Below are 144,179 nucleotides of genomic sequence, written 5' to 3' on the forward strand. Positions count from 1 at the left end.
TTCAAAACACGATATGAGCCATGCCTACCAGCAGGTAGAGTTAGAAGAAGGCTCTAGGAAATTCGTGACCATTAATACACATCAAGGATTGTATCAATATACTCGACTACCCTTTGGGGTCTCATCAGCATGTGCTATTTTCCAGCGTACCATACATTACCTGCTTCAGGGACTGCCCCATGTCATTGTTTATTTGGATGAGGTCTTTGTCACTGGATGGACTGACAAAGAAAACTTAGCTAATTTGGAGGAGGTGCTGAAATGCTTCTCATAAGCCGGGGTGTGCTTGCAGCGAGAAAATGTGTTTTCCAAGCCAGAGGTAGTCTACTTGAGCCATAAGGCCTGCCTCCCATGGAAGGAAAGGTCAAAGCTATTCACAAGGCACCTCCACCAGGAAACACTACAGAACTAAAGGCCTTCTTAGGCATGATAAACTACTATGGGCGATTTCTCCAAAATCTATCAACTGTACTGGTTCCATTATACGCATTGCTTAGGAGAAACCAAAAATGGATTTGGCAAACTCCGCACTAGGATGCATTTCCGAATGTAAAGCAACTTTTAAGATCATCAGCCCTAATAGTCCACTTTGACCCAAAGAAAAGAATTGATTTTAACTTGTGACACATGCCCTTCTGGAGTAGGGGCTATACTTTCACATTAGATGGCAGCTGGCTCCAAATGATCCATTGGTTATACACTTCACATATTCAGTGCTGCAGAGTGACAATATTCTCCAATTGAGAAGGAGGGCTTGTCTGTTGTGTTTGGTGTTCAGAAATTCCATCAATACCTCCATGGTCGCCATTTTCACATTGTATCCAACCACAAGCCTCTGCTGGGGTTATTTGGAGAGGATAAAGCGATACCCCCCATTGCATCTGCTCACATCCAGAGGTGGGCACTGATATTGGCTGCTTACAAATATACTTTTATTCACCAATCGGGAAGCCAGATTGCACATGCTGACACGCTAAGCTGCTCCCTCCTGCTAGATAACAACGTGAAGGTTCCAATTCCCCAGGAACTTGTCTTGTGCTAAATTCTTTGGATTCCTCCCTGTCCAGGCCAAACAAATCTGTGAGTGGCAAGCTGAGATCCACTTTTATCTCACATCCGAGATAGGTCTTGAATGGATGGTCAGGCGAGCCAAAGTCTGAAGACATGAAGCCCTATTTCAATTGCAGATATGAACTCACCTGCCAGGACAGCATGTTGCTCTGGGAAGCAAGGGATATTGTGCCCCCGAGAGGGTGAAGGCCATTACTGACCGAGTTACATAGCGCTCACCCTGGCATTAGTAGGATGAAGATGCTCACCCACAGCTACTTGTGGGGGCCAGGGATAGATGCAGACATCAAAACCCTAGACAAAAGTTGTCTTCAATGCCAGCAGGTTCAAAAGCTACCCCCCTTAGCACCATTGCACTCTTAGGAAAGGCCGGGGCAGGCATGGGTGTGCCTCCACATCAATTACGTGGGGCCCTTCTTGGGCACGATGTTCCTTTTACTAATGGATGCCCACTCTAAGTGGATGGATGTCTACAAAGTCCAGTCACCTGCCCCCATAGGCCATTTGCAACAGAGTTTTGTAGTGCACGGGTTACCAGCAGTGCTCCTATCAGACAACGAGACTGCATTTACCAATGGGGAGTTCCACAGGTTTACAACCTTCAACAGAATAATTCATATCAAAACCTTGCATTACCACCCCGCCTCTAATGGTTTGCTGAGTGGGCAGTCCAAACTTTTAAGTCCGGGATGAAAAAGCTGGATGGGTATTCCATTAGCACCAGATTGTCATGGTTCCTGTTCGCCTACCAGACAATGCCACACACAGCCACCGGTATTGCCCCCACTGAATTACTAATGAAGGACATCTCTGCACCTGCCTAACTCTTATCACTCCGAATATAGAGGGGAGGGTAGAGAGAAGTCAAGAGGCCCAGAAGGCTAGACATTATGGCCATAATCATGAAAGAAATTTCATGGTGGGAGACACGGTTCTCGCGAAGAACTTTGGAGATGGGCCCAGTTGGCTGTTAGGTGAAGTGAGTGCCATGACTTAATGGGTCGGTAAATGGCAGAATAATTAGATGATACATGGATTATCTCCGGAGAAGAGAGACAGCCCCACAAGAAGGAATGCCATCATCATTTACGTTTGAGTCTGCATCGCACGTGGAAGAAATATCACATGATTTGGAAGTACTGGTGGGGCCTGTTGGACCCGAGCGAGTCGAAGACACAAAGTTGTCCACTTCCACCGAAGAGCCTGCTGTACAGTTGACCACTGAGAATGGGGTCTCGGAAAAATCAGCCAAGGCCATTGAGCTACGACACTCAACACTTCTGAGGAAGCCTCCTGAGAGACTTGACTCATAAGTTACTCATGTAAATAATTGGGATGTTGTGATGCTTGTCAATTGTAATTTCAAGTAAAGGAGGAGGGATGTGGTAAAGTGGAGTACTATGTACCATTAAGAGAATCTAGTTAGTTGACCATGTGACTGTATTGATCAATCGCTACACAGTGCGGGCTTCTTGGGTAATGGTAGGTCTACAGCTGGAGCTGATTGAAGAAGCACGCATGGTGTTAGTGCTCTGTTCTTAGTTCCAATAAACCGCCAGTGCTTGTTCAGTTAATTGGTCTTTCTGCCTATATTGTTTCAAGCACCAACTAATATTTTAATATCAAGGGAGCAGCTAGCATTCACCAGACAAAGGGAACCTGATACCCAAAAGTATAAAACTGGAGTGGTCCTGGGCTGTGCATTGAGAACTGTGCGTACTGCTGCACAATCCTTTGCTGTATCCCTCCCAAATTCCAGCACACAAATAAGCAAGTCCTTGAAATCCTGGGATTGTATCAAAGGTGTATATGACATAATGGATTCCTTCCCTCATTTTCATGCCTGGAAACAAACAATGCCCAGTCACCCCAGAGAGGGATATCAGGATCCCTGCGTATTTCCAATTCTCCTTTCTGTTTCAGATTTCCAACATTTCCAGTGTTTTTTCTGTCCCAACATGAATTAATTGTCTGGATGTTGAGGAAGACAGTGGTGACACAGCTGCTCTCCATCTCACAAATATTCAACAATTATTCTATACAGTGTTTGCCCACCCATAATACCTTGCTTTGTCTTTTTAAATCCACATTCAGCACACAGCAGCCAGGTGAGTTTATGCAATCAGACAAATCTTTTAACCACCATTCTCCTTAGATGTTAGCACAAGTACTGCCCGTGGCTCACAGCCACAGTGGGCAACAATCCTGGTTCAAAAATTTGCTTCAAATGGGGAAGTTTGACCTCACAGGAGATTATGCAAATGGTCAAGTTACTCTATAACAGCTGTGTTTTTAATTATTAATTGATTTTCTGGGATTGGGCATCTCCCATAAGGCTGACATTTGTTGCAAATCCCTAGTTGTCCTAAGAAGGTGATGGTGAGTCTTCGTGTATCCAATTATCTCAATGGATTTATAAAATACTGGGCGGAATTGTCCCAGTATTGCAATAAGTGCGGTAGCGGGCATGAAAATGACATTTTGCCTGCTGATCCTGATATCCCTCTCTGGGGTGATTGTTTGTTTCCAGGCATGAAATAAGGGAAGAAACCCATTATGTCACATACACCTTTGTTACAATCCCAGGATTTCAAGGACTTGCTTATTTGCATGCTGGAACTTGGGAGGGATACAGCAAAGGATTGTGCTTCTTGGGACGATTGTCTCCCTCCAACTCGCAGAGTCCAGGTTTTCAGATAAATCTAGAAAAAGAGGAAAGGAACAAGGATTAACATGGCATGAAAAGGCTAGGCAGTAGCAGGAGATGGCAGCACTTTACAGCAGCAGACTGCCACATTGCCTGTACATGTTATTCTTTGAGAAAATGGTACCATTAATAGGTAGACATACTGTTGAGCAAGTCCTTCAGCCTCGACATTGCCAGCAGTCCCTTATCATGTATTCAGATTCCTCCTCCGTCTGGGTGAGAGTCTGGATGGAGATTGGCTCTCTCCTGGTTCTGGTCACCTCTTGGGTTTTTGTGAGCCAGCTTCTCCTGCAGAAGGGAGGGAGTGAGTAAATGGTTGTTGTAAAGGTTTGAGCAACTGCATGAAGTAGGTTCATTTATGGTACCTGCTGAGAGGGAGAAGCAGCAAGTGCGAGTAGCATGGGGAGTTGATCATCTGCAAGAACATTGCTCTAATATGAAATGTGAAATCAGTCAGCAGAGAAGTGAAATGCTTAGTAGTTGCTACCAGATAGACACAGGATAGTGTTAGTGTCTGTTTGTAAGGGTGGCATTACCAGGTGAGTGGAATGAGTTACATCAGTTTGCCAAGCTTCTGTTGGAAAAGCATGTGTTTTGGAGGAAGAAAGTTTTTAAAGTGCTGAAGAGGGAATGTGCCAGATGTAAACCAGGGAGAAAGAGGTAAAAAGAAGCCATGCTCAACTTGCTGTTCCTGACTTCCTATTAAACAAGTGAAATAGAATCTTCCCACATGCTTTACCTGGGCAACAAACGCCAGTGAAGCCAGCATCCCATGGAAGAATAAAGAAAAAAAGTTAATCACTTTACTTTGGATTGGTCTTTTGTGAAGACATTTTTGCCTATATTTTGGTGTCAACTGGTTTGACTTAAAAGTCTCCCCCAAGACCATTCCTTCGGCAGAATCGTCCTAGATTTGCACTAAGTGCAGTAGTGACCACGTAAAAGGGCATTTTACCCTTTGGCCACAATGGCAGGTTTACATGCCATATCACCTACTTCCCACCTCATTAATTAAGCAGCTACAGGATACATGCCGTCTCACTGGCGGGCAGCCTCTGAATCACCCGCCACGCTATTACTTCACTGTTTCCTCACTCTGGGTGCAATATCTAAACTGTAGCCACGCACACATTTCTCAATGCTTGCAACCCAGGGCTGCTCCACTGAAGACATGGCCCTGAAAGCCAAGGAAAGCTCCGTGACCTATCACTGGAATGTCTTTCAGGGGCCCGCCATGATGTCCTCCACCCCTTCTCTGGCCACAGGACGCCCAGTAATCTCACCACTCTAGCTTGGGAGGTGGTGGCAGTGGTGGATAGTGCCAACACAGCACAGAAGAGGCTAGCCATACAGTTCAGAAAGAGGATGAACGATCTTATCCATGCTGCTAGGGTAAGGCAACCACCTTATCACTCTAAGCTCACACACTCACAAAGCAATCACATTTTCACTGGCATCTCACTCACTGCCAGCTCAAGGGACAGCATCACTCACTCTCTCACACACACTCACATCTCCACCTGGCCTCATCTCTTCTGGAGTCTGCCTACTCAGCCCTCACCATCCTGAGGCCACTTTCACAGATCAACATGTGCCACCGCATACAACCTTGAATAGCCCCCTTCCTCAGTACAGCCCTCACTCTGCAGCCTCTTCCCTTGTCTAAAGCCATCTGTCCCCCTTCCCCAAGCAAGCCCTAGCCATGCAGCCATTGAAAAGCCACCCCGGCCTTATGGCTGGTCTGGTAGGTAGAGACCTGCCCGTGAGCCCCCCTAAAAGTGATATGGTACTGCCTATGAAGCCTGGCGCTGATGACCACAAGCGCTGCCCTAAACGAGGTTGGTAAATGAGCCTCGAAGTGCCAAGCGAAGTGCAGCTCGGCCGGTACAGGTCGCTTATGTACAATTGTGAAACTTGTTGGCATGCAATCACGCTGACATGCCCAGATGATCCAACGTGGGTGGATATTTCCGGCAAGCAGGGCTCATAATTATATGCAGATGTATTGAAATGACATTCCTGATGTGCGTTGGCAGGAAACATGGCCTGCCATTGATGGGTAGGGCAGACGATCACAAACTGGTTTCATGACACAATGAAACCAATTTTTGGCCTTCCCACCATGATTTCCAACACCAATTGGGGCAGAAAATTCTACCCCCTGTTTCAGGGATTTCCTAAAATAGAAAGATTGACATAGAGGCATAGGGTCACAGGGCAGAAATTTCTCTTGGTGGCAAGAAACAAAGGTCGGAACCATTTCCGGGCCCCGAACACACCCTCAGTGGGAAACAGTCACCAGCCCAATAAATGGATTCGCCATCCAATGAAACTCTGCTGATGGGCTCTTGAAGCCGTAAGTCTAATCAGAGGCTTTTCAGCTTGAAAGGAGCAGCAAGCTGCAATGGAGGGTAAGAAAGAGAGGGAAGTTCAAAATGGAGGCACTTTCTCTCCAACTTTTTTTAAGTTTTTAAAATAAAAAATTGATCTTGCAGTTTGGCCATTGCTGCTGGGGGAATTTCCTTTGACAGGGAAACCTGTGGCTGTTCCTGCACCCAGATGGATTTGGAGGGCCTCTAGATCTGCCTGAATGGCTGCCTCCCACCCCCCATTCTGCCACAGGGAAGCCAACTCCAAGCACCTAAATTGGCCCCACTATCTGTGGGGACCCAGACGCTGACTGGAAGATCTCAATTGGTTTCATTTATTTGGCCACAAAACGCTTTTAATGAGCTGTGTCAGGGTGTCAGGGTTGGCCCTACCACACCCCAATCCCACTTCTACGAACATATCCCAGATGTGGGATGGAGCCAGGGAACCAACATGCCAGTGGCAGGGCTATTTTTAGAACCTGCCTGCCTTGAATCTGACCCTGTCATCATTATCACTGAGAAGAAAGCCATTTGGCCCATCGAGCTCATGTCAGCTTTCTGTGGAGCAATACAGTCAGCGCCATTCCTCTACTCCATCCCCTAGCCCTGCAAGATAAGTATCCATCTAATTTCCTTTGGAAATAATTGATCATCTCTGCTTCCACCAGTCTCATAAACAGCGAGTTCCAGGTCATTGCCACTCATTGCATTAAAAAGTTCTTCCTCAAAACCCACCCTACCCCCCCGCAACTTTTGTGCAACAGCTTATATTTGTGTCCCCTAGTTCTTGTACAAATACTTATTGGGGCCATTTTTTCTGTCTCCCTTATCTAAACCTGAAATAATCTTGTGCACCTTAATCAAATCTCCAGATTGGCTGAATAGTCTTCTCCCATGGGTGTTTCCATCATTATCATTCATTTGTTAGAGGAGGAAGAGGAGGAGAAATAATTGACTACTTGGAAAACTAGACTTATGGGTACTGTGAGGGAACCAGCTCCTCCTGCAAATAACCAAGCCACCAGATCATCTTTCAATATACCCATGGAGCTATGTGATATAAGGCCTTTATGTTCTATGGAACACTCTCATTCATAAAAACCCATTTACTAGATTTACATGCCTTCAACCAAATAAGTTTTTATAGCAACAAACATTTCAATCATATGCACAGCACTGGAAATCATAGCCCCACATCAAAGAGTCTAAAGTTGGAGAGAGAGTGCCTCCATCTTGAAGTGCCCTCTCTCTTTCTTATCCTCCATTGTAACTTACTGTTCCTTTCAAGCTGGAAGACCTCTGATTAGACCTTCAGCTTCAAGAGCCCATCTGCCGAGTTTCATTGGATGGCGAATCCATTTCCAGGCCAATTAAAGGGCATTCTTATGACAATTGGGCAGGTGACTGTTTCCCACTGAGGGTGTGCTCAGGGCCTGGAAATGGTTCCAACCTTTGTTTCTCCCCACCGAGAGAAATTCCTGCCCTATGACCCTATGCCTCTATGACAATCTTTCTATTTTAGGGAAGTTCCTGAAACAGGGGGCCGAATTTTCTGATTCCAATTCCAAAGGTTCCTGGGTGTCACTTGCATAGTAACATAGGATCATTAGTAGATTGTTCAGCTTCTCAAGCCTGTTCTGCCATTAAACCAGGCCAAAGCTGATCTCTGCATCAGCTCCTTTGAACCATTTCCCTTGATACCTTTATCCAAAAATAGGGAGAAGTAAGGTACCTCTTTGGGTCAAGTCCCAGGACCCCTTCTGGGGAGGTTAGCTGTCCTTTGGAGTAGGTAAGGTACCCTTTGGTGGAGGTCAAGTGCCTTTTGGGGTAGGTCAGTTGCCCTTTGGGAGAGGGAACTATTAAAAGTAGGCATAAGTGTGCATAAAAAGAACATAAACTCATTACTGTCAAGCTCATTGGAATTGTCAATAGACCTGTCAAAATCAACATTCAAAATTGTCAGAAGCACCTGTCAAGCCAACCTATCAAAAACACCGATCAAAGGGAGCTTCAGGCTGTCAAGGCATTTCAAAGTCCTGTCCTTTAAATCTTTGAAAGAATGTCTGGAGTGTTAAAAGAATGATTACTTGCTATTTCATTCTGTTGACATAAGCCAATGACCTAATGGACTTCCATTGCTGGATTAGTGCTGCATTACTAATTTCAAAACCAGCCAGTATCACAGTGCTTGCCAGGGTGCCAGTCATTTCACAGTTTGATTGATGGCTACAAATGGTTATAGGCTCTTTAATGTGGGAAAATGAATTCCAATGTTCATTGTCATATAGGATTGTGCACATGAATGAAATGTTTATTGTTATAAGCCCTTATTTGGTTGAAGGCATTTAAATCTAGTAAATAGGTTTTTATGAATGGAAGTGTTTTTCAATATAGTGAAGTCTGCATTAAACACTTAGGCCCAGATTTTCACTCCTGGGTCTGTTGCGCAGAGACGGGAGAATTCCTGCAGTTCTGATTTGCATTCCGGGAAGTGCGCTGGATTAGAAGACAGGCCACCCACCCCTGGAATGAGCCCAGAGGCTGCCGGGTGCAGAAGTGGGATGGGCAGAAGGCCTGATTCAATAAAAAGAATGAAACAAGAAAGAGCCCTTCAACCCTCATCCCTCATTCCTCCGCACACAATCTCCATGCCACATCCATTCCAATCTATGCCACTTCATGCCCCTCCCACCCAACCCCATGGCCCCTCATGCCCCCATGCCAACCATGCTCCTCTATCCACCCCCATGGCTTCTCATACCCCCATGCTAACCCATGCCCCTCTAACCTCCCCATAGCCTCTCATGCCGCCTATGCTAAAGCATGCCCCTCTACCCACCCCCATGTCCCCTCATACCCCTTATGCCCCCCATATTCCAATGGTCCTTTATGGCACCTATGAAAACTTGATGCCAACTCATGCCAAATTGTGACCCCACCCACGACCCTTTATCCTTACCCCCTCCATGCCTACTCACCTAGTATCCGTTGACAGTTCTTTGACAGTTCTTGGAGAGCTTTGAAAGGTCATGAGGATGGTTGGAGGGGCATCGGTCAGCATGAAGGGAATGAGAGGACTATATTTCTTGCTTTATTCTTTATTTGTAAACTTTGGACACAGTGCCAGGGTCCCCGAGGCAGGTCTCCCATCCACTCTGCCTCTGCAACTGGCAGCCTCTTCAGTTCTTTCTGGGTCGCTCGCCCCAACTTCTAATCCAGCCTGTGTCCCACCCCATCCCCCCATCACCCCCCCCCACCCACCCACACCCCCCCACCACCCCTCCCCCCCGCCCCCCCACCACCCCCCAACCCACCCTCACAGACCTAAAATCCATCCTCCAGGCAGCAGCCATGTTTCAAGGTTGGGTTCACGGAGTTAGGAATTCTCCCAAAATAAAAACAGAAAATGCTGGAAAAAATTCAGCAAGTCTGAGAGCATCTGTGGAGAAAGAAACAGAGATAAAGTTTCAAGTCTGTAAGACTCAAAACGTTAGCTCTGTTTCTCTCTCCACAGATACTATCAGACCTGCTGAGTTTTTCCAGCATTTTCTGTTTTTATTTCAGATTTCCAGCATCCACAGTATTTTTCTTTTATCTAGGCATTCTCCTATCTCTGCACACCTGCAAAATCTGGGCCCCAACCTTGAAAATTACAATTGATCCATCATCCAGCCTTACATGAAGAGGGTTTAGATTTCTGTTGTCCTTGTCTGAAAAAGTACTTCCTAATTTCACTTCTAAATGCTCTGGCTTTAATATTAAAATTCTGCCTCTTGTTCTGGATTCTCCCACTAGAGGATTCTCTCACTTGCTCCAGGATGCCCTGCATTGTGCAGAAGCCCTCTTTGATCATGCCTCAAGGGATGGCATTGAATTTTACCACTAACCCAACCATCTGCCATATAAATTCAGCAACAGTCAAGCATCAATGTAAACGTGGTTTGCTCAGATCCTTGCTGTCAAGTTAGCAATGTGAACTATTATATCTGTTTCCCTTCACCTCACAACAGCAATTGAGAACAATACAAAAGTTGTGATTACAGGGTTTACCAACGTCTCCTAAGCCACTGATTTTATCCCAGTATGATTATATGCCACACCATTTAATTTAAGTAATTAACTAAACAGAAAAGGGGTTCATTCAATAAATCTCCAGATAATCTGTACATAATGGGCAGAATTTTCCGGTTGGTGTGCGGGGGCAGGACCCGCACGCCGACGCATAAAATGACGCGCAGTGACATCGGGCGAGCGTCCCGACGTTACCACACGCCATCGCCATATTTTGTTGGGCGGCACGTGATGATATCCGATGCGCACCCACCATTAATTAATGGGCCACTTAAGGTCCTTGAGGTGCCAATTGACAGTGTTTTTTTGGTGCCTGTGCTATCTTCGGGTCGTCGCACGTGCGCAACAGGCAGGTGGGTGGGACACATTTGTACAAACCTCATCCACGGGAGGGATAAAAGGGCTTACTGGGGTCGCGAGTGTGCTCTGTCAAATATTTATTTTGCAAAGTTACTGATACTTGCCTGTGTGAGCTGCAATACTTCAAAACACATACCAGCTGCTTGGTCTGGACTCACAACCTTCAGGTCGGCACTCTGCAGTGAAGAATTGTTTTTGGGCCTGCAGGTTTCAGGAAGCTTCCCTTAGCCTGGGAATGGGAGTTGAACTTTCTAATGGAGGCATGTCCCCTGAGGAGGAAGGGAGGGTTAGAAGGGGGAAGAGGCCAGGAGTGCTCATTCAGCCTCCAGGGGAGCCACCGTTGAGAGGAGAGGCACAGGCACAAGTGGTGCAGGGCCAAGAGGTAGTCCAAGGCAATGAGGCCACAGAAGATATCACTATCCTGCTACCAGGGTATACAGGCGGTGAAATAGCTACCTCAACATGACTGAGATGCAGTGCTGAAGGAGGCCCCATCTCTCAAGGGAGACAGTCAATTATATTTGTCAGATGATTGGGCCTGAGATCCCTGCTAGCTTTGTGGGTGGACACCCCCATCCCAGTGGCTCTAAGGGTCACAGCTGCCCTCAGTTTCTATGCCAATGGCTCCTTCCAGGGCTTGGTGGGGGATCTTTGTGGTGTCTGCCAATTAGCTGCCCACACTTGTGTCAAGCACATTGCAGACGCTCTGTTCAGGAGCACATTGATCTTCACCCACTACCGTTGGGACCAGGCAAGCCAGAGCCTCTTCATGAGAGTCGCCACTCTCTCTATGGAGGACACATGGTGCTCGGCCATTACCATGCATCGGCGATTGTCCACGTAGACTCCTCCAATAGGGGCACCAAGGCAAGCATAGCCTCATCTCCACCAGATGCTCCCACACACCCTGCCACATTTCCTGTGTTTGCTGCGTCATGGACAACTCCAGAGGCACATCATCAGCCATCGACTGAGCATGTGCCTGGTCCCCTGCAGTCCTCCGACTGCTGGCACCATGGACGCTCTCTGTCTCCGCCAGCTCCTCCAGCAAGTGTGAAGTGCCCTCACCGCTGTGCTCCGGGACACTAGCCGATGATCTAATTCCCACCGAGGTGCTAGTATCTGCGCTGTTGCCTGCCTGGCAGTGATGGTGTGACGCTGGTGAGTCCAAGACTTCAGAGCCCTCAGGTGTGAGAGGGGGCCCCTGCTGCTCCTCCTCCCAACCCTGCTCCACTGATGCTGAAAGAAAGAACAAGGACATTGGATTAGTTAGCGTGGAGACAATGTCAACGTGCATCCCCGTCCCCCGGATCATTATGCGCTCATCCTTCCATAAGCAATGGTCAAGTCATGTTCCAAACTTCAATCACTGAACATTCAGCACTGCCATGACTGTTGAGAGAACAACAGTGACCTCAGTGCTGGGCAAACATACCTGCCCATGGCACCCCAGCCTCACTGACACCGGTGCACCTGGGCACATGTCACCTCTCCATGTCTAGGGCCTCCTGCTTGAACCAGATAAGCATTGCCACTTGGGCTGGCCCTCCGCCAGTCCTCAACCACTCGGCGGCATTATGTGCATCCTTCTCCTGAAAAGGAGAGAAGAACATTGATTAGTGCTACTTGTACCTGGATTCTCTTCATGCACAGCCCACCCCAACCAGAGTGGGACATCCTCACCCTGCTGCTCCCCCTGTCCTTTAGCCAGATGCTGCCTACATCACATTTGGCACCATATGGTCTAACCTTCCATAGCAAGGAGGCGCAAGCACATGGAGCGCAGACGTCAGCAAATCGATCGGTGCCATGCCACCTTGAAGCTCCCTCCCAGCATGTCATCACCCTGACTTTGACATGTCCTGGGGTTCCAGCACTGTGCCTAGGTGCAGCTCCTCCAGGTTGCCCCCAAAACATGTCACACGTGCTGCAGGTGCAGAACCCATCTCTTCACCACCCTCTCAGGGTGACCTCGGCATGGGCAATATCTGTTGGCCCACCCAGCGAAGGACACATGCTGTCAATGATTCAATGCAGCCACTACGCTCAGGCTCAGGTGGGGGGGGGGCTGGTGGGGAGGCTTGGGCGGTGCCAGAGGGGAAGCCTATCTACTGGGTTAAATGACCAAAACCAACATGATACTCACCCTTCCCAAGCACAAGACATCATTGAAGCACTTGTGACACTAGATCCAGGTGCGCCGCACCACATCGCGGGAGCTCACGATCTCCACCAGCTCCTCCTAGGCAAGTTTGGTCATGTGGGGGGGGCCTCCTCCTCCCATCCTGGGGTATGAGCACCTCCTGCCAGTATGAGCAACCATCCAAAAAATGAGGGGCACCGTGCCCCCTGCCCTAACCTCCTGCCTGGCCTGCTCAACAGCAGCGCTCTGGGGAGCCCTCCCACTGGCCGCGATTCACAGCCTTAGAAAGGCTGCAGCAACTTTTTAAAACAGGCCGTCGGGTCACCATTGGACCCAGTGGTCATTGCAGTCCCACCACCCCCACCCACTCCCGCTGGGTGGGACTTAATTGGCCCACCCGCGCAAAATGGTGGTGCAGACCCAATCATGTGCGGCAATTGGGTCCGCACCTGCCCACGCCCACGCCCGATCTCGCACTGCCTGCCTGACAGGCAGAACATTCTGCCCAATGTCATCAATGACTATTAAATTTCAGTTCCTGACATGAATCACCTTATACTCACACAGTCATCCCTTGATGTACTCTTTGAAAGATTAGAACTTCCTTGTGATTAGCTTTTTGGCAAGTAATCTTGCTGAGCAGTGGACTTTGTATTTATATACTAATAGAGCTAATTGCTCTTAGACAACTGAGAATGCAGTAAATGAGAACTAAAATATTCCCTCTTTTTGCATGCAGAAATCCATCATATTACTCTCCAGTTACTGCCAGAAAAGTTGAATTACAACCAGTGCTGAATTTAGCAGTCAATGGTGATGTACCTTAAGAATGCACTGATCTACTTCTTAAAACTTGGTAATTTCAAATCTATATATGTTGATTAACGCTGCTCAATTATCTTTTATACATTCTGGCTGGCTCAAGTATAAATGTTGGAAATGGGATGCACCTAAAAAAAGCTTTGCTAAGACAGCTGAGCACTCTGCCTTTTACAAGGAAAAGAATTATAGCCTGTGGTAAAGTAATTATGCATTGGGGCATTCTTTGTTGTTATTTTCATGGCTCATCAACTGCAAGATAAATAGATACCACCATGAATATCCATGGGTTTATCCTAACTCCCCCCATTACTCTGGCTGGAATTGACAATATCAGGTACTCATGCATCAATTCCAGAATTTCCAGGTTGAATTTGCAAGCACTGGAATCAGGAGTCAGTGATATAGAGCTCCTTCACTGTCGTTGGATTAAATCCTGGAACTCCCTCCCTAATACCGTTGTGGGTGCACCTACACCACATTGACTGCAACGGTTCAAGAAGGCAGCTCACCACCACCTTCTTTAGGGCAGTTAGGGATGGACAATAAATGCTGGTGTGGCCAGTGAGGCCCACATCCCATGAATTAATAAAAGAAAAGAGAAGAATCAGATAGGAGACTCTTACTTCCTTAGAACAATCAATAGTCAGTGTCCTAGCCTGACGTGTACTAGGTTCAAGTCTCACTCCAGAAGTTGAGCATAAAAGTCAAGGCTGACAATGCAGTGCAGGGCTGACGGTGGTTCCATCTTTTGGATGAGGGTTAATACGTGACCCCATCTGTACACACAGGTGGCTGTAAAAGATCCCATAGCACTATTTTGAAGAAGAGCAGGGGAATTGTCCATGTTGTCCTGTTCAATATTTGTCCCTCAATCAACATCACATAAAATAGATTATCTGGTTATTACATTGTTGTTTATGGAAACTTGTGTGCAAATTGGCTACCTTGTTTCCTACATTACAACAGAAACTAAGTTCAAAAAAGTACTTAATTGGCAATAAAGTGCTCTGAGATGTCCAATGGTCAAAAAAGCCATCATAGAAATGCAAATCTTTCTTTTCTTTTTAACCGCTGAAGGCCAACATGGGAAGCAAAATGAGAAGCAGCAGCCTCAAATGGGGGTGAGTGAGTCCCATTGGAGTAGGGCTCCAGCTGTAGGCAATGGCCAGGATTCCTGAATCAAAGAGTATTTTTTTAAAGAATTGATCAATTCCTTTGTGCAAGGGACTGAGAGTATACATTATATGCTCTCGGTAGGGATTGAGAGAAAGTGCACTCAGTTCAAAAAAATTGGTAATAGCATAAGCTCAAAACATCATCATTATGGTTACAAATTTATTATTTGTAACTTAAATAAAAAAGCTAACAAAAAAGACAAATGTTTTTGTGATCCCAGTGTAAGTCGTACACTGTCATACAGCGGTCATACCCAATACTCAGTTCAAAAAGTGCCATTTTGATACATCACAACCTTTATATGCACCTGATGCTCACCTATCTCCTCTTTCACAACTTGTATTCAAGTCTGCTATGCTATGTTTCAGCAGTCTTGTTGTTAACTTGCTAATGAGCAAAGTGGGCATAATCTAGAGAACATAATGCCAAGTTAACATTTTAACAGAAATTTACAGTATAACACTTCAACTTGGTTTTCTTGTATGCAGAACCTTGGAACTATAAGAAGACATCAGTGTTAACACATCTCCTGGGCACTCATGTGGGATGTTCATGGCATGTGGAGCATTTTCTCATTAGGAGAGCCTATAGCTTTTTGCACTGCTCTTATCATTCAAAGCATTTCTCCTAGCTTCCCACATGCTATGTTTTCCCTTATCACATTACCTTGCCTGTTCCTTAGATTGTTCTAACAATACCTTGGAACAAGTATTATGACCACCCACATTGTTAAAGACCCAAGCTACTTTGAGCACAATCATCCAATGGTTCCCTACTCATTCTTTAACAAGTAAAAACAAGCTGCTATACATCAAAATATATCTACTATACTATCTCTGATATAAAAAGTAATTATCCATGTTCACAGGCGCCAAAGGTTACAATGTATAATGGGTTCCAGAACAATTCCAGTAAATATAAAGGAATTACAAGATTAGAACAAAGCATATCTTTTGAATATTAATGGTAAGCTTATATTGATTATATTAGCTAGACAAATCTCTTTCTAACTTTAAGAATATTGGCCAATTACATGCTTCTTGCTTCAGTCCATTAAAATGATAACCATCATTGATAGTTTGGTAAACTGGACTGTTGGTAACAATGACAATGATCCAGAAGACAGTAGCATGATTGAGGCAGATTGAAGCATGATTTGCTGTTAGGCAGTTCTTACATAGTTGTCTGGGACATTCTGGTTTACTTCATTTAAAATAATGATTGGATGTGTGAGCCTATATATTTTGGCAATTCTTCTTTTTCTTTACTTCTCTGACCAAAGGCAGGTCTGAACCACAGCACCATGATCTCTACCATGGGCAGGGCAAGGAGACAGGTCGTGAATTTACCCCAGTCAGAACAGGGATCAAACCTTGTGCTGTTGGCACCAATCTGATACACATTGGCCATCCAGCACCCCAAGGAGTCCGAGTTGCTGTGACAGCATGCACTTTTACATGCATGTTGTAGTCTGAATAGTGATGATAGAGGGTCCAACTTTCTTTCTATCACATGGCAGACCAGAAATCTATCCTGCTCTTGCTACCTGCCACTGATGTATGTTGGAAGGATTTACACATTGGTACTCAACCTGTTTGGCTGTGTTATGTACACATCTCCCTTGATCATGAGGTCTTGAAGTGGGTCTTGAACCTGTAGTTTCTGGCTCAGTGGCAGGGGTGCTTCCCACAATGCCACAAGACCTCCACTGATTTTGGTAATTACATTGATAGGATTTAGAGGTTTTGATAATAAATCTTGCAGCTGAAATCATCTTAAGATTTCTTTTCTACTGATAGAGATTATAGTGATGGAGGAACTATACTTATCCTGTTCAGAATCTTTTATATCATCCTCATATCTGTTCCACAAGTAAATTATTTGAATCCTGGATCAAGTGGGAGCTGATTGAGATCTAATGTATGGGGAAGAATTGAACCAACTTAGGTGTTGCTGAAACAATGGGAACGTTATCAGGTCAGGAACCCACTGACAGTTTCAGTGTGATTTATCATAGCAATTTAACTGAGCCATCAGAGAGGGCTGGCAAAATATTGTATCAATTCTGACAAAGAAAGGATTTCTAATTAAAGGGATCCATCATGGCCATGAGCTTTTGAGATTGCAGCAACCACAGGAATGGAGAGGAGGCCTGGGCAGGCTGCTCCCCAACTCTCACAATCTTACTGGGCATCTTGCTGTGGGACCTGTGGAACAGCAATGAATTGAGCTCTCCCAAGAGGTGCAGAGAGCGGAACCTCTGCAACCAAGCAGGTGTGGATGGAAGTGGTCAAGGAAGTCTGCAGTAGATATGTGGTCCCTCAACCTGGAAGCAGTGCACCAAGTGGATCCAGGGCATAAAGCGGACATGACAGGTGAATGGCAATACATTTTCAGGTGCCAAGCCCCACACTTCACAGTTCCTGCAATTTCAGTTTTTAACCATGGATCAAAGTCCTATTTTGTCATATTCGTGGTTACCTGATTTTCCCAGCTCTGGCTTAAGACATCCTGTACACCATTCTTCAGAACAATACACCTTAGAGCTTCACTCATTCCTCTTCCTCCAGAAAGCTCACATCCCCATCTGAGCGGGCAACACACATTCATTCTTACAACCTTCAGCCTTATCCTATTACCCTCTCACATCCATGACTCACAGTGATCCTGCACAAATGTCCATTCCTGCTATCCACATAAGCCATTAGTAACACTCATAACTCTCTGCTTTCCCTCCTTACTGGAGAAGAGTGCATAGAAGTTCAGGGAGAGATGGAGATGCAGGATTTAGTCCTCTAGTGACAGGCACCTTGATGGCTACTGGCAATGTGTGTCCACCTGGCCCACTGGGAAGGAAATATTGTTCTATGAGGCTGCAGGTGTCAGCAACAACCTTCTGTGAAGACGTGTGCTTTGTGAGACTCACTTATGTCAAGGGAGCTGATCGTCTGCCTGTAGACCTCCTGTTTGGGGTCTTGGCTCCTGGGGGCTTAGTCTCACTGTTCATCTCCTCTGCCCTGTGCAATGGCATGTGGCTGAGGAGGATGAAACTGCTGCCAGTGTTGCTCCTGCTATTGCTGGCACTGTTGGTGTTAATATTGCTGCTTCCATGCCATGGTAAAGGTTGGTAGCATAGAAGTGCAGGTGAAGGTGAGTGTACTGCAAGATAGCTGAAGTGACTTCTATGAAGTTGGCAATCACTGTCAAGCACTGAAAGCACTCCCTGAGAAGTAGTGCTGTGAGCAGCAGCCTCTCATTTGACCATGACTGCAGCTTTTCAATTTGACTGATCAAAAGCTTCCCAGCCTGTCAGTTTCAATGAAGTCACATTCCAATCTGCACTTGTCTGCGTGACCCAGGTGATTTCCATGCAGGTCGAGAAATAGGTCCACTGCCTTTTAAATCCACAATCCTTGGATAAAACAGAACTTCATTACTTATTAGCATATTTAAATCTTTACCCAACACAAGGGTTCCCTGCTCACCTTCAAACCTGCCCGGGTATAAGCCGGAAGAAGGTGGGATGACTTTGGCACACCAAACCGATGTCACTTTTAAGGGATTTGAGGGGATTTAACTCTCAGGACGCTGCCAAACTCACCACCTCTTGTCTGGGAAATTTCCTTCCATGCTGTCAGCATATTGTCTCAGCCTTCCTAGCTTCCTATTGCAGCTTCCATTTCAGCCACTTCCTCTTTTGTGGCGCATTTTCTTTCACAGACCCAGAAAGCCTTGTTTAAATGGATCTGATTTCCACTGCCGATGTCCTGAGGGTCAGACATAAATCGATGGGAAAAACTTCTCTATTATTGACCAGTAATTCAAATGGATAATGACTCCCTGATCTCAGTGTAGTGAAAATTATTGGTTCTGAGCAGATTTAGATTCTTTGCTTCCCAGCATTTGGAGAATGATGAGTGAGTTTTTCATGGTTAAGTTTAATATTAGGCAATTTATGTGGAATTAGTCATTTTCATTATATCAACCTTAACTGGATGAAATAGTCTGTTGTTCGGTTTCTGTTTTCTTGGTTCCTTCTGATACCACCCTTCCTCTTCCTCCCTCTTTTAATGAATGGTTCATGTTAATTTATTGCCAAGTCTGGTCATGTGTTAGGACATTAATATTCCTCCTTGAAAGAGCTCCTCAACAAAATCCACCTGCTGTTTGGCAAGCATTTTCTTTGAGAGTTTCTTGTGATTTTTCCTTCTGATGGTCATGTTTGCACTTTGATTCTTGCCCCTTTCATTTTGCAGAGCTCTGTGCATTATTTCAATGCATTTTAATGTGATTTTCTTGTTTAATGTGTTTGATAAATGTTCCAAGATGTTGTCACAAATAACAGTGTGACATGAATAGGCCTTTTACAGCATGCCAATGCTGCAATACACTGAAATACAGTTTATGACACCAGTGCAATTCCAAAAACAGTGATAATTGAATTCTGCCCGTTATCCTTTCATATGCATGTGACATACGCTCCTAATAGTGTCTTCCAGAAGAGCTATTTCACACATGCAAAGATAATATCCTCACGGATATGCAAAAATGTGGAAACTTTGAAATAATTGGGTATAAATTGCTGTGTATTATGCCCATTCTTTGGGTTCAAAACAGGCACAAAACCTACACCTTTAGCAGTGGGTCAGCCTGCACAAAGTCTGCAAAATTCTCAGGTACCTTTTTTTTGGCACCCCGAGCAGAAAATTTAGTCAACAATGGTCAGGGGTAGTCAGTGGGCGTATCTGTTCAGGATTTTCCAGTGGCCCCTGTAACTGTCGACTTCATGTAAGTTAAAATACTTTAGCCAGGAACAACATGAATGCTTGTAGCGTAGAATTCAAAATTTGCCGATGATACCAAGGAAAAGTGGCAAACAGTGAGGATAATATAAATTGCTTGCAATACGACATAGATAGGCTAGCAGAATGGGCATACAAACGTCATATGGAATTTAATATAGAGAAGTGTGAGGTGGTGCATTTTGGCAAAGGGATGGAGAGAGACAATGTAACCTTGTGGCATAACTCTACAAAGAGCTGTGCATAAACAAAGGAACATGGAGGTGCATGTGCATTGACTTTTGAAAGTGGTAGGACATAATGAGAAAGTAGTCAGCAAAGCGTATGAGATCTTGGGTTTTATAAATAGAGGCAGAACCATCCCTAGGGTACAGCGAATCGGGGTGACTGCCCCTGGGCCCCGGGCTTTGGGGGGGCCCCCACGCTTTGACATCAAAGTGTCCGGTGTAATACAGCCTGTAGTACATACTAGCTGATCCGCTGTCTCTCGCATTCTAAGCTCAAAATGTCTGACACTCTTGGATACGGCAGTGCTGCCTTCGGCGGAAGTGGCGGAGCGGATTTTATTCCAACTCTCATTCACCGCAGAGGGGTAAGATGAACTATTCTGAACTAGTTAATGTCTTTAAAGCCAGCATATGGTGCATAGCATTCGACCTGTGGGGTAAGTCACTCACTTGCTGTGTTGATTTTGGACCCAGGCAGTTTAAACCTTCTGCTTCTTATTTTATTTTTCTTCCAGTGCACATTTGCAAGTAGCATTTGCTTGATGTTGGAAGATGGACAGTCATTTTTTTTAAGTCAAATTATTTATTGCATTGTGTTTGTAATTTTTTTTTAAAGTTGAAAGGCTGGAATTTTCCAGCAAACCATCCCCCCACCAACCGCCCCCACCCCCCAAACCCAATACCGTGGAGGGGCTGGCAAACCGTTAAAATCTCCGTTCACATCGGTGGGACTGGAAAATCCCTCCAGCATGAGGGGCTGGAAAATTCCAGTCTTTTTCTTCAGTTGGGGTATGGTGTGTGTTGTTAAACATGTTATAATGGAATTCCATAGAGATCATGGATTTCTCCTGAACAAGAGGAGAGCCAACAATTATGTTCAGCCTTGGAAGCAAGGCGTAGTTTAATGTGCGACTCAGCTATCACAGTCAATAGTACAGTATGTGCTTGTAACTGAGTGCTCAGTAGCTAGGATGCTGCTGGTGGTCCTTTTCACACACACAGTCAGTGGCCCAGAGGAAATAAGCTGTCAGAGGAAATTTGTATAAAAATGTTATGGGGGGCAAACACGTGCGATTTGCCCCAGGCCCCACAACCCCCTAGGGGAGACGTTGAGTACAACAGCAGGGAAGTTATGTTGAATCTTTATAAAGCTCTGGTTAAGTCCCAAAAAGAGTATTACGCTCAGATCTGGTTATCACACTTAAATGAAGATGTGAAGGTCCTTGAGAGGTTGCGAGGAGATTCACCAGAATGGTTCCAGGTATGGAGGGGTTTTAGTTACAAAGGGGTTAAGTTGGAAAGGCTGGTGTTGCTCTCCTTGGAGCAAAGGAGGTTGAGGGGAAATTTAATAGAGGTGTATATGATTATGACAGACTCAGGTAAGGTAGATAGGGAAAACCCTTCCCATTAGCTGATGGTAGAAGAACTATGGGCGCAGATTTAAGATTTTAGGCAAGAGATGCCAGGGGGATGCGAGGAAGAACTGCTTTACCCAGTGAGTGGTAATGATGTGGAACTTGCTGCCCAGGAGGGTGGTGGAAGTGAAAACAATCTATGATTTCAAAAGGAACTTGGATGGCCACTTGAAGGAAATAAACCTGCAGGGTTATAGGGATCGAGTGGGGCAGAGAGACTGACTGACGGGATTGCTCTGTGGAGAGCTGGCATGCACTCAACAGGGCAAGTGGCCTCCTTCTGTGCCATAAATGACTATGATTATGACTTCCTTGACTCCACAGGGGTTTCAACTGGCTTCCCTCCTAACCTGTCCTGATCCCCTTCGGTAAAGTTGTGGAGAAACCAAAATAAGGGACCACAAATATAAGATAGCCACTAATAAATTTAATAGGGAAGTTAAGAGAAACTTCTTTACCCAGAATGTGATTAGAACATGGAGCTCTCTACCACAAAGGGTAACTGAGGCAAATAGTATAGGTGTATTTAAGAGGAAACTAGAGAAACACGAGGGTGAATGCGATAGAAGGTTATTTTGATTAGGTTAGATGAAGATGGCTGGGAGGAGGCTCATGTGGAAAATGGACCATTTGGCCCAAATAATCTGTTTCTGTGCTGTACATTCTATTTAATACCATGTAGTCTATTACCCATACAAAGTAGGCTCCCTCTGATACTGTAATATATATTTGAACTAAGCATTCTAAGCACTATGTACATGAAAAGGCAGGCACAGGAATCCGGATAGACTCTCTAAATAACTCTCATACCTTTTAACAACTAAAGGGACAGATTCAATAACGATATTGGATGCTTCAACATGTTCAGAACCTTTCAGAGCCCAGTGATAAATGATAGAAAATGCAGAAACATACTCCATATTACCATAAAACTATCATGAGCATTCATTTGAATGTGCAGGTCAACTTTTACTCTTAAAGCTATGAGATCTCAACTGCAGTTTTACACATGGGTCTCCATGTCTAAATTTATGCTACTTTTATGCATGAGAGATTTTGATTGGGCTTGTACAATATGTTGGGTCTTTACTGGTTAGTTAATATTGGGTGCAGATGATTTTGCTAGCCAAAATTAGGGAGGAATTTTGCTGTCTTCAACTCCTAACTGAAAAAAAAATATCTTACAGACGTAAAAGCCATAATTGCCAGAAATATTATCTTAAAATAAATATAATCTGATCGAAGAAAGTTAGCATGGATTTGTAAATTAGCAAATTCTTCTTGTGTTTTCCCACATATATAATTGCAAGGAGTTTTATTTCGTAGGCTGGAACCTGAAATTCAGGGTATCTGTTTTTCTCAGCGGAGCTTGCAGCCAACAGCTTGTTTTCTGGCAAACCGTCTCCTCGGCTGTCCTTTCCATTGCTCCCTACTTGTCCTCACTCAAGCTGTGTGTATGATAGGTGTCAGTTGTGACTCAGTGGATAGTACTCTTGCCTTTTGAGTCAGATGTCATGAGTTCATGACCCACTCCAAAGACTTGAGCATATTACCCAAGCTGCCACTCCAATGCAGTACTGGAGTGCTGCACTGTCAGAAGTGCCACCTTTCTGAAAAAGTGTTAAACTGAGGCCCCATCTGCCCTTTCAGGTTGATGTAAAAGATCCAACAGCACTATTTGGACTTCTCTTCTTTTCTTTTCTTCTCCGCCGATGCTGCCAGACCCGCAGAGTTTTTCCAGGTAATTCTGTTTTTGTTTTGGATTTCCAGCATCCGCAGTTTTTTTGTTTTTAGCACTATTTGGAGATGAGCTGAGTAGCTTTCTTGGTGTCCTAGCTAAAATTTATCCTTCAATCAATACTTGAATGCAAGCTGTCTGGTCATTAGCTCAAGGCTGCAGAGCTTGTTGAGCACCAGTTGGCTGCCATATTTCCTACACTACAATAGTGACTACATTTTAAAGGTACTTCATACTCTGTAAAGCATTTTGGGATCTCCTATGGGCATCCAAGGTGTTGCATAAATGCAAATTCTTTCTTTTTGCCCTTTGCTTTACCAAACAGAGACTCCTCTAACTTGCTGTCTGACCTAGCTGGGGTGCCTACCTCTGTGACGTTGCATGGAAGGCTTAGAGCATGTGACAGTACTTCGTTTGGAGGATTATACTCATCTGGGGGTGATGCTGAAAGAGTTCACTACCTCTGCCACACCTCTCCAGGCCTGCTGCAAGATCTGTTTTACAGATAAAAACAGGATATATGTGTGCAAATTGGCTGCCGTTTTTCCTACATTACAACAGTGACTACACTTCAAAAGTACTTCATTCTGGAAAAGCACTTTGGAACCCCTTTTTCTGACCCTGATCAGACAAAAAAACGTCACACTTATCTTCCTCCAAGAGGGTAGAGTGGGTAAGGGGGTAGGGTGACTTTCAGAAACAATAATATAAATGTTCCAAAATCTTAAATATAATCTTACTGTTGTAATTCAAGCTGTTTAACAGTGAATTAAATATTGTAGCCTGCCTATTTTTATTTTTTTATGTATTTCATTGAAATAAAAACTAGAATTTTTATTGACTAGAAATATATACGAACATATGAAATTGGAGCAGAAGTAGGCCATTTGGCCCCTCGAGCTTGCTGTGCCATTCATCAAGATCATGGCTGCTCTTCTTGTGTTTCGAATCCCACATTCCCATCTAACCCTGATAACCTTTGATTCCCTTGCCTAACAAGAATCTATCTACCTCTGCCTTAAAAATATGCCCTGCCTCCACTGCCTTCTAAAAAAAAAAACCTCCTCATTTCTGTCGTAAAAGGGCAACCCCTAATTTTAAACCAGTGCCCCCTAGTTCTGGCCTCAGCCACAAGAGGAAACATCCTTTTCACGTCCACCTTGTCAATACCACTCAGGATCTTATACACTTTGATCAATAACCCTCTCACTCTCCTTATCTCCAGTGGAAACAAGCCGAGTGTGTCTAATCTTTCCCCATAAGTCAACCCACTCATTCCAGGTATCAATTTGGTAAACCTCCTCTGAACTGCCTCCAGTGCATCTACATCCTTCCTTAAATAAGGAGATCAAAATTGCACACTGTATTTGAGGTGCGGTCTCACCAATGCCCTGTATAACTGAACAATGAAATCCTTACTTTTATGTTCAATTCCTCTTGTAATAATGGATAGCGTTCAATTAGCCTTCTTAATTATTTGCTGGGCAGGCATACTAACTTTTAGTATACTTTAGTTACTATACCAACACTGTTGGGAGTTTAAATAGCAGGAGGGAGATGAAACAGCGAGAGGTCGGGAGATATAACAGCTAGAGTTTGGGTGATAAAACAGCAAGAGTTCGGGCGATAAAACAGCGAGAGTTCAGGCGATAAAACAGCGAAAGTTCAGGAGATAAAACAGTGAGAGTTCAGGAGCTATAACAGTGAGAGTTCAGGTGATAAAATAGCGAGAGTTCAGGAGATATAACAGCAAGAGTTCGGGTGATAAAACAGCGAGCGTTCAGGAGATAAAACAGCGAGATTTCAGGAGATATAACAACGAGAGTTCGGGCAATAAAACAGTGAGAGTTTGGGTGATAAAATAGCAAGAATTCAGGAGTTAAAACAGCGAGAGATCAGAAGATAAAACAGCGAGAGTTTGGGTGATAAAACAGCAAAAGTTTGGGAGATAAAACAGCGAGAGTTCAGGCAATAAAACAGCAAGAGTTCAGGAGATATAACAGCGAGAGTTCGGGCGATAAAACAGCGAGAGTTCAGGAGATATAACAGTGAGGGTTCAGGTGATAAAACAGCAACAGTTCAGGAGATATAACAGCGAGAGTTTGGGTGATAAAACAGTGAGAGTTCAGGAGATAAAATAGCGAGAGTTCAGGCAATAAAACAGCGAGAGTTTAGGAGATATAACAGCGAGAGTTTGGGTGATAAGACAGCGAGGGCTCAGGAGATAAAACAGTCAGGGTTCAGACGATAAAACAGCAAGAGTTCAGGAGATAAAACAGCGAGACTTCAGGAGATATAACAGTGAGAGGTCGGGCAATAAAACGGTGAGAGTTCGGGTGATAAAACAGCGAGAGTTCAGGTGATAAAACAATGAGAGTTCAGGAGATGAAACAGTGCGAGTTCAGGAGATATAACATTGAGAGTTCAGGCGATAAAATAGCGAGAGTTCAGGAGATAAAACAGCGAGAGATCAGGAGCTAAAACAGCGAGAGTTCAGGAGATATAACAGCGAGAGTTTGAGTGATAAAAAGGCGAGAGTTCGGGTGATAAAACAGCGAGAGTTCGGGAGATAAAACAGCGAGAGTTCAGGAGATAAAACAATGAGAGTTCAGGAGGTAAAACAAGCAAGAGGTGAGGAGATAAAACAGCAAAAGTTCAGGAGATGAGCAGGTAGAGAGACAGTCGGGAGATTGAAAACAGCCCGAGTACAGAAACGTAAATTTCTAAACAAGCACACAGAAAATAAGAATTTATAGGCATAGGAGATGGAGCTGATTTGTGAGTAAGGGCAAAGAATTTCTACTTTCTACTAATCTCTAGTTTATAGATAATAGTGCAAAAGTAAGGTTAAAGTAAGTTAAATTAAATAAAAGTAACTAAAAGTTAAAGTAAATAAAGTGATTTAAAAGTTTAAGGTTAAGGCATGGCAGGACAGCTCAGCCAAGCAGAATGCCTGCCCTGTGGCATGTGGGGAGTCCTGGACACTCCTCCTGACTCCCCATGAGCCCATGTGCAGGAAGTGTCACCGGTGAGAACCAGGAGAGAACATTAGAAAGTAATACCTGAGTGCACAGCATGCTGGGAGAGGCAGATAGCACTAAAATAAAGAATAGTAAGTTAATAGACGGAGTTGGAGTAAGGGAGCAAGTAATGAAATCTAAATCAGGGTTACACTGCATGTATGTGAATACACGGAGTATAGTTAATAAAATCGGGGAGTTACAGACACAGATTACCTTGTGGGATTGTGATGTTGTGGCATTAACGGAGACATGACTTAAAAAAGGGCAGATCCAGGTGTTCAATATTCCTGGTTACAGGTGTTCAGAAAAGATAGGAAAGGGAAAAAAGGAGGAGAGGTGGCGTTTTTGGTTAAGGAAAGTATTGCAGTAGTGGAGAAAGAGGATGTGTCAGAGGGTTGAAGGACAGAATCAATTTGACTAGATCTGAGGATGAATATCTGTTCCCCTTGCTTGTATGTCACGTCCAGATGGTATCTCTGTAAACAAAGCAACATTCTAGAAGGGTGCAATTACATTGTTTGGTGTAATATATAGACCACCAGCTAGTGGGAAGGATTTAGAGGAACAAATCTGCAAAGAAATTACAGAGGTGTAAACATCATAGAGTAGTTATAATTGGGGACTTTAATTACCCGTATATAGACTGGGATAGTGGTGGCATAAGTGTTCCTAGATTGTGTTCAGGAGAATTTCCTACAGCAGTATGTGTCCAGTCCAACAAGAAAGGAGGCACTGCTAGACCTGGTTCTTGGGAATGAGGTGGGCCAAGTAGATCAAGTGACAGTGGGGGAGCATTTAGGGGACAGTGATCATTGTATCATAAGGTTTAGGATGAAAGTGGAAAATGACATTGATCAATCCAGAGTGAGAATAACCAACTGGTAGAGAGCAGACTTCAATGGGGCAAGAACAGAGCTGGGCCAGATAGAATGGAACCAAAGGTTGGTGGGAAAAACAGCAGCTGAACAATGTGCTACCTTCAAAGAGGAGATGGTTAGGGCACAGTCAAGGTATGTTCCCTCAAAAGGGAAGGGTATGACAAACAGATCTAGAGCTCCTTGGATGACAAAGGAGATAGAAATTAAGTTAAAGAAGAAAAAAATGCTTGCAACAGGTGTCAGGTAGCCAATACAATTGAGAACCAAGCTGAATACAGAAGGTTCAGAACGGATGTATAAAAACAATTACAAGAAGCAAAGAGGGATTATGAGAAAAGACTGACAGCTAACATAAAAGGAAATCCCAAAATATTCTATAAGCAAATCAATGGTAAAAGGGCGGTGAAAGGAGGAGTAGGGCCTATTAGGGACCAAAAAGGGGATTTACACATAGAGGCAATAGTCAAATCTGAGTTGTTAAATTAATACTTTGCATCTGTCTTTACCTACAAGGTAGATGCTGCCCAGGCCATGATGACAGAGGAAGAAAATCAGGCACTAGAAGTGTTTAAAATTGATAAGGAAGAGGTATTGGATAATGTTCCAGTATTTAAAGTTGATAAGGCACTGGGACCGGATGAGATGCACCCACGATTGTTGAAGGAAGTGAGAGTGGAAATTGCAGAGGCACTAGCAATAATCTCTCCATGTTCCCTGGATTTGGGGAAGGTGCTGGAGGACTGGAGAATTGCAAACATTATGCCCTTGTTCAAAAAAGGTTGTGAAGATCTGCCCAGCAATTACAGACCAGTCAGCTTAACTTTGGTTGTGGGAAAACTTCTAGAAACAATTATTCTGGATAGAATTAATAGCCATATGGAAAAATGTAGATTGATTCAGAAGAGTCAGCATGGATTTGTTAAAGGAAAATCATGTATAACTAATTTGCTGGAGTTTTTTGAAGAGGTAACAGAGATGGTTGATGTGGGCAAGGCCTTTGATATGGTGTATATGGACTTCCAAAAGGTGTTCGATACAGAGCCACACAACAGACTTGTGAGGAAAGTTAAATGTCATGGAATAAGAGGTACAGTAGCAACATGGATAAAACATTGGCTGAGGGATAGGAAACAAGGACTAATGGTTAATGGGTATTTTTCGGGCTGGAAGAAGGTTTGTAGTAAAGTTCCCCAGGGATCGGTATTGGGACCCTTGCTTTTCGTGGTATATATAAATGATCTAGATCTTGGTGTGCATGGGACAATTTCAAAATGTGCGGATGACACAAAACTTGGGGCAATTGTAAACTGTGAGGACGACAGTGTCAAACTTCAAAGGACATTGACACATTAGCGGAGTGAGCAGATCGATGGCAGTTCAGTTAAGTTCAATGCGGAGAAGTGTGAGGTGATACACTTCGGTGTAAAGAACATGGAGAGACAGTATAAAATAAAGGATACTATTCTAAAGGGTATGCAGGAGCAGAGAGATCTGAGTGTATATGTACATAAGTCATTCAAGGTGGCAGGACAGGTGGAGAGAGCTGTTTCTAAAGCATACAGTATTCTAGGTTTCATTAATAGGGGCATAGAGTACAAGAGCAGGGAGGTTATGATCAACTTATATAAGACACGGGTTTGTCCTCAGCTGGAGTATTGTATATCGTTCTGTGAGGATCTTAATTTCAGGCATTCCTCCATCAGTCTGTGACCTTTCCCACATGTTGCATGCCAGCTTGCCCTGCTTGAATACAGATGGGAAGAGCATAAGTAGGATGCCTGCTAGGCTAAATGATAAGTATGTCTGACATGTAAGTATGGTGAGTGGTGCCATGGACGAGATGAGGACAATGAGGGTAAGCATGCGGGTGAATGATGATGTCCCTTGAACTGGCAGAAAGTGAGATCCCTGTGGATGTGTGATGGATTTGTGATTGTGTGAGTTGATGAGAAAAGTGACTTACCCTGGTGGAACGGAAGAGATCATTCATTGTCTTGTGGCACAGGGTGGCTGTCCTCTTTTACAGGGTATTGGCACAGGCCACTGCTGCCACTGCCTCCCAAGCTGGATTGGTGATGTTGCTGCCCCTCCTGTGACCAGAGCAGGGGTAAAGGACATCACAGCAGGCCCCCATGGCATCCAAAAGGTGCTCAAGGGATGTGTCACTAAACCAGGGGTCGCTGCAGTCTTCTTACCTTTTGGGGCCATGTCTTCTGTGCAGCAGTACTGGGCTGGAAGCACTGAGAGGTATGCGCACAGCTGCACTTTAATATGGCGCCTGGCATGAAGAAGCAGCAAGGTAGTAGCATGGCAGATGAATGAGAGCTCGCCCACCGTGGAAGTGGTGTGTTTCCCGGGAATGCATGATTAATGAGGTGGGATTGGGATGATATGGCACGAAAAACCGCCATTGCGGCCGTCCAGAAAAAAGTTCATTTTCCCGCCCGCTACTGCGCTTAGTGCAAATCAGGGACGATTCCGCCCTCACTTTAATTACTCTTTTCCTTTTTAAATACCTGTAGCAACTCTTGCTATCTGTTTTTAACTTTTCTCACTAGCTTTCTCTCATACTCTATTACTCTCATTCTCAGCCGTTCTTTATATTTGGACCAATCATCTGACCTGCCACTCATCTTTGCACTTCACACCTTAGTGTATTTTGACACTGCATCGTTTCAACTTCACTGAGAAGTGTAGAAAAAAAAGATAATCAGACAAATACTTGACAAACATCCACGTTGAAATAACCTTTCATCTCTAATAATAATACTCTTTTTTTTTGTCTGTCTGGACTGTTTTGATTAGTCAGTTTAAGGAGCATGTCTGTTAGTGGGTTGATTTGGCAGGTGGTGTCCGGCACCCGTGGAGGTGCAATGGATGTGCTGGGGCCCTGGAGCTTGTGATGCAGATGCAGCTGCCAATAGTTGGTGGTGGCAGCAGCTAAGTTTGGCGTGGGGGGATGGTGTTGCTGGAGAACAAAAGCGACAGAAGGTAAGGGGAGCCCGACAATAAAGTTACCCTGCCAGAGAGACTGGCTCCCTGATGGATGAGATACAATTGATAGGAGGGATGGGAATGACAAGAGCAGTATGACGATGGCATGGGAGGAATGGAAGGAATGGGTTAGGGATGGCATGAGGAGTATGGAATGGCATGGGATAGGGATGCTCTGGGAGGGATGAGTTGGCATAGCAAGGGTGCATGAGATGGCTGGATAATGTGATGGAGTTGCTGAAGTGCAGCAATTACTTCATACAATTTATTATTCAAAAGCTATCCTTGTTGCTAAAAATGACGATTCAGTAGATTTGAATGAAAAAGGTTTCAGAAAAGTTATCAAGTCAATTAGAAGAAAATGGGCAGAATTTTACACCTAGCGGGTGGGTACGCGCCCGACCCGATCGGGCATAAAATAACGTGACAAGACGTCAGGCAAGTACCCTGATGTCATCCCACATACGCTTAATGTTCAGGTTGGTGGGAGGGCACAGGTGTCAGAGCCACATCCACCATCAATTATAATATCACTTAAGGCCATTAAAAACCCAATTGAAGCAGATTTTACGTTGCCTGTGCGATTTCACACGGGCAAAACTGGCAGACGGGCAGCCGACAATTTGCAAAACCTCATCCAAAGGCAGAATAAAAATGGTCCACAGCATTGCCAGCAAGACTGGTGAGGAGTTTAGGAGATAGTTTGCTGCTGGTTGCTTATTTGAACTTAACAACTTCATCTCTCTTCTGAGCTTCATTCTTAGCATTTCCAGGCTTCATTCCAGGACTCATTGGTGTCTTCAAGGCCCCCAGAGGATTTTGACCATGTGGACCCTTCCAGGTATCAGACAGCCTTCTGTTACCCTGGTAATAGGGATTATCCTCTCCACTGAAGGCACCTCCTCTGAGGAGGAAGAGAGGGGCAGAAGGGAGAAGAGGTCAGGTGTCCCAATGCAGCTTCCAGGTGAGCGACCTGTGGGAGGAGAGGCACAGGCACAAGGGGTGCAGGGGCAGCAGGTAGTCCAAGGTGGAAGGGGCCACAGAAGATGCCACTATCCTGCTGCCAGGGTTTGCAGGCAGCGATGCAGCTGCCTCAGTATGTCCGAGGTGCAATGCTGAAGGAGGCTCCGCATCTCCAGGGACACTGTGAATTCTATTTGTCTGATGATTGGGCCTGAAATCACCTCCAACTGTGTGGGTGGACACCCCATGGCAGTGGCTTTGAAGGTCACAGTGGCCCTCAACTTCTAGCCTCCGGCTCTTTCCAGGGCTCAGTGAGGGATCTTTGTGGAGTTTCCCAATCAGCTGTCCACAATTGCATCAAGCTGGTGACAGAAGCTCTGTTCAGGCAGGTAATGACATTTATTCATTTCAGTATGGACGAAGCCAACCAGGCTGAGCGAGCCAGAGGTTTTGCAGTGGTTGTTGGGTTCCCCTGCATCCAGGATGCAATCGACTGCACACATGTAGCCATCAAGGCACCAGCGGGTCAACTGTGTGCCTTCGTCAACAGGAAGGGATTCCACTCAATGAACATCCAGATGTATTCCAGTCAGAATTTCTCCTGCTCAAAGCATCAGCAAAACTATGATGAAATACAGTGCCCTTTTCAATACTGTCCTCAGCATTTCAGGCAATCCATCCTCTTTGTCAAACATTGCAACAGGCATGCTCTCAATTTCTGAATTTATATCATACTGGTTCTCAGTATAACATCATTTTTATTTTAAGCAAAAAAAAACATTTTTTCTTATTTTCATGTAGCTAGGACAGAAAACTCAACCTTCACTCAAGTGCAACAAATCCCCTCAATCCTATTTCCCTTTTACGTTCCTCTCAAGGGTCTAGAGAGAAGGGGGAATTCTTGGAAATTAGTATTACCAAAACAATAGTGCTGGAGAAATTAATGGAACTGAAAGCCAATAAATCCCCAGGGCCCGATAATCTATATTCCAGCGTGCTGAAGAAGGTGGCCATGGAAATAGTGGATGTATTGGCTGTCATCTTCCAAAATGCTGTAGGTTCTGGAACTGTCCTGGCAGATTGGAGGATGGTAAATGTAACCCCACTTTCTAAAAAAAGAGGCAGAGAGAAAACACGGAATAACAGACCGGTTAGCCTAAAATCAGTAGTAGGGAAAATGCGAGAGTCTGTTATAAAGGATCTGATAACAGGGCACTTAGAAAATATCACTGGGACTAGACAAAGTCAACATGGATTTATGAAAGGGACATCATGTTTGACTAACCTACCAGAGTTCATTGAGAACCTAACTAGCAGAACAGATAAGGGAGAACCAGTGGATGTGGTGTATTTGGATTTTCAGAAAGCTTTTGATAAATTCCCACATAAGAGGTTAGTGCGTAAAATCAAAGCACATGGGATTGGGGGTAATACATTGGCATGGATTGAGAATTGGTTAGCAGGCAGGAAACAGAGAGTAGGAATAAATATGTCTTTTTTGGACTGACAGGCGGTTACGAGTGGGCTACCGCAGAGATCAGTGCTTGGGCTCCAGCTATTCACAATATATATCAATGATTTTGATGAGAGAACCAAATGTAATATTTCCAAGTTTGCTGACAACACAAAATTTGGTGGGAATGTGAGCGATGAGTATGGTGTTAAGAGGCTTCAAGGTGATTTAAACAGTTTGAGTGAGTGGGCAATGCATGGTGGATGCAATATAAAGTGGATAAGTGTGAAGTTATCCATTTTGGTAGGAAAAACAGAATGGCAGAGTATTACTTAAAAGGTGATAGATTGGGAAATGTTGAGAAAAGGGTCCTGGGTGTCCTTGTACACCAATCACTGAAAGCAAACATGCAGGTACAGCAAGCAGTTAAGAAGGCAAATGGTACGTTGGCCTTCATTGCGAGAGGACTTGAATACAGGAGCAAGGATGTCTTACAGCAGCTGTACAGAGCCTTGGTGAGACCACACCTGGAGTATTCTGTGCAGTTTTAATCTCCTTACCTAAGAAAGGATACATTTGCCATAGAGAGAGTGCACCAAAGGTTCACCAGACTGATTCCTGGGATGGCAGGATTGTTGAATGAGGAGAGATTGAGCCGATTGGGCCGGTATTCCCTGGAGTTTAGAAGAATGAGAGGGGATTTCATTGAAACATAAAATTCTGACAGAGATGAGCACACTGGATGCAGGGATGATATTATCTCTGGCTTGGGGTTTAGAACAAGGAGTCACCGTTTTAGGATATGGGGTAGACCATTTAGGACTGAAATGAAGAGAAACCTCTTCACCCAGAGGCTGGTGAACCTATGGAATTCTCTACCATAGAAGGCTGTGGAGGCCAAGTCACTGAATATATTTAAGAAGGAAATATATAGATTTCTAGACTCTAAAGGCATCAAAGGGTATGGGGAGTGCACAGGAGTACGGCGTTGAGATCGAAGAACAGCCATAATCATATTGAATTGGAGAGCAGGCTCGAAGGGCCAAATAACCTGCTCCTGCTCCCATTTCCTATATTTCTATGTTGCTTTCTCTTATATCTCTTTTCTTTACACTCTAATGCACCCCTTTTTGATCCTGAGCATCTTTCTTCAGCAATCGCCTCGTGGATGGACATTGGATATAAGGAATAGATACTTATGTATCCAAGTTTGCAAATGGAACTAAAGTTAGGAGACACATTGGGCTATGTAAATGGAAACAGGAAGTTGAAAAGTAGACAGATTAAATGATTGGGAAAAACTGAGGCAGATGGAGTTCGAATGTTTTTTATTCACTCATGGGATGTGGATGTCACTGGCAAGACCAGTGTTTATTGACCCTCCTTAATTGCCCTTGAGAAGTGATGGTGAGCCATTTTCATGAACTGTTGCAGTCCATGTAGTGTAGGTACTTCCACAATGCTGTCCGGTAGGAAGTTCCAGAATTTTGACTTAGCAACTATGAAGGAGCAGTGATATATTTCCACATCAAGATGGCGTACAATTTGAAGGGATACTTGCAGGTGATGGTGTTCCCATGCGCCTGATGCCCTTGCCCGCCTAGGTGGTAGAAGTAATGGATTTGAGGGACGTTGTCAAAGAAGCCTTGGTGACTTGCAACATAGCATCTTGTAGATGGTGTGCACTGCAGCCATGCTACTCCAGTGGAGGGAGTGAATGTTTAAAATGTTGGATGGGCAGGCTAATCAAGCAGGCTAATTTGACCTTGATGGTGTCAAACGCCTTGAGCTCTTAAAGGTGCACTTATCTAGGCAAGTGCAGAGTATTCTGTCACAATCCAGATCTGTGCCTTGTAGATGGTAGAAATGCTTTGAATCAGGAGGTGAGTCACTCACTGCAGATGCCCAGCCTCTGACCTGGTCGATAGTAACAACAGTATTTATTTGGCTGGTAAGTTGATCTTCTAGTCAATAACGGGATAGGTCATATTCTGGGATGGTGATCGAGAAGTCTGCAACATACCCTGAAAGGGACAATTTTATGGCCATGCCTACGTGATGCTGTTGCTTGGACAGTCCATCTAAAACTCTGCTGCCCATGTCCTTACTCATACCAAGTCCAGTTCACCCATCATCCCTGTGCTCGCTAAACTACATTATCTCCTGGTAATGACTCAACTTTAAAATAATCTTCTTTGTTTCTAAATCTCTCCATGGCCTTACCCCTATCACTCCGCTGCATTTCTGGATTCTTCTCCAGCCCCAACAACCCTCTGAGGTGCCATCTAATTCTGACATCTTGAGTGTCTCTAATTTTGATTGCTCCACCATTGGTGGCCAAGCCTTCAGCTGCCTAGGCCTCAGCCGTGTAGTTCCCTTCTACTAAACATTTCTGCCTCTCTACCTCGCTTCCCTCATTTAAGATGATTCTTAAAACCTACGTCATTAACCAAGCTTTTGGCCATCTTTGCTAAGATTACCTGAAGTTGCCCAGTCAGAGATTTTGCTTTATAATGCTTCTGTGAAGCACCTTGGGGTGTTTTATTACATTAAAGGCATTATATAAATGCAGGTTATTGTTGCCTGTAAAATCCCAATTTTGGCACAGGTTCCCACATGTTTTCTACCTGACAATGTAGAAAATTGACCAGATATGTCCTGTCCACAAAAAGCAGGACAAATAAAACCTGGTCAATTATCACTCCATCAGTCTACTTTCGGTCATCAGTAAAGTGATGGAAGGGGTCGTTGACAATGCTGTCAAGTGGCACTTACTCAGCAATAACCTGCTCAATGAAGCTCAGATTGGGTTCTGCCAGGGCAACTCAGCTCCTGACCTCATTACAGCCTTGGTTCAAACATAGACAAAGGAGCTGAACTCAAGGTGGTGAGGTAAGAATGATTGCCCTTGACATCAAGGCAACATTTGATTGAGTATGATATCAAGGAGCCCCAGCAAAAAGGGGGTCAATGGGAACTAGGGGGAAAACTCTCCACTGGTTGGAATACCAAGCACAAAGGAAGATGGTTGTAGTTGTTGGAGGTCTGTCATCCCAGTCCAGGGACATCCTGCAGGAGCTCTTCGGGGTAGTGTCCTAGGCCAACCTTCTTCAGTTGCTTCATCAATGATCTTCCCTCCATCATAAGATCAGAAGTGGGGATGCTCACTGATGATTGCACAGTGTTCAGCACCATCTGTGACTCCTTAGATACTGAAGTAGTCCATGTCCCAATACAGCAAGACTTGGACAACAATCAGGCTTGGGCTGATAAGTGGCAAGAAACATTCAAGCCACACAACTACCAGGCAATGCCCATCTCCAACAAGAGGAAATCTAACCTTCTCCCCTTGACATTCAATTGCATTACCATCACTGAATCCCCCACAATCAACATCCTGGGGGCTACCATTGACCAGAAACTGACCAGCCATATAAACACTGTGGCTACAAGAGAAGGTCAGAGGCTGGGAGCTTTGCAGTGAGTAACTCACCTCCTGACTCCCCAAAGCCTGTCCATCATCTACAAGGACTGTGATGGAATACTCTCAACTTGCCTGGATGAGTGCGGCTCCAATAACATTCAAGAAGCTCAACACCACCCAGGACAAAGCTTGATCGGCACCCTATCCACCACCTTCAATATTCATTTCCTCCACCACTGACACACAGTGGCAGCAGTGTGTACCATCTACAAGATGCACTGCAGCAACTCACCAAGGCTCGTTCAGCAGCACCTTCCAAACCTGTGACCTCTACCACCTAGAAGGACAAGGGCAGCAGATGCTTTGGAACACCAGCACCTGCAAGTTCCCCTCTGAAGTAACTGAAGGTATAGCCTCTCCTGCTCTCTATCAGGGCTCAAGTGAAGTTCTGGAAGGCTCCAACCAATCAGCTGTTCCTTCACTGTCGTTGGGTTAAGATCCTGGAACTCCATTCCTTACAACACTGTGGATGTTCTGACAACACATGGACTGCAGCGGTTCAAAAAGACAGCTCACCACCACCTCATCAAGGGAAATTAAGAATGGGCAATACATGCTGGCTTAGCCAGGGATGCCCACATCCCACAAACGAATAAATAAAAAAAATGTGAGTGAGGGGAACGTTGTAGGGTTCACTTTGCTGGGTGTGCCTTCGTTATCTCCAGTGGTCCATCAGTTTTATTCTTATTAGACTTTTCCATCGCAGGTTGATACAGCTGAGTGTTTAGCAACTTCAGAGGGCAGATAAAAATCAACCATATTGCTGTGTGTTGGGAGTGACACATGATGCAGACATGATGGCAGATTTCCTCCCTTAATGGCTATACGTGAATTAGATGGGCTTTTACAGCAATCCAGTCGTTTCTTGCTCACCATAATGGTACTAGCTTTTCAATTCCAGATTTATTTAATTAATTGATTTTAAATTCTCCAGCTGCCATGGTGGGATTGAGCTCATATCTCTGGAGCATTAGTCCAAGACTCTGAAATATTAATCTGGTAACATTACCACTTTGCTATTGTGTCCAAAAAGCAATTTGAGGAATTGTGAACTGGAAGTGGTACCTGAGAAAAGCAAATCAGTATATGTGCTCAATGATGAAACACTGGAGCTATGGAGGAGAAAATAACTTTGTCCATGTACACAAATCATTAAAAGCTGCGCACTGCTACAAAAACTGATCAAAAGTGCAAGTAGAATGTTTGCCTTTATCTCACGCTTATTGGAATAAAAATGGTTGAAAATAATACCACAGTTATACAGACCTTTGGACAGACCCTATCAGAATAGTATGGTTATTTCTGAACAGCAAACCACAGGGAGGATACATTTATCTTTGAATGGTTACAGTGCAAATTCACCAGACTTATATTAGGTCTTAAATAGTTAAGTTATGAGAATAAGTTGCATAAAATTTTCTTGTATTCCCTTGAAGTTAGAAGTTCAGGGCTGCATTTAATTGATGTGTTTAAAATTATTGACAGCTCAATAGGGCAGATACAAAAGAATTATTTATTTTATTGAGGCACAATCTTTAAATTAGACGTAAATTGTTCAGGAGATGATAGTGTGCTTGCACACAAGCAGGGGAGAAACCTCATCCTGAGTGAGACACAACCAGAGTGAGTGTGGTTATTGGCAATTTAGTGCACAGTGGGAATTCGGTGCAGGGGGAAAGAGGAGCTCTTTACATTTTTTCTTCACTATCCAACTTCTTAAATTTTCAGAGAGTGGTCTTTCCCTGCTGCAGCAGTAGAGGCTACAAAGGAAAGGAATCACTGCTAAGTATTGGATAAGGTCGGGTAATTATTTACTACTTTTATTTTACTACTTATAGTTTCTGGTCTTTTTGTGGTTTATAGTTTGTATGTTCTGTAGTAAAGAGGATCAGGAAAGAAAGCCCTGGAGTAATTGATTTAAAAGGTTTAATTTAAAGGGATAAGTCATGGCAGGAGAGGTCAAAGCCATAGTGTGCTCCTCATGCTCCACGTGGGAAGCCGGGGACATTTCCAGTGCCGGGGACCAGCATGTGTACAGGCAATGTGTCCAACCGCAGCTCCTGGAAGCTCAGGTTTCAGAGCTGGAACGGCGGCTGCGGACACTGTGGAGCATCCGCAAGTCTGAAAGCATCGTGGATAGCATGTTTGGAGACCTGGTCACACCACAGCTGAAGGGACTTGAGGAAGGAAGGGAATGAGTGATCACCAGGCAGTCCAAGAAAAACAGGTAGGTAGTTCAGGAGTTCCCTGAGGTCCTGCTCGCAAATTGGTATTTCATTTTGAAGGCTGATGAGGGTGCTGGTTCCTCCAGGGAATGCAGACAGAGCCAAGCTTCTGGTGCCATAAGCGGCCTGTCAGTACAGGAGGGGAGGAAGAGAGGAAGAGCATTATTAATAGGGGATTCTATAGTCAGGGGAACAGATAAGCGCTACAGTGGCCGTCAACTTGACTCCAGGATGGTGTCTTGCCTCCCTGGCGCCAGGGTCTGGGATGTCACTGAATGGCTGCAGGGCATCCTGAAGGGGGAGGGTGATAAGGCAGAGGTCATTTGTGGTAGCCATCACTGAGACGTGGTTGAGGGAGGGGCAGGATTAGCAGCTCAACATTCCGGGATATAGAATCTTCGGGCGAGACAGGGGAGGGGTTAAAAGAGGAGGTGGCATTGCATCATTAGTTACGGAGTCAGTTACTGCAGTAAGGAGTGACAATATCTTGGAGAGGGCATCGAATGAAGCTTTGTGGGTAGAGCTTAGAAATAAAAAAGGGGCAGCCACATTGTTAGGTGTTTAGTATAGACCCCGATATAGTCAGCAGGAAATTGAGGAGCAAATAGGTGCACAATTTGCAGAGGTGTGCAAAAACAAAAACAATAGGGTAATTATATTAGGTGATTTCAACTTTCCCAACTTTAATTGGGATAGACATGGTGTTAAGGGCTTGGATGGAGTGGATTTCTTGAAATGCGTACAGAAGAGCTTTTTAGGTCAATATGTAGAGAGTCCAACAAGGGACGGCGCAGTTCCCTAATTCTGGGGAATGAAGCCAGACAGGTGGCTGAGGTGGTGGTGGGGGAGCATTTTAGTGATAGCGACCACAACATGGTATAATTTAAGCTTGTTATGGACGAAGAAATCGACAAGTTGCATAAAAATGTTTTTGATTGGGGGAGAGCGGATTTTAGTAAATCAAGGCAGGATCTGGCCAAAGTAGACGTGGAACAGCTACTTGTGGGGAAATCTAGAGAGGAGGAGAGAGGAGAGGGGGGTTCAAAAAGGAAATGAGGAGGTTATAGGTTCAACATGTTCCCTCTAGGGTGATAGGAAGGAGTAACAAGCCCAGGGAACCATGGATGACCAGAGATATTCTGGATACGATGAGAAGGAAAAGAGAGACTTTTAGCAGGTACAAGGGAAGCTAAATCAGCAGAGGCATTAGTGGAGTACAGAAAGTGCAGGGTGGAGCTTAAGAAAGCAATTAGGAGAACAAAGAGGGAATATGAGAAAGCTCTGTCTGGTAAAAGTAGGGAAAATCTCAAGATATTCTATAAGTATATCAATGGGAAGAGGATAACCAGGGAAAAAGCAGGGCCCATTAGGGACCAAGGTGGCAATCTATGGGTGGAGCCAGAGGACATTGGTAGAGTGTTGAATGAATACTTCACATCCGTCTTCACCCAAGAGAATGAGGATAAAGGTATGGAACTCGGGGAGAGAGACTGCAAGGTTCTTGAGCAAATTGATATAGGGAGTGACAAGGTATTGGAGGTGTTGGCAGGCTTAAAAGTGGACAAATCTCCAGGTCTGGATGATTTGTGTCCCAGACTGCTGAGGAAGGCAAGGCAGGAGATCGCAGGGGCTCTGACCCAAATTTTTAATTCCTCTCTGGCCACGGGGGAGGTGCCAGAGGACTGGAGAACAGCTAATGTGGTTCCACTATTTAAAAAGGTTTGTAGAGATAAGCCAGGGAACTACAGGCCAGTGAGTCTCATGTTAGTGGTAGGGAAACTATTGGAGAAAATTCTGAAGGAGAGAATCTACCTCCACTTGAAGAGGCAAGGTTTGATCAGGGATAGTCAGCATGGCTTTGTCAGAGGGAGGTCATGCCTAACAAATTTGAGTGAATTTTTTGAGGAGGTGACCAGATGTGCAGATGAGGGTAGTGCAGTTGATGTGGTTTATATGGACTTCAGCAAAGTCTTTGACAAGGTCCCACATGGGAGACTTATAAAGAAGGCAAATGCACATGGAATACAGGGTAAGTTGATAAGGTGGATTCAAAATTGGCTTAGTTGTAGCAGTCAGAGGGTGATGAAAGAAGGATGCTTTAGTGACTGGAAGCCAGTGTCCAGTGGCGTAGCACAGGGATCTGTGATGGGTCCCCTATTATTCATCATTTTTATAAGCGGCATAGATGACTATGTGGGGGGTAGGATTAGTAAGTTTGCGGATGACACAAAGGTTGGCCAGGTGGTTAACAGTGAGGTTAGGTGTCTTGACCTACATGAAGATGGGCAGATAAGTGGCAGATGGAATTTAACCCTAAAAAGTGTGAGGTTTGGAAGGAGTAATTTGATAAGGAAGTATTCAATGAATGTATTTACTAAGAAGTTCTGAGGAAAAAGGGACCTTGGTTTTTTGTCCATAGATCTCTGAAGGCGGAGGGGCATGTTAGTGGGGTGGTGAAAAATGCATATGGGGCACTTGCCTTTATTAACCAAAGCATAGATTATAATAGTCAGGAGGTCATGTTGGAGTTGTATAGAACCTTGGTGAGGCCACAGCTGGAGTACTGTGTGCAGTTCTGCTTGCCACATTATAGGAAGGATGTGATTGCAGTGGAGAGGGTGCAGAGGAGATTCACCAGGATATTGTCTGGGATGAAACATTTAAGTTATGAAGTTATGAAGAGAGGTTGGATAGACTTGGATTTTTTCATTGGAGAAGAGGAGACTGAGAGGCGACCTGATCGAGGTGTACAAGATTGTAAGGGGCATGGACAGGGTGGATAGGAAGCAGCTGTTCCCCTTAGTTGAAGTGTCAGTCGTGAGGGGACACAAGTTCAAGGTGAGGGACAGGATGTTTAGGGGGGATGTGAGGAAAAGCTTTTATACCCTGAGGGTGGTGACAGTCTGGAATGCGCTGCCTGGGAGGGTGTTGGAGGCGGGTTACCTCACATCCTTTAAAAAATACCTGGATGAGCACCTGGTACGTCATAACATTCAAGGCTATGGGCCAAGTGCTGGTAAATGGGATTAGTTAGGTAGGTCAGGTGTTTCTCATGGTGCAGACTCGATGGGCCGAAGGGCCTCTTCTGCACTGTGTGATTCTGTGATTCTCTCTGTGATTCTGTGAGTGAAAGCAGGAAGTACTTTTTCACTCAAAGGGTATGGAAAATCTAGAATTATCTCCCCAAAAAGGTTGTGGGGCTTGGGCCAATTAAAATTTTTAAGACAGTTTGAAAGATTTTGATGAGGTATCAGGAGATATGATTTGAACACAGATAAATAGAGTGAGGCACATTTCAGCAATGCCCTAACTGAATGCCAGTTCAGGCTGTAGGGGGGAAATGGCTTACTCCTGTTCCTGTGTTTCACCAATAATAAATTCAATGGATAAATAGAGATTAAAATGTACCTGAAGCTAAATGGAAGGCATATAATGAAGTTAGTGATAACATTTTGAAAGAGCATACAAAGTGCAGTGGGTAAGTGCAAAGGAAGATTAAAAATACTAAACAGGAATATGAATAAGGTTAGCAGTAATGTAAAGGGAAAAAATAGCTTCCATGAGCATTTAAAAAGTAAAAGAACAGTCAAAGAGTGGGCAGGATCACACAGGGACAAGTATGGGAATCTCATTATGGAAAATGAAAGGATGGTAGAGGTATTAAATACACACTTTGCATTGGTTCTTACAAATGATAGTGTAGGTGAAAACAAAGGTGAGCAGAGGAATTGATGGAACACTTTAGGGATAACTGGAAAAAATTTTCAACCCACCTTAAACATGAAAAATATGCCATTAGCCAGTGTATCACTTTTTCTCAAGAGGAATGACAAAGGCAGATCAGGTAACTAAAGACAAGTAAGCCTAATTTCAGACCCATACAAAGTCTTAGAATGTCTAATTTATGATAAAATTAATATGAATTTAGAAATATATGGATTAATCAAGGACAGCTGGCACACATTTGTTAAAGGCAAGTTGTTATTAACAAATTTAATGGCACCTTTTTGAAGAGATGGCTGACTGGATAAAAGGAATGCAATAAATATTATTTATCTGGAAGGTGTTTGCTTAGGTTGTCTCATAAATGGCTTGTTAGAAAAATTCAAACATGGCATAAAAATAAAGTTCGCAGCATGGATAGAGTGCTGGTCGATGAATGGACAACCAAGAGTTAAGGATAATAGATATTGCTTGCACAGGAGAAGGGACAGAAGTGGCATGTGCCAGAATTTAAGGCTGGGATTCCTGTTATTTTCAATGTATTCAGATGACTTGGACTAGAGTTTAGGCAGCACAATCTCAAAATTAACAACACAAAGTTGTTTGGCAAACAATGAGGGGTATTGTAAAAAATTTCAGGGATGTAAAACAATATGTACTTATACACCACTTTTAATGGAGTGAAATAACCCAAGGTGCTTCACAGAAACATATAGTCAGGCAAAAATTGGCACTGAGGCAAAGAAAAATGATATTCGGATGGGTGTTTGAAAACTTGGTTAAAGATGTAGGTTTTATGAAGCCTCTTAAAGGGATAGAGAGGGGTGGTGATATTTCATGTTCATGTGCATTCTGCCCAAAGGCAGGTCCTTTGGCTCATTGTCTGCTGATGCTTCACCTTAGCTGTTTCCTTGACAGATTTTTTTTTTAAGTGATTGTTTGCTATTGCCTTTCACTCTCAGGGGCAAGGTGAGTAGGCTGGCCCTAAGATGATCTCAGTTGGAACTGGAATTGAACCTGCATTGTTAGCATTATTCTGAACCACATGCTAGCTTTCTAGTCAACTGAGCACTCTAGCCCCATCGAGAGTCATAGACAGCACATTCCAAGGAAGTATGCTGTGTTCTTGAAGTGCTAAAGGATTGCAGATGATTACAGAGATATTTCAAGGGAAGGACATGGAGGTATTTGAACATGAGGGTGAGAATTTTATAATCATGATGGACTGGAAGCCAAGGTCAACAAGTATAGGGGTAATGGTGAATGAGATTAGTCCAAGTTAGCACATGGACAGCAGAGTTTTGAATGAGCTCAAGTTTATGGAGGGTGGAAGACTGGCCAAGATAACATTAAAATAGCTGCATTTGGAGGTAGCAAAAGCATGGATGAAGGTTCCAGCAGCAGAAGATGTGAGGACGAAATGCAGACAAATGATATTATGGAGATGGAAGTAGGTGATCTTTGTGATGGAGAGGATATAAGGTCTCTATGGACAGCTTAGCAGAAAGAGCAGACAAGTGGAAGACGCAAATTAGTGTAGATACCAGAGATGTCAGCATATAAGTTGACCTTTGAAGTCTCAAAAAACCCCTCCAAAAATGGGTGTTGACTTTTATGCTGACTATAAAAGTGAACTGCCAACACAGGTGTGAGTGGTCACCATTTTGAAGTGTCATCTGCTTCCAACACAAAGGGTGAATATGTCTTAAACTCCCACGCACCTTCGCAACACAATCCATATCACCTACTTGATCCCTTATGCCTGTTACAAGGTACAGGTAAGTGAAAATGCATTTGTGGAGAGCAAAATTGAGGTAGACTACTAATGCGAGTGTAGTATGTCATGGTTGAGTATATGCAAAAACATGGGGCAGCATATTAGAGATGGGGCAGTCTTCCCCTACCCCACCACTACCCACCTGGAAGCAAACTCAGCATGGAGCCGACCCACTTCACGCCAGCCCACCCTGCAGCCAAAACACACTGCAAGCAGGCTAAATTGGGGCAGTGTGGGACTTCTGCCTTTCACTGGGGAGGATGTCCCACCCTTGTGAGCTGCCGACAATCTGATTGGCCAGGAGCTCCATCTGTCCTGGCACTCACCTGATTTTATGTGTTTCCACCGAAAACATGTAAAATACAGCCCATGTTTCTTGGTGTTGAAAAAAATGATGAGTTAACTTATATGCCACAGTTTATGTTAACTATGAGATATTGCTCATTGGGAGAAAAGAGCAAGTAATGAGAAAATTTGCTTAATGACAAAGAATGAACAAAGATCCTCTGGACCCAAGTACATAATTCCCTGAAAATGCAAATGCAGGTAGATATAACCACAAAAAAATCCAAACGTATTTTAGATTTTATCAATAAAACATTGGGTACAAGAATAAAGAAGTAATGATAAATATTCATAAACATTGGTTAGCCCCACTCCTCCCCATTATAGAATTGGCTTTAGAGCCACGGAAAGCACACAGCAGAGATTCACCAGGATGACCCCCGGAATGGAAACAGTGATTTTGAGAGGGACTTGAGCTAGCGAGAATATTTCCACAGGCGCTGAGAAGGCAAAAATCGAATTTTGTGGAATTGTTTTTATTGCTAAGAGCTTTGAAACAATGAACAGTGAAAAACTATTACAACTGGGCAGTGATTCATCTATTTAAAATTATCACTAATAGCAGGAGACAAGAGCTTAGGTGAAATTTTTATAAGAGGTAGGCTATTGAGAAAGAAATGTTTCCATTGGGCATGGTTACAGCAGTGGCCATTGCAGCTTTTAAAGGGCAATTTGATCCAGTTTGAAGCAGTGGAAGATGCAGAAAAATGAGAAGACCATGAATTGTTGGGATTTAATGTATCATTTCTCAAACAAAGAGCTAACTCAACATAATGAGCTGAATGGCTTCCTTCTATGTTGTAAGCTTTAAAGCTGCAAAACAATCTCAGCATGATACTAAACAAATCTTTTGCTGCCTTGAGCTATGTGCATTTTTTTTAAATCCAAGCATTCCTCAAGCCATGAATCTGGCCCACACTTCAATTCTATTTAAGCCCCATCCCTAGGCTTTGTTTTCATCGCATCAACAGCTCTGTTGGTGGTAATTCCTACTCTCACAATGCCCTTGAGAATTTATTGTTATTCTTTATGATTCTACCCATCCCTCGCCTTCTCATGGTCGATATCTGACTACTCCCTTTACATCCTGAGCTTCTCTATTTATTCATGGGATTTGGATACACTTATAAGGCCAGCATTTATTGCCCAAGCCTAATTGCAGTTAAGAAGTTGATGATGAATCCATGTGGTGTAAGATACACCCACAATGCTGTTAGATAGGGAATTCCAGGATTTTGAACCAGTGACAATGAAAGAGGAGTGACATTTTCAAGCAAACGTAGTGTGTGACTTGGAAGAGAATTGCAGGTCGTGGTATTCACATCCACCTTCTGCACTTATCCTTTTAGCAGATGTCATGGGTTTGGGAGGCACTACCAAAGTCAAATGCTGCCTTGATGTCAAAGACAGTAACTGAAAATTAGCACTTTTCTCCATATTTGGACCAACACAGTAATGAGACCTGGAGCTGAGTGGCCCTGGCAGAACTTAATCTGAGCATTAATAAACTGATTATTGGTAAGAAAGTAAGAGGCTCATGTTATTGGGCTAGTAATCCAGAGACAAAGATTAATACTCCGGAGACATAAATTCCAATCCCACCATGGAAGCTGGGTAATTTAAATTCAATTAATCTGGAATAAAATACTTGTCTCATTGATAATGATCGTGAAACTATTGGATTGCTGCAAAAATCCATTTGGTTCAGAAGGGAGAAGATCTGCCGTCCTTAACCAGTCTGGCCTGAGAGTCCAGGCCCATTGTATGTGGTTGACTCTTAACTGCCCTCTGAAATGGCCTAGCAAGCCACTCAGTTGTATGAAACTGTAACAGAGGGGGTGTACTTATATCACATGGACTGCTCAGGTCAATAGGTTGGTTTGTCTTCACCTTCTCAAGGGATGTTAGGAATGAACAATAAGTGCTGGCACCTCAAGAATGAATAACAAAAGTGAACCACTTGATTGCATTGTTGATGGCACCTTCCATCACTTTGCTGATAATTGGGAGGAGATAGCTGGTGTGGTAATTGGTTGGACTGGATTTGTTATGCTTTCTGGGGACAGGACATGACTGGGTAATTTTCTACTTTGTTGGAACCTGTATTGGAACAGCTTGGCTGAAGGCAGGACTAGCTGTGGAGTACAAGATGCACTACAGCTAGAATCTTATCATCTCTCATAGCTTTTGCTGTCTCCAGAGTGCTCACCCATTTCTAGACATCAAATGGAGTCAATTGTATTGGCAGAACAAAGAACAAAGAAAAGTACAGCACAGGAACAGGCCCTTCAGCCCTCCAAGCCTGCGCTGATCATTTTGCCTGTCAACTTAAACATTTTGCACTTCTGGGGTCCGTATCCCTCGATTCCCATCCTATTCATGTAATTGTCAAGCTGCCTCTTAAACACCACTATCGTACCTGCTTCCACCACCTCCTCTGGTAGCGAATTCCAAACACACTACCCTCTGCGTAAAAAACTTGCCCTGCACATCTCCTCTATAGTTCTCTCCTCTCACCTTAAATCTATGTCCCCTAGTAAGATTTGCTTCTGACAGTATTGATCTCAGGAAGAGGCTGAGATGGACCACTGACTTGCTACCTCCAGCTGAATATTTTTGCCAGCACTTCAGCCTTTTCTATCACACATATGTGGTGGGCATTGCCATAATTGAAGATAGAAATGTCCATGGAATTTCCTCCTCCCATTAGTTGTTAGTTGTCCAGCAGAATTCACAACTGGATTATCAACAATGGGATTACCATTGAGCAGAAGCCTAATTGAATCAGCCACATAAATACTGTGACTATAAGAGAAAGTCAAAGGCTGGAAATTCACTGACTTACCTCCTAACTCTCCAAAGCATTTCCACAATCTACAAGACATAAGTGTGATGGAACACTTCCCACTTTCCTAGATGAGTTCAGCTCAAACAACACTCAAGGAGCTCTGCACCATCCAAGAGACAAAGCAGCCCATTTCATCTGGCACCCCATCCCCCACATTAACCATTCAATCCCTCCACCACCAGCACACAGTGGCAGCAGAGGGTACCATATACAAGGGACACTGCAGCAACTCACTTGACTAGCACCTCCCAAACTCATAGCCACGACCACGCTGAAGAAGAAGAGCACAGGGCAGTGGGAACACTACCTTCTGCAACTTCCCTTCCAAGTCCACATCACCCTGACAAAGTACAATATCGCTATTCCTTCACTGTTGCTGGGTCAAAATCCTGAACAACACTGTGGGACTACTGACATCACAAGGAATGCTGCAGTTCAAGAACGCAGTTCACTGCCACCTACTTAAGTGCAGTTAGGAATTGGAAATAAATGCTGACCTTGCCAGCTATGCCCACATCCTATCAACAAATTAAAAAAGCAACAAGATTGCAGAAATTTGATCAGATCCATTGATCCAATTTCTGTTGATGATCTTTCTAGACTTCTAATATAAAAACCACTGATTCCCAAAACTATCTGATTGATGCTTTCCCTCGTACTCTCATCCCCCCCACAAAACTCAATCTCTGTCAATAAGTTTCTCCCTCTCTATCACTTTTGCTTTGATAATTTTAATCTCCACAGCAGAATTGTGAAATCTCATCCTTTAACTCACATAAGGTGAGTTAGCTATGGGTGACAGTACCCCTTGTTGCATCAATCCACTTCATAACAATCAATGTTTCCTATTGTTCTCACCTCTCCTACCATTTGGCTTGATCTGTCATTCCTGCATGACACCCTCCATCCCCACCCCGAACCCCCATCCAGTCAACAAGATGAGAACTGAGCCAACAAGAGCGAGCTAACATTTTGCTGTATCTCAGCAAAATCCTGGAACCAATTTTGAGTTGGTTTCCGAACCAGCTGATCCTAAATAGGTGAAATGGGGAACATTCAGCTTGCACTTATTTTTACATTTCCTAACTTATCGGTCATTCCTATGCCTTCGGCAAACTAAAGTTATGATCGTTCTTTTCCAACAACGGATTATTTATTTTCTTCATCCCAGTGGCGACTCATTTCTATCTGTAGTCAGCTACCCTCAGTGTCATTTCACAGTTTATAATAATGTTTACTGTTCCTTTCCCCGCCTGAATGGTCGAATCCACTCAAAAACAATTGAGAAAAACACTCGTTTATTAGGGCTCACTTCAGATTGTTTTATACATATGTATAAATATATACACAAAAATTATACTGACATCAAACGAGTTTTGCAACATCTGAATAAATAACGTATGTCGGTGTCAATCGACTTAATAGTTGATGCTGTAAAATGTTTAACTTGTTCTTAACTGTACTCAATTCCTCTCCTTTCTTTTATTGAGGAATGGAAGTTAAATGCCGAGAAACGCTTGCATCCAAGGGCACCTTATTCTGTTTACTTGTTAATTGCACATTTGTGTTCAGTGTGTGATATATAATGGCTGTGTGTTGTGTGTGTGTGGATGGGTTTTACTTTTCTGAAACACTTGCGTCATTTCAAATTAAATTGGAGTTGTGTTCAGCACCTTGGACAGCCATCAGTGGCTCCCGAGCAGTGATTCTTTATACAACTAATTATATTGACTTCGCGAACATCGGATAAGTGGGCATGTCCCCCCACCCTTTCTTTCGGTCTACTGTACTTTCCCCTTGATCCCGTGTACAGTTTCGTGAATCTGGTTTCTAACATAAAGTGGAATGGGCAGCGATCAGTTGTGCACAGACACGCTTGGGTAATCAGAGCTGCGTGTGGAGCCGAGGGGAGCGTCACCCGGGCACAGAGCTGCTGATATCTTCCGTTCAACAGCACCTCGGCGTTCTGACAAGAGCACATCCTTCCGAAATTTGCGATGCTTTTGTTCCAGGAGGGTGAACCAGGGCATTTTCCATTGTCCTCCTTGGCGTTGTTTCTCGGGTCTGCTGGGGGACCCTGAGTTCTAAATGTTCGCGGAAGGTCTGCTATTGCCAAGCGGAGAGAGACTGTGTTGTTGATTATGCTTTTCTGACAAAGGGACGATCTGAGAGAGGCAGAGTGGCTGTGAGAGGAGCACAGAGCGAGCGGATCGGAGCGGCTGTTTAAATCGGGGCAAAGCATCCACATCACATCAAACATGCCTGTACGAAGAGGGCATGTTGCGCCGCAAAATACCTTTTTGGGGACCATCATACGGAAATTCGAGGGCCAAAGTAAGTAGAAATAAACACACTTCCTGCCAAATGCCAAGGTCCAGTCAATCTCGATGTGTGGTGGTGGGCTCACGTCTTTTTACAATTGATCTTCTAGTGTTTGAGGAAATCTAAATATGAATGTAAAGGCGGAGTTGTAATTCTAATGCACATTTTTTTAGTTTTGATAAGGTGTTTGGCTTTCTTCCCAATATCCAGATGAGTCGATTATTGCACTCTTTTTTTGTTTGAAAATCGCAACGAGAGAAGCTACGTTTCTTTACCGTTTACCTGATTTAAGATCGCTCTCACCAGACAAACAAATCAACGTGTGAGAATAAACTATGATTTCAAAGAGCAAAAAGGCAAACTGAACGTTGAAAATAGTACTCCCTTGTCATGTGTGGAGAGTGTCATGTGCCTCTATATAAAGCAGTGGGCGAAATGGTATTTTAGTGTAATGATATTGTACTTAAAAAAAACAAAGTTGTACCATTTATCATTGTAAGGTGATTTGAGTGAAACAGTGCGATGGCCTCCGGGACTCGGTACCAAGGTTCGAACTAGCCCAGATAAATAGAAATAATGTGTGCTTTCTGTTTATGGCTGTTCAGGGCTTTGCAATGTTAGTCCATGTCTCTGTGGACATGAATCAAGAGCATAAACCTGCCAGTATAATGTGCTTGTGCACATGAGATAAGTTGGCGTGGAGAGCCGTTGAACTATACTAAATGCAAGCTATTTTAATGCGAACGCAGCGTTCATTAAATTTAATTTGAACAGAGGGTGTATTAATTCCTTGAATTTTGTTGCCATTATTGATGAATTTGTACATAAAAGCAGCAACATCAAAATACTGTGACGTCAACTTGATGCATATTACAACAAAGTTGACTCAGTTTTCTTTCTGTCACATGAAAGCTAGAGTTGTCACTCACCACCATTTGTATAGGACACTTCTATGTTTTCAGTTAGCAAGTGCTATGATTTATTGTTGCCTTACTTTTTATTTTGGAGATACTGAATTTTTGTAATTATTAAAGTAAGGGACGTCACTTTTATCATCTAATGTCAGCATCAAGCATCTCTAATAAATTACAGCACAGTAATAATGTCAAGCAATATTTATTAACCCTAATCTCAGAACCATACTCCTGCTACACAGCTATGTTTTTTTTCTTTGTTTTCTTTTCAGTTTCTCATGTTGGCAAACCTGAGTGTCTGAGTGAGTCCAGCACTGATTTCGGCATAATTGTCAACAGCTTTGTCTGTAATTGAATGCATACTAGTAATTGAGTAGTCACAGCTCCAAAGGGGCCTGCACAATCATGGAGAGAGGAACATTTAAGTCCCAAATAAGAATTAAGTCACAGAAACAACAATTGCATGCAAGCCAATTTCATCTCCCTGTTGTTTTAAGCAAATGCACAGGCATTGTGTTTTTAATACATTGTGGGGTTTTACTTGGAGCTTGTGTACTTCATTACAGCCTTTGTCTCTTCTGACATGGCATGCCTGCTGATCTCCCCAGGCAACAACAGGTGCAAAGCAGTCTGGATCTCCCAGGAGCTGACTGCTTTGGAGGAGATGTCAGTGTTGGGATGAATCTGTTCCATTACTTTGTAAATGTAGATTGAGGGTATTTTGACTTTTCCTGCGGTTCCCTTATTTGTTTTGTTTCAGCACACCCTCACTTCCTCATCAGCTAATCAACTGTGGCCAAGTTCTTGCTGGTAATGATCTCTTCACCTGAGGCTGTAGGCCTTGTTAGTACTTCAGACTCAGTTGCACTGCTATCAAATGACCTAGAAGAATGCAATGCAGCAAATCCACAATTAACTAAATCTATGATATAGAAATGGTGATTTATTTTCACAAATTAGAAGTGTGTAGGTTTTATTCATACATCATTTATACTGAGGATGTCTACTCCATCTTAGTCTCCATCAATTTGGACAATGCACATGCTATCAAATTGTTAGATTCATACAGCTGAAACCTGCACCTTTGCAATTTTTAAACTAAGCGCAGATAGCAAGGTGATCAGAAAGAGATCCAAAAATGTGAATATATCTTAGTCAGGTAACAAACATGGAATTTGTCAAAGCTTCAGTAATCATATAGCCAAATAAAATGGACTCTAGTGCCAGTTGTTTCAATGCTATGGGTAGTGGTTTATGAGAAGACTGGCCCACTTTCAGCACAGCCCACACAGAATGTGATTTTATTGAAGGCATTTTAGCATGGTGTTACACAGGTGTGTCAAAAGTCTGCAGATTAGGAGATCATGAAGTCAGTATCTGACGCTGATTTGATGGCCAGCCTGACATTTCTACCTCACCATTCTAATTAACATCCTCCCTTAAACATACATGTTCAGCAGCATGAGGAACACACCACCAGTATTATTTAAAAGCATCATTATCCTACTTAATGGCTATTTGCTTATTACTTTCTACAGTCCTTGCAGAGTTTTTAGAAGTACTAGAAGTTTGGAGGAGCTCAGAAAGGTCTGCAAGGAGTGGTGTTAGAGGTTGGAAAGTCATTGGTTGCTATAGCAAGGCTGCTGACAGTCAAGGGGCTAGAGTTGCAGAAATTTGTGAAAATAAATCACCATTTCTATATCATAGATATAGTTAATTGTGGTTTTGCTGCATTGCATTCTTGTAGGTCATTTGATAGCAGTGCAACTGAGTCTGAAGTACTTAAGCTGCAGCATCAGAGAGAGATGGAGCAGAGAGATCAAAGAAGATGTACTGCTCACAGAGGGACAAGGAGGAAGGCTCTCAGTGAAGACTTTACCCACCTAGTGTCTTCAAGGAGCACTTATCCTCATTAAGCCTAAACCAGGAGCAGTGTGTTTCACATCTATCCTTCAGCTTCACCAAGGAGAATTGTGTCACCTCTTGGAATTAGACCTGGAGCCTCAGATCAGGGTAAGGATAGCAATGCCTGTGGCTGGGAAGGTGACTATGGCCCCAAAATGTTTTGCCAGTGGATTCTTCCAGGCTGGAACAGACAACATAGCAAATATCCCACAGTTTGCCATCCATCTCTGCATCTTGGAAGTCACAGAGGTTTTTTATACCAAGAGAGGAGACTTCATTGTCGTCTCTAAATGGACTCTAATCGTGGCTTTGCTAGGATAGCAGGGCTTCTCCATGGTGCAAGGTGCTGTTGACAATGCGCATGTGGCTTTGCATGCATCATGTTTCAATAGTGACATGTACTGAAACCATATAGGGTACCACTCATTCAATGTACGATTGCCATGAGACTATGCCTAACATATTATGCTGGTGAATGCCAGCAATCTTGACAGCAGTTTTGATACATTCATCCTGTGCCAATCTGCTGTTCCAGAAATCTTTCAGCCACCACATCAAACTAGAGAGTGACTGCTTGGTGATAAGGAGCTATCCTCTCTGCACCTGACTGATGACCCCCACCCCCGACTTCCCAACCCATCACATGTGACCAGTACTCATATAATGTGAGCCATGCTGCCACAAGGAACATCATCCAGCAGACCATTGGGGTGCTAAAGCAACAGTTCTGCTTACTGGATCACTTGGGAGGAACCCTGCAATACTTGCCAAGGCATGTGTCCCAATTCAACGCAGTCTGTTGCATTCTTCTCAGACTGGCCATCATGAGGCTGCAACCCCTGCCACTATGGATTTGGTAAGCACTTCAAGAGGAAAAGGAGGAACAGCAGGAGAGGGATGAGGAGAAGGTATAATAGTAGGAGGAAGGAAGCATCCAGCATATTCATAACCTGGACAGGGTGTTGTGAGCACTCGAATACAGGTCCCCTGAATGAAATACCAAATCCCCATTATTCAACAGTTCCCCACTTGCCATTATTCTATTACTCACCATCACTGTGAAGTCTTGGTCACAATCCTGAAAAAAAACTGCCACAAAACAACCATTCCATGGCAACTTTATGCAACAACACATACAATAGCCCATACAATATTCAGCTAATCCTGTAGTACCCATTTTGCAGGTGTCTTTGCCTGTCCTAGCACTCTTACAAAGTGCTACCCTTGTGGCTACAGCATGGCTAGTGGCTTTTACTGAAAGAGATTACAGATGGCCTTGCAGGATGCCCTTGAGCGACTCGAAGGTTTGACCTCAGACTGCACCTGGCATGGGCAGCAGCAACCTGGGCTGGCTGATGGGCAACAGCAAGTGCACTGGTGGAGTGGCATTGGTAAGAGCACAAATGCTGTCATTCTGAGAGAGGACTGCAGATTTGTGCTCTACAGAAACACTACCACTCTCCCAGGGTGGTGCCTCAGCAATCCTAGTAATTTTCTGGAGTGCTATGAGAGCCTCCAAACGACCTTTCAGCACTAGTATCCACAATCATAATGGCAGCAGTTTGAGACCACATGGCACCAAGCTGTGCTTGAATGGCAACATGTCACAATTTCATGACCTCAGTCTGAACTTATCCTGCAGTGCTCTGACACTGGGTGGGTTCTCTTTGTGCTATAGCGGAAGCTGATAAATTGGCTATCAGATGGCTGCATCACAGTTGGGTTCACAAGCGTTCTCAAGCAATTGGTCATCACTTTCACACTAGAAGGGTTGAGCTTCAAGCTCTGAGCAAAGCCTGTATTAGGATAAAGCCAAACTCCTTCATGCTTTGTGACAGTAGCAACAGACTGGAGCAGACCTGCCAATGCACCAAACTTCTCTGTGTGCATGCCCAACAGCCTTTTCCGGCATTCTGCCCCATTGAAGTTCTCATCTGAGTCCTCTGCAGCAGAGCTTGTGTGCAAGACCAAGCATCTCTGCTCTCCAGTCACCTGGCCTGACTGCAACCTACTCATGCTCAGTGACTCATCACATACAGTTCCCACCTCTATGTTAGCCTCTAAAATTTGTATAGTGTCAGCATCAAATCGAGTGATAAAAGCAAAATACTGCGGATGCTGGAAATCTGAAACAAAAACAAAAATTGCTGGAAAAACTCAGCAGATCTGACAGCATCTGTGGAGAGAAAGACAGAATTAACGTTTTGAGTCCGTATGACTCTTCTTCAGAACTGTTCTGAAGAAGAGTCATATGGACCCGAAACGTTAAATCAGATCAAATGAGTTGTTTCTTCCACCCCAGTCTGTTCTCCCTCTGGGCCTTTAGCTTCAGGCACCAGTGACTGACAATGTGGCCATTTTTGGATATCTGAAAGCATAAATGCACAAGGGCAAAGGTGAGGTGTGGGAAAGCAGGGTGGAAGCAAGAGATGCATGGCCACACCACCTGCAGCTTGTACATCATAACAGATAGCAGGATGAGGGTGTTATGCGAAGGTGCATTCAGTAGGAACATACCATCATCCCTTAATGACTCCAGAGATGCTGTTGGTCACGGTCTTAGTGATAGGCACTTAACTGTTTCCAGCACTGTCTATTCCATGGAGGTCAGCTATGTCTGCCTCCTGCAGGTTAGCTGCTGCTGGATCAACTTGTCCTGCAAAAGAGAGGGCAGTGTGTCAGTGAGTGTGGTGCCATGTGCTTGGGTGATGTGCCTGCTGCAGTTGAATAGTTGGCAGTATGTGCAAGTGTGAGATATGAGTGTGAGCCTTGCAACAGTGCTAAGCGCATGAGGTTGAAGTGAAGCTATGAATGTAAGGTTTGAGTCATGGTTAATATACTCAGCTGGCAGGTGAATTATGAGGGTATATATGCTGAATGGAGCAGTTTGTGACGCTAATGATGCAGTTAATAGGATATTGCGTGTATGGATGCCTTCACTGACACTGACCACTCATGTGAGATCATTTAGCTTTTTTTGGCACTGCATCCTGGCCCTCAGGGCTAGATTGGTGGCATTGACTGCCATAGTCACCTGTTCCCACTGCCTGCTAAGTCTCCGTCTGGAGGCTCTCCTGTCTCTCAGAGGGAAGAGAACCTCTCTCTTCCTGTTCACCTCCTGCATTCAGGCCTCCAGGCCTCCAACGTGGCATTGGAAAGCCTTGGAGTACACTTTCTGTTGCTTCCTCCAGAACTTCCACTCTTCTCCATGAAGTTTCAGCCCCTGCTGTGGCCAGAATGCATCTTGCCTTTTAAGAGGTGCAGTCTGACCTTAAGTAGTGCAGGCTTGCTTTAAATGATAAATGCCTCACTCAGACTTGGGCCCCTGCTGGGGTGTGGAGCCATTCAACTGTGCATTCAGCACTGTGCTGTAGGCCACTGTCATCAGAATTACCAGACAGCATGAAATTTGCATAACAAAAACAGAATTACCTGGAAAAACTCAGCAGGTCTGGCAGCATCGGCGGAGAAGAAAAGAGTTGACGTTTCGAGTCCTCGTGACCCTTCGACAGAACTTGCGTTCGAGTCCAAGAAAGAGTTGAAATATAAGCTGGTTTAAGGTGTGTGTGTGGGGGGGCGGAGAGATAGAGAGACAAAGAGGTGGAGCGGGGGGGCGGGGGTGTGGTTGTAGGGACAAACAAGCAGTGATAGAAGCAGCTCATCAAAAGATGTCAACGACAATAGTACAATAGAACACATAGGTGTTAAAATTAAAGTTGGTGATATTATCTAAACGAATGTGCTAATTAAGAATGGATGGTAGGGCATTCAAGGTATAGCTCTAGTGGGTTTTTTTTTTTATTTATATAATGGAAATAGGTGGGAAAAGGAAAATCTTTATAATTTATTGGGAAAAAAAAAGGGAAGGGGGAAACAGAAAGGGGCTGGGGATGGGGGAGGGAGCTTACGACCTAAAGTTGTTGAATTCAATATTCAGTCCGGAAGGCTGTAAAGTCCCTAGTCGGAAGATGAGGTGTTGTTCCTCCAGTTTGCGTTGGGCTTCACTGGAACAATGCAGCAAGCCAAGGACAGACATGTGGGCAAGAGAGCAGGGTGGAGTGTTGAAATGGCAAGCGACAGGGAGGTTTGGGTCATTCTTGCGGACAGACCGCAGGTGTTCTGCAAAGCGGTCGCCCAGTTTACGTTTGGTCTCTCCAATGTAGAGGAGACCACATTGGGAGCAACGAATGCAGTAGACTAAGTTGGGGGAAATGCAAGTGAAATGCTGCTTCACTTGAAAGGAGTGTTTGGGTCCTTGGACGGTGAGGAGAGAGGAAGTGAAGGGGCAGGTGTTGCATCTTTTGCGTGGGCATGGGGTGGTGCCATAGGAGGGGGTTGAGGAGTAGGGGGTGATGGAGGAGTGGACCAGGGTGTCCCGGAGGGAGCGATCCCTACGGAATGCCGATAAGGGGGGTGAAGGGAAGATGTGTTTGGTGGTGGCATCATGCTGGAGTTGGCGGAAATGGCGGAGGATGATCCTTTGAATGCGGAGGCTGGTGGGGTGATAAGTGAGGACAAGGGGGACCCTATCATGTTTCTGGGAGGGAGGAGAAGGCGTGAGGGCAGATGCAACACCTGCCCCTTCACTTCCTCTCTCCTTACCGTCCAAGGACCCAAACACTCCTTTCAAGTGAAGCAGCATTTCACTTGCATTTCCCCCAACTTAGTCTACTGCATTCGTTGCTCCCAATGTGGTCTCCTCTACATTGGAGAGACCAAATGTAAACTGGGCGACCGCTTTGCAGAACACCTGCGGTCTGTCCGCAAGAATGACCCAAACCTCCCTGTCGCTTGCCATTTCAACACTCCACCCTGCTCTCTTGCCCACATGTCTGTCCTTGGCTTGCTGCATTGTTCCAGTGAAGCCCAACGCAAACTGGAGGAACAACACCTCATCTTCCGACTAGGGACTTTACAGCCTTCCGGACTGAATATTGAATTCAACAACTTTAGGTCGTAAGCTCCCTCCCCCATCCCCACCCCCTTTCTGTTTCCCCCTTCCCTTTTTTTTTTCCCAATAAATTATAAAGATTTTCCTTTTCCCACCTATTTCCATTATATAAATAAAAAAAAAAACCACTAGAGCTATACCTTGAGTGCCCTACCATCCATTCTTAATTAGCACATTCGTTTAGATAATATCACCAACTTTAATTTTAACACCTATGTGTTCTATTGTACTATTGTCGTTGACATCTTTTGATGAGCTGCTTCTATCACTGCTTGTTTGTCCCTACAACCACACCCCCGCCCCCCCGCTCCACCTCTTTGTCTCTCTATCTCTCCGCCCCCCCACACACACACCTTAAACCAGCTTATATTTCAACTCTTTCTTGGACTCGAACGCAAGTTCTGTCGAAGGGTCATGAGGACTCGAAACGTCAACTCTTTTCTTCTCCGCCGATGCTGCCAGACCTGCTGAGTTTTTCCAGGTAATTCTGTTTTTGTTTTGGATTTTCAGCATCCGCAGTTTTTTTGTTTTTATGAAATTTGCATGCTGTCTGCATGACTTTGAGTAGGAGCAGGGTAATTGTGCATCATGACCGCCACACCCAATTTCAGGGGCTATTCAATTTAGCTCCCGTAGTTTGCAAACAATCTACTTAAATATAACAATCTCTCACAATCAATAAAATTCACTAACGTCCTTTAAGGAAAGAAACCTGCTGTCCTTACCTAGTCTGCCTATGTGTGACTCCAGACCCACAGGAATGCAGTTGATGCTTAAGTGCCCTCTGATATGACTTCGCAAGCCATTCAGTTGTAGTCAAGATGATTCCCCACATCTTTCTCTAGGGTAATTAGGGATGGATAATAAATGCTGGCCTTGCCAGTACACCCACATCCTGTGAATGAATAAAAAATAATGGCAGTGTACTTCGATTATCTTTGCAATTTTCCATAAAGTAGCCTTCATAATTAAATTACGTAGATCTTGGTTTTGAATTTGCCAGACATGAGCCATATATTAAGTAATGACCAAAATTACATTTGACTATCAGTTGCAGTGAAGCTTCCTGCTCCTATTTCAACATATTTTAGTTAAACTGTGATGCATTGTCAGTTTATGAGCCAAAACTTTACAATGTGGCCCTTTTTACACCCATAACTCATTCTCATTGAATATTTCTAAAGGTGTCTTTCATTCTGGCTGAAACTGGCATAAAAACATCAAACGTGATGTGAGAGGCCATTAGATCAATGGTGTGTAAAATCTAAATGTCATGTTGCAGATGCATAGTCATGTTTGCATAGTCCAAAAAATGGGAATTCATGGACTCAGTGACTGCTGTTGAGGATCAAAGCTATGGCAGAGTCATCGCTGAGTCAGCTGGAACATAGGCACAGATAGGCCATGGAATAAGATAGAATAAGATTTCATCCTTTACATTACTGCAAGTGGCAATATCCATTTACAACATTGCACTAGCACATATCATAGATATATGTTTTATTAAACCAAATAAGTCAAACTCTTAATTGGATAGCTTTCTTCGTGTCCTGAGGATGTTCAAAAGACAAAAGGATGTTCACAGTCAATGAATTCATTTTTTGAAGTCACTGTTGTTATGTCAGCAAATATAGAAGCCAATTTACTTGCTGCATAATCTACCAACCAGCAGTGAGGTGGATCTATATTTGGTGGTTCTGAGTATGAATAAAAATTTGCCAGGATACCAGTAGAGCTTATTTGTTGTTGTTTGCATAGTACCACAGGATCTTTTACCTCCACCTGAATAGGCAAGCTGAAAGATGGTGCTTCCAACAGTGTAGCATTACACTGAAGTGATGGTTTAGATTATATTCTCAAATCTTATACTGGAGCTTGAATCCAATAGCCTTCTGATTCAGGGCCAATGAGGATCATGTCCACAATTCTTTCTCCCTCCAGTCATACCACAAGCACCCAAGGAAATGACTTCTCTCCTGCAAGGAAGGATGCATGGAAAATGGCTATACTCCCACTTTTCAGATTGAAGCTACCAGGAATCAGTTATAGCTCTCTCCAGCTATAATTGCCAGAGATTATGTTCCATGCAGACTGCTGATGTATATGGCTGCAGCTTCCAGTGAAAGCAGCAGATACCAGGGGCACATCTTCCCTCCCAGAGGCAACAAAAAAATCATGGTCTCATGCTTATTCAACACAAAGCTGCCAAATATTGTGGATACCGTCTCCATTCCAGCAACAGTAATGCATCCTTCTTTTTAGGACAACCAGTATTGGACTCAGAACAGTGCTTGTGCCTGATCCTTGCTCATATTGTAAGGATAGGGGTGGTGGTGGTGCAAAGGACTAGAAGATGCAGCTTTTGATTAAAATTCTAGTTGATTGTTACATCTCTGGCCCATCCCAATTAGACACCAATGGATCTTCATAACATCTCTAAATCTCCAAGTATTTATAAAATTAATATTTTAATACAGAGAACTTGTTTTTCTTGATGTGCATCCAAGATATAATTTAAATAATGATGGGAGACTTACGACAATACACAGAAAAATTCACATGTACTTAGAAATGTACAGAGGAAAATGAGTTTTCTATATTTAAAGCATACTTCCACACAGAGAAAAGTGCAGCTGAATTTGAAAAAAATTTAGGTAAAATTATTCACCCCGGGAATAAATCTGATGGAGAAAAATTCATACTGTTTTGGCTTTTTAATCTAGTTCACCATTTGTTCCTGTATTACACTGGTTCAGTTGCAAAGGGTGCATTTAGCTTAGGATAGAGGCTCATGCAGTACTGATATAGAAGGATATGTTCCCTGAACTGAGCTCACCTGTATTATCAATGCATACACAGAACATGGTTCCATTCCTTGGTTTTATCATCTAACACCTTATGAGTAGGAGGAAAGAATTGGCAAAAATAAAATTGCAGTGTTTGTTTTCAGGGATATTTCAGTTTACAGTCTACAATAGAGTAATACTGTTTTAATGTAGCCCTGCAGTTGTGCATTTTAAATTGAGCATAGCAACTTTAAATATTTGGTTACTTTTACTTGGCTTACACAAATTACTTAAACATAAATGTCAGTTATGCATAAATGTAATGCATGTTTTGCGTACTGGTAATATTTTAAAACTCCAACAATTTTGCAATTTTGTTTTTGTTGTAATGGGCTCGTGTAAAACCCCTATAGAGTAGATTGGCTATACTACCTCTCATTGTTAGTGATGACAGCTAGCTGAATTGTAAGAACAGACTGGCATTTTCTATTACTAACATTATTTTTCTGCTTCTTTACAGATAGAAAATTCATCATTGCCAATGCAAGGGTGCAGAACTGTGCAATTATCTATTGCAATGATGGATTTTGTGAGATGACTGGCTTCTCGAGGCCGGATGTCATGCAGAAGCCTTGTACCTGTGATTTTCTACATGGTCCAGAAAGCAAGCGGCATGCAATTGCTCAGATTGCCCAAGCTCTGCTCGGCTCAGAAGAGAGGAAGGTGGATGTCATATTCTATCGCAAGGATGGTAGGATAAAGAAATACATTTTTACTTACAAGATTAGGAATTAATCCACACTTTTAAACTGTGCTTATTCAACATGAACTGCATATGGGCACAAAATCAGATTAAAATGGTAAATTTAGCTGAATGGAAACAGCATATAATTCATTGAAGTTCAGAAGAAAATGCTTTGGATAATGCAGTTAGTTAATAAACACAATAGCAAATAAATATAGTTAGACAGCCGGAACTAAAGAAACCAAAGAATAGGGCTCAGGTTTAAATCCATGTAGGTTAATCCCTCTCATATGACTATATCAATTCAAGTGCTTTGATAATAATATTTTGAAATCTTGAGAAAAAACTGCTAAAAATCTTTAATAACATTTTGTGCTGGTGTAGGTCTTTTTTTCAAATGCTTGAAGTATAAAAAGCCATATTTTTCCAGACCTTTCAATCACCTTCATTGTAGTTAATTAATGTAATAAGCATTAAGCCACTTTCTCAATTAGTCAAAAGTCAGATTGAGTCATTGAAGTTATCTACTGAGAATCCAAGAGCTGACACTTTGGGCAGTTTTCATGCTGTGAAGTGATTGAGATGTTAGTGGTAATTCCAACATGTCTGATTTAGCTTGTGGAATTAATGTAGTGCAAATTAAATTCAGTCACAACAACAAGGAGCCTCTTCAGTAATGTCCTAAATCAATCAGGCAGCATGAGGTTTAGTTAAAGCAGAATAAGGCAGACAAAATCAATTTCTGTAGAAATGGAATATTGCATTTTCCTGTTCTCTTCATAGCTGTTCAAGAAAGAAATGGCATAGTTTATAAGACTACTATAGGCAGTTTGTATTCTGAAACAGAAGTAACAGTTAGACAGTTGAGAGACAAGCACATTATTGTTCATACAACTGAGCCAACAAATAACTTGCATTTATTAGCAAAAATGAGGATGCACGGAAGTGCAGGTAGCTATTTGACTTGCATTCAAAATGGTTGGAAGTTCAGCGATGGAAAGGAAGGATGTTGTGCAGGCAGTCTGATTGGTGAGATGATGTGTGTGGTGCACTCAAGAGATCTGTTCCAGAGTTTCAACTTCTCACCACATTTATTCATAATTTGGATGAAGGAACAGCGTACCCAAGCTTGCAGATGATGCTAAATTAGTATAGACTGTGAGGAATGCAGATGGAGACAAGAAGTTGTAAGCACTATAACTGGATTAAATGAGTGGGCAGAATTGTGGCAGCTAGAGTGCAATGTGGGCAAATGTGAGGTCATGCACCTTGGGTCTGAGAAAGAACAATCAGAAAATTTTCGAAATGGTGAGAGACCAGGAGCTGTGGAAATGTGGGAGTCCAAATATATAAATTATTTAAAGTCAGTCAATAGGTATAAAGTGCAACCTAAACAGTAGTAAAATGTTATATAAACTTGGCTCCTATTTCTTTGAGTATCAGGGATTGAGTGATGTTTGGATCAAGCTGTTTAAAATGTTAAAAGAATTTGATAGGAGAGGTAAGAAAGACCCATTTCCTCTGGTGGCGAACTCAATTATGTGGTGATATAGACCTGGATGTTGCCCTACTAATGACAACAATCTGGCAACAATCTTCATCATTACTCCTTTGAAACTAACTAATTTGGAAATCCAGAATTTGATGTCAGTGATTCTGCACTGCTCCTTAGGGTGCGCTACTGAAGTCGCTGCAGGTTGCAATCAATTCAAAATTACAGAACTGTCAAGAATGTGTCTTTTTACCCTATTAATCTCACTGTAAAATCCCATGTAAAAGTTACACCTTGTTGAATGAGGTGTAACTGGATTTTTAACAGTGCACAAAGTTCATAATTACTGCTGAACTATTCCCCAGAAAATTTGCTTGGTTATCTCCTTATCTTGTTAAAGAATTCCACGAATTTTAAAATGGATATATTTTTAAAATGTGTTTATGATATTTCTCCTTCTACCTTAATCCAATGCGTATGTCTAAATCATTTACCTCTCTCTTTATAAACTTATATTAAAAAGCAGAGGATAATCAGTGCATTTTAGTTCCGGGTTTTCTGTGTGAGAATACTTCAACATGATTGACTGCATGATGACTTCACTGATAGTCTAATATCACACCTGGAGAACTCCTTGACCTGGTACCAGATTCAAACTAAAGTTGGGAAAACTCCATGCCACAGAGATCTCACGATCTTTGTGACAGCTTTCTTCAAGGTCAGTGACAAGTGAGGTCATTTCACTGCTGACTGCAAAATCTGGGCCAAAGTGTTAAAATGAGGACCATTCAAGAGCAAAATCAGGAAGCCCTTTTTCACCCAAAGTTATATTGGAAATCAGGAACTCTCTTTCAAAAAGTAATTGCCAGGATAATTTGTGCTTTCAAGTCTGGGTTAGAAAGATCTTTGTTAGGTAAGAGTGTCAAGGAACATGGAGTAAAGGCAGGAAATTGGAGTTTAGGTAAATATCAGTCATGATTTAATTGATTGGTGGAGTAAGCCCTATGGTCCGAGAATGTTTAAAAAGATTTTCCCACTTCTTTCCCATGCATATCTGTCAGAAGGAACAGATGAGTAATGGTTGCTTATCTATCTCTCCAATTGATTATTCAATGAAAACAGGTAAAATGTAGTTTTAGCAATTGACACAAAACAGGTATCAGTTCAAACTACAGCTGGGCTTACCTATTGTAGTCAGAAGCTCAACAGTCTAGTTTCTAGGTTTATCAATGGTTGAAAAAATCCTTTATTTATGCTCCCCATGATAACTAATTAGTCAATCTCACTAAAACAAGGCTCATAGTTTGCTATCATTTTTGCTGATGATATGCAATGATAGATTACTTTACAATGTCATTCTATGGAATAACAAAGGATATGTAGAACATTGTGAAACTATATGTGGGCGAAATTGGTCTTCATTTGCAATTTGTTCATAATAAATTGTCAGTTGATTGTTCGCTAAGTCCAACCTTCTTTCCACTCAAGTTCACAGAGTGTTCAAACTCTTTTTGGAGTCTAATTTTCTAGTCTCCCTTTTACTTGGTTTGAAATTAAAAACCTTGGCGGTATTTTCCAATCAATTATACATTAAAAACTAACGTGATGAAAATTTGGTTGCCAAATTGCTAAGAGCCCATTTTGTGTGTGCTAGTGTAGAAAAATTTCACCCCCTATACGTTTTGTCAACCATGATTCTGTCAATAGGAAATATTATGTAGCAATTCTACATATCCCAGAATTTCAAGTATCAAAACTAGACGAACTGCTTTCTTGCTTTTAATTTTCTCCCAGTTTTGTCTACTTTCCCCAGAAGATGCTTGGGCACAGTATTCTAGGTGCTGGTAGCCCACTATTAGTTCGCTCATGTAGCCATCTTTTGTGTACAGATAATGAATAGCTGCAAGGTATTTGGCCATGGGAGGGCAGCCTAAATGAATTAAATCCTGTTTCAACCTGTATCCACCCACGTATACTTTCCAGTAGAGCAATGACCTTAACTGAGATCAGTTAATTCAGCAGAGACCAAACCTAAGACTTATGTAACTCTGTATAACAGCATGGAGCTTGTTTATGTGCTCAGTGGTCAAGAGCTCCCAAATTTATTGCTCAACATACACCTGTGGATAAAATAGCTTCTCTGCAAAATGTTGTGTATTTTCACCCAGTATTCCCATTACAGAAACACACACAGTGATTTAGGGCAAGTTCATATAATATGTATCCACTCACAGCCAACCATGGAGTTTTAACATTTTTTGATTTATTAAACTAGAGCACAAATCACTACCTGGCAATCTGTTACTATTATATTTCACTGCAACATATAACAGAGACAATTTCCAAGTAATGGATTATGATGTATTTTAATTAATGTAAACATTAAAGAAGCATATTAAGTGGAAATCCTCCAGCCAAACACTAGCAGAGTGCATATCTATTGAGAATTCTGGAGAAAATGTATATTTCCAAGCTTGACACACTCAACGTAATCTGTTAAATTGTTTGTTTTTGAAATTATATTTGTAGAGAGTGATTTCTTTGTAATGAAGGATTTAAGTACTGAGAACTGAAATAATTTACACTTTTGGAAATGCATTGCCAACATCATGAGCTCTGAGGTCAGGTATATCAGAAGCCAAAGATGGAAAAAGCTCCTCTATTTTCACCCTGCAATATGCTAAGATTGCAATCCCATCTCTCCTGCACTAATATCATGGTTTCAATTTCCTTCAAACAGCTACATCGCAACTTTGCCGAGTTAGATTGCCAAGTTGGTCTCAATTTATGTTAAATGAGTTCAGTACTGTGAAACTGAAGTCAATAGAAATGAATTAAGAAAACTTAAACCCTTTTAAGATATAGCTAGCAAAGAGAGTAGAGTTTCATTTCATCAATCAAGTCTGGATTTAAACTCAGATTGAGAAAGGGAAAAGTTAATGCATTCTCCATTCCTCATGAAATGGCTATTGAACAGTAAGTCTGATTTTGAAACCTACCATTTGGGGACTCATGCAGGAGTATATTTAGCTACTTAATCTTGCACTAATGTTCAGTTTAAAGACAGTTTATTCAAAGAAAAATACCAAGTAAAAGCTAATAACTGCTTTACATGAACTGTGATAACATCAGTTTTGCCATAGCCTTGTCATTCACAAATACATTTACACAGCAGTGGAAAAATCAAGCGGTACTATTAATAGTAATTTGGTAGTACAGAACTTGAGTATTGTTGAAAAAAGAGACATTTTTTGTCAAAGCTTTTCATCTTGGACTCATCAGGACAATTAGCAAGAGTACTAATGTAAGGGAAACAACAAATTCATATTGTACAAGAAGAGAGTGCTGATTGGTTGGCAAGTCAGCTCTGATTGATAGATTAGCAATGCCTCTACTATGGCAATACCTTTATCAATCAAAGGCCACTTGTCAACGAATCATACAATATGAACCTGTTGTTTCCCTTACATTGGTATTCTTGTGAATTGTCCCAATGAGTGTAAGACGAAAAGCTTCAACAAAAAATGTCCCCTTTTCCAGCAATACTCAAGCAGTACTATATTTTCAGTATGATGCAGTTAGATTGTCACTTTGCCTGAAGTGAGCTCTGGGCTGCATTTTTAAAAAATTATCAAGTAATTTCATTTTAACTTCATTTTCCACCCATTAAATTAATAGCTGTTCTGTATTAATATATTCAAATTAATTCACCTTTTATATAGCTAGTTAGGTGTAATCAGATGGAATTTTTTCCAGGCTGCTTTGAAGGTTATTTCTAAGATTCTAATAACCAAAGTCAGAGAAATTCTAATGTAAACAGAACATGTATTTATAAGAATTTGAAAAGATTGAAATTAAATCTGACTTTATTTACATGTGAGCTCCCGTGGACTCAGAATATAACTTTTCTAATTGTCCAATTGTTTTTATATTGAAGTTTTCAAACCCAATTGTTAAGCAAATGTTTCTAGTGAATGCTGCAGTATTGCAAACCTGTGTTAATGCCTTACCAGAAGTTTTATTCAAAAACCTACAGTTGTAAGGTTTTGGAATATGTTACAAATTCATTCTTGAGATAATGTGGATTGTCAGTATCAACGCATTTTAGTGGTTAGCAGTAAAATCATGAGATTTAATGGGATCATATGATAAACGTTATCAATGAAGTCTGATGCAAATGATTACATCAGTTATATTGTCACAAAAAGGATTGTTAGATTTGTCATAAGCAGCGTAAATAGAGCAATACCTATTATATGGAGCAAAGTGCTGTAGCAATATTGAAGATGATGACCATTGGAAGTTAGGTAACTGAGAATGAGGAGGAGGTTAAGAGAAAGGGCCCATAAATCCAATTAGGAATAAACTGTAATTACTGATCAATATAAAACATTTACAACCCTATATTTTGTAATTTGCTACGATGCGGCCTCTTGTAAATTGTCATAATAAATAGGTTTCCAGGAGTGAATCTTTTATTTCCTTTACGATTCAATGAAGGGGAAAGATTCAAGGAAAAAAATGATAGCAGATATACATCAACAGTATTCATAGTGATCAAATATTTTATTTACCAATTAAATATATTTAGCACAACGAAATTGTATTTTGTTGAAACTGAGAATTAGCATGTAATTTGCATTATTGTAATAAACTTTTTAAGATATGCAAGTATTTCAATTAAAACGTTAAAAAACATTAATTTATGGAGAATAGTTTGTTAGATTAAAGTAGGTATATAGTGCTGAACCATAGAGCCAAAGTGCTATATTTGCCAGGAATAGATTTGAGAATGCAACTGAATTATTTATGACTTTTAGTTCATTTTGACACTCAATGGGATTGCCATAGCTTGAGCAAGCCAAAAGCTGAATCACACATATTAGGGTGTGCAATTCACTTACACAGTAGCAAATCATGTAGTTACCATAATAATTTTAAAGTAGGCTGACAAACCAACTCATTTTGCATGTATTCTTATTACGGATTAAAGTGATGTAGAGCAATATCATTAAAGGTGTGATGTCTCTTCAAAACAATGCATGCACCATTGTGTTGTTGCTTTCATGGTTGTGAGAATGAGACCTATTTTTATTGGTTGTTTCTTTACTGATGACAATGTGATTGCTAAGGGAGCCTTTATTGTTCAATGTGTAATTTTCTCGGGTACGTGGGTGAGGGAAGGCAGCTGCTGGAGTTTAAATATTGGCCCTAGGATACCAATTTTTAAATGTTTAATGTATTCATATGAAAGTCTTCTTTCCACTATTTTAGTCGGAGTGTTACACTATTTAAAGTAAACAACACAGTTAAAATATCAGAGAGAGACATTTCAAAAGAATGCATTGAACATGTACAGGGTAATGTTCTAAGATATAACATCAGGATCAGTATACGCATATATAATAAAACTATTTTGTTGAAGATAATAAGTTATCACATGAACTAAGTGCTGTAGCATATAGCGTAAATTGTCATTTATTAATATCATTAAAAAGTTGATTTGATTTTCCTAGTCAGTGCCTCTGTTGATGAATTTGGTGCAATTTTCCACAAGTTTGATGCCAATCCCAAACTCAGTGCAAAAACAATGCAAAATGTATTAGGCGTATATATACCATTGTTAGCAGTCAATGCTTTACTAAGAATGTAGGTGCAATGTTACTATGGCAGCATTTTTTTGCTTGTTTACAGAGGAGTTAGTGAAAAGTGGCTGTTCATGGTAAGTGTAATATCCTCTACTAATTTTGTTAAAATCAGTTGGTGCCTTCAAGAAATTGCTTCTATAGTCCTGCTTTGTCAGTGAGATAAGAGTCAACTTTGTACTTTTGATTTATCTTAATATGTTGTGCCTTTAGAGGAAGACAAACCATGCTCCTCACTGCTGACGTACTATGTTTAGTTATATATAAAAGTTAAATGATAGGATATACGTGTCAGCACAAACACTCCATGAACAACTGGGTTAGAAAATTATCCTGTAAAACTGGGAAACCTCTATATGCAAGTGCCATTATGGGTGTTCCAGGGATTCGGTTGTGTTTTATCTGCCATAAACAAGATTCAAAACAATTCAAATAAATTAAGCATTTACATGGCATATTTTCCCTTTTTCATATTGTTCTCCAAACCTTTTATATAAAAAAAAGCTGAATAACCTATGGGCAGAATTTTACATTTCGCAGGCGGGCATATGCCCGACCTGAACGGATGTGAAATAGCATGAGATGACATTGGGAAAGTGTCCCAACGTCATCCCACACGCGAGCAATCTTCACGTCGGTGGGCAGGCCCGGGTGTCGGAGCCGTGCCCCCCCAGCAATTAAAAGCCCACTTAAGGTCATGAGTAAGGCAATTATTCTCGATTTTACGTTGTCCGTTCGATTTCACGCTCATTGCACAGACAAAATGGGCAGGCAGGCATCCGACTTGTAACAAAATCTCATCCAAGGGCAGGATAAAAGTGAGCATTACCATTGTGAGTAGTGAGGAGTTTAGGGGCACACTGCCATTTTACATGGGTGGGCCAATTAAGGCCCGGCCAGCCTGACATCTGCCAAGAAGCGCTATGCGCTCCCTGTGCAGGTGGGGGGGATTCCCAGAGCCGAGAATTAAGTGCTGCCTCAGGGAGATCGGCTCCAAATGTACAAATGCTAAAAATAGAAAAATAAAATTTCTCTGACATGTCCCCTCATTTAAGACTGTCACATGAGTTGGGTCATGTCCATCACTTTTATGTATTAATGTATTCATATGAAAGTCTTCTTTCCACTATTTTAGTTGGGGTATTACACTATCTAAAGTAAACAACACAGTTAAAATATCAGGGAGAGACATTTCAAAAGAATGCATTGAACATGTACAGGGTAATGTCCTAAGATATAACATCAGGATCAGTATATGCATATATAATAAAACTATTTTGTTGAAGATAATAAGTTATCACATGAACTATTAATTTTTTAAAAACCTACATGAAACCTCATCCCACCCATGAATGAGGTTTCATGCTTTCTCTGAAGCCGGCCAGGGCTCCCGGCCTGCCTGTCAAACTTAAGATTGGACGGACAGGTCACTAATGATGTTAATGAGTTTGTCAATGGCCTGAATAGGCCATTTACAGCTGATTTGGCTGAGCCCCGCCGACCTAAAAATTGAAATGACGCGGGGTGACGTCGGGAATTCCGCCCAACGTCATCCCGCATCATTTTACGTGTCGGCAAGCGGGCCCCGTCTCCCCACTCGCTGACCAGGAACTCCTGCCCTTGGAGATAATTTGCTGCTGGTTGCTTATTTGAACTTGACAACTTCCTCTCTGTTCTGAGCTTCAATCTTAGCATTTCTCAGCTTCATTTCAGGACTCATTGGTGTCTCCAAGGCCCCTGGAGGATTTTGACCATGCAGACCCTTCCAGTCACCAGACAGCCTTCTGTTATCCTGGGAATGGGATTGGGCTCTCTGCTGGTGGCACCTCCTCTGAGGAGGAAGAGAGGGGCAGAGGGAGAGGAGGCTACATGTCCCTATGCAGCTTCCAGAGGAGCAACCTGTGGGAGGAAGGGTGCAGACACAAGAGGCGCAGCGGCAGCAGGTGGTCCAAGGCATAAGGAGCTGCAGAAGATGCCACTATCCTGCTGACAGTGTTTACAATGTGTCCAAGGTGCAATGCTGAAGGAGGCTCCACCTCTCCAGGGAGACTGTGACCTCCACTTGTCAGATGATTGGGGCCGAGATCACCTTCAATTGTATGGGTGGAAACCACATGCCAGTGGTTATGAAAGTCACAGCAGCCCTCAACTCCTATGCCTCTGGCTCTTTCCAGGGGTCAGCAGAGGATCTTTGTGAAGTCTCCCAATCAGCTGTCCACAGTTGCGTCAAGCTCGTGACAGAAGCTCTGTTCAGGTGGGCAGTGATGTTTATTCATTTCCGTATGAACGAGGCCAGCCAAGCTGAGCGAGCCAGAGGGTTTGCAGCAATTGCTGGATCCCCCGCATCCAGGGTGCAATCGACTGCACAGATGTGGCCATCAAGATGCCAGGGGGTGAGCCCGGTGCCTTCGTCAACAGGAAGGGATTCCACTCCATGAATGTGCAGATAATGTGTAACCACAGGATGCAGATTCTGCAAGTCTGTGCAAGGTATCCAGGCAGCTCCCGATGTTTACATCCTCAGACACTCACAGCTGCCAAGGCTGTTCACTGCCGCAGCTCGACTGGATGAATGGCTGCTGGGTAACAAGGGCTATCAGTTGAAAAGGCAGGTTATGACACCTCTCCACCACCCAAGAATAGAGGCAGAGCAGCATTATAATAAGAGTCATGCCTCCACAAGGGCGATGATAGAGAGGACCACATGTTTTCTGAAGATGTGTTTCCGATGCCTGGACCATTCAGGGGAAAGCGGTACAATACCCTCCAGAGCGAATGTCACTGACAGTGGTTGCATGCTGCGCTCTCCACAATCTGGCTCTGGCAAGGGGGGACCCACTGGAGGAAGAGGATGTTGATGCAGCTCCATAGGCCACAGAGGAGGAATCCAGTTGTGAGTCAGAAGATGAGCCCAGTGAAGAGAACGCTGAGGATGTAGAGGCAGACCTCTGTATCCTTCAGGGAGGCAGAGACACCAGGGACTCCTTGATCCAACAGTCCTTCAGCTAGGCTGCCAAAGATTTGCTTCCACCTCATGTCAGGGGTGCTGCCTCCATCCCAACTGTCCGAAATGACCCTTTCATTTGAACACAAAGTCCACTCAGTGCCTGTGCAATAAAGTTTAGAGCCACTCACATCCAGCATGAGATACTGGCGTGCCCTGCACCTACAAAACAAATGAAGCATACTCAGGCCATTAAGACAAAGTCCAAAATTTATACCAAGCTGACACACATCAAATGAACATAACAATATATGCTGTTAATGGTCACACCAACAAACATATTAAAACATGGCAGAATGGAAGATCACCCATGAACAGTCCCTCTTATGCTCATGGTGCCTTAAACTTACATTCGCAAGTGCTGCATCTTGTTGTCACCCTACCCCTTTACTGGCAGTGGCATTGGAGGCAGCCTGCTGAATGTGCTGTCCTGTTGGCCTTAGTGACCTTGGCAGTTGCCCTCTGGACAGTGGAGCCTGTGCTGGCCCTGCCTGGGAGGGGGCAACCGGTGCCACAGTTGACCTTTCCCCAGTCATCATAGCCTCATTAGATGCCATGGTCACAGTCAGAGGGGCGGAGGTGCTGCTGCTGTCATCTAGAGCACCCTGAGGGGAGCCCACAGAGATGATAAGCATCTCATGCACCCAAGTAAGGTCACTCTGGACCTCCCTGCTCATCATTGATAGACGGGCACCTAGCTTGGATACTGGGTGTCTCATCCATCTCCCACAATGGCACTGACTGCCTGAGGTCATTGCCTGTGTGAGGGCTTGCAGGACCAAGCGCAACCCCAGGAACCCCTGATTCTGTTCCTGGAGTTACCTCTCCATGAGAGTTGCCATCCTCTCAATGGAGGATACAGTGCGCTCAGCCGTGAGGGTCAATACAGTGCTCATGCTCCACATGGACTCCTCTACAACGGAGACCATGGCACGCATACGCTCATGGATCTCCACCTGATCCTCCTGCATGTCTCGCTGGACATCCAGCATCTCCTGCCTAATGGACGGCTCCAGAGGATCATCATCTGCCTTTGACTCAGCATCGTCTTGGTCTCTAGCAGTCCTCCAACTGCCTGCGCCCTGGGCTTCTCTGCCTCCTCCTACCCCTCAAGCGAGTGTGAAGTGCCCTCATCGCTGTGTACCGACATTCTAGCTGACGATCTAATGCCCACCGAGGTGCTGGTATCTGCGCTGGTGCCTGGTTCAGAGGCGGGGTGCAATGCATTTAAAGCTCGTGGTCCTCTGGCTTCAAGGATGGCTCTTCAGGGTCCTGCATTCAAGTGCGAACTGGCAAGTCTAAGGGAGAACAATGACATGTCATTAGTTTAAGTCATCACACTGTCACTGTGCATGCCAAGCACCCTGGTAAGACAATGGAGATCTGCATCATGGTGCCATCATCTTTCAATGATCAATGGGGACTCCAGGTTTGAGGCTCCCATTAACAATGAAACTACACAAGAATGCACAATCCGACACTCTCACCTCTGTGCACTGCACTCTTACCTACATCAGAGACAACTGGCTGAACGAGGTGGGTGGTAGCTCTCCAGCTCCAAGGCATCCATTTCGTACCTTGTCAAAACTAGGAATTTTGGGGCCTGTCTCAATGGTGTTATGGCTTCTCTTCTGAAAGGACAGAGGAGCATTAATTAGTCCACTCTCTACCTGCAGCACCATTGCAGTCTGGCCAACCCCACCTGAGGAACAACTTGTAGGGCACATCCGAATCATGGCCCTCGAGCCGCAAGGCACTCAGTCCAAGCAGCCAGGGCTCACCCCCTTGACCAGCTCCGGTGTCAGTGACAGTTGGCACTCAGACTCTAATACCCATGAGCTTCAGTGGGGGACAGCTAGTCCTAACGCTTCTCCACACTGGTGCATGCCAACTCGGTACTCACCCTTGCCGAGGAGCAGCAGATCATTGAAACTTTTGCAGCACTGCACCCATGTGCTCAGCACAATGTCGTGGCTGCTGACCTTGCCTATCACCTCCTCCCAGGCTCTTTAGGCCAGGTGCGGTGGCATCCGCCTGCCATTCCTGGGTACGAGAGTGTCCTGCCTGGTGCCGACCTCCTCCACAAGGACCGCGAGGGACTCCTCCAAGAAACGGGGGGGGCCAAGTGCCCACCCGACTTCCCTTCCCACCTGACATTTCCAGCCGCTGGTGAGGCCATTGTTCCAGTTTTCTGGACAGACTCCAAACACTCTCCCCTGGCAGCTTTCAGGGAGTGGCCTCTGCTGGTTTTAAAACGCCCACCGGGTCACCGTTGGACCCAGTGCCTGATAGTCTCCCGCCCGAGTGTGAAGTGCCCTCACCGCTGTGTACCGATCTAATGCCCACCGACGTTCTGGTATCTGCGCTGGCGCCTGGTTCAGAGGCGGGGTGCAATGCATTTAAAGCTCGTGGTCCTCTGGCATCAAGGGTGGCTCTTCAGGGTCCTGCATTCAAGTGCCCAGCCCTTCCCGAGCATTCAGAAAGCGCATTTTAAACTGGATGGTCCTTAACTGCCCACCCAGTGTGAAATTGCGTTTGGATTAGGACCGTGGCTGGGAGCAGATTCCACATCTGATTCTGCTGCAGCCAACCTGACGTACACACCAAGCCTGAGATTCAGGCCTGTGTTTATTTACTGAAGTCACATAAATTCTGCTCCGATTGCCATGAGCAAAGGACAATGAACAACCTCTAGTGCCTTATACCATTTTCAGTATTTAATAATTATTATTTGGGAGTCCTCATACGTCCTGATCCTTGGCCTGGCTGGCACCCATCCAAACCACCATGCATGTAGAAATCAATGAGGAAAGTACTTTCTGAAAGTACAGAAAGTTATCTGTTTCTTTCACAGGAGGGTAACCTTTCAGTGAGCCTCTGTAATTATCATATACATACATGGCCATAGGAAATTCCACTGTATTAGGCTGGCAGATTTTTCTTTTAATCCAATTGTTATGTACTGCATTGTCCCCACCCCCACCATTTCCACGATCTCCTGCAACCCTACAACCTTCCAAGAAACTCTCACCTCTTTCAAATCCCAGATTTTATTCACCTCCATTGCTGATGGCTTTGCCTGCCATCAGCTGCCAAGGCCCCAGGCTCTGCAACTAACCCCCTCAGGCTCATCACCTCTTGCCCTCACTCTCTTCCTTTAAAACACTCCTTAAATCCTACCTGTTTGACCAAGCTTTTGGTCAGCTGCCCTAAAATCTCCTCATGTAGCTCAGTGCCAAATTTGTTTAGTAATGCTCCTGTGAAGTATCTTAGTTCCTTTTACAATGTTAAACACAATGGCCGGGATTTTCCGGCCCTGCCATGGCTGGACCCACTATGAGGGATGCAGCGGGCCGACCAAACGTTTTGGCAGAACCAGAGAATTCCAGCAGGCAGGTCCAGAAAACGCCAGCTTTTTTTAAAGATATTTGCTCATGTGATGTGGACGTCACTGGCTAGGCCAGCATGTATTGCCCTTTCCTAATTGCACTTGTTCAGAAGGCATTTAAGAGTTAGCCACATTGCTGTGGGTCTGGAGTCACATGTAGGCTAGACCAGACAAGAACAGCAGATTTCTTTCCCTAATGGGCATTAGTGAACCAGATGGGTTTTTACAACAATTCGCAATGCTTTCATGGTCTTCACTGGATTCAAATTTCACCATCTGCCAGGGTGGGATTTGAACCCAGGTCCCCATTACCCTGGCTCTCTGAAATTGTCCAGTAACAGTACCACTATGTAACAACTTCCCCTCAGCTAATATATAAACACAATTTGTTGTTTTGATAGAAAATAGTTTTGGTTGCTCATCAAATGTGCAACTCAGGGGCTGGATTTTCCGGCCCCACACCAGCTGGAAATTCCCGCCCAAAGGCAGCAGACTTTTGGCTGATCTCCAAACTTTCCGGTCCTGCCCACATTGATTCCCACCCTGGGTGGGACCAGAAAGTCCTGTCCCAGGAGTCAGTTTGATGATCTGTTTCCTGAGCCCATTAAAGCCAATAAGTGTAAGTTCATTTTCAGGAGCTGATCTGGCATGCTAGGCCTTTGTACTGGGTGTGGTATAATTCCAGTCTGGTGTAAAGTCACCTTTAAGTGCTCTGAGGTGGTGTATTAGTTCACTTGGACACATTTTAAGTGCATTTTTGAATGTGGGAGCAAGTTCACAATCCTAGGACTGAATTTTACATCCCACGTCAGGCAAACGCCTGCCCCAACCAGGCATAAAATCGCACGAGGAGACATTGGACGAGTGTCCCGATGTCATCCCGCAAGATATTTCGCTCGGCAGGCCGTATAAGAATTAAGAGGCCAATTAAGCCCATTAACAGCGCAATTGTCTCTGAGTTTCTCTGGTCCATCCAACTTTATGGTTGGCGGGCAGGCGAATTGGCCAGGCAGACTTTGCATTTTTCATCAAACCTCATCCAAGGGCAGGATGAGATTTCCTATTATTAAATAAAATAAAAATAAAAATCTATGGACAGCATTTTTATCACCTATATGTTCAGTTGTCTTACTGTGATGCTTGGACATTTTTTCCTGATTTTTAAAACTTTATTCCATGGTTTTCAGGTCTGCAGCTCCCTGAGGCAGCTTTCTGCCTTCAGGGAGCTTCCTCTTAGCTCTCGCCCGCAGAAATGCTATCGCCCGCCCTCCACCTGCCCCCACCCCGGCAGCGTTGAGGCTCTCAGTATGCGTTTCACACTGGCTGGCCGTTAATTGGCCAGCCAACATGAAATCATGGTGGGTGCCCGATCGCAGGCTGTGGACCATCTCACAGCTGCTCCCAGGCCCGCCCGACAAGGGGAAAATCCTGTCCCTATAAATTAAGTTCTTTGAAAGCATTAACAGTGAATTTCAACTGTTGGTGAATAGGATGATCTGAGCAGTCACCTGGGTAGATATATGAAACACTATATGTACTTCAATTTTCTTTTGATGGTTGTGAGAATGCTAAATTTGTGTTCTGGGTACGGTTAGTCTTTTCAATAAGGAAGTGTTAAGTAATGATTTCCTTGGATACCACTTGTTACTACAATGTAGTTTACGATGCCCATCAGAAAATTAAATAATAAATGGGCTGAACATATGAGAACTGCAAATATCTCAGGTATTTAATATAATTCCAGATCATAAATTCCTTTAAAATATTCAAGATCAAGATATTTTTAAATTATGAGCAAGTCTGAGACCCCTCCTTATGAGGCTGTAGTACCAAAAAGATTTAGTAACATAAAGAAGGGTGACTGAAATTTACATAATGCATATTTATTTTTAAAATTAAGATATCACATACTGGGCTGTGGTTTACTCCATTATAAAGCTATCATTCTTTACCAGTGACCATTTGTTAAACCTCAACTAGATTAGGCCAGCTATAGTTCATCAAGGTAGATTTCACCCAAAGACAAGTCTAGGGCTTGAATTTGTTCTTGGGTTAATAACCTGGAACAGCACTATAAAAGACCTTAAGAATTCAGGGGTATAAAACAAGATATTCTAAAGGCAGAATTTTCACCTTGGCGGGCGGGTGCGTGCCCGACCTGCTTCAGCATGAAATGATGTGCGATGACATCGGGCAAGCATCCCAACGTCAATGCGCAGTTGCATGCTAGTCCGGTCAGCGAGTGCATGCGGGAATCGGGAAAAGGCCAAGCGGCCTTTGCAAATTTTTTGGAAACCTCATCCACGGACAGGATGAGGTTTCCAACACCAAGTAAAGATAAAATAATTTTTTTTAAATTTCATTTATAACATGTCCCTACTCATGTGACAGAGTCACATGAGGGGACATGTTTTAATACATTTTTAAAATCTTTATTTCTAATTTTTAAAACACTTCATCTCCTTGAGGCAGCTCTGCGCCTCAGGGAGATTTTCAAGTGCTTGCTCTCGCGCATGCATGAAGTTCCCTGCTTGCCCCACTCACCCTCCTCCCCACCCCGCACAGGCAGCAGTGAGCGTTGCCACTCGCGTTTCTTGCTAAACGGGCCTTAATTGGCCCGCCAGCATGAAATCGCGGTCCGACCCCGTTCATGGGCGGCGGGCGGCTTCCTGATCGCCCTTGTCCACACCAGCTGAGCCTGCCCGACAAGGGCAAAATTTTGCCCTAAGTGAAAATGAACAGGAAAAAATAATTCTGTACCTCAAACTGAGGTTAACAATTAAGGAGTACTCGGTATGTAACTTGGATGCATATCGAGAGCACTGTATCCTAGTGGCCTGTTTTTAATGCGTGAAAGAATGGGCGAGATCATCTACCTTCTTCTATCATTACAACGTTGAAAAATAAACTTATAGGGCTGGATTATAAACTTATAGGGCCTCATTAAATCCAGCCCATAATGTCCCCATCTGGTCCAGGTTTAAAATGAGGTTTGGCATTTGCAGGACTTATACTGTGCCGGGTGTATCTTCAGACTGAGTATCCACCCTTGACATGTTTTGCATCTCTCACTTTAGACCTGTTTATATTTAGTACTGTTGTGATTTCGGTTGATAAGGACAAATATACATGTGCTAGTTCTGTGTGTTTGCATTGCTAAGTAATATTGCTTATCCTGTTGGTAGAATTCTACATCTAGGCAAAATGCATACAATTCTACTGCTCGGTCAATGAGCTAAATTTAGCAATGTAAACATTGGGAGCTGGTATACATTCATCAATCTCCCATATGAACTTCAAAAGCATTAAATGAAATGTGCATTTCAGGGCATTTGGGAGTGAGATCACTGACTTACTGTGGAGTTATATTGCCAGTTTAATATTGCTGTGTATCTTCAACCACTCCATTTTGATACAAAAGTGACAATATAACTGTAACCTATGGCTTTGCCTCCCATTCAAACTAATTAAACAAATTGTTTTAATTTGTAGACCCATTTAAAGTAATCTGTTTCATGTCACCTTGTGCTTTCCTCTTAGCTATTTGTCTATTTTTTGTTCCCAGTACAGAGATCTTGTTGCCCTTTCTGTTACAGTTAAAAAAAATCAATGTATTTTTTCTTGTTTCACTGCATTTCATTCCCAAACTGCCAGGTTTGTTATTACTTTCCCTCTTTGTTCCTTTCTCTTCAGCCAGAGTCTTCATCCAATCATTCTTTGCTTATCAGTTTTGCTTCCTCTAATAATGATCCAGCCTTTCAACTTTTCTCTCTCTGTCTCTGTATTATTCAGTTGCTTCTTTCATCATCTATATTTAACTATTGTTCTATTTCAATCTTTTTCTTGCTTCATATTTCTTATTCCAATTAGGAATCACTTAAAACATTTTATTTACCACAGCAACAAGGCAACATACGGTGGGCATTTTTATACTAAATGAAAGGTATGTGCCAAAATGTATTTAAAATCTGCTACACATTAAAAATATGACTTAGTAAAAATGCAACAATCAGCCAAAAAGAAGACTGTGCACAGGAAATCATTCTTATCTTTTGTTCTTCTGCCCTCCACTCCAGTAGATTTAAATCCCCTCCTACCTTGCTATCGATTGTTATCTCTTACCTGTTACTCCACCAAGCAGGAGTAAGATAATGGCTTAGACCTACTCTGCCCTTCCAGTTGTTTGTTCTTGTATAATTTGCTGCAGAATAGCTGGGATAAAAGCTTGTATGTTTTTTGCTAAGCTTGTTTTTCTCTTTACTTAAACAAGAAGAATTCCACCCACTGCCAAAGGTCATTGCATGCTAGAATTTCTTATAGTAAGCAGCTAGCATATAAAGCATTTTGTACTATTACAATGAAAATACAGAGTTGGCATAGCATTGAGAAGATGTTAATGACTGTGTTGGAAATACATTTTCAAAACAAAAATTGGCAACCAAATGGAAATATAAATCAAAAGAGCATTAAAATTTATTGCTGCAGGATAAATTGTCTACTACCACCTTACACCTTGGAATTCTAAATCAATAATAGAGCAAAATGAAGTTGCTAGTATCAGCTTCATATCAAGTTCATGCGTGAAATTAGCTGCTGTCAATCCAGTCACATACTATCCTTGCATGCAGGTGAATCCTGATGCAGGAAACTGTCATTTGGCATAATTAGGAACTCTCTTCTCAAAGTGTTGTTTGGAAAGCATTGTTGAGGGAGTGTCAAGACAATTAATCATTTCCATCAGCCAATGTAACTTTATTCAAGGATCACTTGCAATTCTCAGGAAAGTTGGATTTTCCCACTTCTCTCATACTGTTATTGATCATGAGATTGAAAGGAATATTTATATAAGGTGTATAAAAATGGCTCATATAAGACTTTTGCATTGGAAAATGCACATTAGGATATCGCTATTTCATCTAGGCTGGGAGACTATCATGTTGTATGTCCTGCAGAACTACATTGTCTATCAATATGCAACCTTCCTAAACATAATCATTTCTTTGAAACCATTTCAGTAATGATGCCATTATTATTTCCATTCCTCAATTGTTCTCTGATTTTACCCCTTACACAGACAGTATCTCACAGCAGTGAATAATTCTATGTATAGCATCTTCTGATATAACATCAAAGTGCTCATTCTTCATATGTGAAACTGGACAATGAACCCGAGGTTAAGGTGCAGAATGTTAGGAAGCCACACCGCTGGCTCCCTGCCTGGCAGAAGTGATTGGAGATGTAGATTATACTCAAGCAAATTTGGACGAGCATATTTTTTATTAATGCTTCAGAAATGCTGCACACAAGGTTTATTGCTGCATCCCTTGCTTAAAGCATGACCAAGGCAATGGAAGGAGCATTTGCTAATTAAAAGCCAGTGCCCCAATCTTAGGAGAGTGGGAAAGATGAGTTATATAATACTTTCAGGCATCAAGCCACAAACTCTGACTTTTCCAGCATTCACCTGCACAACAATCCTCTGACAAACACATATTCCAGCTCCAATCCACTGCCTATCCCGCCAGGGCCCTCCCACATCTGAAGAGCCAACACTCACACTCACCTTCATCTTTGTGCCATTTCATACTCATGCCTGACAGTCACTCTCCACAAATGTTGCCATTCTATCCTCTCCACACAATCCATTTCTTAGAAGCTCACTTTTTTCTCTTTGCAGAAGATGAGAGTGCAGAACTCCAGGGAGAGGCAGAAAGCTGGATTGGAAAGAGGGGGTGCAGTGGCCACTGGGAGGGTGGCCTCCAATGATAGCCAACTTGAGAACCACTGGCAATGCATGCCTGCTTGGTCCACTGTGAAGGAGATCTTGTTCAAGGAGGCTGAAGAAATCAGCAATGATTTACTGTGAAAGCCTGAGCCTCATGAGGCATTGGTGTTCATGCATGTCAAGATAGCTGATACTCTGCCTGTCAACCCTGTGGTGTTGGAGGCATCGTCTCCTTCAACCTGGATCCCCTCTGTCCTGTGGAATGGCACATTGCTGAGGAAAAGGACGATGCTGCTGTTGATGTTGCTGGTGCATCTCCTCCTTTTCTGCATCAGAGGTCCAAGGGAGAGCTGCAAAAGCTGCCTCCATGCTGCAGTGAAGGCTGACAGCAGGGAAGTGCAGCTCAAGATGAGTGAAGTTTAGGACTGGTGAACTGACTTCTAAGAAGTTGGAAATCAGCTCTCAAGGAGTGAAAGGACTTTCTGAGAATAAATTTTGTGAACAGCAGCCTTTCACATGTGCATGACTGGAACTCTGTTTGAAGGTTTCCCTGTCGGTTTGACTGAAGTCGTTCACCCCACTGTGCCATCACCTGGTTAACCCTGGCGAGCTCAAGAAACCCACCTGCTGTTAAAGTCAGAATAGTGGCTTAACTCCTGACTTAATTGCTTCTGTGAATATTTCAATTACTTGCTCAATGGCTCCATAGGGGCCTTCCGCTCATCTGCAACCCTGCACAGGTTAAACCTGGAGGTGGACAGGGTCATGTCAGGTTCCCGACCCAACATCACTTTTTGGGGTTTTAACAGCCACCCACACCCATGCTCCGTAGCAGTTAAAATTCTGCCCATAGTAAAGCCTAAACAATATTCCCTTATCTTAGAATCAATTATAAATTTATAGGCCTGACAAAATGTACATGAGTACTGAATAAGAAAAGGAAATCCAGTCCATTAAGCTAAATTCTTTGCACAGACTAAATACCATATTTTATCATGAATAATACATAACCATTTCAGTATTCTGACAGAATCAACCAATTGCAGGTAAATCCTCTAGCAAAATAAAAGTCTGAGATTTCTCCCCACTGAAAGCGATGGTGCTAAATTCTAAGACAGGGTTCAACCTGTCCACCCATATCATTTGTCCATAATTAGTTACTTTCCACAGATAATATTGCCATACGTAACCTGAGCAATCAAATTTTAACAAATTTTAATGTATTCAAAGATCAAATGATCCCGTTGCTATAACAACCCTGACCACTGTACAGCATAGGGCTAATAAATCCGTGGTGCAGGATTCTTTGGTGATGACAGTTTGAGTCATAAAATAAAGTGCAGAACCTCACATGCTTGCATTTTAAACCAGCCAATTTTGGGGTGAAATTTAGGCCACACTACAGACTTGCACAAGCTTCATCTTAAATGGAATACTTAAGTAAAACAGGTCCCATGCGAACTCTTACAATCTTCGACAAGGCTTAACACTTGAAGGGTTTAAAATTAATGATTAGCTTTTTGTAGTTATAGTCGGTAAGGCACCAGGACTGGATGAGATGCATTCAAGGACACAGAAGGAAGTGAGAGTGAAAATTGCTGAGATGCTGGCCATAATTTTCCAATCTTCCTTAAACTCAGGGGTGGGTACCAGAAGATTGTAGAATTGTAAACGTTACACCCTTGTTCAAAAAAGGGTGCAAAGATAAACCCAGCAACTACAGACTAGTCAGTTTAATCTCAGTGATGGGGAAGCTTTTAGAAATGATAATTTGAGACAAAATTAATTGTCACTTAGGCAAATGCAGGTTAATTAAGGAAAGATAGCGTAGATTTGTTTCTGTCAAATCATGTTTAACTAACTTGCTTGAGTTTTTTTGATGAGTTACAGAGAAGATTGCTGAGGTTAATGTTGTTGATGTGTTGTAAATGGACTTCCAAAAGGCATTTGATACAATACTGCACAATGTATATTGTACTACGATGGCGTAGTAGTTATGTCACTGGACTAGAATCCCAGACACCCAGGGTTTAATGCTCTGGGATGGGGGTTCAAATACCACCAAACAAATAGTGGAATTTAAATGAAATAAATTAATATATTTGGTATTGAACATTTGTCTTGGTGATGGTGACCATGTGAAACCGTCAATGATTGTTGTAAATCCTTTGCCCTTTGGAGAGAGAAATCTGCCATCCTTACCTGGTCTACTCTACATGTGACTCCAGATCACAGCAATGTGGTTGACTCTTAACTGTTCTATGAAATAGCCTAGATAGCCACTCAGTTCAAGGGCAATTAGGGATGGGCAACAAATGCTGGCCTTGCCAGCAATGCCCACATCCCATCAAAGAATGAAAGAAAACAGTAGGCTTGAGAGCAAAGTTAGAGCTCATGAAATAAAAAGAACAACAGCAGCATGGGGCAGAATTTTGCCCTTGGCATATGTGCTTGGCCGGGGCAGTTAGGGGTGGTTGGGATACTGACCATTGCCCGCAATTGGGCCTGGAAGACAAGTTCACGCTGGTGGGCCAATTAAGGCCTGCCCAGCATGAAATGCGAGCGGCAGTGCTGAGTGCTGCCTGTGCGGGCAGGGGGAGGAGTGGGAGCCGTGTGCATGCGAGTGCGCGCTTCATAATCTCCCTAAGGCAGATGGGGTGGGGAGAGGGGACAGTGGTGGAGGAAAAAAAGAATGGAAAATGAAATAGAAGAGGGGATAAAAAGGGGATAAAACCATGGATAAATGAATAAAAATAAAACTAAGTGGATAAAAAAAATGAATGTGGAAAAAAGGGGATAAGAAAGGGGTGAGGATGGAGGAGAGAGTTCATGGTCTGAAGTTCCACTTCTGTCCCATTTTCCATTTTTTTCTTGTTGAGTTTTTGTTTTTCAATGGAATATATTTTTGCTGAATATTTTGAGTTGTTTCTTTAATTGTTGCCAATGGTTCATTTACCTCTATACCTTATAGTTTATTTACCCAATTAACCTTAACCAGTTCTCCCCTCATACCTATGTAATTGGCTTTGCTTAAGTTTAAGATACGTGTTTGTGATTTGGAGTGTGTCACATGGAATTCAATGGTATTGTGATTACTATTTCCTAGTGGATCTTTAACTATGATGTTACTAATCAAGCCTGCTTCATTACACAATACTAGATCTAAGATAGTTAGTTCCACAATGCATTGCTGCAAGAAACTGTCATGCAAACATTCTACAAACTTACCCTTGCCAGTTTAATTGTCCCAGTAGATATGAAGATTGATGTCCAGTACAATTATTACATTGCCTTTGTTAAAAGCTCCAGTAATTTATTGTTCCACTTCAGCTCTGAAGAAGAGTCATACAGACTCAAAATGTTAACTGTTTCTCTCTCCACAGATGCTAACAGAGTTGCTGAGTTTTTCCAGCATTTTCTGTTTTTATTTCAGATTTCAAGTAGCCATAGTATTTTGCTTTTTATCACATTGTTTAATGCTCTGTCCAACAGTATAACTAATGCCAGGGTGTCAATGAACTACTCCCACCAGTGCTTTCTGACTCTTGCTATTCCTAATTTCCAACCATTCTGAGTCAACTTCATGATCTCCTGAGGCTAGATCCTTTCTCACTAATGCCCTTATGTCATCATTTACTATCAAAGCTACTGCTCCTCCTGTGCCATTCTGTCTTGCATTCCCGAACAATGTATACCCTGGAATATTTATTTCCCAATCTTGATCACCTTGTCACCATGTCACTATAATGGCGATTAGGTCTAAATCATTTACTTCTACTAGTGCCATCATTTTGTCAATCTTACTGCGATATTTTGTGCATTCAGATAAAGAATCTATAATTTCTTTTTTTATTTCTGTTCCCTGCAATTATCTTATTCACTGTTGTACTATTTTTTTTATTAAGCTCCCTGGCCAATCCTGTCCCATTGTGCTTGTCATTACCCACATTGCTATACTGTTTTGATGCCTTAACCTTCCCCTTTGGATTTCTAAGTCTCCCTTCACCCAACCACACCCCACCCCTTACACCCTCCCTCATTAGTTTAAAGTACTTTCCACACCCCTAGTTATACAATTGACCAGAACACTTGTCTTAGCGCGATGCAAGTGGACCCTATCCCGAGTGGAATATCTAACTCTTCCCTGAGTACTGATGCCAGTGCCCAATCAATAAAAACTCTTTTTTCCCACACCACTGTTTGAGCCACCCATTTAATTTTCTAAACTGTTTGACCCTATGCCAATTGGTGCATGGTTCAACAAACCAGATCTGATGACCTTTGATGTGCTGCATTTTAATTTGGACCCTAACTTCTCCAATTTTCTTAGCAGAACATCATTTCTCATTCCATTTATGTCATTGCTTCACAACAACTGGATCCTCCCCCTCCCACTCCAAGTTCCTCTCCAGTCAGGAGGAGGTATCTTTAACAAAAACAGAACTACCTGGAAAAACTCAGCGGGTCTGGCAGCATCGGCGGAGAAGAAAAGAGTTGACGTTTCGAGTCCTCATGACCCTTCAACAGAACTGTTGAAGGGTCATGAGGACTCGAAACGTCAACTCTTTTCTTCTCCGCCGATGCTGCCAGACCTGCTGAGTTTTTCCAGGTAATTCTGTTTTTGTTTTGGATTTCCAGCATCCGCAGTTTTTTTTTTATCTCTGGAGATATCTTTAACCCTGGTGCTGGGCAGGCAACACAACCTTTGGAACTCCCAGTCACAGCTGGAGATAACAGTATATATACCACTGACTATGCTGCCTCTAATCACTGTCACAAAAGAAAACTGCAACTGCCTGCTTTCTGAGCCAGATGACATTCACAAAAGAATCTGCTAGCCCCATAACTCATCTCTATAACAATGTGGCATGCTTTGGGATTTTCCCAAACAGAAAGTAAACAAATTACTTTACTTTCAACATAACTCTTTGATTCTGTTATCCATATGCATAATTTATATATCTAATGGATACAATTGCCCTCTCTCCAGAGTCCCTGGTTCTACTAAGAGGTCCAGAGATGGGTCACTCATTGTTAAAGTTTCTATTTTCACTATCAACTCTGACCTTGTAAGATAACACAGGTTAATCAAACCTGGGCTTGTTTGATTTGCCTTTACATTGGTGTTGTTTATCAGTTTCATAACCAGGCTTTTCCATTTATCTTAAATGTAACAATTTAGTTCCTAAAACTTAAATGTATGTCCTAAAACATATGAATTATGAACTAAATATTCACAACAGGGAGCAGAAAAGATTCACAAAAATTGTTCCAGGGATGAGGAACCTCAGGTACACAGAAAGATTGCAGAAATTTGGACTGTTGTCCTTGCAGAAGAGAGGGTTGAGAGGAGATTTAATAGAGGTAAGGAAGGTTAGCGCAGGCTGGATGGGAAGAGATTGTTCCTATTGCTGGAAGAATCAAGAACCAGAGGGCACAGAGTTAAGATCCATATTGGAAAAACATGAGCCAAAATAACTAAATTTACCCAATGAGTCTTAAAGAAGGAATTACCAACAAGATTTCACTTCTTGCGAATTTTACTTTAACATGAATCTGAATCAATCTAAAATTAAACATGAATTATCAGGCAAATGAAGCTTCAAATGAAAAGGTAAATTTCACTTTAAATAGTCAATACAAAAAAATACATCTTAAACAACCACAAGCATTTGCATCACTCTCCACAAAAGTATGGCACTAGGTAGCTACACGGTTCCATAATATGCTATTCTTTATTCACATAAGGTAGGTCAGAACTCCTGTCCAACAACAGCTTTCACCTTTGAGTTTCACAGGTATGATTATTATCAACAAGACACTTCTTTGAGCCCCCTCTCCCTCAGGTCACAACGGTCTTGATGGTGTAGCTTTCGAGAGTTCCTTTCCCAACAGACCAGCCAATAACCCGCTGCTTCACATTTTGGCCACTTCTGGGAAAATGCCCAGCTCTTTAGCAGCTCTGAGCTATTCACACAGCTTTCCAGGTTTTAGACCATTTTAGCCAGCTTGCACAATACGTTCAAGAGCTTGTGTCTCCTTTTCTATCAATCAAAAAAACTGATCTCTCCCTGAGAGTGATTCTTCTCTTCACAAGAATTCTGTGTTTCTCTTTCTGCCTCTGTCTGCTATCTTTTTGTGTCTGTGTCTATATGCTGATTGTCTTCAACCTCAGCTCCTTTGTTTGTAGCTCTCCTTTGTGTCTGCCAATCACAATGCTTCATTCTTAACTTCCTTCCTGTTGGTATGGTCCCCTGGCCAAGGTTTGTCTTGTTAGGCAAGAAAATTTTAACTGATTCTTTGACAATTTATATAAACTCTTAAAAGCTCTTTTCAACCATTCTTAAAAACAATTACAGGTTCCCTAGATATTTTAAAGAAATTACAAATTTTCCTTAATGTACTGCTTCCAAATCAAAGGTCATCATTGACAAAAGAAGCAATAATGACATGAGGAAAATGGAGTGGATGAGGTTTCATGTTTTTTCAGAAGCCCGCTGGGGCTCCTGGCCTGCCTGCCAACCTTAAGGTTGGACAGGCCGGGCCTTTATTTCATTTAACTACCCTGTCAATGGCCTCAATTGGCCATTGATATGTCAGCGGGCGGACAGCTGATTTCTCTGTCCACCCGCCTTCCTAAAGATTTAAATGGACTAGGATGACATCGGGGGTTCCTCTTATGTCATCCCGTGTCATTTTCGCGTCGGCGAGCAGGCCCCGCCTCCAACTCACCGACGAAAAATTTCTGGCCAATGAATTACTTTAGAAGTTAAGTATTGTTGCTTTTTAACAGGTGTGACCGACAATTTGCACACAAGTTCCCACAAACAGCAAATGGGATATATATCCAGCTGATTATATTTTTTGGTTGCATTGATTGGAGAATGGCTGCTTAGCCAGTACACTGGGAGAATTTGTTGGTTTTCTTTGAAAAGGTGCCTTGACCCTTTCACAAGTTCCTGAATTGTTAGACACAATGCTAGATAAATATCTTATCTCAAGGCAAAAAGAGTGAAAGCAGTCTACGCCAGCAGCTGAAATGGGTTCATAGTGAATTGACAGTCCATTTTTCATTTCTTCCCACTGAAGTTTACTGACCTAAAGTCCAAATGCTTTCATTCTGGTGCCATTGTTGCTTTTACTTGGTTTGAAAATAAAAATCTTGGCAATATTTTCCAACTTAATGAAAAAAAAACACTGGCACAGTGAAAAATTGGCTGCCAATTTGCTATGAGCCCATTTCGCACTGCTGGCATAGACTAATTGCAGCCCTAGTATCTTCAACAATGCAGAACGTACACATGCCTCAGTGATGTATTAGCCTAGATTATGTGTGCAAAGCTTGGAGTAAGGCTTGAACTTGCCACCTGTTTGATTCAGAGGTTAAATTTAATCACATTGGCATTTTAAATAGTATTTTGCATTTCACTCCATGTATTAGTTGTTTTTGAAGAGTTGTCCACATTTTTGTTTTTTTTTGTTCTGTTTCCTGCCAATACTTTGAGCCAAGTGGTATCCTTCTGAGCTGTAATGACTCTATTGGCAAGATTTTTCAGCCCCGCCCGCCGCTGGGATCATCTGGTTTTGACAAAAGCCAATGGACTTTTGTCTGGGCTGTCAAATCTTCTGCGGTGGCTCCCGCCATGATGTGGCTGGAAAATCCTAGCCTCTGACTCTGTGATTGTAAGTTGCTGCTGCCATTCAAGTTATATTCTTTTTGGGCTTTTAAATTCACTTTGTGACTTATATGAGGAAGACAAGTTCATGATGTGCCAGCAAATGCAGGCGCAATTATGGCTAAGCTATTTATCCAAAAATGTCATTATCTTGGGCCTACATTTAAAGACCACTCTACACGGACCTTGAAACGTCAGATGACATCTGTTTCCACCTCTGCTTCACATAGCAGGCTGCCACTGAGTTCTACCAGAGCAATCTCTGTCCAATGGAAATGAATATTGCCACAACATGAAGTTTTGATGCTAACCAGCCCATGGACCATGTGCCACATGCAGCCTGTAGTGCACATATGTTGATCAAAAAACAAATGCAATGTTTACGACATAAAACATCTTCATCGTCATGATGGTGGAAAGGAAGCATGAGCTGGACAGGTCGCAGAGCTTTTAATGAATTAAATAATTTGAGTCCAAGGCATCTCAGATAGCACCTATCGCCTACCAAGGCTTCTTTATATCAGCCACATAGCCCCATTTGCATTCATTATCAAAATTATTATTATGTAAATCAGTGGTTAATATCCAAGAAATGTCAATGGTGTTTTCATTATGCAACAGTCCATAATGATCACATTACTTGAAGGGGCAGGATGATCCTTAGGAGACCAGGCCCAACTTCTGCATCCATGGTCATTGACCCACTAAGAAATGATTTAACAGCAGGCTGGGAGCCTGAGTAACTGCTTGTTGTTCCATCATTTCTACCATGCCCAAAGCCAAGAAATGCTACCTCCAGAGGGTGTAGTAGTTTCCAGCTAGGTTTGTGCCATGCTTGGTCAGCCTCATGAGAAATTTGTACAATAATGAGGAGCTTTGCTTCTGAAATCTGCAAAGTCCTGCTTAATTTCAGCCAGGTTGGATGAACATGGGTGAATGCATGGATTTTACTCCATGCAACTTGCATCTGTGCCCTTATTTTAAAAAGGCTTCAGCCCCAGCTAAAATCCACAAATTCTTCAGCAGGTTCTCTAGCTCTTCAACAGCATAAAGAGCAGTGTCACTCATGCATCTTCACTGTGCCATTAAGAGCAACCAGGCCGTGTGTCTATTGTCACCACAATTTTCACGTTAATGACAAGGTATAGCTCTTTGAAGAGTTGCTGCCTTGCTGCATTTTACATTTTCCAGCTGAGGTTCCTCAGGTCTAGCTCTCTTGATGAACTTTTCATGTGCCTGTAGCCTGTTCAGATTAGGGTGAGGGGCTTTCATCACTTTCATTGCATACAGCATGTCCTGTCTCCTCAGCTGCCATCAGAGGTGAACACGTACCACGGGTTAGCTCAAAATTCATTTTTGGCATTATTGCAAAATAGGACCTCACATATAGTATGCCAAACTTCAATAAGCACATAGGTTATTGCTCACTTATGTGGTCCTTGTGCCTGAGTTCCTACCCTAATCTACTACTTCCAATTATAATATCAAGCTGGAAATTAACGTTGGTAACATGCTGTGACATATGTAGAACTTCCTTGCTCTTCTTTGAATAGTGCCAGGGAATATTTGCTGTCCAACTGAATCGGCAGAAAAGGATTCATGTTAATATCACAGCCAATAGACAGTACCTCCTTAACACAGCACTCATTCAGTGCTACACTGAATGGCCAGTCTATATTAAGTGCTCCGTATTAGGGATATGGGATAGTTTCAGTTAAATTCTTAAAGCACATTTAATAATTCTTTGGCAGTTGCCATGTGCTAAAAGAAATCAATGGTATTGCAATAATAAGCAGTTATCAGATGTTAATAACATGTCAGTACCAAGTTGAAAATTAATGTTGGTGGTATTAGGAGATATACTTCCAACCACTAATAGTAACTGCAATTTCTAGCCTACTGGTTTTATATAACCCCTTTTGCTATGGAAGGAAAAACATGGATAAACATAGAAGAGCAAATTCATCCATCATTTTTAAAAGTATGGACCTAAAATGCGTTTTCAAATTGTAGACCCCAACTCATAGGGCACCCAAAAGGTGATTCCAAAGTCCATATGTCATCAGATTTTTCCTGTCATCAGGTTTCTGTTTTTCTTTTCATCCAAGTTTTGCGCTTTTCTGTATTTGTTGATCTACTATCCCAACAATTCAGCTGCTGGATAACGTTTTTCTTTTGGGAAGTTGACACAGTTTTTCAGAAGTTTGGCTAAGGGGGCATCCAGAAGGAGGCATTATTTACAGAGGGTGCTGTGGGGGAATGATATTTTCTGGGGGTTGTCCTTGCAAGCAAGTCTGAAAAACAATGCTGCAATTCAGTTAGTATGTTTACTTGAATATAAATTGCAGCTATTCCTCTCAAGGGGGTTAAAGTGAAAAGCTGATAAAATTGAAAGCACCGGATTGGCTTTTGGATTCCACCCCAATGGAGAAAGCAAAGAACACATTTTGGAAGAAATCCGACCATTGAATATTATGTTGCAATATATGGAAGTGGCTGTCAGGTCAGCTTTCTTTGTTTTCTGTAGATGTGAATACATGAAGCTTCTTTTGCCTCGTGGGGTTTTCTTTATGAGAAGATAAGTGGCACACTAATCAATCTCAGCCCATTAGAGAGGCCAAGATAAAACACTATGGAAACAGGTTCCGGTTTAACAACAGACACATCTGCAGTTTGTTTGTGTGCCTATAGACCAGACAAATATATAGCTCCACTTAACAAAACCATTAACCACCTCAGCCATAAAAATGAAGAAAGTTCCATTACTTATAGAATTCATTTGACTTTTAATTCTCCTAGATGTGACAGAATTAGGAAAGCCACTTGATTTCTTATATTTTGCAGCTTAAGATGATACTTTCTAAAACCTCACTCTCACTCTGTCCAACTTGCATTGACAATGGAAGGATGGAAATAAAAATGCAAATTGATCAAGTTTTGGCAATTGTTTTTGAAATAGGATCTTACATAAACAGTTTGAGGGTAATTTGTATCAGTTTCTGGGAAAATTGCGTAGTGGGAGCAGAACAGGCACCTGAAGGCATTAAAAACAAAAAAACTGCGGATGCTGGAAATCCAAAACAAAAACAGAATTACCTGGAAAAACTCAGCAGGATGGCAGCATCGGCGGAGAAGAAAAGAGTTGACGTTTCGAGTCCTCATGACCCTTCGACAGAACTTGAGTTCGAGTCCAAGAAAGAGTTGAAATATAAGCTGGTTTAAGTTGGGGGTTGGGGGGTGGGAGTTGGGGGGTGGGGGGGGTGTGGGTGGAGGGGGGAGAGAGAGAGAGAGAGAGAGAGGTGGAGGGGGGTGGTGTGGTTGTAGACAAAAGCAGTGATAGAAGCAGATCATCAAAAGATGTCAACAAACAACAGGACAAAAGAACACATAGGTGTTAAAGTTGGTGATATTATCTAAACGAATGTGCTAATTAAGAATGGATGGTAGGGCACTCAAGGTATAGCTCTAGTGGGGGTGGGGAGAGCATAAAAGATTTAAAATATTTAAAAATAATGGAAATAGGTGGGAAAAGAAAAATCCATATAATTTATTGGAAAAAAACAAAAGGAAGGGGGAAACAGAAAGGGGGTGGGGATGGAGGGTGGAGCTCAAGACCTAAAGTTGTTGAATTCAATATTCAGTCCGGAAGGCTGTAAAGTGCCTAGTCGGGAGATGAGGTGTTGTTCCTCCAGTTTGCGTTGGGCTTCACTGGAACAATGCAGCAAGCCAAGGACAGACATGTGGGCAAGAGAGCAGGGTGGAGTGTTAAAATGGCAAGCGACAGGGAGGTTTGGGTCATTCTTGCGGACAGACCGCAGGTGTTCTGCAAAGCAGTCACCCAGTTTACGTTTGGTCTCTCCCCACCCCCACTAGAGCTATACCTTGAGTGCCCTACCATCCATTCTTAATTAGCACATTCGTTTAGGTAATATCACCAACTTTAACACCTATGTGTTCTTTTGTCCTGTTGTTTGTTGACATCTTTTGATGATCTGCTTCTATCACTGCTTTTGCCTACAACCACACCACCCCCCTCCACTTCTCTCTCTCTCTCTCTCTCTCTACCCCCCCCCACCCCCCCCACCCCCCCTCAACACCTTAAACCAGCTTATATTTCAACTCTTTCTTGGATTCGAACTCAATTTCTGTCGAAGGGTCATGAGGACTCGAAACGTCAACTCTTTTCTTCTACGCCGATGCTGCCATACCTGCTGAGTTTTACCTGAAGGCATTAGCTTGACCAAAATTGTGTCTTAGACATCATCAGCATGAAAACAACAAGCTGCAGATGCCAATTAGGTGCCCCAATGCAGCTCACTGATTTGGGCTTTAGGAATTTCCACTCTGACACTCAAATGAGCTGCAGACAGGTGTCAGGATGAGGAGAGGTGAACTGGAAGGGGAAAGCCCATGCATTTTTTTGGAGTCTGAAGGAACATTCCTGCCCCTCCTATGTCCACATAAAAATTTTGTTTTGAAGAGAATTTACCCTTCTTCGTGACCGTTTGTTAAGCTACATCTCTGGTGAGAAAACCTGGCTTCTCAGCTCAATGCAGCCAAACTTCAGGAAAGGCTCCTGAAACAGGGATTAGGTCTCGTGTTAGTGTATACAAAATGACCGTAGGGATGCTTAAAGAATCACAGACCCGATTTTGGGTCAAATGTATTTTAGGTGTCTTTCAGGCACAAGATATTTGCACAAAATTTGGCCTCCTTGCTCCCCTATTTTCCAGTGAAAATGGCATACCAAGCTTCAATTTCCATTCCATTTACTTCTGTATCAATTTAGCTGAGTGATGGAGAAATTATTATCCCCATGACTGTGAATTAATTTTGCAGATAGCCTAGTGGGATTTGGACTATGTAGAAGTCTGATACCTAGCAGTACTATTGATGGGATAATTTCTCAAAAAAGAGATTTATTGTAATATGTAATCTATGCATCTTTTGAGACCTCCCATATAACCTCTTGGTGCATATTAGGCCATAAGACATAGGAGCAGAAGTAGACCATTGAGTCTGCTCCACCATTCAATGAGATCATGGCTGATCTGATAATCCTCAACTCCATTTACCTGCCTTTTCTCCATAACCTATGATTCCCTTACTGATTAAAAATTTATTTATCTAAGCCTTGAATGTACTTAACAGCCCAGCCTCTGTGGTAAAGAATTCCACAGATTCACTACCCTCTGAAAGAAGAAATTCCTCCTCATCTCTGTTTTAAATGGGCGAACCCTTACTTTGAGATTATGACCTCTGGTCCTAGACTCTCCCAGAAGGGGAAACAACCTCTCAACATCTACCCTGTCAAGCCCCCTATGAATCTTATATGTTCCAATAAGGTCACCTCTCACTTTTTTAAACTCCAATGAGTACAGGCACAATCCACTCAACGTCTCCTCATAAGAAAATCCCTCCATCCCTAGGATCAACCTAGTGAACTTTCTCTGGACTGCCTCCAATACCAGTACATCTTTCCTTAGATAAGGGGACCAAAACCGTTTACAGTATTTTAGGTGTGGTCTAACTAGTACCTTGAATAGTTTTAGCAAGACAAAAATAGTTTTGTGCACCATTCCCTTTGAAATAAAGGCCAACATTCCATTTGCCTTTCTTATTACCTGCTGAACTTGTATGCCAACGTACTGCAATTCATGCACAAGGACCCCCAAATGCCTCTGTGCTGCAGTTTTCTTCACTCTTTCTCCATTTAAATAATATTCAGCTCCTCTATTCTTCCTGCCAAAGTGCCTAACCTCACATTTGTCCATATTATATTCCATCTGCCAAGTTTTTGCCCACTCACTTAAGCTGTCTGTATCCCTCACTACTTGCGTTCCCACCTATTTTTGTGTCATCCGCAAACTTGGCAATAGCACATTCATTTCCCTCATCAAAGTTATTAATATATATTGTAAATAATTGCAGCCCCAGCACTGATCCCTGTGGCACTCCACTAGTTACAGGTTGCCATCGTGAAAATGCCCCTTGTATCCCAACTCTCTGTCTTCTATTAGTTAGCCAATCCTCTATTCATGTTAGTATACCACTCCCAACACCATGGGCTCTTATCTTATTAAATAGCCTTGTGCGCAGTACCTTATCGAACGCCTTTTGCAAATCCAAATATATTACATCCACTGGTTCCCCTTTATCTATCCTGCTTATTACCTCCCAATAAATTTGTCAGGCATGAAGCCATGCTGACTCTGCTTGATTATATTATGCATTTCTAAATGCTTTGCTATTACATCCTTTGTAATGGACTCTAATATTTTCCCAAAGACGATGTTAAGCTAACTGGCCTATAGTTACCTGTTTTTTTTGTCTCCCTCCCTTTTGGAATAAGGGTGTTACATTGGTTATTCTCCAATCCTTTGGGAGTTTTCCAGAATCTAAGGATTCTTGGAAGATTACTACTAGTGCATCCACTGTCTCTGCAGTTATTTCCTTTAATATCCTAGGTGCAACCCATCAGGTCCAGGTGACTTATCGGCCTTAAGCCCCAATAGTTTCCCTAGTACTTTTTCTCCAGTCACAGTTATTGTATTTATTTCCTCCCCTGCTTTTTCCCTTTCATTATTTAGTATTTTTGGTATGCTATTAGTGTTTTCTACTGTGAAAACTGATGCAAAGTATTTATTCAACTCCTCTACCATTTCCTGGTTCCCCATTATTATTTTCCCAGTCTCATTCTCTAAGGGGCCCATATTGACTTAGGCCTCTCTCTTCCTTTTTAGATATTTAAAGAAGATCTTACTTCCATTTTTATATTATTTGCAAGTTTACCGTCCAAGTTTATTTTCTCCCCCTTTTTATTTTTTGGTCATCTTCTGTTGGTTTTTAAACTTTCCCAATCTTCTGGCTTACCAGTAATCTTTGCCACATTGTATGTTTTTTTTTTCTTTCAATTGATACTGTCCTTAACTTCCTTGGTTAACCATGGTTGGTTTATCCCCTTCCTACAATCCTTCTTCCTCACTAGGATAGATCTTTGTTGTGAGTCATGAACTATTTTCTTAAATGTCTGCCATTGTTCATCAACCATCTTTTCTGCTAAACTCCTTTCCCAGTCCACTCCAGCCACCTCTGTCCTCAATCCTTTGTAATTACCCTTATTTAAGTTTAGCACAGTTGTTTCCGACCCAAGTTTCTCACTCTCAAACTGAATGCTAAATTCCATCACGTCACTGTTTCCTAGGGGATCTTTTACTCTGAGATCATTCATAAATTGCATAATACACATCATTAAAAAAACACAGCAAACAGTTGTACATGGTGGCATTTAGATCTCTGTTATAATTATTGCCAACATACCCAAATAGAACCTTAAGTTTTAGATTGCTTGAAAGATGTGCAACATTTCAACCTTTATTCAACAAATTAGTTTAAAATTATTTTTCTTTCCAGCAAGTAATAGCACTTCATTTTTTTTATTTATTATTAAAACAAAAAGAAATCTAATTTTCCTTGTGCAGTTTCTGTAGCAGTTTTCTATCCTCTGCATTCACACGTTTGTTATATATTGAGCATGCTTATTAGATCAACCTTCTGATCCTTCACATTGATAACATTTTGTGGGTATGTTTTTGCTGCACTACATTCAAAGCAAATATGGAAACCACTGCTGTGCAGCTGACAGGCTGGCTAATAGTCCCCATGAGATGTTCAAATCAGGCTTGTCATACATAGGACTTCCTCCAGATATCACCTTGGGAAGAAGCACACATCCAATGAACATATCAGCCACAGTTCTGCAATATGACTAATATGATTATAGCCTCAAGTCACCTCAGACCATTCCACTCATCTTGACTCCTAGCTACAAGATTGGCTTTAAAGCTATTAAACTTAAAACACCACCAAAATGTCAATACAACAGAACTGAATCATTGCACAGATTCAATAATATCTTATAAACCAAAAAAACTGAACATAAAAAATGCCTAACTTCACGTTCACAAACAAGAGAAACTCTCTAGTCACATCTCCACATGAAGGATTCTTGAAGATTTAGGATCCTTTTGTACCTTTGACAGTTTCTTTACATGTGCTGCTTTTCAAGGCCAGTAACTGCCTCTTTCACCTTCTATCTTATCAACTTAATAGCTTGACATTCACTTCACAAGATCAAACTGCAGACATCTCTAATTATTAAAACTGCTTCCATGTCAGCTACTACTCCTCCTCTAAAGATTAGCTGCATATATTTTTGAATCGTTCTCTTAAATGTGGCATTTCAAAGTTACTTTATGAAAGCACTATTTTACTATTGAGTGAATAGAAAAGGTGGAGACTAAATATTTTATTTATATCAGACATGGACATATTACACACTCTGTTCACCTTACTATTTTACATCCTAACCAGTACACTATCAAGGAACTATAATTTCCTGTTCATCCAGATCAATTTTATTTATTTTGATATTCTGTTATAAAAGAATCTATTTACTGATTAAAGTTTGCACCAGATTAAAGAACGTTAAGCAGCTGCAAATCATTTAAATACAGTTTGAAAACATTCCTGAAACTTTTAACAATTCTATATTTAATCATTTGATAGTACAGAACTTGAATAGTAAAAATTTTTTGTCCATGCTTCACAAAAATTGTCTTTTTCAGCAATACTCAAAATCTATATTTGAGTTTGTTTCAGTATTGTTATCAGCAGTACATTTGCTTAGGGTAATCCTCTCACTGAATTATTTAACTTATTCCCAATCACCTCTTGTTTTGGGCCATGTTGTTCTCTGCTCACTTACTTCCGTGAAAAAGTAGGCATGTGTACACAGTTATGAAATATTGGGAAGAAACAATCACAGATTATCTATTTGCATTGCTGTTCCGAATGTTACTTCCATTTTAAAATAGATGGATAGGAGTTAACAAGAGTAAAAAATAGTTTGATATTTGCCAAGACTTTGCTGGTTATCTTCAGTTTATTTTGTGGTCATTTCTGAGTCAGTTCCAGATAGCACATTCAGGACATCTGGTTCACTGATGGATTTTTTTTCTCTACTTTCATAGTGTTAAACCTTAATGTTCCTTAAATTGGGAACAATGGTAGGGCTGGATTATATGGTAGGGGAAGGAACATATTGCTTGCCAGCACCCACAACCCCAGTAGAAAAGTCAGCCATCAATTGACAAATTTTTAAAAAAGGTTGCTCCACGGTGATAATATGCTGGGGGTAGCCTTAACAAGGTCAGTGTAAGACTTCTGCCCTTAAGGAAAGGAATTCCCACCCTCAAGAGATACTGGCCAACCTGATTGGTTGGCAGCTGAGTAGTCCCAGCAACACCAGAATCAAGTAGCAGCTGCTGCTGGGACTGCAAGGGAGATCCCAGGAAGAAGTGTCGTGGATGCCTAACTGAGGGAAGTCAGGACCCTTTGGGTGGGGACTGACGGTCAGGTTTTGGAAGACATGGAGGAGGCGCAGAGAGGAGGTAACATCTGGGGGGGCTGGGGGCTGCACCCCCAATGTGCACAGTTCATCCCTGCAAAGGAGGTACTCCATTCCTTCAGGCCTTTTCACCTCAGTTGGTGAAACAGCAGGCTGACTGCTTTCCTCCACCTGTATTATAACAATGGAGGCAGATTTAGGCCCTTAAGGGCGGCAATTGGCCTAAGAATGGGCAGGCTGGCTGATGCCTTACAGGCCCACTGTATTATGGGGGGGAGAGGTCAAGAGTTGGTGGGAAAGTAGTGGGCTAGCCAACCATCTTGTTTTACTTGCCCCACTCCTGCCAAAAACACATCTCATGGAAGGCAGTAAAACTCCCCCCATAATATTTGTATGTCAGAAAAGGGAAACATCTAAACTGGGTAATTATAGATCCAAAATTGTTATCTAGAAAGTAAAGGAATCAATTATCAATTAAAGTTGAGAGTTACCTGTTTGAGAATAATCTAGTAAATAATAGCAAATTAAACTATCCTGTCAGTCTAACCACCTTAATGTTTGAGGAGATGTCATTCTGAGTATATAATAGAAAACAATAGGAGTGACACACACCATCAGATGGCGATTCCAGTTGTTGGCACAGAACCTCTGACAAATCTGCTTACATTTTGCAATGTTACGGTAGGCACCAAACCGTCAATCTGTGAACATATCTTCTCAAAACGGGACTGCAGGGAAGATTTTCCAGCAGCTTTCATCCAAAATTCTCACAATTTCCTCACCAACAAATGAACAGCATGATGACAGGATCTATGAAGCTTGTAATAATGTTTTACAAATCCAGGACCAAAGCTGGTTTCCTAATCATGCACTATTTTACCCAGATCCTCATGTACGGTACTTTGACAAATCTGTCAGGTTGACTCCCCATTTTGTCATGAATTGACTGCTGCTTGGTCCTGGATTTCATACAATAGCCAGAGGAACCTATTTCACTACCTGAATTTTATTTTTATTTATGTCTTATAAACCATATGCTAAATCCTCATAACCACTTTGGTGTCATTGAAAAAAAGGTGAGTCAAACCAAAGAAGCCTTTGCCCTTTCTTTGATTTGTTGCGAAAGAATGTCCATGCTGAAGTTGTAATGCACCAGGTTTCCCATATGCTGGTATGAATCAACAATTAGAACAGTTGAATATTGCAACTTCCTAAAAAGTGCCTTAAAGATCATCTCTGGAGGCATGGAAGACCATAAAGCTGCACAAGGGAGTGTCCACTATTATATCTCTTTGGTTAGATCCTTGATGAAGATAGTTTCCTTTTCTTCTTCATGGGATTGGGCTTCGCTGGCTGAGCCAGCATTTATTGCCCATCCCTAGTTGCCCTTGTGAAGGGGTTGATGAGTTGCCTGCTTGAACCGCTGCATCCATGAGGTGTGGGTACACTCACAGAGCTGTTAGGAAGGGAGTTCTGGGATTTTGACCCAGCGACAGTGAAGGAATGGCGATATATTTCCAGGTCAGGGTGGTGAGTGACTTGGAGGGGAAATTCTAGGTGGCGGTGTTCCCATCTATCTGCTGCCCTTGTCCTTCTAGGTGATAGTGGTCATGGCTTTGGAAGGTGCTGTCGAAGTAGCCTTGGTGAATTCCTGCACCTTGTAGATGGTACACACTACTGCTACTGTGCGTCGGTGGTGAAAGGAGTGAATGTTTGTGGATATGGTGCCAATCAGGCGGGCTGCTTTGTCCTGGATAGTGTCAAGCTTCTTGAGTGTTGTAGGAGCTGCACCCATCCAGGCAAGTGGAGTGTATTCCATCACATTCCTGACTTGTGCCTTGTAGATGGTAGACAGGCTTTGGGGAGTCAGGAGGTGGGTTACTCGTCGCATTATTCCTAGCCTCTGCCCTGCTCTTGTAGCCACAGTATTTATATGGCTAGTCCAGTTCAGTTTCTGGTCAATGGTAACCCCCAGGATGTTGATAGTGAGGGATAGTAATGCCATTGAACATCAAGGGGCAATGGTTGGATTCTCTTTTGTTGGAGATGGTCATTGCCTGACACTTGTGTGGCGCGAATGTTACTTGCCACTTGTCAGCCCAACACTGGATATTGTCCAGGTCTTGCTGTATTTGGACATAGACTGCTTCAGTATCTGAGGAGTCATGAATGGTGCTGAACATTGTGAAATCATCAGTGAACGTCCCCACTTCTAACCTTATGATGGAAGGAAGGTCATTGATGAAGCAGCTGGAGACGGTTGGGCCAAGGACACTACCCTAAGGAACTCCTGAATTGATGTCCTGGAGCTGAGATAACTGACCTCCAACAACCACAGCCATATTCCTTTGTGCTAGGTATGACTCCAACCAGCAGAGAGTTTTCCCCGATTCCCATTGACTCCAGTTTTGCTAGGGTCCCTTGATGCGACACTCTGTCAAACGCTGCCTTGATGTCGAGGGCAGTCACTCTCACCTCATGTCGGGAGTTCAACTCTTTTGTCCACATTTGCACCAAGGCTGTAGTGAGGTCAGCAGCTGAGTGGCCCTGGCGGAACCCAAACTGGGCATCAATGAGCAGGTTATTGCTAAGCAAGTGCCGCTTGATAGCACTATTGATGACCCCTTCCATTACTTTACTGATGATCGAGAGTAGACTGATGGGGCCATAATTGGCTGGGTTGGATTTGCCCTGCTTTTTGTGTACAGGACATACCTGTGCAATTTTCCACGTAGCAGCTAGATGCTAGTGTTGTAGCTGTACTGGAACAGCTTGTCTAGGGGCATGGCAAATTCTGGGGCACAAGTCTTCAGTAATACTGCTGGAATATTGTCAGGGCCCTAGCCTTTGCAGTATCCAGTGCCTTCAGCCTTTTCTTGATATCACATGGAGTGAATTGAATTGGCTGAAGTCTGGCATTTGTAATGCTGGAGACCTGCAGAGGAGGCTGAGATGGATCATACACTCGGCACTTCTGGCTGAGGATTGTAGCAAATGCTTCAGCCTTATCATTTGCATTGATGTGCTGGGCTCCTCCATCATTAATGATGAGGTTATTTGTGGATCCTCCTCCTCCAGTGAGTTGTTTAATTGTCCACCACCATTCACGACTGGATGTGGCAGGACTGCAGAGCTTAGATCTGATCCGTTGGTTGTGGAATTGCTTAGCCCTGTCTATCACTTGCTGCTTATGCTGTCTGGCACACAAGTAATCCTGTGTTATAGCTTCACCAGGTTGACACCTCATTTTTGAGTATGCCTGATGCTGCTCCTGGCATGACCTCCTGCACTCTTCATTGAACCAGGGTTGATCCCCTGGCTTGATGGTAATGGTAGAGTGGGGAAATGCTGGGCCATGAGGTTACAGATTGTGTTCGAGTACAATTATGCTGCTGCTGATGCCCCACAGTGTCTCATGGGTGCACAGTCTTGAATTGCTAGATCTGCTCGAAATCTATCCCATTTAGCATGGTGGTAGTGCCACACAACTCAATGTGAAGCCAGGACTTTGTCTCCACAATGACTGTGTGGTGGTCACTCCTCCCTATACTGTCATGGACAGATGCATCTGCAGCGGGTAGGTTGATGAGGCTGAGGTCAAGTATGTTTTAGAGCGTGAATAGGTTGCAAGAGATTCCCAGGAAAGTCTAAGCAACCAAACAACACTATCTGTGAAAAGGAATTCTCTGTTTTTTCAGCAATGTCCAGAAGATAAAATTTGATGCTGTTCTTTATTTTGCCATCCAACTCATCATTGGTGAATAAACCAAAATTAAATGGATGGAAGAATAAAACCTTGCCTCATTTCACTTCCAAGAGAGATACCAGATAACTAATATCAGACAATCTGATACCATTACTAAGGCCTTTGAGCTGTAACACATACAGCAAATAAAATCCCACATTGTATACATAGCTATTCTGCAACTTAATGTAACTTCATAGTTAATGTTAACAAGTGAGATGAGAGTGATTGCCCTTGAAACCAGCTGACCAAGTGTGGCATCAAGGATCCCAAATAAAATTGAGGTCAGTGCAAATCAGGGGAACCTCTCCACTGGCTACAGTCATATCTAGTACAAAGGAAGGTGGCTGTAGTTGTTGGAGGCCAGTCATCTCAGCCCATTGCTGTTGGATTCAGCTACTTCATCAATGACCTGCTTTTCATCATAAGGTCAGAAGTGGGAAGGTTCACTGAATATTGCACTGTATCCAACCCATTTACAACTCCTCTGATGATGAAGCATTCTATGCATCTATGGAGCAAGACATGGGCAAAAGTTAAGATGGGCTCATAAATGGCAAGTACCATTCACACCAAACAAATGCCAGGCAGTGACCATCTCCAACAAAAGACAATCTAACCTTTTCCCCTTTGCAATAAAGCATTACCATCACTGAATCTTCCACCATGAACATCCTGAGGTTTAGCAATAACCAAAAACTTAACTGGTCAGCCACATAAATACACTAGGCCTATAGTTCGAGGGGATTGGAAAACAATGGTCACCGTTATTTCCACCCCAACTTCTCGTGGCAGCCTGGATGCTGGGATCTGTCATATTAGACAAATTAATTATTTTTTTCTATGGAATAAGTTTCTTCCACAAGAACAAGAAATCCTAAAAATTAGATGTATTATAAAAATGTTATTGAAATGTACTTTTTTCTGTCCTTTGAGCAGAAGGACTTGTTATCAAGATCACATTTTACAGCAAACTGAAATAGTTATAGTTCAGTAATCAATTACTCCAAGAGGATTAAAATTGTAATGTGAATGGAGTTGGTATAAAACTGTTGGTTTTATTTTACAGAAGAACTGACGTAAACATATTCTATATTAAGTTGTATAATTTCTCACAATACTGTGCTTTTGTTAAAAGCAGAAGGCTTGGAACTAAAGGTTTGAGAAAATACATTTATAAACAGTTTCAGAAGTGTTATCCCTATATAAAAAAAATGTTTACGTATAACACTAAAAGATGTGTATTTTGTAAAATGGAGCCAACTCAATTCTGCTGCCATCTCTATTTCTCAGAAGTGTCATCTGCTTGTGGATAGGAATCTGTGGCGTACATGTTTGGATTTTCTAATAATGTATACTTAAATTAGAACAGATACTTTTCAAGTTCTTGAGCAATGATATTTAAGGCCTTTGATGACATTATCAATGATGAATGATTTTGCGTACATTAGGATCTGATTTCATTACCAGAGACCATTTGCAGTACAGATAAAGTTAGAGGTCAGTTTTTTAAATGCAAGCTAATGCTTAACTATCGAGGAGCTGAACAAAGCTGCAGCGATAATTTGTTCTTTGAATTACCTTGTTGCTGATGGATACAGATAGTCAGAGATATGTGGTCCCGCTCAGTGTGTTAATATTTACTGAAACAAATCATCCCAGCCATTTCCTGCCATCACCCAAACTCCTTCATCCAATTCTTCTGTGTAAAGTGGCAAGTGCCATGCCTTACTTCTCAATTTGCATTCCCTGAGCTCAGGGCCCCAGGCACTGGCTCTGTAAATAGAGGTAGAGACTCTCAAAAACAGAAATTACTCTCTCAAATATATGGAGGTGGAACTTGTGACCATTATTATGGGGGGCATGTGAAGAGAAGTGGTGGGGCCTGTTGCGTAATACATTAATCACTGGACTCGAATAAGAGGAACACGGCAAAACAAAAGGCCCAGAAGGAGAATTAATGCAAGGGAGGGTAAATGAGAGCAAATGGAAGGGAAGGACAAGTGTGGAAAAACTTCAAGAATTTATCAGTGGGGGAGAAAATACAAGATTACACTAAGGATGATGCAAGAAGGGAAGATAACACAAAAGAAGGAAAAGGTGTAGATAATGCAGGGGATGGTGTAGAGTGGGTAGATTGAGAAAGTGGAGAAGAAGTGAGAGAAAGAGGAATATATTTCAAAGGGGAAGGAAGGGAGTAGAACGCCTAAGAAAAAGGAAAGAAAAGTGATAAGTTACATGGGGGAACTTGGGAGGTTGAGAGAAAATGGCAGGGAGAAGTTTGGATGATAGTAAAGAAGGGTGTAGGTGACAATGAAGAGGGCATTGTAAAAGGTAATGAAGGAAACAAAGGAATGAGCAGAAGCCATGAGCAATTCCTTGGGAAGAAGGAGTTAAAAAGCTACTAGTAGCCCTTGGAGGGGAAGTGGCAGGCAACATAAATTGGGATAGAAGAAGAAGCAATGTGCCTTACTAATTGAGAGGGAGGAGGGAGAGTGAACTTTGTTGTGGGGGGGGGGGGTGGGGGGGGAGGGGTGGAGCCTGTGGACTGATGAAGATTGGAAGATGAGTGCCAGTAAATAGCATGAAGGGCATGGGTGGGGGGGGGGGGGGTGGTGGTAGAACCCAAGCTGAATTGATGAGGGAATAAGTGAAGAGCCTTAGTATGAACTCAGATGAATGGAGAAGAGAATATCTCTGTGAAAGGGTAGAAAAAATTGGATGGAGTGCAATGTCTCTGCACCTGGATGTTTCCTTTGTGATTGTTAAAAATCTAAACCTAATGAATTGTAAAAGCCCTTAAATATAACCAAAATTTTTAAAAATGCAAAAATTCAGAGGCTTTTTGGGGAATCGTGTCCTGGTACCCATCAAGAAATGCAGCACCGTTTTTAAGATTTCAAAGATTGAATTGTCCCTTCAGGCTTTTGTGTAGGAATATTGTTTATCCCTTTAACACAAGGGAAGGAACGTCCTTGGTACCTTCAACTTATTATGCTACAAGGCTTAATGTTAGCTAATTGTTTTCACATGTCAAGGCTGTTCTTCAGTTGTCAGCTATTTTTAGAACAGGCATGTGTATTCCTGTCTATTCCTGTGCCCTGACAGTTTTGCAATTCAAAGGTTATAATACAAAATGGCAGGATTGATTTGCAGTAATGCAAAGTACACAAATGAGCACTGCTATTTCCTATTGACGTATTAGCTGTTTGTTGGAGTGTTATAGACAGATGGCATTTTATAAAAGTGATTATAAATATATATATGTCAGCTAGCAAAAGCTGACCAACAGCTTCACCAATGCCGGCACAGCTCCAGCAAACGTAATAGCTCAAAAACAGCCCTGGTTTTATGTGAAATAAAAACAGAAAGTGCTGGAAAAGCTCAGCAGATCTGGCAGCATCTACGTAGAGAGAAACAGAGTTAATGTTTTGAGTCCAATATGACTCTTTTTCAAGGAGAATCAAAGCATTAACTTTGTTTCTCTCTCTGCAGATGCTGCCAGACCTGCTGAGCTTTTCCAGCACTTTGTTTTTATTTCAGATTCCAGCATCTGCAGTATTTTGTTTTTATTCCTGATTATATGTGTCTTATTGAATTGGGAGATGTATTGGAAGCACAATGGGGCATGAGCAGCTCACAGTTTAAGCTGCCAGTTGAGTATATAGTCATTAGAGTTTTGAAGAATGAGAGATGATCCTATTGAAACATTCAGTATTCTGAGGGAGCTTGACAAGGTAGCGGCTGAGAGGATGTTTTCCCTCATGATGGAATCTAGAACTAAGAGGCAGATTAAAAATAAGGGGTCTCTGGTTTAAACAGAGATCTGCAGGGCCTTCTCTCAGAGGGTTATTAATCTTTGGATCATTGAATATATTTAAGACTGAGTTAGGCAGATGTTTTGATCTATAAGGGAGCCAAGGGTTATGGGGGGCAGACAGGTCAGTGGAGTTAAGGCCACAGTCAGATCAGCCATGATCTTATTGAATGGCGGAGGAGGATCAATGGTCTGGTTAGCCTAAACCTGTTCCTATTTCTTAGGATCTTATGATTTTATTAGGTGTATGTTGTGACTGGTGGCTGAGTTGGTACTATTGATAGAGTTGATCAGCAGATACTTCTTAGGTGGAAACTTTTAGTTTATTTACAAAGGTACTCAGCAGCGACTACATGTGTGCTTCCAGCTCAAACTCTATCTCTACACTACAAACTACTAACTACTGAGGTAGCCTGCACTACTCTCCTATTGGGTACTAAAGGTCATGTGATCTTCCTTAACTAGCATTATTCTTAAAGGCTTTTCACACACTAAATAAAACCATAATTACCACAGTGTGCACAACATTTGATCATTAATTATAGGAAGCAATCAAAAATTACATAAAAGTGCATTATGCCGCAGTGGTGAATTTTAGAAAGGGGATGTTAATTCTGAAGACAATTCAAGTACATCTTCCTCCCAGTAGGTTTTAATTCATGCCTTTTTTTGTACATTTACTGTCATTTTGGAATATATTGCAATCCTGTCTTCAGACCAAAATATTTTCCTAAAACGGTCAGAGTTATTTTAAACATGAAATGAGAACAAGTCGTACATACTTAAATAGATTACGGGGTAAATTTGATACATATGGATTAACACCCTCGATTCAAATAACAGAGAGAAAAAGGTCAAAGAAATATGATATCATCATTGTTGTCAACAGGAATTTCTAATCTATGTTGCTGTTTTGAAACAACAAAAGTGTTTAATTTCTTTCCCTAAAAAAGTTATTACACACTACAATCATTAAAAATGGATGTACAAAAACATGACCTCCAGCAATATGTGTGGGAAGTTAAATTTTGTGCTTTCCAATGCACCTGACTGTTTACCTTCAGCCTGAAAGAAGGAATGTATTATAATATTATTGACTATTATCATTTCTCATATTTCTCTGTGGATGTTAACTGCACTAATGTAAATGGTATGAACTATTTTCCTGATTAGTGATACAAGAAAGAGTGCTTAACTATGTGAGGGTAAACTGACTACAACTAAATTCCACAACATAGCCATGAACTTTCACTCACCCAAGGAAGACAAAGTTCTGCATCATACGTCATAGCTCTACATTGGAATGTATTGTGAATGATGAGTTACTCTTCAGGCAAATGAGTCCACTCTTCAGGAATATAACTGACAGTGCACTTCCAGCAGGTCCTTTATTTAATATGCTCCAGAAACTCTCCAAAGTCATACCTGTTTCAAAGGAAGATGGTTATGGTTGTTGGAGGACAATCATCTCATGCCCAGGACATCTCTGCAGATGTTCCTCAGTCCATCATTCTCAGCCCTACTTTTTCAGTTGCTTCATCAATGATCTCCCCTCCTTTCTAATGCCAAATAGATTTGTTTACTGATGACTGCAGACTGTTCAGCTGTATTCATAATTCCTCTGATAAATGCAGCAGTCCAGGCCCCCATGCAAGAAGAGCTAGACACTATTCAGACTTAGATTGATAAGTAATATTTGTGCAATGGCTATCTCCAACAAAAGTTTACCCACCTCCCCCAACATTCAATGGCATTACCATCACCACAACCCCCACATCAACATCCTAGGGATCACTATTGATCAAAAACTAAACTAAACCAACCACGTAAATGCCATAGTTACTAAATCAGGTCAGAGGCTCGGTATTCTGCGTGGAATGGCTCACCTCCTGCTTCTCCAAAGCCTGTCCACCATTCACAAGGCTTAAATTGGAAGTGTGACAGAATGAGCTCCACTTGCTCGCTGCAACAATACTCAAGAAGCTCGACAGTATCTATGGCTAAGCAGTCCACTTGATTGGCACCTTGTCCACTAGCTCTCCACCATTGGCATGTCCTCTAAGTTCCCCTCCAAGTCTCACACCGTTCTGACTTGGACATATATCACTTATCTTTCAACATTGTTGATTTAAAATCCTAGAATTCCATACCTAACATCAATGCGAGGGCACATTCCTCAAGCAGACTGCATTTCAGAAAGATGGCCCACCATCACTTTCTCAAGGGCAATTAGTGATGGGCAATGCCAACTTTGCCCACATCCTGAGACTTAACAAAAGAATACACATTCTCCTTATCACCAAAATTCAACAACACTAAAAGAATAAAATTCTTACAATGCAACAGCTGAACATGCACCACAAAGTTCTTCTGCAGAAAATTATATACTAAAAAACTAATATGTAGTTCCTAAAAAGTATCTTAACTATATTATGAACAAGCATTCAAAAACCTGTTTAACTGAGACTCTTAGAATGAACTCTTTAAAACTTTGCTGGATCAAATCCAACAGGAGAGAGAAAAAAATGATTGTGTCGTTTTCATTTCCACTTTCTAACTGATCTGATTAGCTGGGACAAGCCTGAATTGTGCCTTCCAATTGACCTGATTGGCTTATAAGAATAACTTCTAATCTTAGGGGAGAAAATTGACTTTCCTTGTGAAATGCTGACAAGTTGACACATATTTTGAAACGTTATCAAGCAACTTAAAATTTAATGCTTGCCATGTGCGTAACTAGAAATAAATGAAAATAATAATCAGGATTTATGTAAAACGATCACACAATTCACGATCTATCCCAATGTCAACTCAGTGAGGGTAATTTTCAGTTTGGATGCTTTGTTTCACATGCAAACTCTTCTTTAGCATTCAAGCTTTCAGCGTTGACATCCATACTATTCTCAACCTTACTTATCAATGCAATTCTTGCTATTCGAAGCCTGGAGGGATTCTCCACAGACATTCAAGACTTTACCAAGTCACTTGCCAGGAAATTGGTGGCTCAAAAACTAACTGTCAAATAATCGGTGAAGGAAATCTTTTATATTAAGGGCTGAAATCATCACATGACAGGGATCTCCAGAGCATTCAAGATTACTTTTCTATTTTGTATCAAAGTGATTCCTTTAGGAATGTCAAAAGCACAATTTAATAAAACTCTAGAATCTAGCATGATTTGCCTTTTTGGTTTTCATTTTTATTTCTGGATTCTTTCTTTAAAAATCTTTCCTCTCTTTCTCCATAATAACGTGGTATAATAGCAATAAACAAAGAAATATATAGCACAAAACAATTCTTGTGCACTAATTAGCACCTCAGCCTGTGGTTGCTGTGTTCATGCAGTGTGCATTGCATAGACTAAACACTGAAATACTAATGTGTGGAAAGCTAAAACCAGTTTTTTATTCTTCACTATGAAGGTAACTTGACATTGTGAGGAAGCAGTTAGCTCCATAATGAATGATGATGATGTAAAATGGACTGAATATACTTTCAGGGTTTTCCCAAAAGTATGCTTATTGAGTCTGTTTTTTTGCATTTTCTTTATCCCTTACACTGGCAGAAATTTGAATTGGACTCACAAATACATGATTTGGAAAGCATTAAAACTCAGAATACCTGAGAGGAGCAGAAGGCAGTTCTGTATCTATTGCCAAGCTCACAGAGATTTATTTCTTTAAATAGCTACAGAAAAAAAACAGGTTAAGTATTATATGAACATCTGTGATAATTATTAAACATGAAACTTTGACATACAGATCTCATTTACTAATTTTTTTAAAGGAAGAATAAAGACATGTAATGTTCAAGCTTGGGTCTTCCTAAAAATGTGTAAATATCTTCTGGAACAACATTTAAATCATTATTTCTATTATGTTTTGTAGAAATAATATAATGGAATTAGAACAATGTTAAGATCCAAATGCAATTTCTTTTCTTTTAATGATATTTTTCCATGGTTATGAGAGTAAGGTGTTATATTTGCAAATTTTAAATTATAATGATTCCAAATTGAAGACAAAGGAGATTTTCTTTAACATTTTTGAAACAAGTTCTATTTCCTATAAAATGGCATCTAGTTGTTGTAACAATTAAACCTATATCTAAGCAAGCTGTGACATTTTCCAATCAACCTTTCTACATATTCCTGAAAAGTGATTTGGTTGGAAAGGTGTATTACATGATAGAGGGTGACCTTTCTCCTCTGGCTTGCTACATTTTCACCATCTGCCCAGCTGAATCATTTCAACATACATGACCTTAAAAATATACTCAAGCATCCATCAAAACTATACATACTTAGCACAATCTGTAATTTTATGACATTTAAACTCCAATAACCCCTAAGAGGTGCTGTTCTTTATACAATATTTTTATTACAGATCTTATAATTATATTGGCAATGGAGCAGAAATGTATGAATTATCTTGCATGACTGTAAGTTCTAACCATGGATTTACAAATACAAATTTCAAACAGGTAAATTATATCAACAATATACAACTTTCTTATTTACAGAGAGGTTATAAATGCAATGAAGTGCCAAATAATGGAGATATTCACCCTCTCTCATATCTATATACTTATATTTATTTGTAGAGATAGGCAGAACGATATTTTGCAATCATTTCAGATTCTAGGATTCTCATTAATGTTTTCAGGGATTGCATTCCATAATTTAATTTGTTAATAGTCAAGGCAATTGTTCTATACTAACTGACTAAATCCAGATTGTTTTATTTATTATACAGGATTCCAGGATCATTAATTATGTTTTAAGAATCAAATTCCACAATCCCACCTACCTTTTTCTGTGAACTCATAAATCAATGGGCTTGATTGTTATTGAAAGGCTGTTTAATATATGTATTGAATATTAAAACATATATGCAATATTTCTATTGTACATAATTATTCTGCCTTCACATATGAGGAACAACTTAGTGAACCATGTGTTGTAATAAATACTCTTATGTGATTAAGTTTTAAAATACAACAAAGAAAGATATAAAGATACTGGTTGCTGCTTATGGGAAATCCAGTGTCATAACCACAACACTATCATAGCTGTATTTATAAATGCTACTATATCATTTTCAATTGAAATTAAATCTTAAAAGGAAGTGGTCTTTGATGCAAATGCTTTAAAGATGTGTTGGTTAACTTCATGTGTCCTTGGTGCATCCCATCCAGGCCTGGTAACTTATTAACTTTAAGCCAGCCTTTCTAATACCTACTGTTTATCAATTTTACACCAAGTCTATCAACTACCTCCTCTTTCAACATGACTTTGGCAATGCTCCTTTCCTTGGCAAAGACAGATGTAAAGTACCACTGCTATGCTCTCTGCCTCCAAATGGACATACCCTTTTTGGTCCATTATCAGCCCCACCTTCCCCTTATGACCCTGCTTCTATGTATATGCCTATAAACAAATTTTGGATTCCTTTTTATGTTAGTTGCCAGTCTCTTCTCATAAACTCTCTTTGTCTCTCTTATTACCTTTTCACGTCCACTCTAAGCTTTCTATATTCAGCCTGGATCTCACTTGCATTATCAACCTGACATCTGTCATAAGTACCCTGTCTCTGCTTCATCTTACTCTCTATCTCTCTCCTCACCAGGAACCTCTATCTTTGCTTCCTCTACCTTTCTTGCTCATGGCAATGTATTACAATTGTACAATTATACCAATTGTACATCTCCTCTTTAAAGACAGCCTATTGTCCCAATACAGTTTTGCGTGCCAATCTTTGATTTCAATTTACCTGGGCCAGATCTGTTCTCACCCTACTGAAATTAGCCCTTCCCCAATTAATTATTTTTATTCTGGATTGTTCCTTGTCCTTGTTTAGAACTTAGTCATGCAAAGCACAATAATTCATGTATTTCTCCTTGTCCTCTTCCATAGCTAACCTAAAGATGCAATGATCACTCTTTCCTAAATGATGCTCAACTGACTTTGATTTACTTGATCCACCTCATTGACCAGAAGCAGATCAAACAATGCCTTGAAGTTTTCTAGAATTGTTTAAAGTTGTTAAAGACCACAGAAGGCGATATGGTACATGAGGGAGAAATTGTCCTGACTTCAAGAATTCAGCACAAACCACATGCTCCCAGATCTGGGTTCAGTAGTATGCATTCCCCTTGGATTACAGCATGGCAAGGAGGATGTTCAGAGGCAGCACAGGGTAGGATATGCTGCTGAAAGAAAGGAAAGGAAGGAAAAAGGTTCTCAGCAAGAAGCCATCTTCAGCCAAAGTGTTGAAGAAGAAATTCTCCCACCTGAATTGCAGTGAGTAGCACTTTGCTATTGAAATTTTTGCAGCACCATATCAGGTCCTTGGAGTTTGTCACCTGATATTGACCACCATGGCTATCCACACCCATTGCCTCTTCAAAGTTTGTCTGGAGAGCTTCATAACTCTGTGAAAAGATCACATTTCTCCCTGTCTCCAACTCTTCCACCATGTTGTCCAGTGCAGTGTCAGACCTGTTGTGCCATAATTCACTCCTCTTGCTGTTCAGCCACTCTTCCACAAATTGTTCCAACTACTGCTCCAGCCAGAATGCACTTCCCCTCTCAGAGCAGCAGCTGTTTTAAGTAGTGTAGGCCAGCTGTGGTACTCAGCTCATTCAAAATCAGCCTCTCAGCTGAGGCGTGTTTAATGCTGGCTACATTAGTTGGTAACACAAAATTGGTATGATGTCTGCATCGGAAGCAATGGGCACATTAATCATGCATCATGATTCCTGTCCTTGTTTTTGGGGACTATTAAACTTGTATAAGTCTGAGTTGAGCACAGCCCAGTGAATTATTATAGCTGTTTGTAACATCTAAGTGAACTTTGTGTTTCGTACTTATTAAGCAGTCCAACTAGCGGAGGTGTCCTATCTATCTTGGAAGTGACAGGCTGCATATGAGCCAGTGATGTGAATTTCCTTGTATACAGAGAAACTTAACCAGCAGAAAACGTCCCCAGAATCCACAAATATGATATACTACAATTCTTAACAAAATAATTTTAAAATATAAGGGTTCAATTTTCTTCCCTACAACTCAAATGTAATGTCAAATTCTGCACTTTGTGAAAATGCATAATAGAACCTAATTGAACCCAAATGAATTTCATCCAGTTTCACTCAGCAAAAATGTAGCACAACCTAACTTGTTGCATTGTTGTAAAAATTAGTTAGTTCATCTAATGAGAGTTATTGAATTTAATTAAACTTTGCAGAGAGTAATAATTCTGTCTAGCTTTAAAATGAAAGCTATCATTCTGGCATGTAATTTCATTTAGGGCAGAATTTTCTGGTTGGTGTGCGGGGGCGGGCCCAACATGCCAACACATAAAATGATGCATGATGATGTCAGGCAGGTGTCCCAATGACACCATGCGCCATCGCGATATTTCGTAAGGTGGGCATGCTATGAGTTCTGACGCACGCTCGCCATTAATTCTTGGGCGCGTTAAGGCCCTTGAGGCAGCAATTGACGATTTTTCGCAGCCCGTGTGAATTTCAGTGCGTTGCACGGGCACAATGGACAGGTAGGTCGGCCACATTTTTAAAAGCCTCATCCACGGGCGGGATAAAAGGGGTGAATGGGCTCGCTAATGCGAGCTGTTAAAACTTTTGTTTATTACTTACTGCTACTGGCTTGTGTGAACAGGACAACTTCATTTCACTTCAGAGCTGCTTTGACAGTAAGAACAGGCTTCAGTTCAGGACTCTGAGGAATCATAACATTTGGGGCCTTCCAGGTATCAGACGGCCTTCCCTTACCCTGGGAATGGGGATTGTGGTCTCCGCTGGAGGCACCTCCTCTGAGGAGGAAGAGAGGGCCAGAAGGGGGAGAAGGCCAGGAGTCCATGTTCAGCCTCCAAGGGAGCCACCTTTGGAAGGACATGTGCAGGCACAAGGGGCGCAGGGCCAACAGGAAGTCCATGGTGGAAGGGGCCGCAGAAGACGCCACTCTCCTGCTGCCAGGGTTTACAGGCCACAATGTAGCTCAATATGTCTGAGGTGCAGTGCCGAAGGAGGCTATGGCTCTCAAGGGAGAGAGTGATCTCCATTTGTCAGAGGATCGGCCCTGAGATCAGCTCCAACTGTGTGGGTGGACACCCCGTGCCAGTGGCTCTGAAGGCCACGGTTGCTCTCAACTTCTATGCATCCGGCTCTTTCCAATGGTCGGTGGGTGATCTTTGTAGAGTCTCCCAGTCAGCTGTCCACAGTTGTGTCAAGCTGGTGACAGACGCTCTGTTCAGGTGTGCATTGACTTTCATTCACTACCGCTCAGATGAGGCCAGCCAGACAGAGCGAACCAGAGGCTTTGCCACGATTGCTGGGTTCCCCTGCATCCAGGGTGCAATTGAATGCACACATGTGGCCATCAAGGCGCCAGTGGGTGAGCCAGGAGCCTTTGGTAACAAGGAGGGATTCCAATCCATGAACGTGTAGATAGTGTGTGACCACAGGATGCAGATTCTACAAGTCTGTGCAAGGTATCCAGGCAGCTCTCATGACACCTACATCCTCAGACACTCCCAGGTGCCAAGGCTCTTCAGTGCTCCAGCCCAGCTGAATGGATGGCTGTTGGGTGACAAGGGCTATCCCCTCAGAAGGTGGCTCATGACGTCTCTCCGCCATCCAAGAACAGAGGCCGAGCAGCAGTACACTAGGAGCCACGCCTCCACAAGGGCTGTGGTAGAGAGAACCATCGGTCTTCTCAAGATGTGCATCCGATGCCTGGATCATTTGAGGGTACACTCCAATACCCCCAGATGGTGTGACACTGATAGTGGTTGCATGCTGCGCTCTCCACAATCTGGTGCTGGAAAGGGGGGAAGCAGTGGAAGAAGAAGATGTGGATGCAGCTGCTCTAGTTGCAGACGATGAGTCCAGTAGTGAGTCCGAGGACGAGCACACTCAGGAGAACACTAAGGGGATAGACGCTGATCCGGGCAACCTCCAGGGAGACAGGGACACCCAGGAGGCTTTGATCCAATGCTTCTCCATCTAGCCTACAAAAGATGAACCATCACCATATGCCAGGGCTGTAGGCTCCATACTCGATACCTGAGAGCAACATCTGCTTGGTCAACAACATACACTATGTACCATTTCAATAAAGCTCAATGACAAACAAGTCACTCATAACATCATGGGTTCCCCTTCACCTCCAGAACTAATGAAGCACCCAGAGGCTTGTTGAGGACCAAAACATTTAATGATTGGCAACTTGGCATACAGAAATCAAAGTACATTTAAAGGTGTTGAACATCACACCAACTTAACAGTAACTTAAAAGTGGGGCAAAAGAAAACCACTCGTGAAAAGCCCTTGTTGTGCCTAAGATGATTTACGCTTACATTTTCAGGTGCTATGTCTAGGTGCTTCCCCCCTCATTGGCACTGGCATTGGAGACTGCCTGCTCACTCTGCTGTCCTGTTGACCTTGATGACCTTGGCGGGAGTCCTCTGGCCCATGGAGCCTGTGCTGGCCCCGACTGGGAGGGAATGGCTAGTGGCACAGTTGGCATCTCCCCTGTCGCCACAGCCTCATCAGATGTCACGGTCACTGGCAGAGGAGCGGAGGAACTGCTGCCGTCATCCGGATCACCCCGAGAGGAGCCCACAGAGATGACAAGCATGTTGTGTGCCGACGTGAGATTGCTCTGGACCTCCCTGCTTACCGTTGATGGATGGGCACCTAGCTGGGATACTAGGTGCCCAATCCATCTCCCAGACTGACACTGACCACCTGAGGCCAATGCCGCTGTAAGGGCTTGCAGGTCTGAGCGTATCCCCAGGAAGTCCTGGTTGTTCTCCTGGAGGAGGCTCTCCATGAGGCTCGCCACTCTCTCCATGGAGGAGGCAGTGCGCTCGGCCATGAGGGTGATTACGTTGCTCATGCTGTGCATGGACTCCTCTATGATGGACACCATGGCATGCATGCCCTCATGTATCTCTGCCAGATCCTCCTGCACATCCTGCTAGACATCCAGCATCCTCAGCGGCGACTCCAGAGGCTCAACATTAACCACTGACTGAGCATATTCCTGGTCCCCAGTCGTCCTCTGACTGCCGGCACCCTGGGCACTCTCTGCCTCCACCTGCACCTCAAGCGAGTGTGAAGTGCCCTCACCACTGTGCACCGAAATACTAGCCGACGATCTTATTTCCACCGAGGTGCTGATATCTGTGATGGTGCCTGCCTGGCTGAGAGGGTGTGATGCTGGTGCATTAATGTCTTCTGAGCCCTCAGGGGTCAGCAGCAGTCCCTCAGCCTCCTGATATCGGGTGTGCTCTGGTGAGGTTGAAAGGAAGAACAAGGACATTTGATTAGTTCAAGTCTTTACACTGTTAATGTGCAAGCCTAGCACCTGGATCAGGATGCGCTCCTCCTTCCATTATCAATGGGAAACCCATGTTGGATGCTGAATTCAATATACAGTCGACAGTGGAATGTTTGCACTGACAGACATTGTGACCTCAGTACATGGCACTCTTACCTCCCAATGGCACCCCAAACTCATCACGCCACTTGACCTAGGCGCATGGCACCTCTCCAGCTCCAGTGCCTCCTGCTTATATCTGGTCATGATGAGAAGGTGGGGCTGCCCTCCACCAGTCCGCAGCCGCTCTGCATTATTGTGGGCTGTCTTCTCCTAAATGGAGAGAGGAATATTGATCAGTCCACCCTTTCCCTGCATTGTCATTGCAGCCTTGCCACTCCCACCTGAGGAAAACCTTGCAGGGCTCATCCGATTCATGCCACTGGAGCTGCAATACACTCATTCCAAACAGCCATGGCTGACGCACTTGCCCAGATGCTGCTTCCATTACATTTGCCACTCACACTCTAAAATTCCAAACACACGATCATTACCACCTAGAAGTACAAGGGCAACAGATAGATGGGAACACTGCCACCTGGAAGTTCCTCTCCAAGTCACTCAGCATCCTGACTTGGAAATGTTTCGCCACTCCACCACTGTCACTAAGTCAAAATCCTGGAACTCACCCCCTAACAGCACTGTGGGTGTCTCTGCACCTCATGCAGTGGATCCAGAAGGCAGCTGATCACCACCTTCTCATGGGCAGCTAGGGATGGACAATAAATGCTGGCCCAGCCAGCAAAGGCCACATCCCGTGAATGAATGAATACAAAAACAAAATTCGGAGTTGGTGGAGGGGTGCCGGGTGCGGTGAGGGGGGAGGGTGCGACCTACCTGTTGTGCTAAGTGACCCATGCCAATACAGTACCCACCCTTCCTGATCACAAGAGGTCATTAAACCGCTTGTGGCACTGCACCCAGGTGTGCCTCACCACATCATGGGAACTGGCCTGTTCTGCCACCTTCCCCCATGCACGTTTTGTTAGGCGGGGAGGCCTCCTCCAGTCCCTTGGCACCAGGATCTCATGGCTTGCTGCCACCTCCTCGAGGAGAGTAGCGAGGCAGTCATCTGAGAACCTCGGGGCCAACTGCCCCGCTGACCTGCCCTCCTGCCTGGCCTGCTCTCCAAGGACATTATCCATCACGCTCCTGACCAACATCAGTGGCAGCCTTAGGACGGCTGCTTGCGATGTACTTGAATCGGCCGCTGGGTCATCATTGGACCCGGCAGTCATTGACCTCCCGCCGCCCCCCCCTGCCCTTCCCTCTGATCTTGGGAGCCGTGATTTATGCTAGACAAGCCTTAATTGGCCCACCCACATAAAATGGCAGTGCAGAACCGATCACGGGCAGCGATTGGTTCCGCGCCTGCCCCTGCCTGGACCCGTACAGCCCGCCTGCCATAGGAAAAATCTAGGCCTTAGGGAAGAAGGGTCAGTCCATTCAATTCAAATACAAACATTCCTTATGATTTGTACAAGCACGTGTTTGAATAACTATTTACATTCTGTTTTGTCTTACTCAAAGTTGCATAGTTCTTTATCAGCTTGTCTTTTTCAAACCTCTGAAAAGATCTCATCAAACCAGATAATTTCCATACGTCCTGAGAAAATGAAAAAGAGCGACTTCATGGGAATATTACCTACAGCCTAGCTTAGCACTTAACTTCTACAACTTCAAGGTGCAAGTTAAGTCCAACAGTTGTGATAAAAATGCTTGTTGGATAATTGTTATTATTCATTTGTTCTTTCTTTCATTGGATAAATTCATTTAGCGGTTGAAATCTATGACAAAATGAATGATTGTAACTTCTGGTGGGAAGCTGGTGAGAGCAGATAGCAATCCTGCACAAGAGAGGGTGCCAGAAGCAGATTTTAAATGCTGCACTTCACATGAAAGCTGACATTAGCTGTTCAGCCATTTCCTATGGAAAGCAGCAGATATTCAATTGGAAAGGACCAAATTTGAGGGGCCGGAAGGCAACCTGCCGGCATCAGAAGAAGGCTGCAAGCTGCAAGGGTGGGGATTGATCACAGGGACTCTCAACTGGAGATGGGAAGGATCCCTGGGGCAGCAGAGATCTGGACCTTCCTTGTGGAGCTCAGAGAATTACTAGACAATTTTTTTCACTTAATGGACCTCACTGGCATTTTGCCAGGCTCAGTTGGCGGGGCGGCCATGCATGGTGAGCACCTTGCTTAGGTAAGTCCTGGGACCCTATTTACATTTACTAATCAACTCCTAGTGAAGGCTTCAGCAATCACCAGGCTTTATTGGAGGGAATGGACCAGGAAATGGAATGACCTTATTTTAACTGCACCCTTTTCCTGTGCCTGTCTATTGAGGATAGTTAAAATTGCCCCTATTATAATATCATTCTGCCATCTTCTGAAAACAAAGGAGTTCCCATGAAGGCATAGGACATAGGATTCCTTTTCTCGATGAAAATCTAGAATCTAATGATGCTGTACTATTTTATTATCGTGTATGATAGTTCAACTATAGTATAGTAAAAGCAGCTACAATTATGCATTAACTTATAAATCCCTTGATGCAATCAGGAAAGAGCAACTCAATGAATAATACTATTGTTGCTGATCCTGTTCTGTTCTTTTATCACTGCTTAACTGCAAATAACAACCATCTGTTTTATTTACTCAAATTGCCAAAAATAATTCTCTGTTGCTGCACATAGTTTTACAGCAAGAAGCTTTATTTCCTATTATGTTATCAGTTTATTCCACCAATTTTTCACTCATCCTCTGCTGAAAACATTGATTCTTAGATGGGATATGATTCGTGACTACTCTTCACCCCCTAGAATCTTCCCTAAGTGCTGACAATTTATGGGCTGAACCTTAACAATAGGATAATTTTCCAAATCCTTTCACACAGCTTGGTACATAATGTACCACAACCATTCAGCACACTTTTCTCAATTATGTTCATAACAGGCAAGGTACCTCACAACTGGCAAACACTCAGAAAATTCACCACAGTAAGAGCTGGTGGGCAATTTGGCTATGGAAATCTTCACAACTCAGCCACTCTTGTCCCTTACTCACTTTCATCAGACACTGCTGAATAGTGAATTAAAAACAAACAATGGTGGAAATGTTCAGCAGGTCAGGTAACATTTGTGGAGGGAAAACATTTCAGAACTGTTCTCATGAAAGGTCGCAGACCTGAAGCATTGAGCTGGATTTTACATGCCTCTGCCAGGTGTGTTTTTGGCAGGTGGGGGGGAGGGAGGCATGTAAAATTAGTCATTGGCTAGCTCACCACCTTCCTGCCCACTCCCAAGCTGACCCCCATAATACATAGGTGGATGGGCACCAAAATTGGCAGCTCATCTGCCATATTTAAATAAATAATTAAAGGCCAATGAAGCTTGTTAGCCAGTTTATTGACCAGGGGACAATATGCTACCCACACCATAATACAGTTGGAGTGGGCAGACAGGCGGAAGTGGGCAGACTGTTCTTTGTGGCCCAGATGAAAAAGGGCAGGAAGGAAGGGGGCAGGTCATTCAGGGGGTTCTCTGTGTGCTTTGGGGGCAACTCCTACAAGATGTCATCCCCCTCTTCCTTCCATATTGCCTGCCTTCCAAAACCATCCCCCTCTCCCCCTCCCTCCTTGACGTAAAAGCCCAGAATTTACCTAGTTCTGGCAGCCATCCATCTTCTGTGTGTTCCTTTTTGCAGTGCCAGCAGCCTCGCTAATGATATCTGATGCTGCTGGGACTGGCGCTACAATTAGATTGGCCAGCAGCTTTCGAGGGCGGGACTTCCTTCCACCATGGGGTGGAAGCCCCATTCTTACCTTGGTCTGCCCCAAATTTGTTATAGCTACCTGGCGAGCTTCTTTCTGGCACGTTAGCTGGCGGCTAAGCAGTGCGGCCCACCCTCCCATCCCCACCACCCGCAGTAAAATCTAGCCCATTAACTCTGTTTTTCACTCCACAGATGTGACCCAACATGCTGAATATTTCCAGTGTTTTCTGTTCTATTTCAGATTTCCAGCATCTGCAGTATTTTGCTTGTGTGCAGCTGGATAGTGATCAGTTATAGGACTTGCTGATCTTATCTGCACTAACTCAGAAACTATCACCAATACCATTGCCCCAGCTGAGACTGTCAGATTCAAATGGAGTATTAAGTCCATCTCTAGGCCCTGCAATTTAGAAAGGGTATGAAGATGATGCAGAGAAGATGCAGAAAAGATTAGCAAGAATGATTCCAGGGATCAGCAACTTCAGTTACTCGGATGAATTAGAGAAATTGGGCTGTTCTCCTTAGAGAAGAGAAAGTTGAGAGGACATTTGATGGAGGTGTTCAAAATTATGAGGGGTCTGGATAGAGTAGCTAGAGATACACTGTTCCCTTTATTGGAGAGTTGAGAACAAAAGGGCACATATTTAAGCTGATTGCCAACTGACCCAAAGATAACATGAGGAAATTTTTTTTATTGCAGAATGGTTAGGATCTGGAATGCACCACCTGAGAGGGTGCTGGAGGCAAATTTAACTGTGGCTTTCAAAAGGGTGGTGGATAAGGACTAGAAGATATGAATTTTGAGGGTTACAGGGCAAGGGTGGGGAAGGGGCACTAATGGAATTACTGTTACAGGGACTTGATGGGCTGAATGGCCTCCTCTGTGTTGTAACTATTCTATGACTCAATGGGCGGAATCTTCCCAGATTTGTACTAAGTGTGAGAGCGGGCGGATAAAATGACGTTTTACCTGCCATCTGCAATGGCGGGTTTTAACACTGTATCATCACAAACTCGCTGCATTAATTATGCATTCCCAGGAAACACGGCATTTCCATGGTGGATTTGCTCGCCACACCATCACGTGGTGCTTCTTCACACTGAGCGCCATATTTAAAGTCCAGCCGTGCGCACACTTCTCAGTGTTTCCAGCCCAGACTACTGCAGGGAAGATGTCCACGAAAGGCAAAAAGACTGCAGCCCCCAGGTTTAATGACGCATCACTGGAACGCTTTTGGATGCCATGCGGGCTTGCCACGATGTCCTCTACTCCCACTCTGGCTGCAGCATGGGCAGTGGCGTATCCAACCAGGCTTGGGAGGTGGTGGCAGCAGTGATCAACACTAATGCCCTTCAAAAGAGGACAGCCACCCTCTGCCACAAGGGGATGAGTGATCTCCTCCATTGTACCAGGGTAAGTCACTCTTCTCACTCTCAACTCACACACTCACAAACCCATCACAAATCTACAGGGCCCTCACTCACTGCCAGTTCAAGGGACACGTCATTCACTTTCTCACACACACCTTCATGATCCTCATCCCATCCATAGGACCACTCACCACTCACACTCGCCAGGCATAGTTATCACCTGGCCGGCAGGCATCCTGCTTACATTCTCGCCATCTCTATTCATGCAGGACAAGCTGGCACACAAGAGGGAGAGGTTGCAGACTGGTGGAGGAATGCCTGAAATCAAGGTGGTCACAGACTTTGAAAACAGAGCCATCCAGCTGGCCAGCGAGGATCTGGACCGTTCCTGTGCTGATGGTGAGGTCAGCGGTGCTTTACCAAATGAGGATCCAGCAGACAACCATGCTGTGAGTGATGTGTCCTGTTTCACAGGCCACTGCCATGCACTAATTATCTCTCCTTGCTTCTGCAGGCACATCTGGGAAACAGCCGACAGAGTCCATAACTCAGGGTCTCCAATCGAGCCCTAAAGAAATCACAGAAAAGGAACCTGGAGGCCCCTTCCTTGATGTCCCATCATAGAGCTCATCCACACCCTTCACCAGTGCAGAGACACACATCTCAGTGGGACCTAGTTTCAGAGTAGCCTTGGGATCACAATCTGGTGAGCACATCACACTTTCTGATCCACAGCAGGCAGCGACAGGGACTTCCAAGATGTCCAGTACTCGGGGGACTGCTGGAGGCCAGAAATTTGCTGAGTCCAAGTCAGATGACGAGCCTCTGGACTCAGTCATGTCACAGTTGCTGGAGCTGCAAAGGCAAGCTAGGAAACAGCAGGAAGGGATATCTGCTGCACTCAGATTGCAAGGCATAATGGAGGATTCTGTCTATCTTCAGGCTGAGGTGATAGCACCGGCATGCCAACGCACTGAGGTCAACACTGGTAGGATGACGGCTGCCATGGAGACCTTGGTCCATGACATCACTGCTGCACTGTTGCATGGGTTCAACTCCATCACTGATACTATAGTTGCCCTCCAACAGTGCGTACGTGAGAGAGTTGTGAGGCAACTTGATCACACTCCAGCTACCCCTTCTCCTCAAGGAGTCAGCTCTGGGCTCTTGGGCACCCATAGGGAGGAAAATCAGCAGGAATAACCCCTGGGCCATCCAAGCAGGTGACTCCAGGAGTGTTTGGCCCATCAGAGTCCCGCCTTCCTGTGACCTCAGCAGTTTCAGCTTCACAGGCCGAGGGTGGCACTGCCACACAGCAGGGCCCTGAAAGCAGGCCCTCCAGGTCTCAGCCCTCCAGAGGACGCCTGCCAAGGTCATCACATCAGTAGCAGTCAGCAGGCTGCCTCCACCTCCGCTGTGGATGTCTGCGGAGCACCACGACATAGCAGCAGGGTTAGAAAAGTAGTTGCACAGCCTGGGCACGGATATTAGTCACTTGTACATATTGTTCACTATTGTCAATCAACTCCCAAGAATGTCTCCCTGCCTATGGCTCCTTGTTCTGATGAGAAATGTTCATTTCCCTCAGATGTGAAACCTTTTCTGCATTAGATAGTCTCAGTCCAGAGCCTCTTCTTGTGCTTTGTGCAGCCTTCAGAACAAAGTGATGGTCTAACCTCACACTCCCTGGACACATTACTGGCGCCTGCAGTCTCAATGGTGCTCTTCAGTGCTACCAGAATGTTGTGTGCAGGCATCGTAGAGTATGATCATTCTTGCTGTGCTCTCAGCACCATAAGGTGGAGCAGGCCCCATCTCTTTAGAATATGTGACCAGTGACGCTGTGCTCCTGAAGGGATCAGGTGCAGGTGCTGAAAGCTGACAAAGGATCAGATGATTTTAAAGTTTCATGGCTGCATCTCTATGATATGACCCTGATCACAAAGTGCAAGCAAGCTGCCCTTGATCAGACAGGAGTCAGACATTCTCAGACGCTATGTGAAGATCTATGGAGTGTCCTCACTGCATGTCTTCATCATCCTCCTGCAATCGAGCTACTATTAGGGCCTCCATTGCATTTCCATGACAGAAGCATTCTCACAGAGGCTATGTGCATTGCCATAAGCCAAACTGGAGTCAAATGTTCACAGATGCAACTTGACGATCTATGGTGTCTCCTCACTGCATGTCGTCATCATCATCCACAAATCTAGTAGCTATGAGGGCCTCCAAGCATGCCTGCCTCGTCTAGCCAGTGCAAACGCCTCATGCCTGTCATCCTCGCCTTCGAGGACCTCCTCACCCTCATCCCTGTCAGTGTCCTCCTCATCGGAAGAGACCTCCAGCTCCTCCAACTCCTCCTCAGCCAGCTCCTCTCTCCTTTGCAGTGCCAGGTTGTAAAGGGCACAGCAGGCAACAATGATGCGTGACATCCTCTGTGGACTATATTGCAGGGCTCCACCAGACTGGTCCAGGCACTGGAACCTCATTTTCAGCATCCCGATGTTTTGCTCCACCAAGTTGCAAGTTGCAGTATGACCCTCGTTATAACTTTGCTCTGCTGCAGTATGAAGCCACTGCACGGGTGTCATCAGTCAGATCCTCTGTCCCTTGTCCCTGAGGAGCCAACCCTGCAGCTTCTGTGGACCCTGGACGACTTCAGGGATCTGTGACTGTCTCAGAATTTAGAGTCATGCACACTTCCTGGAAACCATGCACAGACCTGCAGGATGTGTTTCTGGCGGTCGTGCATCAGCTGCACTTTCAGCAAATGTAGTTGACTGCATGTTTTGACAGAGATCTGAGCGCCATGAGAGTGCAGTTGATCGCACCCTGCACCTGTGGGAAACCTGAGATCTGGGCAAATCCTATTGCCCTTGCATCCTGGCTCTCCTGATCCTGGGTGAAATGCACAAAGTTGTGTGCCCTCACAAAGACAGCATCCGTGACCTCATGGATGCATTTGTTGGTGTAGGCTTGTGATATCCCACAGAGGTCACCTGTGGAACGCTGAAAGGAGCCACTGGTGTAGGGATTTAGGGCTGCTGTCACTTTCACAGCCACTGGCAGTGGATGCCCTCTGTGTCCTTATGGCACCAGGTCCTGCAGTAGCAGGCAGATGTGCCCGGCCAGTTCCCTAGACATACACGATCTTTGGCGACACTGGTTCTCGGTCATCTGCAGTAATGAAAAGTGGCGTCTATAGAACCTGGGTCTAGCTGGGCGCCAACCAGCGACAGCTCACTGTGGCTTTTTGGCAGGATGTGCGGGAGCCCCAGCCGCCCCTTCTTCCTGAAGGTGCTGTTCCTCTCTCTGCATAGCCAGGCACCTCTGTCACTCTCTTGCCTGTTGTTTTCGCTCTCTGTAAGCCATGAGGCATACAACTAGGTCACGATCCATGATCCTGACGTACTCCTCCTGCAGGATGAAAGTGGGTTAGCTTGGGTATACTAAGAACCTCTCTTGGTTAAGTCTGAAGGCCCCTTAGCGCATGCCACTGAGTGCTGGCCATCACTTGGATGGCCAGAGTTTAGTGCACTGCATGGCTGCCCGAAATCCCACCTACCTCCGCCCCATTCCACTTGACCGATTGGCAGCAGCTTCGCCCATTGGAATGCATGTTGTACTCTCAGCTCAGGCGCAGGCATTCTCCTAAACCGCACTGCAAGGCTGCCCTGTTAGCTTGAACCATGGGGGAGACTGGTCCAAACTGGGATGAATACATTGCAAGGGGCTGTGAGCACCTCCACCAGTGACTGATCCATGGCCAGCTTTAGTCAGGAGATTGTACAATGTGCCCAGTCGTCCATCTGTTCTGCAGTCCACTAAAACGCTAATAGGCTTGCAGTCTGTGCCCAAGGGATGAAAAGCTCTGGAGCATTGGTGGCACATTGATACTTCTGCATTGCTTGAGTAGACATATAAGCAATGTTGCAAATGTTTTATCCCCTCCTCAGTTTATGCTCTCAAGCTTTGGAGCTCCCTTCCCAATAATCTATGCTAAATGCTTAGACTGTGCCAGGAACGTTAAGTCACATGACAGTGTGAATGTGGACCATTCTCTTCTCCCTTCCAGCTTTGGGGTTCCTGCTCCTGGTTAAAATCAAGACTGCGGACTCAGGCTAGAGGCAAGATTTTTAGTTATATATAGACAAATTCAGTCCCTCTTATTTTCCCCGTTCTCCCTTCCATATTCTCTAACTGTCCTATTGATTATTTGATATTTTCTTGTTTATTTTTGTTTACCAAATTTTAGTTACCTGATGTTTTCTAGACATCTTTGCTTTACATTTTAAACTTTCTACCTGTCTGTTTTCTAGGCAATGTTGGGTTGTGGATTTGCCTGGGGAAAACATCTGCCATTCAATCAAAAAGCCATATAACATTTTTTAAAAACACTTAATCATATCAAAACCCAGAAAGGTTGTTGCTGACAAATGTCCTTGTCAACAGCTTCACAACCTCTGAATATCTGGAAAACTAAACTCACCTGTGACACTTACAGGATTATAATGACTCAGCTTCAAATTTGAACTGAAACACAACCCCCCTCCTGAACTGCTACCCGATAAAAAATAATTTCCTTTCTAACCTAGATGTACTTAATGTAGCTGTTATTAGTACTGTCAATATATAAAACTGGAAGATATTCTATTTCTAAAACTCATGCCTAAATAGATAAACACGCAAAAAGATTTAAAACAGATCCATATGATGATTTAGTGAAACCTCATCCTCAGCTGTTCAGTAAATCACATCCAAGGTTGAATCTGAATAGCAACAAGGTCCTTTTACAGACTGCACGAATCACAATCACCCAGAAATGACCAACGCAACAGCTCTCCCACTAATCAATCAGTTGTCCTAGGATTTGTTATATATTAAAAAATAGATGGTAAAATGAAATGACCAAGATTAATTAGCTTAGTTTAAACTGAAGGAGCCTAGACAAGCTTGTGGACCTTCGAAGTAGAACCAAGTCTTTTAAACAAAACCGTCTAAATGCCCAGTAACTCTAAACTAACCTACTAACCATGGTGTAATCGGTGAAGGCTCCAGTGTATTTTTGGTTGTACAGAACTTGAGTGTTGCTGAAAAAAGGGACACATTGAAGCTTTTCGTCTTGCACTCATCAGGCAGAATCATCCCAAATTTGCACAAAGTGCAGTAACAGGTGGGAAAAAAGTCATTTTTGCTGCTGACTGCAATGGCAGGATTTTGTGCTGTATCATCCCATTCCTCATTAATTATGCAGCCACAGGAAACATGCCGTCTCGTTGGTGAGGCGGCCTCCAATTTGCCTGCCATACCGTTACCGCCCTGCTTCCTCACGCAACGCGCCATATTTAACCTGCAGCTGCGTGTGCACACTTCTCAATGCTTGCAGCCCAAGACTGCCCTCGTGAAGACATGGCCCTGAAAGCCAAGGAGAGTGCAGCCCCCAATTCAGTGATGCATCCCTGGGATGCCTTCTGGACGCTGTGGAGGCCCGCCGCAACATCCTCTAGCCCTGCTCTGGCCGCAGGAGGCCTATCGGCCTCATCCCTTCAGCTTGCGAGGCAGTGGCAGGTGTGGTCAGTGTCAAAGCTGCACACAGGAGATTGGCCATACAGCACAGAAAACTGATGAATAACCTCATTCGTGCTGCCAGGGTAAGGCAATCATCTTATCACTCTAAAAAAGGACAATTAGCACAAAAGATTAACAGGAAACTAAACAAAAAGGGAGATTAAGAACTGAGTGTACTTCGGGTTCATGTAAATAGGTGCAGGACCCAGCCTGGGTATGTGTAGGAACATACTATAACATGTAACAATAGGAATAAATCATCTAAACATATTAAAATAAAACAAGAGTAAACAACTGAAAAAAATGCATTCTTAAACAGGGGAGCATAGTTCATCCAAGAAAAAAGGGTAAGTGAGAAAAATTCCTGTAAAAAAGCTGTAAGAATACAAGAGATTAAGGAAGCAGGGGGACTTTAGGGTGGAATTTTCCGTGCCCGCTGACGTCAGGCGTGTTTGGTGGTGTGAGTGACAATATGGTGAGAAAACTAAAAATCAGTTTCACAACGTCGTGAAACCAGTTTGCGATCGTCTGTTCAGCCCGTCAATGGCGGGCCGTGTTTCCTGCCATCGGTCATTTGGAACCTCAATGTAATACATCTGCATATCATTATAAGGCCAGCCCACCAGAATCATCCCCCCCACGTTGGATCGTCGAAGCACATCGATGTGATTGAATGCCGACGTGTTTCATAACAGCATATATAAGGTGTGCACTTGGTGGCTACACTTTGAAGAGAACTCAGAGGTGAGTGCACAGCCACATTGCGCAGCACTCACAAAAGTCGCCTGTTGGACTTCAAGGTTGAGACGTGTTAAGGGGAGGGGGGGCAAGTACTGCCCTGCGATTGAGGTGATTTTTGGGTGGGGGGCAAGGGCTGTCCTGCGGTTGAAGGAAGTATACAAGCACTTGCGGGGTGGGGAGGAGGGAAGCAGCCACACATTAGGGAAACCTTGCATAAAGTGACCATTCCTCAGCAGCTGAGACAGTTCAGATGCAGCCACATTAACATCTGGGGAGTTGGGCCTCTAGCTTATTTGTCCACTCAATCAACGCAGAAGAACGAAAGTGCCACCCATTGCCCCAGAGCTTTTCACCCCTCGGTCAAAGACTGCAAGCTTATGAGCATTTTAGTGGACTGCAGAACAGATGGACGACTGGGCAAGTTGTACAATCTCCTTGTTAAAGCTGGCTGTGGAGCAGTCACTGGTGGAGCTGCTCACAGCCCCTTGCAATGTTATCATTCAGGTTTGGCCCAGTATCCTCCATGGTTGTAGCTAACAGTGCAGCCTTGCAGTGTGGGTTAGGAGAATGCCTGTGCCTGAGCTGAGGGCACAACATGTAGTCCAATGGGCAAAGCTGCTGCCAATCGGTCAGGTGGACTGGGGTGGAGGTGGTTGGAGTTTCAGGCAGCCATGCAGTGCACTAAGCTCTGGCCATCCAAGTGGTGGCTGGCCAGCACTATCCAGGATGCGTTAAGGGGCCTTCAGACTTAACCAAGAGAGGCTCTTAGAACACTAACCCACACACCTCTCTCTTTCATCCTGCAGGAGGAGTACATCAGGAGAATGGAGCCTGGTGAAGTAGCTTATGCCTTGTGGCGTACAGAGAGTAAAGATGATGGAGAACAGCACGATGGCAGTGCCTGGCTGTGCAGCGGGAAGAGCAACACCATCAGGAAGAAGGGGCAGCTGGGCCTCCCGCACATGCCACTGAAGAGCCACAGTGAGCCATTGTTGGACAGTGCCTAGCTAGACTAGGGCTTAGAGACACAGCCTTACATTCCTGCAGATAACCAAGAACCAGTGTCGTCGAAGACTGTACATGTCGAGGGAACTGATTGGTCACATCTGCCAGCTGCTACCGGATTTGGCTTCATGGGTCATGGAGGGCATCCACTGCCAGTGGTTATGAAAGTAATCGCGGTGCTCAATTTTTACGCAAGTGGCTCCTTTCAGAGCTCCACAGGTGACATCTGTGGGATATCACAAGACTTCTCCCACGAGTGCATCCATGAGGTCACAGATGCCATCACCGTGAGGGCCTCAGAGGGAAGGTTTAAGGGGCTTATGCTGCAACTCGCAACTTGGTGGAGCAGATCATCGAGATACTGAAAATGAGGGTCCGGTGCCTGGACCGGTCTGGTGGAGCCCTGCAATTTAGTCTACCGAAGGGGTCATGCATCGTCGTTGCCTGCTGCACCCTTTACAACCTGGCGCTGCAGCGGGGGGACAAGCTGGCTCAGGAGGAGATGGAGGAGCTGGAGGTGTCCTCCAATGAGGAGGAGATCAACGGGGGTGAGGGTGAGGGGGTCTTCGATGATGGCAATTCTGGTGATCAGGCCCTCACACTGGGCAGATGAGGCAGGCGCACTCAGGAGGCCCTAATAGCTGCTAGATTTGTGGAGGATGATGACGGCATGCAGTGAGGACACTCCATAAATCTTCACATAGTCTCTGAGAATATCTGACTCCTGAGGGCAGCTCGCTTGCGCTCTGTGATCAGGGTCATATCATGGAGATGCAGCCATGAAACTTTAAATACACCTGATCTTTTGTCTGCCTTCAGCACCTGACTCCTTTAGGAGCACAGCATTACTGGTCACCGCTGCTACAAGTTGGGACATTAAAGGTGCTTGAGTGCACACAGAGAGAATGACAGAACTCTATGACACCTGCCCATGACATTCTGGCAGCAATGACAAGCACCATCAGGTTCAGGCATCAGTAATGTTTCCAGGAAGTGTGAGGCTGACCATTACTTTGGTCTGAAGGCTGCACATAGCACAGGGAAGAGGCCCTGGACTGAGACACCTGCCTTCATCATGTGCATAAAGATTTCAAATCCGAGTGACATGAACACTGCTCATCAGAACAAGGAGCCATAGGCAGGGAGACATTCTTGAAACTTCATTGACAATAGTGAACCATATGTGCAAGTAACTAACATCCATGCCCAGGCTGTGCAACTACACCTTCTTAACTTTCCTAACCCTCCTCCTCAGATATCCACAGTGGAGGTGGAGGCTGACTGCTATGTCCTGTCTGTGATGATCTTGGTGGGTATCGTCTGGATGGCCGAGAGCTGGAGATCCCCAGCCTGCTTTCAGAGTCCTGCTGTGTGGCAGTGGCATCTCCCTTGGCCTGTGGAGCTGGAGCTGCTGAGCTCATAGGAAGAGGAGTTTCGGATTGGCAAGGCTCTCCCGGAGTCACCTGGATGGATGGTCTCGGGATGTGCACCTGTTGATCCTCCTTATTGTGAGTGTCAGAGAGCCCCAGGCTGACTCCTTGAGGAGAAGGAGTAGCTGGAGTGAGATTAAGATGCCCCGTACCCCTCTTACATGCAGACTGTTGGAGGCCAGCGATGGAGTTCAGCACATGCAGCAGTTCAGGAGCGATATCCTAAACCAAGATCTTCATGGCAGCCACAATCCTACCAGTGTTTACCTCAGTGCCTTGGCATGCTGGCGCTATAACCTCAGCCTGAAGGTGGACAGACTCCTCCATCATGCCTTGCAATCTGAGGAGTGCAATTGACATCCCTTCCTGATGTTCCTGAGCTTGCCTTTGCAGCTCCAGCAAATGTGACATGACTGAGTCCAGAGGCTCATCATCTGACTTGGACTCAGCAAATTTCTGACCTCCAGCAGTCCCCTGAGTACCAGACATCTTGGAAGTCCCTGCCGCTGCCTGATGTGGATCAGACAGTGCGATGTGCTCACCAGATTGTGATCCTGAGGCTACTCTGAAGCTAGGTCCCACCGAGGTGTGTGTCTCTGCCCTGGTGGAGGGTGTGGGTGAGCGCTGTGATGAGACTTCAACAAGGGTGCCTTCAGATTCCTCTTCAGAGGTTTCTTTGGGGCTTGATTGGAGCTCCTGGGTCGTGGACTCCATCAATTGTTTGACAGATGTGCCAGCAAAAGCAAGGAGAGATAATTAGTGCACGGCAGTGGCCTGTGAAACAGGACACATCACTCATGGCATGGTTCTCTAAAGGGTGTTGCACTGCTGGATCCTCACTTGGTAAAGCACCGCTGACCTCGCTGTCAGCACAGGAATGGTCCAGATCCTTGCTGGCCAGCTGGATGGTCCTGTTTTCAAAGTCTGTGAGCACCTTGATTTCAGGCATTCCTCCACCAGTCTGCGACCTCTCCCTCTTGTTGTGTGCCAGCTTGTCCTGCTTGAAGATAAGTGGAGAGAGTGTAAGGAGGACACCTGCCAGGCCAGATGACAAGTATGCCTGGCATGTGTGGGTGGTGAGTGGTCCCATGGACAGGATGAGGACAGTGAAGGTGTGTGTGAAAGAGTGAATGGTGATATCCCTTGAACTGGCAGTGAGTGAGGGCCCTGTGGATGGGTTTGTGAGTGTGTGAGTTGAGAGTGATGAGAAGAGTTACTTACCCTGGAGGAACAGAGGAGATCATTCCTTTTTCGGCACTGGGTGGCTGTCCTCTTTTGCAGGGCATTGGCACTGACCACTGCTGCCACCACCTCCCATGCCAGATTGGTGATGTTGCTGCATATCCTGCAGCCCGAGCGAGGGTAGAGGACATCATGGCGAGCCTCCACTCCATTCAAAAGGCATTTGAGGGGCTCGTCATTAAACCTGGGGGCCGCAGCCTTCTCGCCTTTCGGGCTCATGTCTTCCATGCAGCGGTCCTGGGCTGGAAGCACTGAGAGGTCTGTGCATGGCACCAGGCGTGAGGAAGCAGCGAGTTGATGGCGTGGCGGGAGAATGAGAGCCCGCATGCCATGTAAACGGCGTATTTCCTGCGAATGCTTAATTAATGTGGCGGGATTGAGACGATACAGCATGAGAAGCCCCCATTGCGGCAGGCAGGTAAAACATCATATTTCCTGCCCACTGCCTCACTTAGTGCAAAACTGGGCTGATTCCGCCCTACGACTCTAGTTGTAAAGTAAGTAAGTTTATTGATGGTAGTCTGGCTACCTTCAAGTAATCCTCACTTCTTTTCCAGATGGATTCATTTATTGAGGATGGATTGTCCTAATAGTGGATGGTTTGTAGTCAGTACTGTATCTTGTTTTTCAAATGTCTATGTCTCCAGACCCTAAAAGAAAAATGCCCATTTGGAAAGTTAGCTGAAATGCTTGGGGCTGCTCCCATTTCGATCTGTGCCTCATCACTGCTACACGCTCTGTCAATGCGGAGCTCAGCTTGTTCATGCAGAAAAATGCAATTCATTTTTGAAAAGATTCTATTCTCAATAGTGCAGGACTTTATCCAATTGAATGAAGAAGTAAAATTCCACATAATATTTATTTATGAAGAAAAGATTAAACTTCCTGGCACTCACTGCAGCTATTCCTAATGCAACATTCCATATTTAAAACTGAAATGAGTGTAGATATTGGGCAAAATTTTGCCCTTGGCAGGTGGGCTCAGCAAGGGTGGTTGGTAAGCCGTGATCGGGAGCGGACCGTGATTTCACGCTGGGGGACCAATTAAGACCCGCCCAGCATGAAACGTGAGCAGCGGCACTCAGCTCTGCCTGTGCGGAGGGGGACGGGAGGGCGAGCGGGCCTCAGGGAGATGAAGCGTTTTTTAAAAAGAAAATAAAGAAAATAAAAATGTAATAAAACATGTCCCTGCTCATGTGACTCTGTTATTACATGTTATTACATGGACATGTTATTAATTAAATTTTAAAACTTTTATTTTTATTTGCTTTTGGAAACCTCACCTGCCCGTGGTTGAGATTTCCAAAAAAATGCCTTTTCGCCATGATAAATTTAAGTTAATTGATTATTTAATAACCTTAACAGGCCTTTTAATTGTCAGCAGGCGCAAGCCTGATGGTTGAACCATCAAGTGACAGTGCATTGACGTCGGCACGCTCAGCCAACGTCAATACACGCCATTTCACACTCAAGCAGGTCGGGCACGTGCCCGCCAAGCAAGAAGTTCTACCCATTGTGATGCAGATGCAATTTGACAAAGTTGATAGAATATAATGCCCTGAAGTTTGTTGCAGTAACAACACTAAAACTGGCAATTTCAACCATTAATACTCTTCTGAAGTTGTCAGTAAATTCAGGAGTCCACACATGCGCAGTTAAACACAGAGGTCCTGAAGTTGCTATCTGGGCTTCACTGTATTGTTCCCTGTTTGAAATCTCTGCAGAATAATCAATTAGAAATCTCTGAACAGATGAGAAATTGCCCTTTAAGCTATCATCCACCCTAATAGTTTAATAACTCTATTTGTGAAAAATACCATAAGTCCATAAATCTAATATTAAATCTTAAAAACAGAAAATACATTTTATTCAACCCAATGGCATTTGAAATAAGCAGATTTGCTGCAGAATCAATTTATTTCATTTACTATGTAGAAAAGAAAAATTATTAATGACTAATGTTTTCATTTTCGTGGAACTATATGATTCTAAAAATGTTTAATTGTAATAGGCTGTACAATATATTTATCAACAAATTTGGCATTTATCCTTACTGCATATAGTAATATACATAATAATGGATTGGGTATCAGAGTGGTTATAGCATTTGTGTTTCAGGCATGCAGACTAACAGATTGAAGGGATTATGTCCTTTCTGCTTCTGTAAGGTCTTGAACTAAAGTAAGTTTGGGCAGCCCACTCATGTCTTGGTTGGCAATTTCTTTCAAGTCAGAGAGGCGGTTGTTGTTCTCCCAAACTTGCCCTACAATAGACTCATAGGCGTCTACAGCACAGAAGGAGGCCATTCAGCCCATTGTGTCCACACCAGTCAACAAAGATCTGACTACACTAACCCCATTTTCCAGTGTTTGGCCCATAGCCCTGGAGGCTATGGCAACACAAGTGAATATCTAAATACTTCTTAAATGTTATGAGAGTTTCTGACTCAACCACCCTTTCAGGCAGTGAGTTCCAGACTCACCCTCCGGGTGAAAAAATTTCTCCTTAACTCCGCTCTTAGCCTTCTACCTCTTACCTTAAATGTATGCCCCCTGGTTATTGACCCCTCTACTAATGGAAAAAGTGCCTTCCTATCCACCCTATCTATGCCCCTCATAATCTTACACACGTCTATCAGGTCGCCTCTCAATCTTGCTCCAAGGGAAATAATCCCAGCCTATCCAATCTTTCCTCATAGCTCAGACCCTCCAGCCCAGGCAGCATCCTGGTAAATCTCCTCTGCACCCTCTCCAGTGCAATCACATCCTCCGTATAATGTGGTGACCAGAACTGTAAGCAGTACTCCAGTTGTGGCCTAACCAGCGTTTTATACAGTTCCATCATAACCTCCCTGCCCTTGTGTTCTGAACCTCGGCTAATAAAGGAAAGTATCCCATATGCTTTCTTAACCACCTTATCTACCTGCCCTGCTACCTGCAGGGATCTATGGATATGCACACCAAGGTCTCTCTGATCTTCAGTACTTTCCAGAATCCTACCAGTCATAGTATAATCCCTTGCCTTGTTAACCCTCCCCAAGTTCATTACCTCACACTTTTCTGGGTTGAATTCCATTTGCCACTGCTCTGCCCACCTAACCAGTCCATTGATATCTTCCTGCAGTTTACGGCTATCCTCCTCACTATTTACCACCCTACCAATGTTCGTGTCATCCGCGAACTTCTTGATCATACCCCCTACATTTAAGTCCAAATCATTTATGTACACCACAAACAGCATGGACCCCAGCACCAAGCCCTGCGAAACCCCACTGGAAACAGACTTCCAGTCACAGAAACATTCCTCTACCATCACTCTCTGCTTCCTGCCTCTCAGCCAATTTTGGATCCAATGTGCCACTTTGCCTTGGATCCCATGGGCTCTTACTTTCTTGACCAGCCTACCATGAGGGACCTTATCAAAAGCCTTGCTAAAGCCCATGTAGACCACACCAAATACATTACCCTCATCAATACATCTGGTTACCTCCTCAAAATATTCTGTCAAATTTGTCAAACATGACCTTCCCTTAACAAATCCATGCTGACTATCCCTGATTAATCCATGTTTCTCCAAGTGCAGATATATTCTGTTCCTCTGAATTCTTTCTAGTAACTTCCCCACCACTGAGGTTAGACTGACTGGCCTGTAATTTCCTGGTCTAACCCTTCCTCGCTTTTTTAATAATGGGACAATGTTAGCAGTCCTCAACCTGTGGCCAGAGAAGATTTGAAAATTACTGCTAGGGCCCCTGATATCTCTTTTTTTGCCTCCCTCAATAGCCTGGGATACATCTCATCTGGGCCTGCAGATTTATCAATTTTTAAAGCTGCTAAACTTGCTAGTACCTCCTCTCACTCTATGTTAATTTCCTCTAATATTTCACAGTCCTCCACCCTGATGTCCATACCTGCATCGTCCTTTTCCATTGTGAAGACCGACGCAAAATATCCATTGAGGACTGTATCCACGTCTTCCGGGTCCACACACAGATTAGCTCTACGGTCCCTAAATGGCCCTACTCTTTCCCTAGTTATTCCCTTGCTCTTTATATATTTTTTTAAAACCCTTTGGGAACATATTTGCCATGTACTCTCACTATTTCCTCTTTGAATGCCTCCTACTGCTCTGGCACAGTTTTATCTGCAAGTAGCTGCTCCCAGTCCACTTGGGCCAAATTGTATCTCATCTTAGTAAAATTAGCCTTGCCCAGTTTAGAACTTTTATTCCGGGCCCAACCTTATCCTTTTCTATAACTATCCTAAATCTAACTGACTTATGGTCGCTATCTCCAAAATGCCCCCCTATCGATATGCTTTCCAGTTGCCCAGGCTCATTTCCGAATATTAGATCCAGAACTGCCCACTCCCTTGTTGGGCTTTCTATGTACTGGCTAAAAAAGTTCTCCTGGATACAGCTTAAGAATTTTGCTCACTCCTGACCTTACACACCAAAACTATCCCAATTAATATTTGGGTAGTTAAAATCCCCTACTATTACTGCCCTATAATTCTTCCACTTCTCTGAAATTTGATCATATATTCGACCATCTATCTCTCCCTGACTGTTTGGGGGCCTATAGTACACACCCAACAGCGTGTTTGTCCCTTTGTGTTTCTTACTCCTACCCATAAGCCTCATTTGATGATGTTTTCAAGGTATCATCCCTCCTCACTGCTATCATTGATTCCTTGATCAAGATTGCGACCGCCACCCCCCCCTTATGTCCCCCTCTCTATCTCATCTAAGTACCCTGTAATCAGGAATGTTGAGCTGCCAATCCTGCCCTTTTAGCTAAGTCTTGGTCATAGCAATGATATCATATTCCCACATGCCTTTCTGTGCCCTCAGCTCATCTGTCTTGTGCCTCAAGGTCCTTGCATTAAAATATATTCCATTTAGCCTTGCTAAACTCACTGCTTTCTTAACTAACCTATGTTTCCTCTGCCTTCCAGACTCACTTATTTGTGTTTTATCTTCTAATTCCATCTCAGCTTCTCTCCCCTCTGCACTACTTTTCAGGATCCCATCCCCCTGCCAATTTAGTTTAAATCCACCTCAACAGCATTAGCAAAACCTCCCCACGAGGATGTTGGTCCTGTTCCCATTCAGGTGTAATCTGTTCAAGTTGTACAGGTCCCACTTCCCCAGAAATGACCCCAATGCCCCAGGAATCTAAAGCATCCCTCCTGCACCGTCTCTGCAGCTACACATTCACCTGCTCTATCCTTCTGTTCCTATACCCACTACTGCATGGCATCAGGAGTAATCCAGAGATTATTAGCTATGAAGTCCTTACCTAACTCCCTAAAGTCTGCTTGCAGGACCTCATTTCTCTTTCTTCCTATGTCATTTGTCCCAACATCGACCATGACCTCTGGCTGTGCACTCTGACCATTCAGAATGCCCTGCAGCCGTTCCGTAATATACTTGACCCTAGCACCCGGGAGGTAACATACCAGCCTAGAGTCACGTCTATGGCCACAGAATCACCTGTTAACTCTCCTCACTAATGAATCCCCTACCACTATTGCCCTTCCACACTTCTTCCTCCCCTCCTGAGCAGCTGGACCACCCGCAGTGCCATGGCCTTTGCCCTGGTTAGCCTCCACAGAGGAACCATCACTATCACTGTTTTCCAAGGTCGAAAAACGGTTTGCGAGTGAAATGCACTCGGGGGATTCCCATGCTACCTGCATGGTCCCCTTCTTCTGTTGGCATTCCCCCCTCCGTTTGCACTTCCTTAAACTGCGGGGTGACCACATCCTGAAATGTGCTATCCATGAACTTCTCAGTCTTGTGAATGCACCACAGTGCCTCCTGCTGCCGCTCAAGCTCCAAAGCCCAGAGCTTGAGTTGCTCCAGTCGGAGGGACCTCCTGCACACATGATCATCCAGACTGCCAGCAGCATCAAAAACTTCCCACATAGCACAGGAAGTGCAAATCACAGGACTGAGCTCCCCAGACATACCTTAACTAAACAGAATATGGACCATTGCTTTTATTTTACCCTTACTCCTACTTGAGTATAGACTAATCTTGGCAAAAGATTTACTTTTATCCATGCCAATATTTCTGCTAAAGTTATAGAGACTGAGGAGCACAACTCCCAAGGAAATTCCCAGTTGAGTTCACAGTACAAAACACCAATAAATTGATAGTTTAACTCAGAAAGCACATAAGCAAGGCTGGAGTACAGAATGAAATATATGGTGCAGTTGAACATTCTTCTGAGTATGATTTGAAAGTGCATTGGATGGAGACGTTTGCTCTGTATTGGTCTGCGTCATTTCTTATTTAGGTGACTTTAATGTAAAACTGGGGCAGAAAGTATAAAGCATTGCATTTTCCTGAATGGCAGCTCCCAACATAAACTCAAAAAGTCATCCAGAGAAAGTATACATTTGAAACTTTCATACCAAAAAAGTAGCTGCCCCTTGGGTTGTGACAACTGACATGGACAGGGAAGGAGAGATAAACTGAAACTCTCAATTCCCATCCCTTTCCGTCTGTAATCAGCATAGTTTTGGAGAGGAAAGTATGTGTGGTTCTTACCTCCCACAGTGCGTGGTCAATTTAGAAATAACAGCAGCAAACTTTTGTGGGTTTAAATAAAGAGAAATTTTTTTTCACACTCACCCTGAAAATCTGAACACTATATTATTCACACGCCACACACTCAAGAAAGATATAATTAAATAAGATAGCGCACTTCTACAAGTTTTAAACCAGAAGAACAGTTAACAGTTCATGCTTTGGGTTTGTGGTAGAAGAATAGTTGCTGTGGGTCCAATAAAGAAAGGAGTCTTTTTCCACACTTGAATTCTTGGATTCGAATAGATGAAGTCAGATATCCAGGTTGTTGTAGGACTCCCTCAAAGAAATTAATGTTTAACAGGTCACAAAGCTAGGCACTTATGGTTTTCATATCATGAAGTCAAATTTCTTTACAGATGAACTTGGAGTTTTGAATGAGGCTGGAAGGCTCTTTCAACATATATTGCCTTCAGGTCCTTAAAAGCAAAGATGATGCAGCATTTTGCTGTAGCTGCTGTCTCTTTTGATGTTTTTTTCAGACTGCCTGTTAATGAATGAAAAAGGGGAAGCCCAAAAACAGGGCTGCCTTACTTTAATAAATGATAAAAGCAAAATACTGTGGAAGCTAGAAATCTGAAACAAAAGCAAAGATACCTGGAAAAACTCAGCAGGTCTGACAGCATCTGCGGAGAGCAATACAGTTAACATTTCGAGTCCGTATGACTCTTCATCAGAACTGAGGGAATATAGAAATGAAGTGAAATATAAGCTGGTTGAAGGTGGGTGGGACAGGTAGATCTGGGTAGAGGGCCAGTGATAGGTGGAGGGAAAAGAGAGATTGCCAAAGATGTCATAGACAAAAGGACAAAGGGGTGTTAACGGTGGTAAAATTAGCTAAGAAATGTGCTAATGGTTACATTAAGGGTAGAAAGCAGGATGAGCAAGTAACAGATAGCCCTAGTGGGGGTGGGGTGGTGGGAAGGGATCGAAATAGGCTAAAAGGTGGAGATGAAACAATGAATGGAAATACATTTTAAAATAATGGAAATAGGTGGAAAAAGAAAATTTTATTTAAAAAATATAAATTATTGGAAAAAGGAGGATCGGAAAGGGGGTGGGGATGGAGGAGAGAGTTCATGATCTGAAGTTGTTGAACTCAATGTTAAGTCCGGAAGGCTGTAAAGTGCCTAATCGGAAGATGAGGTGCTGTTCCTCCAGTTTGCCTTGAGCTTCACTGGAACATTGCAGCAGGCCAAGGACGGACATGTGGGCATGAGACCAGGGTGGAGTGGTGAAATGACAAGCAACATTGAGGTCAGGGTCATGCTTGCGGACAGACCAAATGTGTTCCGCAAAGCGGTCACCCAGTCTGCTTTTGGTCTTTCCAATGTAGAGGAGACCGCATTGGGAGCAGCGAATGCAGTAGACTAAACTGAGGGAAGTGCAAGTGAAGTGCACAAATGATATCCTGGGCTACTGGTTCCAGCCATCCACCCTGCAGGCTTGGGACCATTACTGTCATTGTTTCTGAAAAGAACTATTCAAGCCAGGGATGCAGTTCTCACTGGTTTCAGGATATTGGTGCTGACATACCTTAATTGGTCGCATTGTCTTTCAGAGGCAGTGTGATTTCCACAGAGGTGTGCTGTCTGGGTATGTCCAGTAAAAGGGGGAGATTTAATTAAGAACTTTCCGGAAGCTTGAGATAGTCTGTTGAAGTCACAACGGTCACCTGACCCTTGGCGGATACCTTAACAGTTCATCAGTGTCCATTTTAAACAAAACGCAGTTCCAGAAACTTCTATATGAACACAGAGTCAATATTTAAAGTTAGGAATATGACATGACTTTACTGGGCTCAGCACAACAATAAAAAACAAAGTTAGAAATAACGGTCTCAATATTAATCTGAAGGCTACTCCTGTGTGTGAGGGAGGTAGAATGGTATATGGAAAGCCTGGGAGTCAACTGAATGGAGCAGAATATGTGATCTCAACTGAAGTGTGCCAATTCATTTTGGCTTCTGGTTTTTGCTTCTCCAAGCTGTGCTTCACATGTTGATGTGATAAAAGCTGTATTTAAAGGGACAATCCACAAATGGAAATTAGAAGCGTTCAGGGTGGATACTTGACATAGAGCAAAAGGGCAGCACCCAGATTTAATGATACCTCACTGGAATTATTGCTGAGTGTATACAGGAGGAAGAGGAGGAAGAAAGTTGCTGCTCTCAGCAAGGAAGCTTGGTTGGAGGCAACTAAGGAGGTAAACACAGAAGAGTTGTAGAAGGAGGTTTAATGACCTACCCAGGTTGGGATATTTGAGTACATTTATTGATTTAACTACATCCTGTGCTTTAAGCCCCCATCTCCATTTTTCACTCTGTCTTGCTGCGTGTCCTCCATCACATCACTACCCAAACCTTCTCAACTTTTAGCAGCCTTCAGTTTTCACTGTCAATGCACTTCATCCACTTCATTACCTCCCATTTATCCATCCACCATTAATATTCACTCCAATTGTGCCTAATTTGCACAAAGTGCGGTAGAGGGCAAGAAAAAAAACCATTTTACCCGCTGGCCACAGTGGTGGGTTTTCACACCATATCATCCCATTCCTGCCTCATTAATTAAGCATCCACAGGAAACAAGCCACCTTGCTGCCGGGCAGCCTCCTATTTGTCCACCACATCATTACATCTCGGTTCAGAGCTTCATTCTGAACATTTCTAGGCTCCCTTTCAGGATTTATTTGGTGTCTCTAAGACCCCCGGAAGATTCAGACCATGTGGGCCCTTCCAGGTATCAGACAGCCTTCCATAACCCTAGTAACGGGGATTATGGTCTCATCTGGAGGCACCTCCTCTGAGGAAGAAGAGAGGTGCAGAAGGGAGAGGAGGTCAGCTGTCCCAATGCAGCCACCAGGAGACAGACGTGTAGGAGGAGAGGTGCAGGCACAAGGGACGCAGGGACAGCAGAGAGTCCAAGGTGGAAGGGGCCGCAGAAGATGGCACTATCCTGCTGCTAGGGTTTACAGGCGGTGATGCAGCTACCTAAGTATGTCTAAGGTGCAATGCCGAAGGAGTCTCCGCCTCTCCAGGGGGACCGTTAACTGAGATCAGTTCCAACTGTTTGGACACACCATGCCAGTGGCTCTGAAGGGTCACAGCAGCCCTTAACTGCTTTGCGTCCGGCTCTTTCCAAGGCTCAGTGGGGGACCTGTATGGAGTCCCCCAATTAGCTGTCCACAGTTGCATTAAGTTGGTGACAGAAACTCTATTCAGACATGCATTGACTTTCATTAATTTCCACATGGATGAGGACAGCCAGGCTGAGCGAGCCAGAGGCTTTGCAGTGATTGTTGGGTTCCCTTGCATCCAGGCTGCAATCGACTGCACACAGTTGACTGCCATCAAGGCGCCAGCGGGTGAGCCGAGTGCCTTCGTCAACAGGAAGGGATTCCATGTTGCACTCCATAAACGTGCAGATACAGTGTGATCACAGGATGCAGATTCTGCAAGTCTGTGTAAGGTACCCAGGCTTACATCCTGAGACACTCCCAGGTGCTGAGTCTCTTCAGTGCTCTAGCCCAGCTGGATGGACGGCTGCTGAGTGATAAGAGCTATCCCTTGAAAAGGTGGCTCATGATGCCTCTCCGCCACCCAAGAACAGAGGTGGAGCAGTGGTACAACAGGAGACACACCTCCACAAGGGCAGGGTAGAGAGAACCATAGGTCTTCTCAAGATGCACTTCCAATGCTTAGACCATTCAGAGGGTGCACTGCAATACCCCCTAGAGCCGGTGTCACTGATAGTGGTTGCATTCTACGCTCTCCACAATCTGGCAATGGCAAAAGGGGACCCAGTTGAGGAAGAGGATGTTGACGCAGCTCCACAGGCCACAGAGGATCAGTGCAGAAGTGAGTCCAAGGTTGAACACAGTAAGGAGAATGCTGAGGGCGTGGATGCAGACCTGAGTAGCCTCCAGGGAGGCAGGAACACCAGGGATGCACTGATCCAATGTTCCTTCAGGTAGGCTATGAAATAAGAACTACTGCCTAATGCCAGGGCTGCTACCTTCATCGTAGATCCTAGAAAGGAGCATTTCCTTGGCCACCAAGATACACTCAGTGCCTGTGTAACAAAGTTTCAAGAGACCCATGTTCAGCATTAAGTACTGGCCTACCCTGCACCTACAAAATAAATGAAGCATGCTCAGGCCAATAGCACAAAATCAAATGTCATTTATCGTTGGAACTCTCAGATTCTTGAACTGATCATTAACCGGTGTTGGCAGTCAAACCATTAAAAAACGAAAAGCAAAATAGGGAAATAACAGATCACCCGTGACCAGCCCCTTGTGCTTAAGGTGCTTTAAACTTATGTTAATGGGTGCTACCTCTAGGTGTTCCCCCCTCGCTGGCATCAGCATTGGTGACAGCCCGCTGACTCTGCTGTCTTGTTGGCTTTGATAGCTATGGCAGTTGTCCTCTGGCCAGTGAAGCCTGTGCTGGCCCCGCCTGGGAGGGAGCGGCCAGTGCCACGGCTGACATCTCCCCAGTCGCCGCAGCCTCATCAGATGCCACCCTCACTGGCAAAGGGGTGGAGGAGCTGCTGGCATGATCCAGAGTGCCCTGGGAGGAACCCACAGAGACGACAGTCAGCTCGTGCGCCAACATGAAGTCCCTCTGAACCTCCCTGCTCACCATTGTTCGATGGGCACCTAGCTGGGTTACTGGGTGCCCAATCCATCTCCCACATGGACACTGACCAGTTGAAATCATTGCTTGTGTGTAGGCTTGCAGGTCCAAGCACATCCCCAGAGACCCCTGGTTCTGTCCCTGGAGCAGCCTCTCCAAGAGAGTCGCTACTCTCTCCATGGAGGAGGCATTGTGCTTGGCCATGAGGGTCAACACAGTGCTCGTGCACTGCAGGGACTCCTCCAAAGTGGAGACCAGGACACGCATACCCTCATGGATCTCCATCAGATCCTCCCACACATCTCGCTGGATGTCCAGCATCTGCTACCTAATGGACAACTCCAGAGGCCCATCATCAGCCTTCGACTGAGTATCGTCCTGGCCCCCAGCAGTCTCCAACTGTTGGTGCCCTGGGCGCTCTCTGCCTCCGGCTGCACCTCAAGCAAGTGTGAAGTGCTCTCACCAATGTGTACTGAGTTACTAAACAGTGATCTAATGCCCACTGAGTTGCTGATATCTGCGCTGGTGCCTGCTTCAGAGAGTGAGTGTCTTGCAGGTGCGTGGGGAGCATGGTGGTCCTCCGGGGTCAGGATTGGGCCTTCAGGGACCTGAGTGTAAACGCCTGCTGGTGAAAGTAAAAGGAAGAAGGATATGTCATTAGTTAAAGTTAGCACACTGTCACTGTGCATGCCTGGCACCCTGGTGAGGCAAGTGTGCTGCACACTGTCTCCACAATAGCGGAGAGGTTGATGGAGGAACACAATCAAAAGTGGATTTGTGGTGCAGAGAATTGTGAGGATGTCTGCCATTGAGAAAATGTCCACCTCCATGGGGTTTCAAAAAACGCTTTCAGTTGAGTCCCTGCAGGCCATGACCGGGGCTGTGTCTGTCACTGGTATGCAAGCTCACCTCCGTTAAACCTGGAAGTGGGCACCTTTGAGCTGGGTTGTGCTACTAAAAAAATCAAAAAACATTCTCCACCCACTCCCAATCTACCTGCTCTTATGGGGTAAATTTCCCTCTGTTATTTCTTTTCTTAAGTTCTCTTTTTCTCTCCTCCTTCCATTTTGAAGGAATTGATTCATTGCGGATGTACTATGTTTCGTCCAGTATATCATCTAAGTGTTCAATCCTGTGTGAACTAGATGGTTAGCTTTTGGAAGATGAAAGCACAGTCAATCCCAATTCTATTCTCCTTCAATGCTCCACCAGGTACACCTGATGATCAACAATAGAAATCCTAGAGAAGCTGGGAGTGTCCTTCTTGGACCAAAGAATGTTAAAATGAGATTTATTGGAGGTGTTCAAAGTTATTAGAGATTTTAATGGTATAAAAAAATGAGAATTTTTTTTCCATTAGCAGGGGTGGGAGTGTGTCAGTCATCAAAAAACACAGGTTTAAGAAATTTAGCGAAAAAGAAAGCAGAGATGTGATAGGTTTTTCTCCGCAGCATGTTTATGATCTGGAATTCATTATTGGATGCATACTTAAAAAGGAAACATTGACAAGGCCATGGGGAAAGAGGAGAAGAGTGGAACTAATTAGATAGCTCTTTCAAAGGGCTGGTACAGGCATGATGGGCCAAATGGCCTCCTTCTGTATGATTCTACAATCCTATTTTCCCATCCTAGCCCAGGAACATTGAGGCTAATTGTAATAACCTACTCTTGTCCTTGGTGAGATCAGATAATTCAGCTCAGACAGGGAATTAAATCTGAGATCTTCTGGTCTTTGTGGCTCAATTACATGGGACAGAATTTTGCCCTTGGTGGGCGTGCGGGCCCCACTGACTTGGCGGCGGGCGGATAGCCAGCACCCGCTGCCAAAACGGGGCCTGCCGCCATTTTGAGTGGGTGGGCCAATTAAGGCCTATGCAGCGGGGTGGGCGAATCCCCAGCTGTCAATGTGCGCCCTTTCGCAGGGGCTCCTCCCAACTTCATCCCATGTCATTTTCCCATCGGCGAACAGACCCTGCCCTCAAATCGCCAAAGGGAAAATTCTGGCCATGGTGTCTTTTGTGAGTAGAGATAATGAGAGTGAAAATGGTCTTTGATGAAAATGTGAAAGAAGAAATGGGGAAAGGGCAGTCTGGTTCATACTGTGCCCAGTTTTGTTTTCCATTGAAGTAAGTGGAAGTGAATATCAGGCATGGCGTGAAACAGGTCGTCAGTTCACCATCGATTGTTTCACATTTTTGCCCAAAGGCCAGTTTCACCCTGACCCCTTTATCTGAGATATTCCTGTTCTTTTTTCAAATTAAGAGTGCAGCACTATGAGCTAGTAAAGATTTTCACCAGCTCCTGATTAGCATCTAGAAACAGTGAATATGTTGCGCAGTGAGATTTCTAATAAAACTGCTCACTTGCAGGCCTCCTCAGTGAAACTCACGACACAGCTCCCTGTAGAGAGGAAACCTGAAATAGCAGCTCTCGGTAAACGAGGGAAAAGAAAACAGGTTAAAATTAAAAGTACCTGAAGGACTTGAGACAGTTTTTGAATGGAGCTGAATTTCTTCGGAGTTTCTCCTGCTTTTTCACTGTAACACCTGTGGATGCCACATTTGCACATGTAAATATGGTTTACATTGCGCTTCTGCCAAACTTACAGTGGTGGAACGGGCAGTTTACCTCCAATATCCCTTTCCAGTGTTTAGCTGAAGGGAGTATTTGATACTGAAAACATTTCCATTTAAATTTACCTATTCTTTGTATCCCTTGACAACAAGAGACAAAGTGCAGATCAAAAGGTTATTTGATTTTCGATTATGTACATCTATATTGAACTGGCACCAGGTCTGTGATATGAAAGCAAAAGATTAGAGGAATGAGTTGTCTCACTAACACAGTGAGAGATTATAGAATCGAAACGTCAACTCTTTTCTTCTCCGCCGATTCTGCCAGACCTGCTGAGTTTTTCCAGGTAGTTCTGTTTTTGTTTTGGATTTCCAGCATCCGCCGTTTTTTTGTTTTTATCGCTGGAATAACTTGCCTGCACACATTCCAAATACCCATCCGCTCATTTTTAGTTAGAATCCGCTGGCTGTACACTATTGAATGCTATGCTTCTCAGCGCATGTTTTGGTATTTGCATATTGTGCTAACATGCTTGAAGATATCCATTGAAGCTTTGAGTTTTAGACGAAGTCAAAATATCCATAAAATTATCGCACTTATTCATCCCCCATTGTAGCCTTATGATATTTTTCCTTTGAAAAAAAAACTGTAGTACTCTTGTTGTTTAATTTCTTAGCAAGCCTAGTGAGCAGACA

General features: G+C 43.4%; 1 protein-coding gene across 1 annotated transcript; it reads left to right on the top strand.

The window, feature by feature from the left end:
* Positions 1-48,621: 48,621 nt before the first annotated feature.
* LOC121285161 (potassium voltage-gated channel subfamily H member 7) lies at positions 48,622-108,976 on the top strand. The gene is made up of 3 exons (XM_041201407.1): positions 48,622-48,951; positions 60,016-60,246; positions 108,896-108,976. Exons 1-3 carry the CDS (start codon positions 48,876-48,878, stop codon positions 108,910-108,912), a joined length of 324 nt encoding a protein of 107 aa, XP_041057341.1. The 5' UTR covers positions 48,622-48,875; the 3' UTR covers positions 108,913-108,976.
* Positions 108,977-144,179: the final 35,203 nt, after the last annotated feature.

Source organism: Carcharodon carcharias, chromosome 12 (genome assembly GCF_017639515.1).
Source record: "Carcharodon carcharias isolate sCarCar2 chromosome 12, sCarCar2.pri, whole genome shotgun sequence".
NCBI classification, from domain to species: Eukaryota; Metazoa; Chordata; class Chondrichthyes; order Lamniformes; family Lamnidae; genus Carcharodon; species Carcharodon carcharias.

Bases quoted from the DNA above. Each gene is read 5' to 3' on its own strand.
- LOC121285161 (XM_041201407.1), top strand. From the start codon at position 48,876: ATGCCTGTACGAAGAGGGCATGTTGCGCCGCAAAATACCTTTTTGGGG. The intron at 48,952-60,015 runs GTAAGTAGAAAT...GCTTCTTTACAG, and splicing joins ACGGAAATTCGAGGGCCAAA to ATAGAAAATTCATCATTGCC.